Source organism: Prosopis cineraria, unplaced genomic scaffold, assembly GCF_029017545.1.
Source record: "Prosopis cineraria cultivar Desert tree isolate PC_DT_omini unplaced genomic scaffold, ASM2901754v1 PC11, whole genome shotgun sequence".
Taxonomy (NCBI): domain Eukaryota; kingdom Viridiplantae; phylum Streptophyta; class Magnoliopsida; order Fabales; family Fabaceae; genus Prosopis; species Prosopis cineraria.
The window spans coordinates 36,479,739-36,623,917 of NW_026555342.1; the positions used below are offsets into that span (position 1 = coordinate 36,479,739).

The window sequence follows — 144,179 nt, forward strand, 5'->3', positions numbered from 1 at the left end:
GAAGGCAAATCTAAAATACTCAAATCATATGTTCATCTTCCTTGAAGCTCAAAGGAGAATCAGCCACTCATGCTCTTTCCTCTTCACTAGAATCAGAACATGAGCTTAAGAAGCTTCCATAGATGAATGAAGATGAAGAAGTTGTAATCTGAAAATCTGGACAAGAGATGGACGAAAATGCAAGCTGGAATAGAGAAGAAAGTGGACAAAAATCTGAATAGAGAAGGAATGATGATCTGGACCAAGTGTTGATGATGGAAGATGTAGAAATGAAATCTAAAAAATGGATGAACAGTACAAGACACGAACAAGTGATGACAACCTATGGCAAGCTTGTGGAAGGTGTTGCCATGGCCCTTAGAGTTATTGGTAGCCTTGAGCAAGCTTGTTTCAAGTGTTGGCAACCAAGGGCGAGCTCATAGCCAGTGTTACTATAGGTCAAACAAGTGGTGGAAACCCATGATAAGGTTTTGGCATGTGTTGGCAAGGGCCATGGAATAGTTAACAGCCTAGGAAGCTTGTGGTAAGTGTTAGCAACTAAGGGTGAGGTCGTGGAAAGTGTTGGTAAGGCACGAACATGCTATGGCAACCCATGGCCAGTGTTGGCAAGGCCTACAGATTTGTTAGTAGCCTCAAGCAAGCTTGTGGCAAGTGTTAACAAGACATGAACAGGTGGTGGCAACCCATGACCTGGTTGTGGCATGTGTTGGCATAGCCTATGGAACTGTTGGAAGCCTTGAGCAAGCTTGTGGTAAGTATTGGCAACCAAGCATGAGGTTGTGGCAAGTGTTGGTAAGGCACGAACAAGCAATGGCAACTAATGGCAAGGCTGTGGTATGTGTTGGCAAGTGCCATGGAACTGTTGGAAGCCTCGAGCAAGGTTGTGGCAAGTGTTGGTAACCAAGGATGAGGTCATGGCATTCGTTGGTAAGGCACGAATAAGTAGTGGCAACCTATAGTAAGCTTGTGGAAAGTGTTGCCATAGCCCTTGGAGTCGTTGGCAGCCTCAAGGAAGTTTGTTTCAAGTGTTGGCAACTAAGGGCAAGCTCATGGCAAGTATTACCAAGGATCGACCAAGCGCTTGTAACCCATGGTAAGGTTATGGCATGTGTTGGCAAGGACGATAGAACAGTTAACAGCCTTGAGAAAGCTTGTGGCAAGTGTTGGTAACTAAGGTGAGGTCGTGGCAGGTGTTGGCAAGGCACAAACAAGCTGTGACAACCTATGACCAGTATTGGCAAGGCCCATAGATTCATTGGCAGCCTCGAGCAAGCTTGTGGCAAGTGGTAACAAGACACAAACATGTAGTGGCAACCCATGACACGATTGTCACATGTCTTGGAATAGCCTATGGAACTGTTAGAAGTCTCGAGCAAGCTTGTGGCAAGTGTTGGCAACCAAGCGCGTCGTAGCAAGTATTGGCAAGGCACAAACCAATGGTAGCAACTAATGGCTAGGCTGTCGTAAGTGTTAGCAAGTGCCATGGAACTGTTAGAAGCCTCGAGCAAGGTTGTGTGACAAGTGTTGCCAACTAAGGGTGAAGCTGTAGAAAGGGTTGGCAAGGCACGAACAAGCACTGGCAACCTATAGCAAGTGTGTGAAAACTGTTGGCAAGGCCCAATGATCCGTTGGTAGTCTCGAGCAAGCTTGTTGCAAGTGTTGGCAACCTAAGGTGAGCTCATGGCAACTGTTGGCAAGGCATGAACAAGCAATGGCAACCTATGGTATGTTTATGGCAAGTGTTGGCAAGTGCCATGGAACTTTTGAAAGCCTCGAGTAAGGTTGTGGCAAGTTTTAACAACTAATGGTGAGGTCGTAGCAAGTGTTGGCAAGGCACAAAAAAGTGCTGACAACTATTAGCAAAGTTATGGCATGTGTTGGCAAGGGCTATGGAATGGTTGGTAGCCTCGAGCAAGCTTTTGGAAAGTTTTGGCAACCAAGGGTGAGGTCATGGCAACGGTTAGCAAAGCACAAACAAGGGGAGGCAACCCGTGGCAAGCTTGTGGCAAGTGTTGGCATGGCCTATGGAACTGTTGGCAGCCTCGAGCAAGCTTGTGGCAAGTGTTGGCAACCAAGGCCGAGGTCATGGCAAGTGTTGGCAAGGCACAACTAAGTAATGGCAACCCATGACAAGGCTATGGCAAATGTTGGCAGGCGCCGTGGAATTGTTGAAAGCCTCGAGCAAGGTTATGACAAGTATTGGCAACTAAGGGTGAGGTTGTGGGATATGTTGGCAAGGTACGAACAAACAGTGGCAACCCATGACAAGCTTACGGAAAGTGTTGCCATGGCCCTTAGAGTTGTTGGCAGCCTCGAGCAAGCTCGTGGCAAGTGTTGGTAACCAACAGCGAGCTTGTGGCAAGTGTTGGCAAGGCTCAAACAAGCACTGGCAACCCATAGCAAGCTTGTGGCAAGTGTAGGCATGGCCCATAGAACCGTTGTTAGTCTCGAGTAAACATATGGCAAGTGTTGTTAACCAAGGGTAGTGGAAGGTGTTGGCAAGTTACAAACAAGCGCTTGCAACCCATGACAAGCTTATGGCAAGCGTTGGCATGGCTCATGGAAATATTGGAAGCCTCGAACGAGCTTGTGGTAGGAATTGTCAACTAAGGGTGAGGTCGTGGCAAGTGTTTGCAAGTCACAAACAAGCGCTTGCAACCCATGACAAGCTTGTGGCAAGCGTTGGTATGGCCCATAGAAACGTTGGCAGCCTCAAGCGAGCTTATGGAAGGAATTGTCAACCAAGGGTAAGGTCGTGGCAAGTGTTTACAAGGCACGAACAAGCTGTGGCAACCCATTGTCAGTGTTTACAAGGCCCATAGATTCATTGGCAGCCTCGAGCAAGCTTTTGGAAAGTGTTGGTAACCAAGAGCAAGGTCATTGTAAGTGTTTGTAAGGCATGACAAAGTGCTGGCAACCATTGAAAATGTTGTGGCAACTATTAGCAAGGTCTGTAGAATGGTTGACAGCCTCAAGTAAGCTTTCAAAAAGTGTTGGCAACCAAGGGTGAGGTTATAGCAACGGTTAGGAAAGCACAAACTAGGGGTGGCAACCCATGGCAAGCTTGTGGCAAGTGTTGGCATGGCCTATGGAACCGTTGTCAGCCTTGAGCAAGTTTGCGACAAGTGTTGACAAGTAAGGGCTAGGTCGTACCACGTATTGGCAAGGCACGAACAAGCGCTAGCAACCCATCTAAGCTTGTGGCATTTGTTAGCAAGGGCCATAGAACTATTGGAAGCTGTGAGAAAGATTGTGGCAACTGTTGGTAACTAAGGCTGAGGACGTGGCAAGTATTGGCAAGGCACGAACAAGTGGTGGAAACCCATGACAAGCTACGGTAAGTGTTGGCAAGCGCCATAGAACTGTTGGAAGCCTCAAGCAAGGTTGTGCAAGTATTGACAACCAAGGGCGAGGTTGTGGCATGTGTTTTCAAGCACGAACAAGCGATGGCAACCTATGGCAAGCTTGTGAAAAGTGTTGCCATGGCCCTTGGAGCTGTTGGCAACCTCGAGTAAGCTTGTTTCAAGTATTAACAACTAAGGACGAGCTCATTCAAATGTTACCAAGGCGCGAACAAGCGCTGGCAACCCATGGCAAGGTCGTGTGTTAGAAAGGGCCATGGAACAATTGAGAAAGCTTGTGGCAAGTGTCAGCAACTAAGGGCAAGGTCGTGGCAAGTGTTGGCAAGGCACGAACAAGCTGTGGCAACCCATGGCCAGTGTTGGCAAGGCTCATGGATTTGCTGGCAGCCTTGAGCCAGTTTGTGGCAAGTGCTAACAAGACACAAACAAGCGGTGGCAACCCATGGCATGGTTGTGGCATGTGTTGGCGTGGGCCATAGAACTGTTAGAAGCCTTAAGCAAACTTGTGGCAAGTGTTGGCAACTAAGGTTGAGGTCGTGGCAAGTATTAGCGAGGCACGAATAAGTACTAGCAACCCATGGCAATGATGTGGATTGTGTTGGCAAGGGCCATGAAACAGTTGGCAACTTCAAGCCAGCTTATGGCAAGTGTTGACAACTAAGGATAAGGTTGTGGCAAGTATTTGCAAAGCATAAACAAGCGTTGGTAACCTATGGCAAGGTTGTGGCATATGGAGGCAAGGGCCATAAAATAGTTGGCAGCCTCGAGTAACTTGTCGCAAGTGCTGGCAAGGCAAGAACAAGCAGTGGCAACCTATGACAAGGCTTAGGCAAGTGTTGGCAAGCACCATGGAACTGTTGGAAGCCTCGAGCAAGATTGTGGCAAGTATTGGCAACTAAAGGCGAGGTTGTGGAAAGTGTTGGCAAGGCACAAACAAGCGCTAGCAACTCATGGCAAGCATGTGACAAGTATTGGCAAGGCCCACGGATCCATTAGTAGCCTCAAGCAAGCTTCTTGCAAGTATTGGCAACCTAAGGTGAGTTTGTGATGAGTGTTGGGAAGGCACAAACAAGCGATGACAACCTATGGCAAGCTTGTGGTAAGTATTGGTAAGTGCCATGAAACTTTTGGAAGCCTCAGACAAGGTTATAGAAAGCGTTGGCATCCAATGGCGAGGTCATGGCAAGTGTTGGCAAGGCATGAAAAATCATTGGCAACCATTAGCAAGGTTGTGGCAATGGTTAGTAAAGCACAAACACAGGGTGGCAACCTATGGCAAGTGTTGTAAAGGCCTAAATAATCATTGGCAACTTTGAGCAAGCTTGTGGCAAGTGTTGGCAACCAAGGGTGAGCTCGTGGCAAGTGTTGAGATGGCACGAACAAGCACCAGCAACCCATGGCAAGCTTGTGGCAAGTGTGGCATGGCCATGGAGCCATTAGCAACCTCGACCAAGCTTGTGGCAAGTGTTGTCAACTAAGGGTGAGGTAGTGAAATGTATTGGCAAGCCACAAACAAGCGCTTGCAACCCATGGCAAGCTTGTGACAAGCGTTGGCATAGCCCATGAAAACATTGGCAGCCTTGATGAGCTTTTGGTAAGTATTGTTAACTAAGGGTGAGGTCGTGGCAAGTGTTGGCAAGACACGAACAAGCACTTGCAACCCATGGCAAGCTTGTGGCGAGTGTTGGCATGGCTTATGGAATTGTTGCTAGTCTCGAGCAAGCTTATGGTAAGTGTTGGTAATCAAGGGCAAGCTTGTTGTCAATGTTGGCAAGGCATAAACAAGCACTGAAAATCTGTGGCAAGGTTGTGGCATGTGTTGGCAAAGGCTATAGAACAATTGGCAGTCTCGAGCAAGCTTGTGGCAAGTGTTGGCAACCAAGGGTGACGTTGTGGCAAGTGTTGGCATTGCACAAACAAGCACTAGCAACCCATGACAAGTGTGTGGCAAGTGTTGGTAAGGGTAGTGGAATGGTTGGTAGCATCGAGAAAGCTTTTGGAAAGTGTTGGTAACCAAAGGTGAGGTCATGGCAACGTTTAGCAAAGCACAAACAAGGGGTGGCAACCCATAGCAAGTGTTGACAACTAAGGGCAACCTCGTGGCAAGTGTTGGCTGTTGGAAATTGTGCCCTAGAGCCAATCATTGTACTATGCATATTGTTATTTAATAAATTTCTCTTTTATTATCATATCAATTGCATGTTTAATATGATAACTGTATCCTTAGACAAACTATAGTGATTGTCCTAAGTGTCTCTGGTCGGTCATCTATGAGGGATCATAAATAAAACAAGACTAGTATGACTTTGATTAATTATAGAGATACAAATCAAAGTCATAGGCACTTGAAAGAGTACAAGGTGCTAGACCGACCCACTATGAGAAAGCTGCATGATGTAAGTTATAAGCTTATCTCATATATAACTATATCACTAAGTCCTTTGACCTGAGATCATCATGGATTCCTACACGATGACCACTGAACTTTGACCTAACCAAAAGTCACCTTTGACTGGGTGATCATAAAGGCTATGATTGAGTTTAGTGATATTCATGTAGTGGAATATGAGTGGTCAAGATGGAATTTGTCCCTCACATTAAGTTAGATATATTACTGGGCCCCTCGATAAGTAAGACTGAGAAAATGTATGGCCATACTACAATGGAAAGGGTTTCTCCATTGCTATTGTCATTCTACTTAGAGATTGAGAAAGCAATGGTCAGGTAAAGGAGAATGACCATTTCATGTCTCACACTTGACTGAAATATTGGGTGACAAAAGGGATGTGATACGGTTGCATGATAGGTTACATCGGATCATCAATCCCCATATGAATTCGATAGTTGCAATGTCCTGCTAGAGGCTACTTGTAACTTATGAGCTAATAGCATAATTAGCCCACTGCCAATTTCATATGGGCCTACGGGGTCGCACACAAGAACAACCCAAACTCAAGCTATAATGTCCAAGTTCATTGAATCTGGAATATGTCTAGATTCAATGAATGTAATATAAGGTGAATGAATTTTATATATATATATATATTTGAATATTTATTTGATAAATATATATATATGAAATATAAAATTCAAAATATAATTATATATATATATTTATATGTGCGTGTGTATCTAATATATATATTCGTATATATATAATATAATATGTACATGTGATATATATTATGTTATGTTATGTTATGTTATGTTAGTTTTAAATTTAATCTTATATGATAGATTAAATGAAATATAACATGATATGAGAGAATATCATTTCAGTTTTATAATTTGAATTTATAAGATAAATTCAAATTAGATATGATATCATGGATTAAATTTATAGGATAAATTTAATTAAATTTTCATGGGCTTTTAAGTGGAAGACGAAAACCCCAATCTATATACTATATATAAACAGGGACATCTTTTATGAAGGACGAGAGAGTTAGAGACGGTAAAAACACTTTAAGAGTCATGAAACACCCTATAGAAAGAAAACTAAGAGCGGATGTTGAGAATGCTAACACGCTGTTTGAGTTAGAGAGCTGTTCGTGTGAATACCAGTAGAGGGAACAGATCAATGTTGTTAGCTCCTGAGATCCAAACTCTTGTAGAGAACGTGCGCCAAGTTTAAAGAATTAAAAAATAACTCTTCCATCCATCTTGACTTAAACGAGTTTGTTCGGTACATATTAGGATAGGGACTTTAAAATTTTAATCTTTTGCTGCGCCTCCTTATCCAACATTGGCAAGGCATGAACAAGCGATGGCAAGCTTGTGGCAAGTGTTGACATGGCAAAAGGAATTGTTGGCAACCTCGAGCAAGCTTGTGGCAAGTATTGGTAATCAAGGGCGAGCTTGTGGCAAGTGTTGGCAAGGCACGAACAAGCGTTGGAAACTAGTGGCAAGGTTGTGGCATGTGTTGGTAAGGGCCATAGAATAGTTGGCAGTCTCAAGCAAGCTTGTAACAAGTGTTGACAACCAAGGGTGACGTCATGGCAAGTGTTGGCAATATAGGAACAAGCACTAGCAACCCATGGCAAGTGTGTAGCAAGTATTGGCAAGTCCCACGTATTCATTGGTAGCCTCAAGAAAGCATCTTGCAAGTGTTGGCAACCTAGGGTGAACTCGTGGCAAGTATTGGCAAGGCACGAACAAGCATTGGCAACCCATGGCAAGCTTGTGGTAAGGGTTGGCAAGCACTATGGAAATGTTGGAAGCCTTGACTAAGGTTGTGGCAAGTGTTTTCAACCATTGGCATGGTCGTGGCATGTGTTTGCAAGGCACGAGTGGCAACTATTGGCAAGGATGTGGCAAGTGTTGGCAATAGCCATGGAATGGTTGGCAGCCTCAAGCAAGCTTTTGGAAAGTTTTGGCAACCACAGGTGAGGTCATGGCAACGGTTAGTAAAGCACAAATAAAGGGTGGCAACCCATGGCAAGCTTGTGATAAGTGTTAGCATGGCACATGGAACCGTTGGCAACCTCGAGCAAGCTCATGGCTAGTGTTGACAAATGTCGTGGAAAGTGTTAGTAAGGCATAAACAAGCAGTGGCAACCTATGGCAAGCTTGTGGCAATTGTTGACAAGGGCCATGGAACTGTTAGCAGCCTTGAGCAAGCTTGTGGCATGTGTTGGCAACTAAGGGCGAGATCATGGTAAGTGTTTGCAAGGCACGAATAAGCAATGGTGATCCTTGGCAGGGTTTTAGTATGTGTTGGCAAGGGCTATGGAACTATTGGCAGCTTTGAGCAAGCTTGTGGAGAGTGTTGGCAACTAAGGGCGAGGTTGTGGCAAGTTTTAACAAGACACGAACAAGTGCTGTCTGCCCATGGCAAGGTTGTGGCAAGTTTTTACAAGCCCCATAGGTCTTTTGGAAGCCTAGATTAAGCTTGTGACAAGTGTTGGCAATGAAAGTTGAGGTCATGGCAAGCAAGGCATGAAAAAGTGGTGGAAACTCACAGTAGGGTTGTGCCATGTGTTGGCAAGGTTTATGGAACAGTTGGAAGCCTCGAACAAGCTTGTGGCAAGTGTTGGCAACCAAGAGCGAGGTCGTGGCAAGTGTTGGCAAGGCATGAACAAGCGCTATCAGCCCCTGGCAAGGTTGTGGCAAATGTTGGCAACTAAGGGCGAGGTTATAGAAAGTGTTAGAAAGGCACAAACAAGTAGTAGAAACCCACGGCAAGCTTGTGGCAAGTATTGGCAAAGGGCCATGAAACTGTTGGCAAACTCGAGCAAGCTTGTGGCAACTGTTATCAACCAAGGGTGAGGTCATGGCTGTGTTGGCAAGGCATGAACAACTATTGGCAACCCATTACAAGCTTGTACTGAGTATTAGCATGGCCTATAGAATTGTTGGCAGCCTCAAGCAAGCTGTGGCAAGTACTGGCAACCAAGGGTGAGCTCGTGGCAGGTGTTGGCAAGGCACAAACCAGCACTGGCAACCAATGGCAAGGTTTTAACGTGTGCTAACAAGGGCCATGGAACAATAGGCAGCTTCGAGCAAGCTTGTGGCAAGTATTGGTAATTAAGGGCAAAGTCATGGCAAGTGTTAGCAAGGCATAAATAATTGCTGGTAACACATGGCAAGGTTGTGGCATATATGTTGGCGAGGGCCATAGAATAGTTGGCAGCCTCAAGTAAGCTTGTGGCAAATGTTGGCAATCAATGGATAAATCATAGCAAGTGTTGGCAAGGCATGAACAAGTGGTGGCAACTCATGGCAAGCTTATGACAAGGGTTGGCATAGCCTTTGAAATTATTGGCAGCCTCGAGCAAGCTTGTGGCTAGTGTTGGCAAGGTACAAACAAGTGCTAGCAACCAAAGGTAAGGTTGTGGCAAGTGTTGGCAAGCGCAATAGAACTTTTGGAAGCCTTGAGCAAGCTTGTGGCAAGCGTTGGCAATGAAGGGCAGGGTTGTGGCAAGTCATGGTAAGGCACAAACAAGCGATGGTAACCCATGGCAAGCTTTTCACAAGGGTTGGCATGGCCTATGGAATCATTGGCAGCTTTAAGCTAGCTTGTGGTAAGTTTTGGCAACCAAGGGCGAGCTCGTGGCAAGTATTGGCAAGGCATGAACAAGCGGTGGTAACCCATGGCAAAATTGTGGCATTAGTTAGCAAGGGCCATGGAACAGTTGGCAGCCTCAAGCAAGCTTATGGCAAGTGTTGGCAACCAATGGATAAATCATGGCAAGTATTGGTAAAGCACAAACAAGCAATGGCAGCTCATGGCAAGCTTGTGACAAGGGTTGGCATACCCTATGGAATCATTGGCAGCCTTGATCAAGCTTGTGGCAAGTGTTGGCAAGGCACGAACAAGCGCTGATAAAAGACAAAGTTGTGGCAAGTGTTGGCAAGGCACGAACAAGCACTGATAACCCAAGACAAAGTTGTGGCAAGTGTTGGCAACCAAGGGCGAGCTCGTGAAAAGTATTGGCAAGGCAGGAACAAGGGCTGGCAGCCCATGGCAAGGTTGTGGCATGTTTTGGCAAGGGCCGTGGACAATTAGTAGCTTCGAGCAAGCTTGTAGCAAGTGTTGGCAACCCAAGGCGAGCTCGTGGCAAGTGTTGGCAAGGCACGAAAAAGCGCTGGCAACCCATAGCAAGAGTATAGCAAGTATTGGCATTGCCCATGGAGCCATTGGCAGCTTCAAACAAGCTTGTGGCAAGTGTTGGCAACCAAGGACGAGTTATGGCATGTGTTGGCATGGCATATAATTAGCCTACTACCAACTTCATATGGGCTTACAGGTTTGCATACAAGAACAGCCCAACTCGAGCTATAATGCCCAAGTTCATTGAATCTGGAATATGTCTATATTCAATGAATGTAATATAGGGTGAATGAATTATATATATATATATATATTTGAAATATATGTTCATATGTGTGTGTATCTAATATATATATATATATATGAATATGTATATGATATATAAAATGAAATATATATACATATATAATATAATTTATATATATTTTTGAAATATATATGTATATATATATTCGTGTATATATAATATAATATGTATATGTGATATATATTATGTTATATTATATTGTGTTAGTTTTAAATTTAATTTTACATGATAGATTAAATTTAATAACGAAAATGATATGAGAGAATATCATGACAATTTTATAAATTGAATTTATAAGATAAATTTGAATTAGATATGATATCATGGATTAAATTTATGAGATAAACTTAATTAAATTTTTGTGGGCTCTTTAAGTGAAAGACAAAAATCCTAATCTATATACTATATATAGATAGGGACATGCTTTATGAAGAGAGAGAGAGAGTTAGAAAAGTTCTGATGGTCAAACACTTTGAGAGCTATGAAATACCCTAGAGAAAGGAAAACTAACGTTCAAAGAAGAACGGACATTGGGAACGCTAGCATGCCGTTCAAGTTAAAGAGCTGTTCATGGGGATATCGGTAGAAAGAGTAGATCTACATTATCAGCTTCTAAGATCCAAACTCTTGGAGAGAACACATGTCAAGTTTGAAGAATTAAAAAGTAACTCTTTTATCCACCTTGATTTAAACGAGTTTGTGTGGTCCATATGAGGATAGGGATTTTCAAATTTTAATCTTCCGCTGCACCTCCCTATCCAACACAAACAAGCGTTGGCAACTCATGACAAGGTTGTGGCATGTGTTGGTAAGGGCCATGAAACAATTGGCAGCCTCGAGAAAGCTTGTGGCAAGTGTTGACAAACAATGGATAGGTCGTGGCAAGTGTTGGCAAGGCACGAATAAGTGGTGGCAACCCATGGCAAGTTAGTGGCAAATGTTAGCAAGGGCCAAGAAACTATTGGCAACCTCAAGCATGCTTGTGGGAAGTATTGGCCACTAAGGGCGAGGTCGTAGAAAGTGTTGGCAAGGCATAAACAAGTGGTGGAAACCCATGGCAAGGGTTGGCAAGGCCTATAGAATTGTTTATAGTCTCGAGTAAGCTTGCGGCAAGTGTTGGTAACTAGGGGCAAGCTCATAGCAAGTGTTGGCAAGACACAAACAAGCATTGGCAGCCCATAGCATGGTTGTGGCTTGTGTTGGCAAGGGCCATGAAACTTTTTCAAGTCTCGAGCAAGCTTGCGACAAGTGTTGGCAACCAAGGTTAAGGTCGTGGCAAGTGTTGGCAAGGCATGAAAAAGCACTGGCAACTATGGCAAGCGTGTGGCAAGTGTTGGCATAGCCCATGGAATCATTGGTAGCCTCAAGCAAACTTGTGGCAAGTGTTGGCAACCAAGGGAGAGCTCATGGCAAGTGCTGGCAATCCACAAACAAGCGGTCACAACCCATGGCAGGGTGATGGCATGTATTGGCAAGGGCCATGGAACAGTTGGCAGCTTCAAGCAAGTGCATAGCAAGTATTGGCAACCAATAGAGAGGTCATGGCATGTGTTGGCAAGGCATGAACAAGTGGTAGAAACCTACAGCAAGCTTGTGGCAAGTATTGGCAAGGGCTGTGAAACTGTTGGCAGCCTCAAGCAAGCTTGTGGCAAGTATTGACAACCAAGGGCGAGCTCCTGACAAGTGTTGGCAAGGCACAAATAAGCGTTGGCAACCTGTAGCAAGGTTGTGGCATGTGTTGGCAAGGGCCATGGAACTATTGGTAGCCTCGAGCAAGTTTGTGGCAAGAGTTTGCAACTAGGGTTGAGGTCGTGGCAAGTATTGACAAGGCACAAACAAGCAGTGGCAACCCATGCAAAGCTTCTTGCAAGTGTTGGCAACCAAGGGCAACCACGTGGCAAGTATTGGCAAGGCAAAAAAAAAAAGAACTGGTAACCTATGGCAAGCATGTGGCAAGTATTGGCATGGCCCACAAAACTATTAGCAGCTTCAACTAAGTTTGTGGCAAGTGTTGGCAAGGCACGAACAAGCAGTGAAAACCTATGTCGCCCTTATGGCTAGTGGTGGCATAGCCCATGAAACTGTTGATAGCCTCGAGCAAACTTGTGACAACTGTTGGCAACCAAGGGTGAGGTCATGGCAAATGTTGGCAAGGCATGAACAAGTAGTGGCAACCCATAGCAAACTTATGGCAAGTGTAAGCTTGTGGCAAGTGTTAGAAAGGCACGAACAAGCGCTAGCAACCCATGGCAAGGTTGTGGCATGTGTTGGCAAGGGTCCTCCATCAAGCTTGAAGTAAGTGTTGGGAACCAAAGGTGAAGTCGTGGCAAGTGTTGCAAAGGCATGAACAAGCACTGGCAACCCATGGCAAGTCTTTGCATGGCCCATAGAATCATTGGCAGCCTCAAGCAAGCTTGTGGTAAGTGTTAACAACTAAGGGCAAGGTCGTGGCAAGTGTTGGCAAGGCACAAACAAGTGGTGGAAACCTATACCAAACTTATCGCAAGTGTTAACAACAAAGGGCGAGGTTGTGGCAAGTGTTGGCAAGGCACGAGCACACGCTGGTAACACATGGCAAGCTTATGGCAAGTGTTGGAAACTAAGGGAGAGGTTGTGGTAAGTGTTGGCAAGGCACGAACAAGAGGTGGCAACCCATGGCAAGCTTATTGTAAATGTTGGCAAGGCCCAAGGAATAGTTGGCAAGTGTTTGCAAGGCCTATGGAATCATTGGCAAGTGTTGGTAAGGCATGAACAAGCATTAGGAACCCTTGGCAAGGTTGTGGCATGTGTTGGTAAGGTCCATGAAACAGTTAGCATCCTCGAGCAAGCTTGTAGCAATGTTGACAACCAAGGGCAACCTTATGGCAACTGTTGGCAAGGCATCAACAGGCAGTGGCAACCCATGGCAGGGTTGTGGCATGTGTTGCAAAGGCCAAGGAACTATTGGCAACCTTGAGAATGCTTGTAGCGAGTGTTACCAACTAAGGGCGTGGCCGTGTCAAGTGTTGACAAGGCACGAACAAGCAGTGGCAACCTATGGCAGGCTTGTGGCATGTGTTAGCAAGGGCCATGGAATTGTTGGCAGCCTCGAGCGAGCTTGTGGCAAGTGTTAGTAACTGATCTATCTCATATTTTACATGTTAAAACACTTGGTTTTTGGCATCAAATTTTGCATAATAGGGTTTAATTTTTGATTTTGAGTTGTCATTTCTATATTGACTTTATGAACCCTAATAATGCTATTTGATGATTGTTTTGACACTTTCATACCCTAATTGTGATCTTGGGCCTTAATTCTCATTTTCTTCCTTTTTAATTGTCTTTTTAGGATTTATTTAGTTTTGTATCTTTTATTTTCAGATTCTTGAAGAAGCAAATTTGGAACTAAGGGACAAAGACTAAGTCAACTTCATTAGAAAAATTCAAGATCAAGAAAGGACTTATTTGGCATTTTAATTTCAGAATTAAATAGCTGAGTTGGTGCCATTCAGAAATTTATTTGAGGAAGGAATAAAAGTTTTGAAGGAGCATGTTGGGTGTGAAATTAGGATCAGACTTGAGGAATCATAAGATGACATCATCATATGTGAAGTAAGAACCATATATGCGTGAATTAAATCTGATGCAAGAAGGAGCTTAGAATGACATCATCATAAGGCATAAGGAAGCATTTGGTGTGTGATTCAATGCTGATTCAAAGAAGGCATTGGGTGACATCATCATGAGGATTAACAAAGAGCATTTATGCGTGACTTTAGATCTAAATCCATATAGAATTCACGTGGCAACTGGCTGAAGCTCAATGAAGTCACACTTTTGACACTTTAATCACATGTTCCTTGCTCCATGATCAGCATTTTTGTGCACCATTCTTCCTCTAATTTTTCAGATTTATTTGCTCAATTTTAATTCATGTTTCCAACTCATAATTAGCTACATTCAGATCTGGAACTTTGGTTTCATCACCATTTAGCTTTGGAATTATCACCACTCACATTTTCCATACATACTTAATACTTCTCTTCAGATTTTCCAGATTCCCTCTCTTCATTTTGTCTCAATTTTCGTCCATTTTCTTCTCTCATTTTTCCAGATTTGGTTCATCATCTTCCATTCAGCTTCATCACACGTCCAGACTTCTCTTCTTCTCCAGTCCAATTTCGTCCACTTCAAGCTTCATTCCAGCACATAATTTCATCTAGTGAAGAGGAGCATGAGAGCCTGATCATTTAGAGCTCCAAGAAAGATGACTTGATATTATGAGATTTCCATATTTGTAATTGTTATTTATTTTCTTGATTTCATGTTCTTATTTTGATTCTCTGAGGATTCGATTCTAAACCTATGTTTAGTTAAGGAATTTGTGATTCTAATTCAGATTTGATGAGAATATGAATGTTGAATTTAGATTTTTATGCTATTTTCAGTTCTGGAATTTATGATTTACCTTGATGTTCTAGGGTTATTTCATAAGTTCTTGCTAATTCTTGTTCAAGTTCTTGTGTAGACTTGAGTTAAATCCATATTGGTTATATGAATTTGACTTAAGCTGTTTTTCTTCCACTAGTTTTGGTCTGAAACTTCTGTAGAACAAGGCTGAATATAGTGTTAATTTCTAAGTTTACTTAACCTAGATTCATTGGTGTCCATTAAGTCTAATGGTGCACCACACTTGCAGGTTTCTAAGTGTCTCATTTTAGGTTAATCAAGAAGGTTTATGATGTTATAATTCTAGAAATCAATGATTAATGTTAGGAAATCTGACTTGGGCTCACCATAATCATCATTTATTTCATTACAACTAAAACAGAATTTTACAAACATTTATTATTGCATTATAGAGTTAGTTTAGTCACTTGAAAATTCAGATTAATTTGTGGCATTTGAACAATGATTTGTATGTTTTACTCTCTAGAGAAATGACCTAGAATACTCACTTCTACATTCTAATAAAATTTGATAACCCAAGGCGACTAAAGGTTTCATCAGTAATCAAGGGCGAGCTCGTGGCAAGTGTTGGCAAAGTAGGAACAAGTACTAGCAGCCCATGGCAAGGTTGTGGCATGTGTTGGGAAGGGCCATAAACAGTTGGCAGCCTTAAGCAAGCTTGTGGCAAGTGTTGACCACTAAGGGGCAAGCTCGTGACAAGTGTTGGCAAGGTACGAAAAAGTACTTGCAACCTACAGCAAGCGTCTGGCAAGTATTGGCATTACACATGGAACCATTGGCAGCCTTGAGTAAGCTTGTGACAAGTGTTTACAACCAAGAGCGAGCTCATGACAAGTATTGACAAGACACGAACAAGCACTGGTAACCCATGGCAAGCTTGTGGCAATTGTTGACATAGCCCATGGAACCGTTGGCAACCTCAAGTAAGCTTGTGGCAAGTGTTTGCAACCAAGAGTGAGCTCGTGGCAAATGTTGGCAAGGCACGAACAAGCAGTGGAAACCCATAGCAAGCTTGTGGCAAGTTTTGGTAAGGCCCATGGAATCGGTTGCAGCCTCGAGCAAGCTTGTAGGAAGCGTTGTCAACCAACAGCAAGGTCGTGGCAAGAGTTGGCAAGGCATGAACAAGCGCTGGCAACCTATGGCCAGTGTGCAACAAGTGTTGGCATGGCCCATTGATCTACTTTATATTTTACATGTTACACACTTGGTTTTTGACACCAAATAGTACATATTAGGGTTTATTTTCTAGTTTTCAGTTGTGTTTCATATATTGACTTCATAGACCCTAATAATGCTATTTGATGGTTACTTTGATACTTGAAAATGTTTAATTGGATTTTTGGGCTTAAATTCTTTTTTCTTTCCTTTTTAATTGTATTTTTAGAATTTATTTAGTTTTGTATCTTTTATTTTCAGATTTTTGAGGAAGCAAATTTGGATCAATAAGCAAGACTAAGTCAATATTCTTGGAAGAAGTCAAGAGCAAGAAGGGAGCTTAGGTGACATTACAATTTCAGATTCACATGGCTAAGTTGGCAAGCCTAATTGAAGAAAGTTTGTGGGAATTAAATAAATAATTGGCAAGGGAGACAAGGAGCATTTCTATGTGTCAATTGAAACATAATCCAAGAATTCATTGCATGACATCATCATGACTCATCATGAGAAATGAAGAGCAATTTATGCATGAATTGAAGCTGATCTAAGGGAAATATTAAGATGACATTGATCTACTTCATATTTTATATGTTATACACTTGGTTTTTGGCAACAAATAGTGCATATTAGGGTTTATTTTTCAGTTTTTAGCTATGTTTCACATATTTACTTCATAGACCTTAATAATGCAATTTGGTGGTTGTTTTGAGACTTGAAGATGCTTGATTGGATTTTTGGGTTTAAATTCTCATTTTCTTCCTTTTTAATTGTATTTTTAGAATTTATTTAGTTTTATGTCTTTTGTTTTCAGCTTTGTCAAGAAGCAAATTTGGAGCTTAAAGGCATCCAAAGTCTAGAATTAATTGAGAATTAAAAGTGCATGGAATTCATGGGATGACATCATCATAAGAAAGGAGGAGCACATGATGTGTGAATTGAAGTTGATTCAATGGGAAGCAATAGCTGACATCATCATGAGGCAAGCCAAGAGAGTCACGTTTTTTGACATCATAAAGTCACATTTTCCATGCTCATGATCAGCATTTTGTACGCCAATTTGCCTTGCATTTTCCAGAATTAGTTGCTCAATTTTAATTCCAGCTTCTAGCTGGAAATTAGCTATTTCAGATCTAGACTTTTCTTGTTTTTATCACCATTCACTTTGGTTTTATCACCTTCACATTATTCACACATACATAAGCCTAGTTTTCAGATTAGAGCCTTATAATTCAAATCCCATTCTCTCTCTTCAGCTCAATTTTCTCTCATCTTCTTGATCAGTTTCACGCCAACTTCTTCATCCTCTTAAGTCCAGATTCATTTTGTCTTCTTCTCCCTTCATTTCACGTCCAGATCTTCAGCCATTCTCCTTTAGATTTTCATCCACTATACTCTCCTGTCCATAGTTTCATCCAGCACACATCCATTCCAAATTTTATCTTTATCTTCATACATTCATGGAGGCTTTTCAAGTTCTGATTCAAGTGAAGAAGAATAGCATAAGTGGCTGATTCTCCTTTGAGCTTTAAGGAAGATGAACCTATGATTTGAGTATTTCAGATTTGCCTTCTTAATGTGCAATTTCAATTCTGCAATTTCTTCTATTTTCTATCAAGGATTCAAAATTATTGTTCAGGTTGGGTTATGATTTTGATTCCAATTGCATGTTAGATTGAAGTTATGGATGTTGGATTGAAATTTTATATTGTGTTTCAGTTCTGGAATTTATGAATTCAATTGAGTGTTCTTGAATGCATTCATATGTTCTTGATTTCTTGTTCAGATTTCTTCATATTTCAAGCTAGATCCATATGTGTTTATATATGAATTTGGTTTGAGAAGTTTTTCTGCCACTTAATTTGGTTTGAATTGAATGGCTATGAACAAGGCTGAATTACGTTGTTAATTTCACTCCACTTGGCTTAGATTTATAATGATCATTGGATGCAATGTTTCATAATACTTTCAAGATTTTAGAATGTTCTTCATTAAGCTAATTGTCATTACATGTGTGGTTGCAAATCTGGAATTCAAGGATTATATCATAGGGGATTCTAACTTGAGCTTATCATCTCATTCATTTACATCAACACATTCAAATTAGAAAATTACAAACATCTAATTCCTAACAATTTAGATAATAGCAGAATCATATTACCACTATTTTAATTTGTAGATAATTGAACCATAATTTTTGTGCATTGATCTCTTGGGAGATGACCTAGAATGCTCATAACTACATTTTAGTTTTATTTGATTGCCTGAAGCAACTTAGGGAATCATCAATTGGCGCCGTTGCCGGCGAGCAACTAGCTATACTAATTGTGGTTTCAATTGTTGTTTTTAATCTGTGTTCATTTCTATTAAATCTAGAATTTGTGACTGGGTGGCTAGCATGTGTAATTGAGCATTTGATCTATTTCATTTGATCTATTTATTGATCTTGTTTTCTACTGGATTTAGCCATTAAGTCATTGATTCTGGACGTGAGTTTGAAAACTGACAAGGTTAGCTCAAGTGCCAACAAGCTGTGAGAATTTGCTCTGCCCAGAAATTTTGCATGAAATTTGGACAGGTATAATTTTCGCTAGACATATTGTTTTGAGCTGATTCTTATTTCATTGTGTTCCTGGTTATCTTAGAAACATTTTTTTCTTTTGAACAAATTGCTAATTCGGCCATTAAGTTGGTTGAATTTTTGCTTGACTGAAACAGGGTTTATTGGAATTTCTGGTGCTGCAAACCCTAATTTAGAAAAATAATGGGAAGAATTGACTGTGAATTTTTGCTTGAAAATTAGATTGTATAACCTTCTATGTGTTTAAAGTTTCAGGTAAAAATTTCAGCTCAATTTGATTCACGACTAGAGAGTTGTGCACTGAACAAGCACATAAGGTCCACTGCTGACTCCCAGTGACATTCTAGGCAGACAAGGTTAACTTTGGATGAGCATATCTCTTTCCCTACTTGGAAATTTTGTTTATAAAAATTCTGGCATTTAATTAAGTGTTTTAGCTTTAATTTTTTAGTTTTGAGTTTTTGCTAATTTTGTCCTTTTCACTTTCAAAAAAATATTAAAACAATACTGCTTCAGTGTGTTTCAATTCTGCCAGTTTTTAGAATTTTTGCCTATTTTTGAATTTTTGATTTTTCTTTCGTCCAGTGCTATTTCTATGGTGTTCTGAGCTTTATATGTCTTGTAGGACTTGCAAAGAACTTGGTGAAAATTATATTGAATTTAGAGATCAATATTTAGAGTTTTTAGCATCTTCTTCTCTTCCAAACATCATAGTTGATAATTCTGTAATCTTTGACAGTATGGCTGATAGATTGCATGCTAATGAACATGAAATACCTACTAGGAGGAGTATTAGAGAGATGGTAGCACCCACTGACACATTTAGACCTAGTGGCTTGTTTTTGAATTTACAAGAACAAAATGAGTATGAAATCAAACCTTCATTAATTCATGCTTTGCCAAAATTCCATAGCCTTGCAGGTGAGGATCCTAATAGGCATCTTCAAATACTTGAGAGGGTTTGTTCAACCATGAAGCCTCCCATAGCAAACTTGGAGAATTTGATGCTTAAGGTCTTCTATTTTATGCTTGAGGATAAAGCAATCACATGGTTCAATACTCTTGCCACAAGGAAATTCTTGGGTGGAGATGCGAAATTGCTTTCTTGAAAAATATTTTCCAGTAGTCAAGTATTGTCAACTAAGGAAGCAAATCATGGGGATTCAACAACAGCCTCAAGAATCTCTTTATGAGTATTGGATGAGTGATGAAAACCCTAAGTCGCTTTAGGCCATTAAATAAAACTTGAATGTAGTTATGAGCATTCTAGGTCATCTCCCAAGAGAGCAATGCACACAAATTAGGGTCCAATTGCCTACAAATTAAAAGAGTGGTGATATGATTCTGCTACTATCTAAATTTCTAGGAATTATATATTTGTAATTTTCTAATTTGAATGTGTTGATGTAAATGAATGAAATGATGAACTTAAGTTAGAATCCCCTATGATAATACTTGAATTTCAGAATTGCAACCACACATGTAATGACAATTAGCTCAATGAAGAACACTCTAAAACCTTTAAAGTGTTGTGAAACATTGCATCCAATGATCATTATGAATTCAAGCCAAGTGGAGTGAAATTAACAATGTAAATCAGCCTTGTTCATAGCCATTCAATTCAGACCAAATTAAATGGCAGAAAAACTTCTCAAACCAAATTCATTTAAACACATATGGATCTAGCTTGAAATATGGAGAAATCTGAATAAGAACATTAAGAACATATGAACACATTCAAGAACACTCAATTGAATTCATACATTCTAGAACTGAAATACAAAATCAAATATCAATCCAACATCCACAACTTCAATCTAACATGTAATTGGAGAATCAAAATCACAATCTAACCTGAACAGTAATTTTGAATCCTTGAAAGAAAATAGAAGAAATTGCAGAATTGAAATTACAAATGAGGAAGGCAATTCTGAAATACTCAAATTACAAGTTCATCTTCCTTGAAGCTCAATGGAAAATCAGCCTCTCATGTTCTTCATCTTCAAACCAATCAGACTTTGAACTTGAGAAGACATCTTGAATCTAGAAAATATGTGACTGAATATGGACGAAATTAATGCTGCAATTGGAAAGATGCAGAACGAAATTGATGAAGAATGGGGAAGAGAATGACACAAGGTAGAAGAATCAAAGAGGAGAGATAAGAAACAAATCTGGATAGAGGAAGAACATGAACGAAAGTTCAAGAAAAATGCTGAAGGAAGTGAAGGAACAAATCTAGAATGATGGAATTGAGGATGAACATATGATGAACAATCTGAACAAAGGCTGGAAGAAAAATGAAATTGGATGAGGAATTGATGCAAGAACACAAACTTGGAGCTGGAAATGGAGAAGAACCAGATGTGGAACTCCCAATACTTGAGGAATGGTCTGAAAACTGAGGCTAGAGTTGAGAGAATTGAGAGAGAATTCAGACGAAGAGAGAGAATGCAATCTGTAGAATGAGGTCTCAATCTGGAAATTTGGCTTAAGTATGTGTAACCAATTCTAATCTAATGGTGATGATTCCAAGGCCAAGAACTGAATTAGTTATTCCAGCGAGAAAATAATGAATTAAAATTGAAGAATTAATTCTAAAAATTAGAGGGAATGAGGCGCCAAATGAGCTGGAGATGAGAGCATGAACAATGTGACTAAGCATGGACCATGTGACTTCATTTGAATATTGCTTCAGCTGCCACGTGAACTCTCATGAATCCAGATGTGAATTCACACCTATTTTGCTCTTGGCTTACCTCATTGTGATGTTCAGCTTCCACTTCATGCACAACATGCACTTCCTTGTTTCCAATGATGATGTCATCCTATGAATTCCATAGATCAGATTATACATGTGCTCTTGACTTCTCCAAAATTCTTGACCAAGTCTTTGCTCCTTGATTCCAAAATTGCCCTTACACAAATCTGAAAATAAAAACACAAGACTAAATAAATTCTAAAAAGACAATTAAAAAGGAAGAAAATGAGAATTTAAGCTCAAAAATCTAATCAAGCATCTTAAAGTCTCAAACCATCCACCAAACAGTATTATTAGGGTCTATGTAGTCAATAAGTGAAACATAGCTAAAAACCGAGAAACAAACCCTAATATGTACTATTTGGTGCCAAAAACCAAGTGTATAACATGTAGAATATGAAGTAAATCAATTAGGTTTCTTGAGTTGCTTGCAAAGTATCCATACCTAAATGTGGGCAAGGAGTTCCTCATTGATTATTTCCATGTGGGGTTGCAAATTCATGATAGAGAGACCATAGATGCTACTACAAATGGCTCTCTATTAGATCTTTCATCGGATGATGCATGGACCTTGTTGGAAAAGCTTGCAAATAATAACCAACAATATAGCTCAAGAGATGCAAAGGGTGTTCACCAAGTGGGCCAATCTTCTATTTCTAATTCCCAATTGGAGGATATCTACTCTCAATTAGATTTTCTCAAGATGTCTATCTCCAATCCTCTACAAGTTCAAATTGCTTCTATGTCCAATGCTCTAGTGGCTCCTATTTGTGGTATATGCAATTCCATAATGCATGTCACCTCTAATTGCTTGCATGCTCAAGATGTTGGGGTTATGTATCAACAACAAAGGCCCTACAATTATCAACATAATCAAGGGGCATGAAACAATTTTGAGGCTAACTATGGGAGCACTTATAACCCAAGTTGGAGGCAGCACCTTAATTTTAGCTACAAGGGTAACCAAGAGATTGTGCAAGCTAAGAATTCTCAAGTGATCCCTATTTAAGATGGTGGGGGTGATAAACAAATGTATTCTTACCTTGAGAGGATGGGTGATGCTATGTTTTCTATGGGCCAAAGGTTTGATTCTCATATGTCTAGGGTAGAATCGAAAATGGACATGATGCTTAAGAGGCTGGACAATCTTGAATCAAAACAACAAAGCACTAATTTAGTGATGTAATAATTTAGGAATTCAAATAGCATTAACCAAGCTCAAGGAAGTGAAAAGCTCCTAACTCAACCTGTCATCAATCCAAAGAGCCTTAGTGCAATTGAGTTGAGGAGTCGAAGAGTTCTTGAAGCCATTCCAAGTGCCTCAAACTATGGTGGCAGCATGCCTAATGAGTTTGCTTCAAGGAATTCTCAAATTTGTGAAGGAAGCCTACTTTCTCTTAATTCTCCACGTGATTCCACTTGCTGTGATAGCAAGATTAATGTGCATCCAAGTGCCTCACACAGCCTCAAGAACACGCCTCCTACTTCTCTAAGTTATCAAGTGATTGATAATGAGGATGACTCTATTGAAGAGATTGTTGTAGTTGAAGATGCAAATGGGGTAAGATCAGCCCTGAATGCTCAAGTAAAAGAGTCAAAATTGAGCTCAAATCAAGGCCAAGACAGTGCTCGAATAGCCACGAACCCTTCTTCCATGGCAAATTAAAATGATTCAAGCAAGCTTAAAGAGAAAGAGGTATTAGGAAGAAGAGAGCCTCCAAAAGAATATCAAATTGGGGACCTTATTCCAAGGGATATGCCATTCCTTAAGGCCTTGACTAGATTTTCTAAGAAAGGGCAAGAAGAAGATAGGCATGATGTGTTTGATATGTTGAAAAATGTGGAAGTGAACATACGACTTCTTGACATGATAAAAAGCATGCCTAAGTATGCAAGTTTTTAAAGGAGTTGTGCATTAATAAAAGGGGATTCAAACTATTGGCTACAGTTCAAATAAGTCCTAATATTAGTGCTATCTTCAAGCCATACCTCCCTCTAAAGTGTAGAGATCCGGGGGCATGTACCATTCCTTGTGAAATAGGGAATGTGTTTGTTCAAGAAACCTTAATTGACCTAGGGGCAGCTATCAATGTGATGCCCACTCACATTTATTCTTCCCTTAATCAAGATTGTAATGTCATCTTGCAACTAGTCGATCGGAGCACTAGGAAGCCCAAGGGATTCTTGAAAGACATCTTAGTGAAGGTGAAAGACTTGGTTTTTTCAGCAGATTTTTATGTATTGGATATGCAAGAAGGAGGCCAAGGCACACTCATCCTTGGGAGACCTTTTATGGTGACATCAAGTACCATATTGAACATGAAGGAAGGTAAACTTACCATGGAGTTTTTGGATGCAAGATTGAATTTAATATATTTGATAGCTTGAAAAACTCTTATGTTGATTATAGCCTTCATTTTGTAGATTGCATTGATGATACACTTGATAGACTCATTAATGAGGTTTTTAGGCCTCCTAGCTTGGATGATATTATATCTTTGCCTACTTTCAATTGTTCATGCTCTCATGACTCTATTTGTGTGAATTGCAATAACATAGTGTTAATTTTATCTAATTGGAAAAATTAAGATGAATTGTATTCACTTGAGCATGAACATTTGAATGATAACATACTTCACACACCTAACTCATCTACTTGCACTCCATTTGAAGTACTTTTGTTGTCTAGTTCTTCACATGACCAAACATATGCTTCCTTGAGTGATTTGCTTGCATTGGATGAGTTTCATAATTTGAGTGCCAATTCTGGAATTTCTTGTGCACCATTGATTGAGTCAAGTGATGTTAGTGCTTTGGTACATTATGATGGCTCTAGTTCATCTCTTTCATGTGACATGACACCACATCACTTGTCTTGCACTAATTTGATGAATTCTAGAATTTGTGATGATTATTACTTTTGCATGCCTAATCCTTCTCCAAGTATGGGGAAAAGTTCTTCTTGTGTTGTTTCAGGTGTTCAAGTGTTTGAGGATGAAGAACAAGGTGTTATGGATTTTACAACACCATTAGGCGCCACTTTGATTGATGATTCCATAGACTTGTCTACTTTCACATTTTCATTAGATGAGTCTATATCTATGCTTGAGTATGATTCTACTTATATTTGTGGCTTAGAGAGTGCACCTCATTCTATTGGCTCTAGTTCATTAGATTGTGGTGATACTCTATGTTCTTCCATTGATGATAGTGTTGATTATACCACATTTTCTTTTGATGTTTCACTTGATCTTGACCATTGTGTAGAGAAGAGTTGCTGTTTTGATGATTTACATGAAGAATTGGAAAGGGAGATCAAGATTCATGATGAGCACCAAAGTACAATAGGAATTGAGTTTCATATTGATGCTTCACATCTTAAGAGTTTCTCTTTTCATGTTGATGATTACTTTCACTTTCATGATATGTGATGAAACCTTAAGTCGCTTTAGGCCATCAAATAAAACTAAAATGTAGTTATGAGCATTCTAAGTCATCTCTCAAGAGAGTAATGCACACAAATTAGGGTTCCATTGCCTACAAATTAAAAGAGTGGTGATATGATTCTGCTACTAAAGTGTTGTGACACATTGCATCTAATGATCACTATAAATTTAAACCAAGTGGAGTGAAATTAACAATGTAAAAGCCTTGTTCTTAACCATTCAATTCAGACCAAATTGAGTGGTAGAAAAACTTCTCAAACCAAATTCATATAAACACATATGGATCTAGCTTGAAATATGAAGAAATCTGAACAAGAATATCAAGAACATATGAATGCATTCAAGAATACTCAATTGAATTCATAAATTCCAGAACTAAAAACACAATATAAAATTCAATCCAACATCCACAACTTCAATTTAACATGTAATTGGAATCAAAATCATAATCCAACCTGAACTAGAATTTCGAATCCTTGAAGAAAATAGATGAAATTACAGAATTAAAATTACACATTAAGAAGGCAAATCTGAAATACTCAAATCATAGGTTCATCTTTCTTGAGGCATAGAGGAGAGTCAGCCACTCATGCTCTTCCTCTTCACTTGAATCAGAACTTGAGAAGCCTCCATGAGTGCATGAAGATGAAGATGAAATCTGGAAATGGATGTGTGCTGGATGAATTTATGGAGAGGAGGATGTAATGGACGAAAATCTAAAGGAGAATGGATGAAAAACTCAATGTGAATGAAGGAAGAAGGAGAAGAAATGATCTGGAGAGTGAGAGGATGAGAAGATGGCGTGAACTGAATAAGAAGATGAGAGAATTGGATCTGGAAAATTGGAGAGAGAATATGAATGAAATTTGAGGGAAAAATATGGCTGAAGAGAGAGAGTGGGATCTCAATTATGAGGCTCTAATTTGAAAACTAAGCCTATGTATGTGTGAATAACGTGAAGGTGATAAAACTAAAGTGAGTGGTGATAAAAATAAGGAAAATCCAGATCTGAAGTTAGTTAATTTCCAGTTGGAAAATGGAATTAATTGTGCTGAAATTCATGCTGAATCTAGCGCCTCATGAACTTATTGAATGAGCATGGGAAATGTGACTTGATGCATAGGCAAAAACATGACTCCCTCAGCTTACTTCAGTTCCATGTGAGTTTTCATGCATTTCAGATGAAGTCACACCTAAATTGCTCTTGGCTTGCCTCATGATGGTGTCAGCTATTGCTTCCCATGTGATCAGATTGAATTCACGGCTGAATTACTCCTCCTCTCTTAAGATGATGTCATCCAATATATATCCCTTGGATCAGGTCATGCCTCACACCATTATGCATCTCTTTGTTTCCCTTGATGATGTCATCCCATGAATTCCTTGGATCAGATTATACATGTGCTCTTGACTTCTCTAAAATTGTTGACCAAGTCTTTGCTCCTTGATTCTAAGATTGCCCTCACACAAATCTGAAAATAAAAACACAAAACTAAATAAATTCTAAAAAAGAAAATTAAAGAAAAAGAAAATGAGAATTTAGGCCCAAAAATCCAATCAAGCATCTTAAAGTCTCAAACCATCTACCAAATAGCATTATTAGGGTCTATGTAGTTAATGTGTGAAACATAGCTAAAAATCGGGAAATAAACCCTAATATGCACTATTTGGTGTCAAAAACCAAGTGTATAACATGTAAAATATGAAGTAGATCAATATGATTTGCACTTTGGATGATATTAAGATGAGTCCTTTTTATTTGATTCTGAGGATTCGATGTATGCTGTTTTGCATTTAGCTCCTAGCACTTTTGAGCCTTATGCACCTATTCATTGTATTTTGAGAGCTAAAGATAGTTTGGCCATCTATTTACATAATTTTACTCCTCCCTATCTTGGTGGAGTTGAGTTTCATTTTGTGAGTTTACATGATTATATCCATGATACCATATTTGAGTTCTTAGTTAAGAAGTTTGCATTTCATATACCTTTACTAAGAACTAATCACATGATGAATCACAAGTATGGGGGTGTAATTTTTGAGTTGACTAGCACATCTAGCTTATTATATGAATATTTAAATTTGCTAGATTTCATTGGGTGTGCTAGGTACTTGGATGCTTCTATATCACATCTTTGCATTTTTCTTGTGATTTCTTCTTTAGGGTATGAGGGCACCCATCAAAGCATCATGAGAAGAATATAGAGATGTGATATAGAGCTTGATCATGATGCAAGGGAGAAGCAATTTACACGTGAATCATATCTGAATCCATGAAGAATTCACATGACAACTGAAGCAAAGCTTGGAGAGTCACGTTGTCAATGCATCTAATCACATTTCTTATGCTCTTTCAATCAGAACATGTAGTGCCTCATTCCCTCTAATTTTCAGAATTAATTCTTCAATTTTAATTTATTTTATCCAGCTGGAATAATTGATTCAAATCTTAGCCTTGGAATCATTACTATTGGATCAGAATTAGTTACACATACTTAAGCTAATTTTTTAGATTTGGACCTCATTCTACACATCCCATTCTCTCTCTTTGTCTGATTCTCTCTGAATCCTCTCATCTCCAACTCCATATTCACACCACTCTCATCAAGTCTTGGGAGTTCCAGATCTGGTTCTTCTCCATTCCAACTCTATGTTTGTGTTTCCAGCATCAATTCCTCATCAATTTCATTTTCTTCCAACCTTTGTCCAAATTTGTTCATCCTATGTTCATCCTTAGTTCCATCATTTTAGATTTGTGCCTTCATTTCCTTCATCATTTTCTTGAATTTTCATTTATGTTCTTCCTCTGTCCAGAATTTTTCTTCACCTCCTCTTTTTGATTCTTCTACCTTATGTCATTCTCTTCCTCATTCTCCGTCAATTTCGTTTTACATCCTTCCATTTCCAGCCTTGGATTTCATCCAATTCTCAGCCACAAGTTCTACATTCAAGATGCTCTCTCAAGTTCAAAGTATGATTGGTTTGAAGAAGAAGAACATGAGAGGCTGATTCTCCATTGAGTTTTAAGGAAGATGAACTTGTGATTTGAGTATTTCATATTTACCTAGTTTAGAAAAGCATGTTCTACATGTTCACCCATAATTTTACTTATGTGAATTGCAAAGAAGTTGCTTCAAATATGTCTAGTTTAGAAAAGCATGATAGTTTGCATTCACATGAGCATGAAAACATGATTGATATGCAGATTTATCCTCCTCTATCACTCCATTTGAAGAATATGTTATGTCTACTTCTTCCATGATCATACTTTTGCTTCTTTGAGTAATTTACTTGTTTTGGATGAATCTAGCGAATTTAGCATTGATTTTGGAATTTCTTGTGCACCATTGATTGAGTCAAGTGATGGTAGTATATTGGTACATTATGATGGCTCTAGTTCATCTCTTTCATGTGACATGCCTCCACATGACTTGACTTGTGATAATTTGATTAATTCCGGAATTTTAATACATTTTGTTCAAAGAAAGAACAAAATTCTAATGGCTCTAGTTCATCTCATTTATGTGACATGCCTAACCCTTCTCCATCCTTGGAGAAGAGTTCTTCTTTTGTAGTTTCAGGTGTTGAAGGGCCAAAGAAAGAAGAAGAACATGGTGTAGTGGCTTTTGCAACACTATTGGATGAAGATCATACACCATTAGGCGTCACACTTGATGATGATGAGTTTAAGTCTTTGCTTCAGTTTGATTCTTCCCTTGGTTGTGGCATTGAGAGTGCACAGCATTCTAATGGCTTTAGTTTATTAGATGAAGCACAAGAATTGGAGAGGGAGGTCAAGACTCACATTGACTATCAAAGTGCAAAAGCAACCAAGATTGACATAGATGATTTGCACTTTCATGTTGTTGATTCTTCTAACTCACATGATATGATTTGCACTTTACATGATGTTAAGCATGAATCCTTCTTGTGTGATTTTAAGGATTCAATTGATGTTGTCACTTATGCTAGTATTCCTTTAGTTCTTTTGATTCTTATGCTTCTATTGGTATGAGCTTGAGAGCTAAAGAGGCATTTGGCATCTATTTGCATGATTTCACTCCTCCCCATCTTGGTGGAGTTGAGTTTCATTTTGTGAGTTTACATGATTATATCCATGATGCCATATTTGAGTTCTTAGTTAGGGAGTTTGCATTTCATATACCTCTACTAAGAACTAACCATATGCTAAACCCCAAGTGTGGGGTTGTGATTTCTATGTTTGTTAGCACATTTTACTTGTTATATGATGATTTGAGCTTGCTAGATTTTCTTGGGTGTGCTAGATACTTGGATGCTTCTATATCACATCTCTATATTTTTCTTGTGATTTCTTCTTTAGGGTATGAGGGCACCCATCAAAGAGATCATAAGAAGAGGTTTCAACTTGAGGCCCTCCACTATAAAGATCCTCCATGAGTCTTCAAAGGTTGTATCTCTCCTTCTTATTTCTTTTTGATTGATTCACAAAGCACACAAGTGGAGCACTAATTGGGATATGCTTGCTGTCACATATGCACACATGTGGTACACCATTCTTTGCTTGTGTTTGTGTTTGTGAATATCATTTTGAGTTCAAGTGTGGGGGAAGATGCAACCTGATTCATTAGGTTTAGAAAAAAAACAAAAAAAAATGAAATTCCTTTTCCTTAGTTATGTTAGTTTTTGTTGTTTCTTTGTTTTCTTTTGTTTCCTTTGCTGTTTAGTTTAGGGTTTTTGAAAAAAAAATGAACTTTTTCCACACTTTTATATGCTATAGAGATTTGATTTAATTCTTTCCATTATGTGTTTTACATGCATTAGGGACAATGCATTGTTTAAGTGTGGGGGGAAAGGGTGTTTTTGAAAAAAAAAAACTTTTATTTTGTGAGCAATCTTGAGTTTTGAAGATGATCTTAGTGTTTGCATTTGAGTTTGAATTCTTGAGATGTTGTTTTCTTTAGTTTAAATCTGTTTTGAAGCAAGAAACTATTTGATTGAGTGTAATTGATTGAGAGAGGCAAAAATAAACCATATGGAAGAGGCCTTCAACCATTGAGAGTTCTATGTTCCTTGGTTTTGTTAATCCTCTACAACTTGTTTTCTCTCTTACTTGAGGCTATACTTGTGTATTGTTTGTAGGGAAAGTGATTATGGCCATCATTAAAGTGCCCAAGGCCTTTTAGCTAACCCTTGATTACTTGATTATCTCTTGCTTAGCCAAATAGAGCCTTTCTTTGTTTTGTCATTTTTAAACACTTGACCTATTTTGGATAGATTGCATGTATCTTCATTTGGTATGTTTCAATGTGCATTGACTATTTTTAATTTAACTAGTAGATAACATCCATTGAGATCTATTTCATTCATTCACATTGGCCATACCATTTTATTTTTATGATTAGGAACATTTCTTGAGTTATACCCAAATGTTGGAAGCTATGCTTGAAAAAAAAGAAGAAAAAAAATGAAATTAAGAAGAAACAGCAAGAGAAAAATAAAACAAAGAAAGAAGTGATAGAAAAGAAAGAAAGAAAAGATTGTAGAAAGAAAAAAAAGAAAAAATATATTTGAGAAAAGAGATCTAAAGTGGATCAAAGAAAAGCAAAAGAAAGAGTTTGAATAAGCAAATTTCTTTGGGTTTGCAATTTGATTCACTTGTTCCTATTTGTAGATTCTCATTTCATCTCATTCTTGGCCATTTAGTCATTCCATCCATTATCCTTATTATGTTATCTATTTGGTTTAGTTTTGAGTAGTCTTGTATATTGAACATACCTACATTGTGGCCAAGACAAGTTTCTTGAGCCAATCCCTACCCCTTTCACATGCAAATCTAAGTATATCCTTCATTAAGCACAGTACATCCCTTTAAAAGTCCACATGATTCTTAAGAACCTTTACATGTTAGTAGTAGAGAGATAGAGGGATTACAAGCCTATGGTAGGATGACTTGCTAAGGAACTTGAGTGATATTTGTACACTTATACACCGAGTACTTGAGTGAAACACTAATCCAGTGAGGTTTCTCTTTGAGATTACAATCCTGCAAGTGGTTTACTTGTGATGTATTAAGGTTTTCTCTAAAGATTGCAACATTGGTTTAGTTCTTGTGATAGTGCATTAACTTTTAAAGTAAGGTTTACTCTTGAGATGTTGTATCTTTGTGTTGTTTTCTAGTTTAGGTTTTTAGAGAGTTTTGGCCGGAGAACAAAATCCAAGTGTGGGGGAATTAATCTATTTCATATTTTACATGTTATACACTTAGTTTTTAGCACCAAATAATGCATATTAGGGTTTTTTTAAGCCAAAAGTGCATATTAGGGTTTGTTTCCCTGTTTTTAGCTATGTTTCGCACATTGGCTACATAGACCTTAATAATGCTATTTGGTAGATGGTTTGAAACTTTAAGATGCTTGATTGGATTTTTGGGCCTAAATTCTCATTTTCTTTTTCTTTAATTTTCTTTTTAGAATTTATTTAGTTTTGTGTTTTTATTTTCAGATTTGTGTGAGGGCAATCTTGGAATCAAGGAGCAAAGACTTGGTTAACAATTTTGGAGAAGTCTGCACATGTATAATCTGATCCAAGGAATTTATGGGATGACATCATCATGAGAAATGGGACCAAATTAGGCGTGAATTGAAGCTGAGCATATAGGAAGCAATAGCTGACATCATCATGAGGCAATCAAAGAGCAATTTAGGCGTGATTTAGTCTGAAATGCATGAAACTCACGTGGAACTGAAGCAAGCTGAGGGAATCACATATCAAGTCACATTTCCCATGCTCATTCATTCAGTTATGAGGCGCCAGATTCAGCTTGAATTTCAGCCCAACTAATTCCATTTTCTAGTTAGAAATTAACCAACTTCAGATCTGGATTTTCCTTATTTTTATCACCACTCACTTTGGTTTTATCACCTTCACATTATTCACACATACATAAGCTTAATTTTCAGTTTAGAGCCTCATAATTCAGATCTCACACTCTCTCTCTCTCTTCAGCCATATTTTTCTCTCAAATTTTCGTCCATTTTCTTCTCTCATTTTTCCAAATTTAGTTGATCTTCCAGCCAGCTTCAACACGTGTCCAGATCTCCTCCTCTTCCCTAATCCATTTTATCTTCATTTCTTCTCAACCCAGCATCTCAATTCATCCAGATTTATACCTAACTTCTAGATTCAGATTTCATCTTCATCTTCATACATTCATGGAGGCTTCTCAAGTTCTGATTCAAGTGAAGAGGAAGACCATAAGTGGCTGACTCTCCTTTAAGCCTCAAGAAAGATGAACCTATGATTTGAGTATTTCAAATTTGCCTTCTTAATGTGTAATTTCAATTCTGCAATTTCATCTATTTTCTTCAAGGATTTGAAATTCTAGTTCAGGTTGGATTATGATTTTGATTCTAATTACATGTTAGATTGAAGTTGTAGATGTTGGATTGAATGTTATATTGTGTTTTCAGTTCTGGAATTTATGAATTCATTTTAGTGTTCTTGAATTTGTTCATATGTTCTTGATGTTCTTGTTCAGATTTCCTTATATTTCAAGCTAGATCCATATGTGTTTATATGAATTTGGTTTGAGAAGTTTTTCTGCCATTCAATTTTGTCTGAATTGAATGGTTAAGAACAAGCTGAATTACATTGTAAATTATGATCATTGGATGCAATCTTTCACAACACTTTAAAGGTTTTAGAGTGTTTTTCATTAAGCTAATTATCATTACATGTGTGGTTGCAAATCTAGAATTCAAGGATTGCCATAGGGGATTCTAACTTGAGCTCATCGTCTCATTCATTTACATTAACACAATCAAATCAGAAAATTATAAACATCTAATTCTTAGCCATCTAGACATAGTAGAATCAAATCACTACTCTTTTAATTTGTAGGCAATTGAACCCTAATTTGTGTGCATTGCTCTCTTGGGAGATGACCTAGAATGCTCCCGACTACATTATAGTTTTCATTGATAGCCTAAACCGACTTAAGGTTTCATCAAAGGGATAGCAACCTATGGCAAGGTTGTGGCTTGTGTTGGAAAGGGCCATGGAACAGTTGGTAGCCTTGAGCAAGCTTGCATCAAGTGTTGGCAACCAAAGGCGAGGTCGTGGCAAGTATTGGCAACCAAAGGCACGAACAAGCATGGGTAACTGATGACAAGGTTGTGGCATGTATTGGTAAGGGCCACGAAATAGTTGGTCGTCTCGAGCAAGCTTGTCAAAAGTGTTGGCAACTAAGGGTGAGGTCATGGCAAGTGATGGCAAGGCACGAACAAGTGGTAGCAACCCTTGGTAAGGTTGTGGCAAGTGTTGGCAAGTCCCCTTGAATTGTTGGCAACCTTGAGCAAGCTTGTTGCAAGTGTTGGCAACAAGGGTAAGCTCGTGGCAAGTGTTAGCTAGGACCATACAACCACTGGAACCATATGGAAAGGTTGTGTCATGTGTTGGCAATGGCCATAGAACTATTGGCAGCCACAAGCAAGCTTGTTACCTGTGTTAGGAACAAAGGGCGAGATCATGGCAAGGGTTGGAAAGGCAAAAAGAAGCACTGGCAACCTGTGGCATGGTTGTGGCAAGTGTTAGCAAGGGCCATATAAATGTTGGCAGCCTCTAGCAAGCTTTTACCAAGTTTTCCCAACCAAGGATAAGCTGTGGCAAGTGTTAGCAAGGCATAAACAAACGCTGGCAACCCATGGCAAACTTGTAGCAAGTATTAGCAAGGCCCATGGAATCATGGATAGCCTCAAGTAAGCTTGTTGTAAGTGTTGGTAATTAGGGGTGAGCTTTTGGCAAGTGTTGGCTAGGCCCGGACAACCGTTGGCATAGCATGGCAAGGTTGTGACATGTGTTAGCAAGGGCCATAGAACTGTTGGCAGCCATGAACAAGCTTATAGTAAGTGTTGGCATGGCCCATGAAACCATTAGCAGCCTCGAGCAAGCTTGAGGCAAATGTTAGAAACCAAGAGCAAGCTCATGGCAAGTACTGGCAAGGCCCATTGAATTATTGGCAGTCAAGGGCAAGCTCGTGGCAAGTGTTGTCATGGAACGAACAAGCATTGGAAACCTATGGCAAGCTTGTGGCAAGTGGTTGCAAGTCCATGGAATTGTTGGTAGCCTCGAGCAAGCTTGTGGCAAGTGTTGGTAACCAAGGGAGAGCTCTTGGCTAGTGTTGGCAATGCACGAACAAGAACTAGAAAACTAACGAATTCGGCAAGTGTTGGTATGGCCTATGGAACCGTTGGTAGCCTTGAATAAGCTTGTCGCACGTGTTAGCAACCAAGGGCAAGCTCATGGTAAGTGTTGGCAAGGCACGAGCACGCAGTGGTGACCCAAAGCAAGCTCATGGCAAGTGTTGGTAAGGCCTATGGAATAGTTGGCAACTTCGAGCAAGCTTGTGGCAAGTATTGGCAACTAAGGGTGAGGTTGTAGCAAATGTTGTCAAGGCACGAACAAGTGCTAACAACCCATGGCAAGCTTGTGGCGTGTGCTGGAGAGGGCCATGGAACTGTTAGCAGCCTCGAGCAAGGTTGTGTGGCATCTTATGGCAACTAAGGGCAAGGCCGTGGCAAGCGTTGGCAATGCACGAACAAGCGTTGGCAACCTATGGCAAGCTTGTGGCAAGTGCTGGCAAGGCTCATGGAATTGTTGGCAACCTCAAGCAAGCTTATAGCAAGTATTAGCAAGGCCCATGAAAGTATTGGCAGCCTTGAGCAAGCTTGTGGCAAGTGTTGGCAAGCCAAGAGATCAAGCGCTAGCAACTAATGGCAAGGTTGTAGCATATGTTGGCAAGGGCTGTGGAACTGTGGGCAGCCTAGCCACAAGCTTGGCCTAGGTTGCCAGTGCTTATTCATGCTTTGTGAACATTTGCCACGATCTCACTCTTGGTTACCAACACTTGCCACAACCTTGTCATGGGTTGCCAATGCTTGTTCATGCCTTCCCAATACTTGCCACAAGCTTGTTTGAGGTTGTTAACAGTTTCATGATCTTTGCGAACACTTTCCATGACCTTTCCCAATAGTTTTATGGGCCTTGCCAACACTTGTCACAATCTTGCCATGAGTTGTCACTGCTTTTTCGTGCCTTGCCAACACCTGCCACAAGCTCGCCCTAGGTTTCAACACTTACTATGAGCTTGTTCGAGGCTTCCAACACTTTTATGGGCCTTGCCAAACTTGCCACAAGTTTGCCATAGGTTGCCAATGCTTGTTCGTGCCCTGCTAACACTTTCCGTGAGCTTGAGCTTGGTTGCCACCACTTGCCACAAGCTTACTCAAGGCTGCCAATGCTTTTATGGGCCTTGCCAATACTTGCCACATGCTTGCCATGGGTTGCCAATAGTTTTTTGTGCTTTACAAAAATTTACCATAAGCTCGCCCTTTGTTGCCAACACTTGCAACAATTACTCAAGGCTATTGATGAACCCTAGTCACCTTAGGTCATCAAATTTTAAACTAGAATGTAGAAGTTAATATAGAGGTCATCCCCTTACAACATACAAATTATTAGTTCAAGTGCTACAAGTTAAGCTAGATTTTCAAATGATCGAACTAACTCTATAATGCAACAATTAAATGTTTGTAAATTCTATTTTAATTGGAATGGAATGAATGGTGATTATGATGAGCCCAAGTTAAATTTTGTATTGATTTCCATAATCATATTAACACAACCCTCTAGATTAATCTAATTTGAGACACTTAGAAGCCTCTAAGTATGGTGTAGCATTAGACTTCATGGACACTAATGAATCTAGGTCAAGTGAATTTAGAATTAAAACTATGTTCAGCCTTGTTCTACAGAAGTTTCAGACCGAAACTAGTGGAAGAGAAACACCTTAAGCCAAATTCATATAACTAATATAAATCTAACTCAAGTCTAAACATGAATAAGAATCAACAAGAACTTATGAAATAACCTTAGAACATCAAGTTAAATTATAAATTCTAGATCTGGACATAGCATAAAAATCTAAATCTAACATTCATATTCTCATCAAATCTAAATTAGAATTACAAAATCCATGACTAACTAAAGTAATGAATTCAAAATTCACTAGGAATCAAAACAAGAACATGAAATCAAGAAAGTGAAAGAAAATTACAAATATAAAAATCTCATAATGTCAAGTCATCCTTTTTGGAGCTCTAGGTGATTAGCCTCTCATGTTCTTCTTCTTCAAATGAATTAGATCTTGAACTTGAGATGACATCTTGAATTTTAGAAATATGAAGCTTGCTGGATGAAATTCAATGCTAGAATTAAGATGATTATGGACGAGGAAGAGAAAGAAACAAAATGGAAGAATCAAGGAGAAGACATGAAGAGCAAATCTGGACAGAGGAGAAATATGGATGAACATATGAAAATGAAGTGGAGAAGAAAAAGAAATCAAATTTGGAAATAAAGACTCATGATGAACTAGAACTGAAAATAGATGAAGGAAGCTAGATTTGCTGAAGAAATAGTGCTGGAAAACATGAAATTGGAGCTGGAATGAGAAGAACCAGATCTGGACCTTCAATACTTGATGAAGTGGCATGAGACTTGGCTAGAAATGAGAGGAAGTTCAGAGAAAATTGAGAGAAATTAGATGATGAGAGAGAATGAAGAATGAGGAATCAGGTCATATCTCCCCCCAGTTGTACTCAAAAATATATTCACAAATACAAACACAAGTATAGTGTACCACATGTGTGCATATGTGACAGCAAGCAAATCAAAAAGGTGCTCCATTGTGTGATTTGTGAACAACCAAAGCAAACAAAAAGGGAATAGGAAGGAGAGATACAACCTTTGAAAAATGCATAAAGGATCTTTAAACTTCATTTCAGAAAGTAAAGTGAAAGCTTCACCCTTATAGAACTTCTTGCATAAGTGGCCATTTGCCTTGAATGTAAAGCCACTTTGAGGGTCTTTGAGGGAAAGAGTGCCATAATCATAAATCTCCTCCACAATGTAAGGGCCCTCCCATTTGGATTGAAGTTTCCTTCTAATGAGCTTAAGCCTTATCTTGAAATTTAGTACTTTATCTCCCACATGAAACTACTTCCTCAAAATACATTTATTATGAATGAATTTAGCTCTCTCTTTATATAACTTAGAGCTCTCATATGCTTCTAATCTCAACTCCTTCAATTCTTAAAGTTAAAGCTACCTCTCAAGAGCATTGGAAGCATAGGAGACACATCATCATGAGCAAAAGGAGCATGGGATGTGTGACTTCATTTGAATCTAAGAGGTTGTTCACGTGGCATCTAATCAAGCCCTCAAATGAGTCATATTGGCCTTACCTCATTCACATGGTTCATGCTCTTCAATTCCATCACATGTTGCGCCATTTTCCCTCTGATTTCTAGAATTAATTCTTCAATTTTAATTCAATTTATCTAGCTAAAAATTCATTTTCAAATCTAAACTTTAGAAATATCACCATTCAGCTTTGGAATTATCACCTTGATTCACATTTATTCACACATACATAAGCCAAAAATTATGATTCTAGCCTCATTCATCATTCTCCATTCTCTCTCATCATCTGATTCCTCTTCCATTTTTTCTCAAATTCTCTTATTTGTTTCATAAACCTCACACCATCTTCATCAAGTTTGAAGGTCTAGATCTAGTTCTTCATCTTTTCTAGCTCCAAATCATGTTTTCCAGCCTAAATTCTTCATCAATTCCAGCTTCTATTCCAGAATTCCAATTCATGTTCATCATTGTTCTTCATTTCCAAATTTGATTTCATCTCTTTCTTCATTCCAGATTCACATGTTCATCTCTATCTTCATCATTCCAAATTTGTTCTTCATCTTTTCTCTTCCAATTCTTCATTTCGTTCAACATTTCTTGTCTTTCCAGATTCATTTCTTCATTTCTCCTCCCTTATCCTTCCATATTTTGTCCAAATTCCTCATTTACTCACCATAAAATTGTCCATCATCTTCCTTAAATTCACCTCCAGAACTTCGTTCAGCAAGGTTCTTCTCAAGATTCATCATGTTCTCCCAAACTTAAGGTCTAATTTAGTTGAAGAAGAAGAGCATGAGAGGCTAAGAACTCAGAGCTCTAAGAAGGATGACTTGACATCATGAGATTTCTAGATGTTTAATTTTCATTCACTTTATTGATTTCATATTCTTTTCTTGATTCATTAAGGAATTTGAATTCAGCACTTTTTTTTAAATACAAGGCCACAGCAAAACCATGATAGAAGACTAAAAACAAAAAATCAAGTCATGTCAGCTTCTACAGTCCACTGGTTGTCTGTCAAAAAGGTAATTTTAAAATGATCTCTTGAAGCCTTGTGGGCTAGAAGATTGGCGCACCAGTTGGCTTCTCTGTTAGACGTGATCAAAGGTGATCTTCTAGTTCCTCATAGTGAAATTTCTTATATTCTTGATAGTTGCTGAAAGAGGATGGCTATGAACATAGTTACTATCAATGAGGGACAAAGCCTCTATAGAGTTAGTGTAAACATTCACTCTGGAAATCAAACATCTCAGCACATGTTGAGTCCTTCTAGAATTTCTATAAGTTCAACTGCTGTTATAGGTTGATAACCCAGATTTTTAGAGAATCCCTTAATCCAGTTACCCTTATCATCTTTGATAAGTCCTCCACAAGCAGCTACACCATTATATTTAACCGAGCTATTAACATCTAGTTTAGCCCACCTAAGATTAGGAAGATTCTTTCTAGCTTCATGCCTGGTGTCAATTTTATTCAAAAGGTCAAGTTTGGATTGAAGCTTCATATCATTAATAATTTAGTATGTGTTGGAGAAAGTGATGTCATTGTTTAAGCTAGCATCTTTAGAGTAAACTTTCTTGCATCTAGCTTTCTAAATGTTTCAACAGGCTTGGGCAAAAAGCTTCTTCCAGGGAAATCTTCATGTAGACAGACTTCCTACTTCATTTTTGGCATTCTATAATATCCAATCCTGCATATGAAGGGAAAATAAAATATTATGTTTGGAAGGATTAACCAACTTTTTCCAAACCAAGGATTAACCATATGAAGGGAAATCTTCATCTAGCATCATAATAATCTCATAAAATATGAATAGAGGAGTCAGAAAAGTTACAACCAAGGGGGCAAGTACGGTGCTAAACAGCATTCCCATTTGGGAGAGTATTGATTTAGAGTCAATCTTAGGTAGCTTTCCAGAGGAAATATTTGATTTTTTTCATAAGTAGGCCATTTTTAAATTTTATGCCATATATCAGAGTATTGCTAAGCCTAGTAAGATTCAATTACTTTGTAAGTAGATTTTATAGAGAAGTTGCCATCATTAAAGGGCCTCCAAATAATAGTATCATTTTCATTATGGTTGTTAGGAGGTTGCATGAGGGCAATATGTTTAACAGCTTTCGGGTGAAGGCAACAATGAAGAATATCAAAATTCCAGCCACCAACTGGCTTGCAAAGATCAGAAACTCTAGCATGAAGAATAGAATTAGCATTGTGGAAAGCATAATTCACAAGAGGATTAGGTAGAGAAGTCCATTTATCATACCAAAAGGATGTTTTATCACCATTTCCCACTTTCCAACTAATAAGAGACATGAATTTATCCTAAATTTTGCATATGCTACTCCAAGTGTAGGAGCAAGAATTTGGTTTGATGACCAAAAGGATAGTAGGCTTTTTGCAATTATATTTATCATGTAAGACCTGAACCCAAAGACGATTCAGTTTAGTGATAAGACCTCAACAGAGTTTCATGATGAAGGCAATATTTTAATTTTTAAGCTTTTTGATGCCAAGTCCCCTATCCTTTTAGTTAGAAGTAATATATTCCCAAGAGAGAAGGTGGGGTTTCTTTAACCTATCAGATGAATCCCAAAGAAAGTTTCTAGCAATTTTATCTAATTCCACCAATACATTATCAGGTAAGAGCATAGTTTGCATGATATAACTGGGAAGGGCCAAGAGAACAGTTTTTCGGCTATGTTGAGGTATTAACTTCTCTAGTTGGCCAAGCAAGAGTTCGTCTTATCAATCAAAGGAGCAAAGGTTAATTAAGAAATCTTCTCATGAATAAGAGGAATTCCAAGGTATTTGCCAAGGTTACTCGTGAGAGGCAGTCTAAGTTCTTCACTAATTTGTAGAGTTCTATTGATATTGACATTTTTAGAGTAATAAAGCCTAGATTTGCTGGTGTTAATCTTCTGTCTCGAAGCATTATAGAATGTCAAAAGACATTTTGGACGATTCGCGCTTGGGAAAGAGATAATTTTGCAAAAAGAAATAAATCATTAGTAAAAAATATATGAGAAATAGGGGGCCCATTAGGTGTTAACCTAATTGGTTTCCATTCATTATCAATGCTATCCTGAATGCAGTGACTTAATCTTTAATACAAAGAACAAAAAGATAAGGTGAAAGAGGGTCTCCCTGATAAATCAAATTTAGCACTTTATTTAGTCATGGATTCTGTAATTCTAATTCAGATTTGATGAGGATATGAATGTTGAATTTAGATTTTAGGGCTATGTTCATATCTGGGATTTATGATTTAACTTGATGTTGTAGGGTTATTGCATGAGTTCTTATTGATTCTTGTCCAAGTTCTTGTTTAAACTTGAGTTAGATCCATATCAGTTATGTGAATTTGGCTTAAGTTATTTCCTTCCACTAGTTTTGGTCTGAAACTCGTGTAGAACAAATTTGAACATAGTGTTAAATCTAAATTCACTTGACCTAAACTTATAAGTGACCAATAAGTTTAATAGTGCACCACACTTAGAGGCTTCTAAGTGTCTCATTTTAGGTTAATTAGGAAAGTATGTGTTAATACAATTTTGGAAATCAATGATTAATGTTAAGAAATCTAACTTGGGCTCTCCATAATCATCATTCATTTCATAACATTTAAAACACAGACTTATAAACACTAATTCTTGCATTATAGTATTAGTTTGTTACTTGAAAATCCAACTTAACTTGTGGCACTTGAACAATGATTTGTATGCTTTGCTCTCTAGGAAAATGACCTAGGATATTCACTTCTACATTCTAGTTGAACTTGGTGACCCAAAATGACTTAAGGTTTCACTAATTGGTGCCGTTTCTGGGGAGCAACCAGCCATACATATTGTTGTTCAATTGCTGTTTTTAATTTATCCTGCATTTTGGCTTAATTCTGGAATTTAGTGTTGTGGTGGCTAACTCATGTTTTTTGAGCATTTGATCACTTGTTTGGTCTATTTGCTCCTAGATATTGTCATTGTAACACTGATTTTGGACGTGCAAGCCAAATCTACCGAGGTTAGCTCAAGTGCTAGCAACCTATGAGAATTTGCTTTGCCTAGAATTTGTGGATGAATTTTGGACAAGTATAATTTTCACTACACACATATTTTTTTAGTTGATTCTTAGTTTATTATGTTTATGGTTATCTTTAGAATAACTTTTTTTGTTGAACACATTTGCTAATTCGGCTATTAAGTTAGTTGAATTCTTACTTTAGTGAAACATGGTTTGCTAGAATTTCCAGTGCTGAAGACCCCAATTTGAAAAAATACTAGGAAGAATTTGCAGGGAATTTTAGCCTGAAATTTTAATTGTATAACATTCTATGTGTTAGCTTCAAGTAAAGATTTTAGCTTAACTTGATTCAGGACTAGAGAGTTGTGTACTGAATGAGTACACAAAGTCCTCTACTAACTCCTAGTGACGCTCCAGAAAACAGGGCTGACTTTAGATGAGCATATCTCTTTCTCTACTTGGAAATTTCTTTTAAAACAATTCCTACATTTATTTTAGTATTTTATTTTTATTTTGTTAGTTTTGAGTTTTTACTTATTTGGTCATTTTCACTTTTGAAAAAATTCCACACAAATATTGCTCTACTGTGTTTCATTTATGTCAGTTTTCTAGAATTTTGCATAATTTTTTTTTATTTTTCTTGCTTCCAATGCTATTTCTGTGGCTTTTTTTGCTATATATGTCTTATAAAACCTGTAAAGAACTTGGGAAAAATTATATTCAATTTAGAGATCAATATTTTGAGTTCTTGGCATCTTCTTCCCTTCCAAACACCATTGTTGATAATTCTGTGGTTTTAGACAGTATGGCTGAACACTTGCATGCTAATGATCATGAGATACCTATTGGGAGAAGTATTAGAGAAATGGTGGCACCTAATGACACTTTTAGAGTGAGTGGCTTGTTTTTGAATTTACAAGAACAAAATGAACATGAAATCAAGCCTTCATTGATTAATGCTTTGCCTAAATTCCATGGTCTTACAGGTGAAGATCCTAATAGACATCTTCAAATCCTTAAGAGGGTTTGCTTAACAATGAAGCCACCCACAACAAATTTGGAGAATTTTATGCTCGAAGTCTTCTACTTTAACACTTGACAACAAGGCAATCATATGGTTCAATACTCTTGCAACAAGAACCATCAATTCTTGGGTTGAGATGTGAAATTGCTTTCTTGAGAAGTATTTTCCAACCACCAAATATTCTCAATTTAGGAAGCAAATCATGGGGATTCAACAAATGCCTTAAGAGTCTCTTTATGAATATTGGATGAGATTTCTTGAGTTGCTTGCAAGTTGTATCTTAATGTGGGCAAGGAGTTTCTAATTAATAACTTCCATGTAGGGCTTCAGATACATGATAAAGAGACCATAGGTGCTGCTGCAAATTGCTCTTTGTTAGATCTTCCACTGGATGATGCATGGGCTTTGTTGCAAAAACTTGCAAATAATAATCAACAATATAGCTCAAGAGACAATGCAAGAGGTGTACATCATATTGGCCAATCCTCTATTCCTAGTGCTCAATTGGAAGATATCTACTCTTAATTGGATTTTTTCAAGATGTCTATTTCCAATCCTCCACAAGCTCAAATTTCTTCTATGTCCAAGGTATTAGTGGCTCCTATTTATGGCATATGCAATTCTACTATACATGTTACTTCCAATTGCATGCATGCATATGGAAGAAAAGATGTGGGGGCTGTGTATCAACAACAAGGACCCTATAATTACCAAAATAATCAAGGGGTGAGGAACAATTTTAAGCCTAACTATGGGAGCACCTACAACCCAAGTTGGAGGTAACACCCTAACTTTAGCTACAAGGGTAATCAAGAGATGGTGCAAGCTAAAAGTTCTCAAGTAATCTCTATTCAAGAGGGTGGGAGTGATAAATAAATGTATTCCTACCTTGAGAAGATGGGTGATGCTATGTTCACCGTGAGGCAAAAGTTTATTCCCATATTGCTAAAGGTTATTCGAAAATGGACATGTTGCTAAAGAGGATGGAAAATCTTGAATCAAAATAACAAAGCACTGATTTAGTGGTGTCAACAATTTAAGAATTCAAATAGCATTAGTCAAGCCCAAGGAAGTGGGAAGCTCCCAGCTCAACTAGTTATCAATTTAAAGAGCCTTAGTGTAGTTGATTTAAGGAGTGGAAGAGTTCTAAAAGTCAATCCAGGTGCCTCTAATCCTTGTGACAGCATGCCTAATGGGGTTCTTCCAAGAAATTCTTAATTTTGTGATAAGGGCACACTTTCTCTTAATGATTCATGTGGCTCTAGTTGCTGTGGCAGCAAGCTTTATGTGCATTAAAATTCTTCTAAGGGCCTTAAGAACATGCCTCTCCCTTCTCAAAGTCCTCAAGTGATTAATGATGAGGATGATTCAATTGTCTTATTGTGGTTGAGGATGAAAATGGAGCGAGATCAGCTCTGATTGCTTAAGGAAAAGAGTACAAATTGAGCTCAAAACAAGGCCAAGATAGTGCTGGAATAGCTTCAAAGGCAAACGAGAGTGATGCAAGCAAGTCTAAGGAGAAAGAAGTGTTGGGAAGAAGAGAGCCTCCTAAGGAGTATCAAATTGGGGATCCTATCCCTAGGGACATGCCATTTCCTATGGCTTTAACAAGATTTACTAAGAAGGGGCAAGAAAAGGATAAGCAAGATGTGTTTGACATGTTGAAGAAAGTTAAAATGAACATACCACTACTTGACATGATCAAAAGCATGCCTAAGTGTGCTAAATTTTTAAAGGATTTGTGCACTAATAAAATAGGATTTAAACCATTGGCCACGGTGCAAATGAGTCCTAATGTAAATGCTATCTTCAAGCCACAACTCTCTCTCAAGTATAGAGATCCGAGGGCTTGTACCATTTCTTGTCAAATAGGGAATATCAAGAGGCTCTAATTGATCTTGAGGCAGCCATCAATGTTATGCCCACTCGCATCCATTCTTCCCTTAATCTTGGTGATCTTCGAGATTTTAGTGTCATCTTGCAACTAGCTGACTGGAGCACTAGAAAGCCTAAGGGATTCTTGGAAGACACTTTGGTGAAGGTGAAAGACTTAATTTTTCCAACAAATTTCTATGTGTTGGAGATGCAAGAATGAGGGAAAGGCACATTTATTCTTAGGAGACCTTTTATGATGGTATCAAGTACCACATTAAATATGAAAGAAGGTAAAATTACTATGGAGTTTTTAGATAGCAAGATTGAATTTAATATAAAATAGCTTGAAAAACTCTTATATTGATTATAGCCTTCATTTTGTAGATTGCATTGATGATACACCTAATAGAGTCATTGATGAGGTTTATATGCCTCCTAGCTTTGATGATTTTACATCCTTACCTAGTTTCACATGTTCATGAACTTTTGATTTCATTTATGTGAATTGCAATAGCATAGTGTTAATGTTGTCTACTTTGCAAAAGTATGATGACTTGCATTCACTTGAGCATGAACACTTAGATAGCAGCACACTTTACACACCTCACTCATCCACTTTCACTCCATTTGAAGCACTTGTGATGTCTAGTTTTTCTTATGACCATACTTGTGCTTCTTTAAGTGATTTGCTTGCGTTCGATGAATTTGATGATTTAAGCATTAATTTTGGAAATTCTATTGAGTCATTGATTGAATCAAGTAATAATAGTGAAATTGCACATAATGATGGCCCTAGTTCATCTTTCACATGTTAAATTGCATCACATCATTTGATTTCTCCTAGTGAGCTCAATTCTGGAATTTTTGACAACTTTAATTCTTTTATGCCTAATCATTCTCCAAGGTTGGAGAAGTGTTATTTCTTTGATGTTTCAAGTTTAGGGGTACTTAAGAAGCAAGAACAAATTATTTTTGGGGCTATAAATGATCATTTAGGCGTGCAACAAGCTGCTAGAAGTGAAGAATCAGACCTGACTGAACTGGAAAATAAATCTAGAGCAAAGAATTTAAATATGGATGTGTTGGATAAGGCTGGAACAAAGCAATCAGATCTAGCTGAAATGCATACAGCAGCTATCGGAGCTTTGAATGTGCCATTCAAAGAGGAAGACATAGATTTAGCAAAGCAAATTCCAGTGAAAAAGATTCCTCCTAGCATTCATTGAGCCACCCAATTTAGAGTTGAAGCCATTCCTATGGAAGAGTCTTTATTGTGTGATGTAGTGAGAAGGAACATCAAGGCTATGGGGTGGACACTTGGAGACATTCTTGGAATTATCCCCCAAACTTGCACACATAGGATTATGTTGAAAGAAAATGCCAAGGCAATAAGGCAACCACAAAGGAGGTTAAATCCTTTAATAATTAATGTGGTAAAGAAAAAGGTCACCAAACTTTTGAGTGCCAGTATAATCTATCCCATTAGTGATAATGAATGGGTGTCTTCGGTGCAAGTTGTACCTAAGAAGAGTGGAATTACTGTGGTAAAGAATGAACATGATGAGTTGATTTCTAATAGAATGCAAAATAGTTAGAGGGTTTGCGTTGATTATAGGAGGTTGAATGAGGCAACCAAGATAGACCATTTTTCACTTCCATTTATTGATCAAATGTTAGAAAGATTAGGGAGAAATCTCATTATTGCTTTCTTGATGGATATAGTGGTTATTTTTAGATTTGCATTGATCTAGTTGATCAACATAAAACCACTTTCACTTGCCCATTTGGTACCTTTGCATCTAGAAGAATGCCTTTTGAATTGTGTAATGCTCTAAGGACCTTCCAAAGATGCATGTTTGGCATTTTTAGTGATTTTATTGAAAATTGCATGGAAGTGTTCATGGATGATTTCACATTTCATGGGGATTCTTATTCATCTTGCTTGAAAAATCTTGATAAAGTCCTTGCTAGATGTGTGGAGAAGAACTTTGAGAAGTGTCATTTCATGGTAGAGTAAGGGATTTTCTTAGGCCACTCAGTCTCAAGCCGTAGCATTGAGGTAGATAGGGTCAAAATTGCAGTGATTTCATCTCTTCCCTATCCAACCAATATTAAGGACTTGAGATCTTTCCTTGGCCTTGTTAGTTTTTATAGAAGATTTATTAAAGATTTTTCAAAGATTACCATCCCTTGTCTCAATTACTTCAAAAAGATGTCAAATTTGAGTTCTCTCCAAGTTTTAGGGATGCATTTGATTCTTTAAAGGCTAAGCTTGTTTCCCCTCCTATTTTGAGGAGTCTTAATTAGTTGATTCCATTTGAGATTTCATGTGATGCCTCTAATTTTATTGTTGGGGCTATGTTGGGACAAAGGGAAAGCAAGCTACCTTATGTTACTGCTTATGCATCTAAGACTTTAGACAAAACAATGCAATTACACCACAATTAAAAAAGAATTATATGCTTTAATGTTTGCTCTTGATAAGTTTCAATCTTACTTGTTCCATTCCAAGGTTGTTTATTTTACTCATGTAGCCACGTTTACTTAGATGGATGCTTCTACTTCAAGAGTTCAATTTGGAGATCATTAATAAAAATGGAGCAACAAATCATGTGGCAGATCACTTGAGTTGATTGCCTTATGACTCCATTGTGGTGAATTCCTCTTTTGATTTCCCTTGTGATGAGTTTAGGGATGAGTCCTTATGTGCTATTTTTTCTCATGATGTTGTGTTGTATTCTAATTTGGTCAATTTGTTAGTACATAATGTTTTTCCAAATGGGATTACTAGACATGCTAAGGAGAAACTTACTAGGGAAAGTAGATACTATGTTTGGGATTCACCTACTCTTTTGAGATTATGTAGTGATGGTGTCACTAGAAGATATGTGCCTGATGTTGAGATTGATGATGTGTTGAGGATGTGTCATACTTGTACATGTGGTGGTCATTTTAGGGTTAAAAGAGTCGGTCAAAAGGTTTTGGATTGTGGTTTATATTGGCCATCTCTTTTTAAAGATGTACATCAATTTTACAAAGCATGTCATGCATGTCAACATTTTAAGAGTTTGGGAAAGAGACATGAAATGCCACAAGTGCCCATTATTTTTTGTGAGATAGTGGATGTTTGGGGTATGGATTTCATGGGTCCTTTTCCTTCTTCCAATGGTTGTGAATATATATTGCTCTGTGTTGATTTTGTTTCTTAGTGGATTGAGGCTATCCCTACTAGGACTAATGATGCCAAAGTTGTGGCAAAGTTTCTCTTGTCTTGTGTTTTACAGGTTTGGCATCCTAAGAGCAATCATTACATACTAAGGGACACACTTTTGCAACAACACTATCTCTTCTTTGCTTTAGAAATGTGGTGTTTCTACACAAGGTGGCAACCCCATATCATCCTCCAACAAATAGGTTGGCCAAGTGTTCAAATAAGGAGATCAAGTTTATCCTCCAAAAGATTGTGAGATCGAATAAGAAGAATTGGAGCTTAAGACTTGAGGAGGCTCTTTAGACATACTGTATTGCCTTCAAAACGTCGATTGGAATGTCCCTATTTAGATTGGTTTATGGTAAGCAATGTCACATCCCGATGGAAATTGAGCACAAAGCTTATTGGGTTGTGAAAGCTTGTGCATTTGGTGAGGAGGGTGTAGCTACCTCTAGGAAGCTTCAACTTTAAGATTTAGAGGCATATGAGAGCTCTAAAGGAGAGAGCTAAGTTCATTCATGATAAATGTATTTTGAGGAAGCATTTTTATGTGGAGATAAAGTGCTAAAATTCATGACAAGGCTCTTGCTCATTAGTGGAAAACTTCAATCCAAATGGGAGGGCCCTTACATTGTGGAGGAAATGTTTTACTGTAGCACTTTCACCCTCAAAGACCCTCAAAGTGGCTTTACATTCAAGGTAAATGGCCACTTATGCAAGAAGTTCCATGAGGGTGAAGCTTCCACATTACTTGCTGAAATGAGATTTAAAGATCCTTTATGAGTTTTCAAAGGTTGTATCTCTCCTTTCTATCCCCTGTTTGATCGATTTGCTTATTCAAAAATCACACAAGTGGAGCACTTCTTAGATTTGCATGCTGTCACTATTGCGTACTTGTGGTACACCTTCTTTGCTTGTGTTTGTAATTGTGAATATCTTTATGAGTTCAAGTGTGGGGGGTGATGTAACCTGATTCATTAGGTTTAGAAAGACGAAAAAAATGTTTTTGTTTTTTTAGGTTAGTTTTTGTTGTTTCTTTATTTTCTTTCATTTTCTTTACTGTTTGTTGTGTATTTTTTGAAAAAAAAATGGACCTTTTCTTGCACTTTGACATGCATTACAAATTTGAGTTACTACTTTCTATCTTGTGTTTGCATGCATTAAGAACAATGCATTGTTTAAGTGTGGGGGTGATGAACCTTAGTCGCCTTAGGTTATCCAATTTAAAACTAAAATGTAGAAGTGAATATCCTAGGTCATTCCCTAGGAAGCAAAGCATTCAAATTATTATTCAAGTACTACAAGTTAAGAAGGATGTTCAAGTATTCAAACTAGTCTAAAATGCAACAATAAATGTTTGTAAATTCTGTTTCAATTGGAATGAAATGAATGGTGATTATGATGAGCCCAAGTCAGATTTCCTAACATTAATCATTGATTTCCAAAATTATATTAACACAAACCCTCTTGATTAACCTAATATGAGACACTTAGAAGCCTCTAAGTGTGATGCACCATTAAACTTAATGGACACTAATGAATCTCAGTCAAGTGAATTAAGAATTAACACTATGTTTAGCCTTGTTTTACACAAGTTTCAGACCAAAACTAGTGGAAGAAAAACACCTTTAGCCAAATTCATATAACCAATATGGATCTAACTCAAGTCTAAACATGAATTTGAACAAGAATCAGCAAGAACTTATGAAATAACCTAAGAACATCAAGTTAAATAATAAATTCCAGATCTGGACATAGCATAAAAAATTAAACTCAACATTCATATTCTTACCAAATCTGAATTAAAATTACAAAATCCTTTAACATAGGTGCAGAATTTGAATTCCAAAATGAATCAAAACAAGAACATGAAATCAAGAAAGTGAATGAAAATTACAAATCTGAAAATCTCATAATGTCAAGTCATCCTTCTTGGAGCTCCACGTGATTAGCCTCTCATGTTCTTCTTCTTTAACTGAATCAGATCTTGAACTTGAGTTGACATCTTGAATTCTAGAATTAAATGGCTTGTTGGATGAAATTCTGAAGTTATTTTAAAGAAGATGATGGACGAATTATGGTGAAAGAATGAGGATTCTAAATGCAATATGAAAGGATGAAGAAGGAGATATGAAATTATGAATCTGGACAGAAGTGGAATCTGAATGAAATGAAGAATTGGAAGAAAAAAGATGAAGGACAAACCTGGAATAATGAAGGTAGAGATTAACAAGTGATGGAATTATGAAATGAAAATTGGAATTGATGAAGATGTGATGTTGGAAACACGAAATTGGAGCCGGAATGGAGAAGAACTAGATCTAGACCTTCAATACTTGATGGAATTGGCGTAAGATTGGAGCTGGAGATGAGAGGAAATTGAGAGAAAATTGAGAGGAATCAGATGACGAGAGAGAATAGAGAATAAGGAATGAGGCTTGAATATGAAATTTTAGCTTATGTATGTGTGAATAATGTGAATCAAGGTGGTAATCCAAAGTTGAGTGATGATATTTCCAAAGTTCAGATCTAAGGAGGTTAATTTCCAGCTAGAAATGTGGATTAAAATGGACAAATTAATTCTAGAAATTCAAATGAAGTGACGCCATATGTGCTGCATTTGAGAAGCATAAGCCATGTGATTGAAGCAAGGCTAATGTGACTAATTTGAAGCCTTGATCAGATGCCACGTATTTAGCCCTTTAGATTCAGATGAAGCACATGAAATGCTTCTCTTAAGCCTCATGATGATGTCATCTAATATTTCCTCTTGGATTAGATTGCATTCACACATATAATGCTCCTTGCTTCACTTATGATGATGTCATCCCATGAATTCCATGCACCTTTAATTCTAATTGAATTAATTATCTAATTAATTTCTAGAATTCACGCCATTAAGCCCACACAAATCTGAAATTAATGCCAATCACCACTTCTTCTCTTGCTCTTTAGGTTCTCAAGCGAAGTTAACTTGTCTTTGCCTCTTAACTCCAAATTTGCTTCTTCAATAATCTAAAAATAAAGGATATAAAACTAAATAAATTCTAGAAAGATAATTAAAAAGGAAGGAAAAGAGAATTTAAGCCCAAAAATCTCAATTAGCATTTGCAAGTATCAAAACAACCATTAAATGGCATTACTAGGGTCTATAAAGGCAATATGTAAAAGACAACTAAAAACTAAAAAATAAACCCTAATATGCATGATTTTATGCCAAAAACCAAGTGTATAAGATGTAAAATATGAGATAGATGAGGGGGAAAGAGAGTTTAAAAAAAAACTTTTGTTTTGTGAGTAATCTTGAGTTTTGAAAATAATCTTAGTTTTTGCATTGAGTCTGAACTCTTAAGATATTGCTTTCCTTAGTTTAAATCTATTTTGAAGCAATAAACCATTTGGTTGAGTGTAATTAATTAAGAGAAGCAAGAAATAAATCATATGGAAGGGGCCTTCAACCGTTGAGAGTTCTTTATTCCTTGGTATTGTTAATCCTCTAGAACTTGTTTTCTCTCTTACTTGAGATTACACTTGGGCATTGGTTATAGGGAAAGTGATTATGGCTATCATTAAAGTGCCCAAGGCCTTTTAGCTTACCTTGATTATTTGATTATCCCTTGCTTAGCCAAAGAGAGCCTTTCTTTGTTTCGTTCATTTTTAAACACTTGACCCTAATTTGGATAAATTGCATGTATTTTCATCTAGTATATTTCAATGTGCATTGACTCCTTTTTATTAAGCCTAGTAGATAACATCTATGGGGATCCATTTCATTCATTCACATTGGCCATACCATTCCATTTTTATTTATTTGCAGGAACATCTCTTATGTTGTACCAAAGTGTGGAGGCTAGGCTTTGAAAGTAAGGAAAAAAATGTGAAACAGAAAAAGAAAACAAAAACAAAGAAAGAAATAAAAAAGAAACAAGAAATAAGCATGAGAAAAAGATTGTAGAAAGAAAAAAAATATAGATGGAAAGAAAAGAGATCCAAAGTGGATCAAAGAAAAGCAAAAGAAAGAGTTTGAATAAGCATGCTTCCTTGAGTTTGTTATTTGATTCACTTGTTTCTACTTATAGGGTTTCATTTTATCTCTATCCACTTTACTCTTGGCAATTTATTCATTCCATTCATGATCCTTATATGTCATCTACTTGGTTTAGTTTTTAGTAGTATTGTATATTATGCATACTTACTTTGTGGCCAAGACAAGTTTCTTGAGCCAAACCCTACCCTTTCTTATGCAAATCTAAGTTTACCTTTCATTGAGCACATTACATCCTTGTGAAGTCCATACGATTCTTGAGAGAACCTTTGCATTTTAGTAGTAGAAAGATAGCTTATAGTGGGATAACTTGCTAAGGAACTTGAGCAATATGTATGTAACCTTATACATTGAGTGCTAGAGTGAAACATTAATATGGTAAGGTTTCTCTTCGAGGTTACATTTGTGCAATTGGTTTACTTATGATGTATTAAGGTTTTCTTTAAATATTGCAATATTGATTTGGTTCTTGTGATAATGCATTTACTTTGAGAATTGTATTCACTCTTGATAGCTTGCATGTATATGTTGTTTTCCTTTCTCAGTTTTTGGAGAGAGTTTGCCTGGAGAGCAAAATCTAAATGTGGCAGAATTGATCTATCTCATATTTTACTTACTAAACACTTGGTTTTTGGCATCAAATTATGCATATTAGGGTTTATTTTTTGATTTTTAGTTATCTTTTACATATTGACTTTATAGACTCTAATAATGCTATTTGATGGTTGTTTTGACATTTTTAAATGCTAATTGAGACTTTTGGGCTTTAATTCTCTTACCTTCCTTTTTAATTCTCTTTTTAAGATTTATTTAGTTTAATATCTTTTATTTTCATATTTTATTCTTGAAGAAGCAAATTTCAAGCTAAGAGGCAAAGACAAGTCAACTTTATTTAAGAAGCCAAGCGCAAGAGAAGAAGGGGCTGAATGGCATTTCAAGCTTCAGAATTAATTAAGGTTGATTTGGCATTACATTTTTTGAAATGAAGAAAGGATAAGTGGTGCCTAATTAAGAAATTAATTAGGGAATTAATTAAATCAGAATTCAAGAGCATTGGAAGCATGGCAGACACATCATCATGGGCAAAAGGAGCATGGGATGCATGACTTCATCTGAATCTAAGAGGTTGTTCACATGGAATCTAATCAAGCCTTCAAATGAGTCACATTGGCCATGCCTCATTCACATGGTTCATGCTCTTCAATTCCAACACATATGACGCCATTTTCCCTCTTATTTTCAGAATTAGTTCTTCAATTTTAATTCAATTTATCCAACTGGAAATTCATCTTCAAATCTGAACTTTAGAAATATGACCATTCAACTTTAGAATGATCACCTTGATTCACATTATTTACACATACAAAAGCCAAAAATTCTGATTCCAGCCTTATTCCTCATTCCCCATTCTCTCCCATCATGTAATTCCTCTTCCATTTTCTCTCAAATTCTCTCATCTCCTTCATAAACCTCACACCATCTTTATCAAGTTTGAAGGTCCAGATCTGGTTCTTCATCTTTTCCAACTCCAAATCATGTTTTCCAGCCTCAATTATTCATCAATTCCAGCTTCCATTCCAGAATTCCAGTTCATGTTCATCATTGTTCTTCATTTCTAGGTTTGATTTCATCTATTTCTTCAATCCAGATTCATGTGTTCATCTCTGTCTTCATCATTCCAGATTTGTTCTTCATCTTTTCTCTTCCAATTCTTCATTTCATCTAACATTTCTTGTCTGTCCAGATTAATTTCTTCATTTCTCCTCCTTTATCCTTCCATATTTTGTCCAAATTCCTCATCTACTCACCATAAAATCGTCTATCATCTTCCTTAAATTCACCCCTAGAACTTCATTCCAGTAAGGTTCTTCTCAAGATTCATCATGTTCTCTCAAGCTCAAGGTCCAATTCAGTTGAAGAAGAAGAGTGATCTATCTCATATTTTACATGTTAAAACACTTGATTTTTGGCATCAAATTGTGCATATAGGGTTTAATTCCCGGTTTTGAGTTATCAATTTTAGATTAACTTTATGAACCCTGGTAGTGCTATTTGATGATTGTTTTGACACTTTCATATCCTAATTTGAGATCTTGGGCATTAATTCTCTTCTCTTCCTTTTTATTTCTTTTTGTTTAGAATTTATTTAGTCTTGTGTTTTTATTTTCAGATTTTGTGACGGTAATTTTGGAATCAAGGATCAAAGGCTAGTCCACATGCTTGGAGAAATTCAATAGATAAAAATAAATAAAGATAAAGAATTTAGGGGCTGTTAGGCGCAAATTCCAAAATTATTTGAGGGATGATGTAGCACCATTATTCAAATTTAATTGGGGAGAATTAATTAAATAAAAATCAAAGGAGCATGGGAAGCATTGAGGGACACATTATCAAGTGAAGAAGAGGCATGGGAGGTGTGACATGATCAAATCTAATGGGAGGACATGTGGCAGCTGATTGGGAGCCTAAGGAGGAGTCACATTTCCCACACATGTTCACATATCCCTTGCTGCATTTTCCACCTCATTTTTATTCCCATTTTAGCTTATTTTTGTCCATTTTTCCAGCTCATTTCAGATTTGGACCTTCCTTGTTTTTATCACCATCCACTTTGGTTTTATCACCACTCACATTTTCCACACATACTTAATCCTTCATTTTTCATTTCATATTCATTCTTCACCTTTACTTGTCAGATTTTTCCAGATTTCTCTCTCTTCTTCTTCATTCATTTTTGTCCAGCACTGTTCATTCGTTTTTCAGATTTCATTTCTTCATCTTCCATCATCAACACTTGGTCCAGATCATCATCTTCTCTATTCAGATTTTTGTCCACTTTCTTCTCCATTCCAGCTTGCATTTTCGTCCATCTCTTGTCCAGATTTTCCAAATTGCAACTTATTCATCTTCATTCATCCGTGGAAGCTTCTCAAGCTCAAGGTCTGATTCAAGTAAAGAGGAAAAGCATGAGAAGCTGATCATTTAGAGCTCCAAGAAAGATGACTTGATATTATGAGATTTCCAGATTTGTAATTGTTGTTTATTTTCTTAATTTCATGTTCTTATTTTGATTCTTTAAGGATTCAATTCTGAACCTATGTTTAGTTAAGGAATTTGTGATTCTAATTCAGATTTGATGAGAATATGAATGTTGAATTTAGATTTTTATGCTATTTTCAGTTCTGGAATTTATGATTTACCTTGATGTTCTAGGGTTATTTCATAAGTTTTTGCTGATTCTTGTTCAAGTTCTTATTTAGACTTGGGTTAGATCCATATTGGTTATATGAATTTGACTTAAACTGTTCTTCTTCCACTAGTTTTGGTCTGAAACTTGGGTAGAACAAGGCTGAATATAGTGTTAATTTCTAAATTCACTTGACCTAGATTCATTAGTGTCCATTGAGTCTAATGGTGCACCACACTTAGAGGCTTCTAAGTGTCTCATTTTAGGTTAATCAAGAAGGTTTATGATGTTATAATTCCGGAAATCAATGATTAATGTTAGGAAATCTAACTTGGGCTCACCATAATCATCATTCATTTCATTACAACTAAAACAGAATTTTACAAACATTTATTGTTGCATTATAGAGTTAGTTTAGTCACTTGAAAATTTAGATTAATTTGTGGCATTTGAACAATGATTTGTATGCTTTGCTCTCTAGGAAAATGACCTAGGATACTCACTTCTACATTCTAATAAAATTTGATAACCCAAGGCAACTTCATCAAAGAGCATGAGAGGCTAAGCTCTTAGAGATCCAAGAAGATCTGACTTGACATTATGAGATTTCCAAATTTGTAATTTTCATTTAGTTTCTTGATTTTATATTCTTTTCTTGATTCATTAAGGAATTTGAATTTAGCACTTTATTTAGCCATGGATTATATAATTCTGATTCAAATTTGATGAGGACACAAATGTTGGATTTAGATTTTAGTACTATATTCAGATCTAGGATTTATGATTTAACTTGATGTTCTAAGGTTATTTCATGAGGATACAAAGTTGATTCTTATTCAAGTTCTTGTTTAAACTTGAGTTAGATCCATATGGTTATATGAATTTGGCTTAAGTTGTTTCCTTCCACTAGTTTTGGTCTGAAACTTGTGTAGAACAAGGCTGGACATAGTGTTAAATCTAAATTCACTTGACCTAAAATTATAAGTGACCAATAAGTTTAATGGTGCACCACACTCAGAGGCTTCTAAGTGTCTTATTTTAGGTTAATTAGGAAAGTTTGTGTTAATACAATTCTGAAAATTAATGATTAATGTTAAGAAATCTGACTTAGGCTCTCCATAATCATCATTCATTTCATAACATTTAAAACAGAGACTTATACACACTAATTCTTGGATTATAGTCTTAGTTTGGTTACTTGAAAATCCAACTTAACTTGTGGCACTTGAACAATGATTTGTATGCTTTGCTCTCTAAGGAAATGATTTAAGATATTCACTTCTACATTCTAGTTGAACTTAGTGACCCAAAATGACTTAGGCTTTCACTACTACCAAAATGTTGGCACTCATGACATGCTTTGCAAAATTTATATGCATCTTTAAAAAGAGATAGCCACTATAAACTACAATCCAAAACTTTTTGACCTATTCTTCTAACCCCAAAATGACCACCACATGCATAAGTATGACATATCTTAAGCACATTGTCAAACTCAACATCGAGCACACATCTTCTAATGACACCATCACTACACAATCTTCAAAGAGTAGGTAAATCCCAAACATAATATCTACTTTCCCTAGCAAGTTTCTCCCTAGCATGTCTAGTAATTCCATTTAGATAAACATTATACACCAACAAAATGACCAAATCAAAATACTAAACAAAATCATAGGAAGAAATAGCACATAATGGTTCATCTTTAAACTCATCACAAGGAAAATTAAAAGAGGAATTCATCACAATGGAATCATAAGGCAATCTACTGAAGTAATCCGTCACATTGTTTGTTGCTTCCTTTCTATCAATGATCTCCAAATTGAACTCTTGAAGTAGAAGCATCCATCTAAGTAAATATAGCTTCATGTCATTCTTCTTTAAAAGATACTTCAAGGCTGCATAATCTATGAAACGAACAACCATGGAATGCAATAAGTAAGATCTGAATTTATCAAGAGCAAATACTAATGCATACAATTCTTTTTCAGTTGTAGTGTAATTGCATTGTGCCTTATCTAAAGTCCTAGATGCATATGCAATGACATAACGAAGCTTGTTTTTCCCTTTGTCCCAACATTTCGCCAATAGCAAAATAAGAGGCATCATATGAAATTTCAAAAGGAATCAACCAATTAGGACTTCTCAAAATAGGAGGGGAAACAAGCTTATCTTTCAAAGCAGTACATGCATCTTTACAATTTGAAGAGAACTCAAACTTGACATCTTTTTGAAGTAATTGAGATAAGGGATGTGCAATTTTTGAAAAATCTTTAATGAATTTTCTATAAAAGCCCACATGGCCAAGGAAAGATCTCAAGTCCTTGACATTAGTTGGATAGAGAAGAGATAAAACCACTTCAATTTTAGCCCTATCCACCTTAATGCCATGGTTTGAGACAAAGTGGCCCAACACAATCCCTTGCTCTACTATAAAATGGAACTTCTCAAAATTCAAAACCAAGTTCTTTTGCACACATCTAACAAGAACTTTATCAAGATTTCTCAAGCAAGATAAATAAGAATCACCATGAATTGTAAAATCATCCATGAACACTTTCATGCAATTTTCAATAAAATCACTAAAAATACCAAACATGCATCTTTGAAAGGTCGCTGGATCATTAAACAATCTAAAAGGCATTCTTCTACATGCAAAAGTGCAAAATGGGTAAGTGGAAGTGGTTTTATGTTGATCAACCGGATTAATGCAAATATGAAAATAACTACTATATCTAACAAGAAAGCAATAATGAGATTTTCCCCATAATCTTTCTAACATTTGATTAATAAATGGAAGAGGGAAATGATCTTTCTTAGTTGCATCATTCAATCTCCTATAGTCAATGCAAACTCTCCAACTATTTTGCACCTTAGTTGGAATCAATTCATCATTTTCATTATTTACAATAATAATTCCAGATTTCTTGGGCACAACTTGCACCGAAACACCCATTTACTATCACTAATAGATAGATTATACCTGCACTCAAAATTTTAGTGACCTCCTTCTTTACCACATCAAGAATTAGAGAATTCAACTTCCTTTGTGGTTGTCTTATTGCCTTGGCATTCTCCTCTAACATAATCCTATGTGTGCAAGTTTGAGGGCTAATTCTAGGCATGCCTCCAAGTGTCCACCCTATAGCCTTGATGTTCTTCTTCACTACATCACACAACAAAGATTCCTCATAGAAGTTAGTATAGAAGAAACAATAATGGGAAGTTGATTACCATCTCTTAAGTAGGAATCTTAAGATGTGAAGGAAGTGGCTTCAACTCCAACTTGGGTAGCTTAATGATGCTTGAAGGGTGATCTATCACATATTTTACATACTAAAACACTTGGTTTCTAGCATCAAGTTATGCATATTAGGGTTCTTGGCATTAAATTATGCATATTAAGGTTCTATTTCCAGTTTTGAGCTACCTTTTCTATATTGATTATATGAACCCTAGACTTGCCAATTGATGTTGATTTGTAACTCATAAATCCTAAATTAATACCTTGGGCTTTAATTCTCTTTTCTTCCTTTTTAATTCTCTTTCTAGAATTTATTTAGTCTTGTGTCTTTTATTTTCAAAATTTTATAAGGGCAAATTTGGAATCAAGGAGCAAAGACTAAGTCAACCTCATTGGAGAATTCAAAGTAAGAGAGGGCTTATGTGACATTATAATTCCAAAATTAAAGGGCTGAGTTGGCATGCCATTTTCAAAAATTAATTTGAGGAAGAATAAATAAATAAAAGCTAAAGAGCATGTGAAGCATTGAAGACACATCATGGAGGCAAAGCTAAGCATGAATGGCATGACACAATCTGAATCTTAGAGGGAGTGATGTGGCATTTGATCAAGGGCTTCATTGAGTCATATTTTCAATGCTCAAGTCACATGGTTTATGCTCCTTTGCTAGCTCATATTAGGCACCTCTTATTTTCTCAATTTTTAGATTATTTTGCTCATCTTTTAATCCATTTTTCTAGTTGGAAATTCACGTTTCGGATCTGAGCTTTGGAATTATCACCATCTAGCATTGTAATTATCACCCTCACTCACATTTCTCACACATAAGCTTCCATTTCACTTTACGGCCTCATAATTCAGATATGACTCTCTCTCTCTCTCTCTTCGTCACATTCTCTCTCAATTTCTCTCTTCTTCTTCATTCTCTCATTATTTCATCCATTCATCTTTGATCTTAAGTCCAGAATTGTTCATCCTTCACTCTTAAATCACATGTCCAGCTTCTTCATTTCTCAATCCAAATTTATTTCCTTCCTCTTCTCCTTTCCATATTTACGTTCATCATTATTCTTCATCAATTCCAGAATTTCATCCTCTTCTCTCTCACTTCCAACTCTAAATTTCATTCATTCCAGCCTTCATATTTTCAGATTCATGAAGTTTCCTTAAGCTCAATGTTTGATTCAAGTGAAGAAGAAGAGTAGAAAGGCTTAACAACTTAGAGCTCCAAGAAAGATGACTTAGCATTTTGATCAAGAACTTGTGCAATAGAGCAAGGCTGAACACAATATTTCATTTTGATTCACTTAACCTAAATCCCTAAGTTCATTAAGTTCAATGGCTTTTAAGTGTTCTATCTATTGGATAGGGAGGCGCAGCGGAGGATTAAAATTTTAAAGTCCCTATCCTAATATGGACTGAATGAACTCGTTTAAGTCAAGGTGGACAGAAGAGTTACCTTTTAATTCTTTGAAGTTAGCGCACGTTCTCTTCAAGATTTTGGATCTCAGGAGCTAACAACGTAGATCTACTCCCTCTATCAGTATTCATACAAATAGCTCTCTAACTCGAACAGCATGCTAGCGCTCTCCACGTCCGTTCTTCTTTAAACATTAATTTTCCTTTCTATAGGGTGTTTCATGGCTCTCAGAGTGTTTTTGTTGTCAGAACTTTTCTAACTCTCATCCTTCATAAAGGACATCCCTATCTAGATAAGGGTTTTCGTCTTCCACTTAAAAGCCCACAAAATTTTAATTAAATTTATCTCATAAATTTAATTCATAATATCATACCTAATTTAAATTTATCTTATAAATTTAAATTATAAAACTGACATGATATTCTCTCATATCATGTTAGTTATTAAATTTAATTTATCATATAAAATTAAATTTAAAAACTAACATAATATAATATAATATATATATCACATATACATATTATATATATATATATATATATATATGAATATATATATATATATTATCTATATTTAATTTTATATATCATATACATATATATATATATGATATATATATACATATATGAATATATATATATATATATATAATACATTCACCCTATATTACATTCATTGAATTTAAAAATATTCCAGATTCAATAAACTTGGACATTATAGCTCGAGTTGAGCTGTTCTTGTGTACGACCCTGTAGGCCCATATGAAATTGGTAGTAGGCTAATTATGCTATTAGCACACAAGTCACAAGTAGCCTCTAGCAAGACATTGTAACTACATAATTCACATAGAGATCGATGATCTGATGTAACCTATCATGCAACCATATCACATCCCTTTTGTCATATGATATTTCGATCAAGTATGAGACATGGAATTATCATTCTCCTTTACTTGACTATTACTTTCTCGATCTCTGAGTAGACTGACAGTAGCAACGGAAAAACCATTTCCATTGTAGTATGGCCATACATTTTCATAATCTTACTCATCGAAGGGCCTAGTAATATCTCTCACTTAATGTGAGGGACAAATTCCATCTTGACCACTCATATTCCTCTGCATGAATATCACTGAACTCAATTATAGCCTTTATGATCACCCGGTCAAAGGTGACTTTTGACTAGGTTAAAGTTCAGTGGTCATCTTGTAGGAATCCATGATGATCTCAGGTCAAAGGGCTTAGTGATATAGTTACATATGAGATAAGCTTATGACTTGTACCATGCAGCTTTCTCATAACGGGTCAATCCAGTACCTTATACTCTTTTAAGTGCCTATGACTTTGATTTATATCTCTATAACTAATCAAAGTCATACTAGTCTTGTTTCATCTATGATTCCTCAAGGATGGCCGACCAGGGACATTTAGGACAATCACTATAGTTTGTCCAAGGATACAGTTATCATATTGAACATGTAATTGTTATGATAACAAAAGAAAAATTCATTAAATAACAATGTGCATAGTACAATGATTGGCCCTAAAGCACAATTTCCAACATCCTCCCACTTGCACTAGGTACAATCATTAATTTGTTTAATTCCCATTGTCCTGACATGATGCTCCTGCTTCACCTATGTAAGAGGCTTTGTAAGAGGATCAGCAATATTATCTTCTCCTACTACTTTGCATATTTTTATATCACCTCTATCATTGATCTCTTTAATAAGGTGAAAATGCCTGAGTATATACTTGGTCTTTTGGTTTGACCTTGGCTCCTTACCCTATGCAATTGCCCCGCTATTGTCATAAAACAAGTTTATTGGATCTAAGATGCTAGGCACCACTCCTAGTTCAATAATAAACTTCCTGATCCAAATAGCTTCCTTAGCTGCATCTGATAATGTTATATACTCAGCTTCTGTTGTAGAATCAGCTATTGTGCTCTACTTTGAGCTCTTCCAACTCACTACCCCACCATTTAAGGTGAACATATATCTTGATTGTGATTTAAGGTCATCTTGGTCAGTTTGGAAGCTTGCATCGATGTAACCTATTACAACTAGGTCCTCATCCAATCCACCATATACCAAGAATAAATCCTTATCCTTCTTAAGTACTTTAGGATATTCTTAACAGCAATCCAATGATCCTCTCCTGGATCTTCTTGGTATTTGCTGGTCACACTTAAGGTAAATAAAACATCCGGTCGAGTGCACAGCATGGCATATATGATAGATCCAATTGCTGAGGCATATGGAACCTTACTCATGCGATCTTACTGATTTTGTGTACTAGGACACTAGCCTTTACTAAGATAAATGCCATGAGACATGGGGATGAAACCCCTCTTTGAATCCTGCATACTGAACCTATGCAGTATCTTGTCTATGTATGTGCTCTGACTTAAGCCTCTTAGCTTTTTAGATCTATCTCTATAGATCTTAATCCCAAGGATACATGTAAGTGGCTTCACCTAAGTCCTTCATAGAGAAAGATTTTCCTAACCAAAACTTGACATTCTACAAGGTAAGAATATTATTCTCAATGAGTAGGATATCATCTACACATAGCAGCAGAAATATAACTGTGCTGCCATTAACCCTTTTATAAACACAAGGTTCATCAATATTTTGAATGAATTTAAACTCTTTGATTACTTCATCAAAACATTAATTCCAGCTCCGAGATGCTTGCTTTAATCCATAAATGGATCTTTGAAGCTTGTACACCTTTCTAGAGTCTTCTGGACGCACAAAACCTTCAGGCTGTGTCATGTACACTTCCTCAAGTAGACGTCCATTAAGGAATGCTGTTTTAACATCCATCTACCATATTTCATAATCATAATATGCTGCAATGGCAAGGAGGATTCTAATTGATTTGCCATTGTGACCGGTGAAAAGGTTTCATTATAGTTTACACCATGAGTTTGGGTGAATCCTTTTGCAACCAATCGCGCCTTGAAGACATTTACTTTGCCATCCATGTCAGTTTTCTTCTTAAAAACCCACTTGTACCTGATGGTTTTTATTCCTTCAGGTGGATCGATTAAGGTCCATACCTTATTATCATACATGGATTGCATTTCAAATTTCATGACATTTAGCCATTTCTCAGAATTTAGTCCCATTATGGCTTCTTGGTAGGTGGTTGGTTCATTGTGTTTAATGAGCAACACATCACGACATTTATTAATCAAAAATCTATATCTTTGAAGATGATGCCATGTCCTATCAGACCTTCGTGGGTCTTGTGTTATTTGAGTAGGCTCATTTACTTCTTGTGAGTCTTCTCAATTTTCCATCTGTGACTCTGTGCTATTTTATGGTTCTTGAATTTCTTCAAGATGTATCTTGCTTCCACTGGTTCTTTTAGAGATAAATTCTCTTTCTAGAAAGATACCATTTCAAATTACAAACACTTTATTATTGGTGGGATTGTAGACATAGTATCCCTTTGTTTCTTTAGGATACCTCACAAAAAGGCACTTTGTGGATTTGGGTGCTAACTTGTCTGAGGCTTGTTTCTTAACATAAATCTCACTTTCCCAAATCTTAAGAAAAGACAAACCAGGTTTCTTCCCAGTCCATATCTCATATAGTGTCTTCTTAATTGCCTTAGATGGAACACGGTTCAGTGTGAACGCAGCTCTTTCTAGTGCATGGCCCTAAAAGGATATTGGAAGATCTACTTGACTTATCATGGATCAAACTATATCCAATAGTAACCGATTTCTCCACTCAGAAACACCATTCCATTGTGGTATTGCTAGAGGAGTTAATTATGAGACTATCCTACAACTCTTGAGATGATCAATAAATTCTTGGCTTAAATATTCACCTCCTCGATCAGATCGAAGAGTTTTAATAATCTTGCCAAGTTAGTTTTGTACTTCATTTTGGAATATTTTGAACATTTCAAAAGATTCAGATTTGTGTTTTATTAGGTAGATATATCCATATCTCCTATAGTCATCAATAAAGGTAATAAAGTATAGATAACCCCCTCTAGAATCTATGCTCATTGTCCACATACATCTGTATGTATGAGTCCTAGTAAGTCATTAGCCCTCACACCATGCCTAATAAAAGTTGCTTTCGTCATCTTTCCTAATAAATAAGATTCACAAGTGTCATAAGATTCAAAATCAAATGAGTTGAGAAGTCCATCTTGATGGAGCTTAGAAATGCGTTTCTCATTTATATGGCTGAGACAACAATGCCATAGGTAGGTTAGATTCAAATCATTCGATTTGATCCTTTTGGTAGTTACGTTATAGATGTCTTCATTACTAGAATGTTCCAAATTTAAAAGATAATGACCAAAATGCAAATCACCATTAGCATAAAAAATGTCATTTTGATAAATAGAACATTTATCATTCCCAGTAATGGAAGTAAAACCTTCCTTATCCAAATAAGAAAGAGAAATAATGTTGCTACTCAAAGCAGGAACATAATAGCAATTGTTCAAAACTAACAAAAGCCTATTAGGCAAAAGAAATTCATAAGTTCCTATGGCTAAAGCGGCAACTCTTGCTCTGTTTCCAACTTGTAGGTCCACTTCACCCTTCATCAACTTTCTACTGTTTTTGAGACCCTGCACATTTGTACAAATGTGAGAACCACATGCAGTATCTAATATCCATGCAGAAGAAGTAGAAAGGTGAATGTCTATAACATAAATACCTGAAGGAGTAGCCCCACTATCCTTCTTCTTTTTCAGATCTTCCAAGTAGAGCTTGTAATTCCTCTTCTAATGACCCAGTTCATTGCAAAAGAAGCAAACTCCTTCCTTTGGAGGCTTTGCCTTCTTGGCTAGAGGCTTGGTTTTGGGCTTGTTCGACTCTTTGGTCTTACCATCTGAACCTTTACTCTTTCCCTTGCCCTTACCTTTGCCTTTCTTTTCCATACCCTTTCCTTTCTGAACCATCAAAACAGTGTTAGGCTTTTTCTTAATGTTTTGCTTAGTAGTTTTAAACATCCTATGCAGTTCAAAAATGGATTTCTCCATGTCATTCATGATATAGTTCATAACAAACTGGTCATAACTTTTCGGGAGTGAGTTTTAAGATCAAATCTGTAGCCAACTCCTGGCTTAAGGGAAATCTGAGCCTCTCAAGGTGATCAATATAGCTCTTCATCTTTAAAACATGAGTGCTAACTAATGCACCCTCAGCCATCTTACAGGAGTGTAAGGCCTTTGTGGTCTCATACCTCTCTTGCCTTCCCTGTTGCTGAAACATTTCCTTAAGATGTACAATCATCTCATAAGCCTCCATGTGTTCCAAATCTCTTTGAAGTTTTGGAACCATGGTAGCTAGCATTAGGCATCCTACATCCACCGAGTCATTAGTGTGCTTTGTGTAAGCATCCCTTTGAGCTCTTGGAATGTTGGTCGCAGGCTCCTCAGGAATGGGTTCATCCAGGACATAAGCCTTCTTTTCTTGCTTGAGAACAATTTTCAAGTTCCTGAACTAGTCAAGAAAGTTTGTCCCATTGAGTTTGTCCTTCTCAAGGACTGAGTTGCATTCACACGAGCATGAACATATGGACAGCACACTTAATTCATCCACTATCACTCCATTTGTAGCACATGCCATGTCTACTTCTTTCTATGATAATACCTTTTTTGCTTTGAGTAATTTTCTTGCTTTGGATGAATTTCATGATGTCACAGCTCATTTTTAAAGGCATAATTTACATTTTTGGACTAAATAGGAAATAACTTTGAACTATATATGAATCAATTGCATTCAAAATTAATAATTATATCATGTAATACTATTCTTAACTAAGCCTAAAAATATTGAATTGAGTGGATTCTTGTATTATCGTATTACAAACTTACAATTTCTTTATAAGTGACATATAACAAAACTAGATTATGAATAATATCCCTTATAATTTATTCCATGAACTTAGGGAAATTTAATTTATTTTCTTTTCAGATTTTATTATATATATATATATATTTTAAAAGATTATATAATTTGATTTACTCTTATTCAAATGAAGTGCCTATGATTTAGCTAGAAAACATAATTGTGTAAATGGGCTTGAACCTGTACGTTTGCTACTACTTTCTTATTTCTTAACAACACCTATGTTTGTCTATTATTTGGATCCAGACTATTATACCTTCACTTGGAAAAATAATATATAAAGTTGTAGAGATCAAAATATTATGATCTTAGGCTTTTCGGAAATCTCAAAGTGTTGTTAATAAAAGAAAAATATTAAACTGAACATATCTCATTCCAATTCATACAGTTAATTCGTGCAAGTTAATTATTCAATTTGGACACTTAGCTTATTTCAGAATTCCTATGTAAATTTTGAAAATTCACCATTAATTCTAGAAAACACGTTTTTATGTGATTTTTGATTTGTTTGAAAGCTGGATAAGTCTAATATATTAGAAAAATATTTAGCTGAATTTTTCATGGCCCTATTAATACAGTTTTTATGTTGATACCTAATCTCTATTCTGGACCTAACGCTTTATTCTTATTTCTGGACTTGTATATTTGAAAAATCATATCTCAAGATTTACTAACTCAAATAATGTGATCTAAGTATCATTTGAAAGCTTAAAATGTCTATTAACTAGTAATAAAATTTTATGGTTTTTCTAAAAGTCAGTATCAATACAAAAACTCTATTATAGGAAACATACGTATTTTTAACTTACACAGTCATTTATTTACAACTAGGTTTTTTTTTTTTTTTTTTGTGTTTTGGCCATTACATACCAGTCCAAAATAATTCAAAATAGTCCAGAAGCACGTTATCTCATATTACAACTGTAGCATTCAGAAGTTTACAGACCAACTTAAAACACACGTACTCTAATAATTACACAAAACTATTTAGGACAAATCCATAGATTTCAAACTTCATTAGCTTTTCCTTTGTCTTTACTTGAGCTGGGCCCTGACATGGTTAATAAATTTTAAGGAATGAGATTATGAAAATCTCAATAGCAAAACATACACTTACTAAATATATATATATATTTGGTCCACATATTTTAATTCACAAACACACATTCAACTTTATGCACAAATATCTACTAGAATAGAATTATGGCAGGAAAAGAAATACTTTCTAGTTTTGCATTTCGGAAATCATGTTACAACATTTAAAGTATATCATTTACATATATGTAGCATTCATTAACATTAAGCAATTCAACACATGTAGAACCAAATTTATATACTAAAGGAAGTATAAGTTCTGCTACCTTAGATTCTCTAGCTTGATAATGTTTCTTCCTCCTTGTTATCCTAGATCACTTTTCTTTTGCTTCTTCTTTTCTCCCTCTTGTGACCTACTCAACTCTTTCTCATACTCTCACTCTCTCGGTTTTGTTTGTAGAAAGAAAGAAATGATATGAAAGAGTACAAGACTAATGGGGTATATATAGGTGCAATAGAAACGGCGGTCTTTCTTTTCTCATTGATCGAAAATGAATTCTTAAACAAAAAATTCTGCCACCTAATCCATTTCTCTTCCTTTTGATTCTAATTCCATGACACCTAATCTAAGTTGCTGCCACCTAATAAAGTTTTGGCTTCCCTAGTTGGTATTTCTCTTTTTTTTTTAATACTTGAATGTAGAGATAACCACCGAACGATCTAAAATATATTTTAATCATCTATTCTTATATATTTTAATAGAGTGGCTGCCATCTATTCTTTAATCATTGACACAAATGAATGAATGAAGATATATATATAATAATAAAATGAATTTGATGGAAGCAACGTGCTAATCATACATTCACTAACTTCTAATTTAATTAATATTTATTCTATTTGGTTTCACAACTGGAAAAGAGAAAAATGATTAATCCTTTAATCTACCTCCAATAATTCTCTTAATTTAAAATTATAAAATCAACCTTAACTTTTATGCTTAAAATATTTTCTAAAATATCCAATTTCATAAATTATGTTACTACATAACAAGCAATTTGATAGGTGCTGGTTTTAGGGATGTTATGCATGACTTAAGCATTAATTCTAAAATTTCTTATGAGTCATTGATTGAATTAAGTGATAATAGTGAAATTGAACATCATGATGGCTCTAGTTCATCTTTTCCATGTGAAATTGCACAACATCATTTTTTTTTTTGCAAATTAAACAAAATTAACACCATCCCATTGCAATTCACACAAATGGAATCATGAGTACATGAACAAGTAAACCTAGGAAAGGACTCAACATTCTCAAATCTAGGAGGCATGTAAACCTCATCAATGACCCTATCAAGTGTATCCTCAATGCAATCAACAAAGTGAAGGCTATAATCCACATAAGAGTTTTTCAAGCTATCAAAAATATTAAATTCAATTTTTCTCTCCAAAAACCCCATCATGAGTTTACCTTCCTTCATATCCAAAATGGTATTTAAGGTTATCATGAATGGTCTCCCAAGAATAAGTGTGCGTTATCCTCCCTCTTGCATGTCTAGCACATAAAAATATGCTAGAAATACTAAGTCTTCCACTTTCACTAAGATATCTTCCAAAAATCCCTTAGGCTTCCTTGTGCTTCAATCAGCAAGTTGTAAGATCACACTACAATCTTAAAGGCCTCCAAGATTCAGAGAAGAGTAGATGTGAGTCAGCATGATATTAATTGTTGCCCCAAGATCTATGAGAGCTCTAGAGCAATCACACTCACAATTTGACAAGGAATGGTGCAAGCTCTCGGATCTTTACACTTGATAGGAAGTTATGGCTTGAAAATTGCACTCATACTTGGACTCATTTGCACAGTGGCTAATGGCTTGAATCTCCTCTTATTTGTGCACAACTCTTTCAAGAATTTAGTATATTTGGGCATGCTCTTGATCATATCAAGTAATGGTATGTTCACTTCAACTTTCTTCAATATATCAAATATGTATTGCCTATCATCTTCTTGACCCTTCTTGACAAATCTAGCTAAGGCCTTGGGAAATGGCATGTCTTTAGGGAGAGGATCCCTAAGTTGATACTCCTTAGGTGGCTCTCTTCTTCCTCACATTTCTTTCTCCTTAGGCTTTCTTGAACTCAATTTGGTTGGCTTGGAAGAACTAGGGACAACATTTGTATCATCACCATTTTTAATTTCTTTTAAGCTCAATTCTTTTTGGATTACATGGGAATTTGAATCAGCCTTTGCTTCCACTTTACCTTCAACTACAATCTCTTCTATGGAATCATCCTCATCATCAATCACTTGAGGAACACTAGAAGAGGAAGGCATGCTGTCATAAGCTTTAGAAGCACTTGGATTTGCAAAAGGAGGCGTGACATGAAGAACTCTCCCACTTCTCAACTCAATTGCACTAATGCTCTTCGGATTTATCACTGGTTGAGTTGGAAGCTTCCCATTACTTTGGGCTTGATTGATGCTATTTATGTTGCCAAGTTGTTGAACCACCATATTTGTACTTTGTTGTCTTTTTTCAAGAATCTCCATCCTCTTAAGCAACATATCAATTTTAGAATCAGTATTGGAAACATGAGAGTCAAACTTTTGGCTAATATTAATCATAGCATTCCCCATCTTCTCAAGGTAAGAGTACATTTGCTTATCACCCCCACCCTCTTTAATAGGGATAACTTGAGTGTTCTTAGGTTGAGTCATCTCTTGATTGCCTCTATAGCAAAAATTGAGATATTGCCTCTAACTTTGGTTGTATGTGCTTCCATAATTAGCCTCAAAATTATTTCTACCCCCTTGTTTATTTTGGAAGTTATAGGGACTTTGTTGTTGATAAATAACCCCAACCTCTTAATTTCCATAGGCATGTATGCAATTAGAAGTAATATGTATGGTAAAGTTGCATATCCCACAATTTAGAGCCACAATTGCCTTAGACATAGAAGAGACCTAAGGATGTGCGGGACTAGCAATATACATCTTGAGAAAGTCAAGTTGAGAGTAGATATCTTCTAATTGAGCATTTGGAATGGAAGATTAACACACATGATGAACACCTCTTGCATTGTCCCTTAAGTTATATTGTTGGTTGTTATTTGCTAATCTTTCTAACAAAGCCCAAGCATCATCCGGTGGAAGATCAAGTAAAGAGCCATTTGCAATAGCATCTGTCCCCCTATTATGAATTTGAAGTCCCACATGGAAATAATCAACCAGAAACTCCTTCCCCGCATTAAGGTAGTGAAATCTTGCAAGCAACTCCAAGAATCTCATCCAATATTCATAAAGAGACTCTTGAGGCATTTGTTGAATCCTTATGAGTTTCTTCCTCAATTGTGAATATTTAGTTGCTAGAAAATACTTTTTAAGGAAACAATTCCTCATTTTGGCCAAAGAGTTGATGGTTCTAGTAGCAAGGGTGTAATGGCAAAATCCAGTAGCTAACTTGATCAAAGAGGAGACCAATTGCTCAAACAAAAGCTCCAACCACTACAAACCACTAATTCCAGAATTAAGCAAAATGTAACACAAATTAAAATGGCAATTGAATTAAGCATCTATATAGCTAATTGCTCCCCGGAAACTGCGCCAATTGGTAAAGCCCTAAGTCACTTTAGGCCATCAATGAAAACTAGAATCTAGTTTGTAGCACTCTAGGTCATCTCCCAAGAAAGCAATGTATGCAAATTTTTAGTTCAATTACCAACAAGTTAAAAAGTGTTTAATTGATGCAACTAGGTCTAAAATGTAAGAAACAAATGTTTGTAATTTATGTCTTTAATGAGATTATATGAATATGTGTAATGAAGAGCCCAAGTTAGAATCCCTAGCAATTATCCTTGAGTTATAGATTTGAATCCACACAAGCAATTTCAATTAGCCTAATATAGAACACTTAAAAGCCTTCAAGTTTAGTGAATCATTAAACTTAATGAACACATAAGAATTTAAAGCCAAGTGAATCAACGTAAATATCATGTCCAGCCTTATTCTAACCACACAAATTGTTAACCAAAACAAGTGGAAGAAAAACATCGTAAGCTAAATTGATATAACTCACATGGATCTAGCTCAAACTAAAATGAAACTTTGAACAAGAATCAACAAGAACACATGAACATACTTAAGAATACTCAAATTAGTTCATGAATTCTAGAGCTTAACACAATATTAAACTTCAATTCAACATTCATAATCTCAACTAAACATGAGTTAGAATCACAAATTCATAACCTAGTTAGATTACAAAATTTGAAATCCCTAAAGAATAAGAAGAAATTATATGTCACACCTTGATACTAAGGGTATGACTAGCACGGAATCTTAGATAAATTCACATTTCATAAGCCTTAATTTTATTAGGTTAAGCTAAAATTTCGATAACTAATTTATATATATAATTATAATTATAAGATTTGAAAAAAATATTAAATATTCTATAGAAATTTTGGCAAAGTCTCCCCTATAAACTGGACCTCCCAAAATTTCTATAATAACAAAACCTGCCAGTTAATTAGAAAAGAAAATTAGCTTTACACTAGTAGATTATATATCAATAAAAAAAACTAGGATCTAACTATGATATATATTGAGCACTAAATTACAACCTAACAATATAATATAGTTTTTACCCAAGAGCTTATCAAAAGGTGCTTCCACTGTCCAAAAAGCTATGGGGCCTCTCAACGATTAGTAGGAGGCACAGGATCAGCTACAATATCTGAGACTAAAGAAATTTCTAGTGAGTAGCATTCCAATCAGAACTATATTTAAAATAATTAAGAGATAAAACTAATAAATTTAGTCTACAATAATTTTATGAAATAATGAAACATATACATGAATTAACAATAAAGACCAATTCTTTTCCAATAATACAATTGTGAAATTTAACAATACTAATAGAACGATATAAATTTATCAATATTTGTGCTACTCATAGAATATAATAATTTCAAATAATGACACAATTAGGTAAAATGCTTTTAGAGAATTTATAGAAATAATAAATTTTAATTTTAAATTTAGGAGTGTTTTATCAGAACAAATAACAAGTGTGGATATATAATCTATGAGGATAAATAACCAATCAAGCCACACAGTTCACAAGGGTAAGTAACTAGTCATGTGGGGCTAAAAGCCATGAAACAAGTGTGGAGTTAAGAACAATTTCAAAATTTTCACTTTCAAAATATGTGATTCAGTTGTCAGCTTCCATTCCCATATTCATTGTCATTTCCTTCATACACGAGTTGCTGTACTAAAAGTTTGCATATCAATCATTAAATTAAACAAGTAAATTGTTTTTGAAAAGTAACATAGTTTGCTGCATATCAACTTTAATTATTATTTGTTAATAACATAAATCATTAGTAAAATCAAGATATCATCATTGATAAAATGATTATATAAATTATAAAGAAATAATATTAAAATTTTAAGCAAAGGAGTTTTATAAACACTTGCTATAAATTCATTCAGAATGCTATCCACTCGCCTGAGTTTCCAAAAAAATTTTATAGTTAGACTCCCTCAATATCTTGCTTACTCTAATGATGCCCCAAATTAATCTACCATATAAACTAATACATTTTATGTCATTATACATTTCCTTTCTTATAATAAACCAAAAAATTAATATTCAAAATCTTTACTAATTCTTAAAATTTCTCATTAATCCCTTAAATCTTTGCTAACCCTTCTACAACTTCAATCAAATAGTTTAGTGATATTTATGTAGAGGAATATGAGTGGTCAAGATGGAATTTGTCCCTCACATTAAGTGAGAGATATTATTGGGCCCCTTGATGAGTAAGACTGAGAAAATGTATGGCTATACTATAATGGAAAAAGGGTTTTTCCATTGCCACAGTTAATCCACTTAGATATCGAGAAAGTAACGGTTAGGTAAAGGAGAATGACAATTCCATGTCTCATACTTGACCGAAATATCATGTGACAAAAGGGATGTGATATGGTTGCATGACTGAAATATCGCATGACAAAAGGGATGTAATATGGTTACATGATATGTTACATCGAATCATCGATCCCCATGTAAATTGGGTAGTTGCAACATCTTATTAGAGACCACTTGTGACTTATAGAATAATAACGTAATTAGCCTACTGTCAATCTCATATGAGCCTACAAGATCGCATATAAGAATAGCCCAACTTGAGCTATAATATCCAAGTTCATTGAATCTGAAATGTCTAGATTCAATGAATGTAATATAGGGTGAATGAATTTCATATATATATATATATTTAAATATTTATTTGATAAATATTTATATATATTTATATGAAATATAACATTCAAAATATAATTTTATCTATATATATTTTCAATATATATATATATATATTCATACATGTGTGTGTATATATATCAGATATATATATATGTATATGATATATAAAATTAAATATATATATATATATATATATGTTTTCGAAATATATATGTATATATATATACATGAATATATATATATATATATAAGATAAACATTTATATATATATATATTTACATGAAATATAAAATTTAAAATATAATTTTATCTATATATATTTTCGAAATATATATATTCATATGTGTGTGTGTATCAAATATATATATATATATGTATATGATATATAAAATTAAATATAATATATATATATATATATATGTTTTCGAAATATATATATGTTGTTCGTGTGTATACCGGTAGAGGAGTAGATTTATGTTGTTAGCTCTTGAGATTCAAACTCTTGAAGAGAACGTGAGTTAAGTTCGAAGAATTAAAAGCTAACTCTTCTATCCACCTTAACTTAAACGAGTTTATTCGGTTCATATCAGGATAGAGATTTTAAAATTTTAATCTTCTGCTGTGCCTCCCTATCCAACAAGACTAACCAAAATCAAAATCTAATAAGAAGCAAATGAAATATAAATGTCTAGCGGTAATAGAATGTAAAAAACTATTACGTAATAAATTGAGAGAGGAGAATGACTAACAGTTGAAAAGTTATCATATTATTACATAACACAAGGGACGCCTAAGGCCAATGCAATTAAAAAAAAAAAAAAAGACAAAACAAAGAACCTGCATCTTTTTTTTAACTACAATAGGCAAGCAAGGAGTTTGGAGAGGGAAAGCTGATCATGAAGGTTACCAAGAATCGGCATCTTAAGCCCCGTGGCCTGTTGGTCATCCCTAGCCCCTTCCGCTACTTCCTGAACTTCCTCAGTCCAAACACACTTCCCAACAAGAAATAATTGTGATGCTGATTCAGCAGAATTTATCCCTCAAAAATTACATTAGGTATAAGAAAATCAGATGGATCACGGATAATATTCTCGTTGTTCACCGTAACATTCACTTTCCTGAATAGTTTCCACGTCCCTTGCGTTGCTATTGTGTTTTTGAACAGAAATTAAAAAATAATTCAAACAGGCCCTATAGTAGGATAGGCCCAAGTCAAGATTGGGCCGGCTTATTGATTCACTGGAGGGTCGGACAAACTAACACAATTCACAATACAAAATCCGGGAGGGTTTGCCGCTAGGTTAGTTCAGACCAGTTGTGAAGCTGAAGAGGCAGAGGCGGTAGGCGGAAGATTCAGACTTGAGAGAAGCGAAGCAAATAGATTCATTCTCAAGGCCCTCGAGTGGATCATGGTCTCAGTTTAACACAGCGGATTTCACAGACCAGCTCAAGACACAGCTTGCTCAGGCCTATGCCGAAGAATTCCTCGAGGTTTCCATTTTCTTTCTTCTGCTTTTTTCCGTCTATGCCATTTCTATTATTCAAATGATCGTTACCCTTCTTTTTCTGCTCTTTCGTTTATTGTTTATGGAACAATGGACTTATGTCCCTCCTCAAATGTGGGCGGTGAACCATAAGATCTCAATACCCAGGACACCCGAACCTGCCATTCTCTCAGGGACCCTAAGTATTCATCCTCTCCTTCATCTTCTTTTGCAAAACTCCAGATTTTCCCTAGGCGAAGGTCTCCAGAACTTCCCCAAAAATTCGGCTATTACGCTGCTTACACAACAACCAAAGATGAATGCCTAGGGTAAGCCTATCCCTGCTACTGAGATTCACAACCACCCACTGTACAAGATCCATTGAGAAAAATCTAGGTTGTAGATTTCTATTAAGATCTTGCCATAGTCTTCTTGCTCATCACATGTGTTGAACATTACCTTTCTCTACACACATCACACTCCCCTGCCACACCCCATCTATGGCTCCTGAGACTATTTGTTTGCAAACGATCATTCGCTAACAACCATAAAAAACATCTGATCTGCTAGAGTAATTTCTTTTTATATGTTTCCTTGATGTTATCGGTCTTATGAATGTATTCTAATTGAAATGCATATATAAGATACCATGTTCACATGTAAATGGCTTAAAGATATCCACGAGACAGGACAGTAGGTTACATAAAGTTTCCCAATCAAGTCCTCAAGCCAATCACACCAGTAGTTGGAGACTGCTTACCTCTTGAAGACTGTAAAATTTGTTCCTTAATTCTCCCTCATTAAGCTTGAGATCCATATCTTCACGACTGGAAAATAGAAAACCATAGGTGTGAAGCCGTTGAAGAGATGAACACTTTTTCTACAGGAACTTTTATGATTGGTTGAGGTTTAATGGAAGAAATTGAAGGTAAAAGCCCAAGCCATCATGTCCGCCTTTTACATCTTCATGAGGTCTCTCTTTTCTGCTTTCAGTTTTCAGCTTGACGCTAGAATAAACTAAATGAAAAATAAATTGGTTTATGGAAGGTCAGTCAAAATGAGGTCCAATAAAGTTGAAACACCTAATCATTTATTAAGCTAGCATTGGCAAGTGTATCCCGCTAAATTTGGTTAATTGTCCAGCAATTTTTTATATTTCATTCCTTCAATTTTTCTGACTGTGAGGCACCGAAATAAGATGGTCATTACTTATTAATTAGCTTAGTGGACTTGGTCATGTTGGGGTCCAATGAGAACTTGACAACATAATTATTTATGGTCATTACTTGCTTTTGTTTTCCTTAGCCTTGGATTTGTATCAGTTGCAGGCAAAATTTTCCAATAATAATTTCTTTCTTGTCTCTTCTTTGTTTCTCCATTTATTTTATCTTCCACTTCTCATCTCAACCCTGGAATCAAATAAAATTTTGAATCATTAGGATTTAACATTTCACAAAATTATTTTTAAAATATAAAATTATGAAAAGTTATTAAATGAATTTAAACTATAAAAATTTATCTACATAGTTTAGAACTATAATTTAAAAAACATTATTTTATAATTAACTAAACGTCCTTCTTAAACAACTTTATTTCTATATGGCATCTTTCAATGTCTTTGTCAAGTGGTTGATCTGTACATTGTTATCTTTGGTATTTCTCTTTTCTTGTAGGCCCAAAGCCGCACCTAGAAAATCAAATCAATTGTTGACTTTTCTGGAAGATATGAAAGTGCTTTTTTCTTTTTTTTTTTTGGGTGGGAGTATGAAAGTGCTTTTGATTAACAAGGTTTATGTCATCAATGTTTTAGGTACCTTTTCCTTTTCCTCTTGGTCTCCTGTATGGTTTGAATGCTTTCATCATGCTTTCATTGTTTTTGTTGGCACAGTTGTATCTACATGATGATTTCACATCAATTCTACATGATGATTATTTTCTCCCAAGAGCTCCACATCCAATTAATTTTTCTACTGTTTTGATTCAATGCGGCGATCATTTGATGGAAGTTAATGTACTTCGTTTGCTTAACATGTGCTTTACTTCACTTGTTCTTACTATTTGTTTGGTAAAGAATAAAGGGTATTCGCTGTAGGTGTCAATGAATCGGAAAATGAAGGGGAGAGAACCAACTTAAGCTTGGGAGAACTGAAATTAGAAAGGGGCATTTTTCTATAATACTTCCATATCATTTATCTTAGATTTTATTACTTTGTGTGCTAATTCTTTGCATGGATTTAAATATTTTGATGCCATTCCCATTCTAGGTGCCGGGCATCATTTTGTGGCATGTTTGATGAAATTGTTTAAAGGCTTTTCCTGGACAAAATGGAAGCATAAAGTGCAGCTATTTACTCCCATGTATTCGGCTTCCTCCTTATTAGAGTTTATGCATTTCATGGAGCCACCCTGATCAGGTTGTGTCTCTCCAACTTAAACTCTACATTTATTGATCTTCTTGCGTCTCTCCAATTGGAAGGAATATTGAGCCTTCATGCCTATTCTTCGTTGAAATTCTATGTGATGCCACTTGCATTTGCTAGCCCTCTAGAACTTGTCTTTATTCTTGTTGAGGCTACACTTTGCATATTTCAATTGGAAAATGATTCAGGCATTCATAAAAATTGCCAGTCTCACTTAAAAGGCCAGCCTAGATATTATATCCTTTCCTTACCCTTTGAGCCTAACTATTTGTATTTCTATTCCATTCCATTCCATCCATATTCCATTCGAATTTCATTATAGATGCAACTCAACATGATCCCATTACATTGTAGACACGTGGCTTGATTTCATTTAGAAAATGCATGTGCTTTGTTATCATTCTAGCTTGCAATTAATGTCCGTGATTGGTTACATGCTCTGGATGCCTAATTGCAGCTGCACCATTGTGATTACCATTCTGAATTGTTGGATTTACTTGGAGGTTTAAAAAAATGGAAAAAGAGAAAAAAGAAAAGCATAAAAAAAAAGAAAGTGAAAAGGAGAGAGATGAAGAAAAGAAAACAAATTATACCAGAAAAATAAAAAAGAATAGAAGAAAAGAAGTGACAAATAGAAAAAAAAAAGAGAAACAGAAATAGAAAAGAAAAATAGAGAAAAGAAAAAGAAAGAAGGAATAAAAGTGAATTCAAATTCTTTGTATTGAGTTTTGCACTGCTAGTTGTTATGGATTGTCACTATTGTAATTGCATTTACTACTTGAAATTGGTTCATGTGTTTACTTTGTGAGGGATCAAACACATTTATCTACCTTGACATCATACTCCATTTTCATCCATATTTTAAGTCTGTCATAATCATTTTTTCTGAAAAGACCTGATGATTCTGGTTGTGCATGCTATTTAGTAGTGGAGATTTTAGAATTTTGACAAGCTTATGGTAGTGCTGCATTGCAAGTGGTTGAGTGAAAATGACCCAATGCACTTTCGTGAGTTGAGTGAAACACTTAATCGTTGTGTGGCTATCTGTTTGTTTCATGCCTTTTAGATTTTGAATCTTTGATTGCTCTTGTTTGTAAGTGTGGTGGATGTTTGATCATAATAAGTTGACGTGGTAGATTGAATTGAGCTGGCAATGATCACTCTTGTTTTCTATTTCTGTTTTGTTTTTGGGAAATTGATTTTGGCTAACTTTTACTCAGGAGTGCAAAAGGGTAAGTGTAAGGGAATTTGATAAACCAAAATTGTTGCATATTTTTATTCTTCTTTTGCATGATTATTAGCACTCATTTAAATATTTTTGAACATATTTGGTGATTTTTGATCATTTGGGCATTTTTAGTAATTATGGGAAATTTGTGTCAAAAGTACAATTTTCTAGAGTTTGGGTCAATTAGTCATTTCCCTATTTCTTTTCCAATTTAATTTTGAAGTTGCCAACTCATTAAATCCTATCATTCATTCTCATATTTTCCAGTTTGCATTCTAGTATTTTCATAGCATTTTTCGGATATGAATTTGCATTTATTAAATCATTTAGTCATTTGTTTTAATCTTATTTTTTTTCCATTTATGTTACATCATATTTTGTTTCATGTTTTTATTATATATTATCTCAAAGATTTTATTACTTTCTAATTTTAGGGCGTGCATTTTAGAATTAATAAGAGGGGATAATCAAATTTCATTTGTTATTCTTTTATTTTATTTTTATTTCAATTGCTTATTTTAATTTTGTAGCCTCGCTGGACGTATCATCTTCATTTTTTTTTTTAAATTTTCAGAACACACTCTTACTTGACTAACCGGCAACTGCATCTTCCTCATTTCTTTCTCCTTCTCTCAAGAAATCTGGTCTCTCTAACCTTTCTCTTTTAAGTTGTACTTTCGATTTAATCAATTTCTTTTTCTTTTAACTGCTTGTGCGTTTATTTATTTATTTCTTCACTTTTGCTCTATTTCTTATTCTTGATTTTTTCCATCTATCTCTTCTCCTTTTAAGTTCTACTCCTACTTTAAGCATTTTTGCCATTTTATTTATTTTCTTGTGCATTGATTGTTTAATTATATTCTTGTGCATTGATTATTTAGTCAACAACAACAACAACAAGCCTTTATCCCACTAGGTGGGGTCGGCTACATGGATTGCAAGACGCCATTGTGCTCTATCATTTATCAAGCTCTTAGGAATATTATTAATTAAGAGATCGCGTTCAACAACTTCCAAGAGTGTTCTCTTAGGCCTTCCTCTATCTCTCTTAATCGGACTCAAAGTTATATGTTTCACTCTTCTCACTGGTGCCTCCCTTGGTCTTCTTTGTACATGCCCAAACCATCTCAACCGATTTTCTACCATTTTTTCCTCAATAGGTGCCACCCTCACTTTTTCGCGTACGTGTTCATTTCGAATTTTATCTTTTCGTGTATGTTTGCACATCCATCGTAACATTCTCATCTCTGCTACTCCAATTTTATGCTCTTGCTGTCCCGTTAGAGCCCAGCATTCATTACTATATAACATTGCCGGTCTGATAGCAGTGCGATAAAACTTTTCTTTAAGTTTATTAGGCACCTTACGGTCGCAAATAACTCCTTTAGCTTTTCTCCAATTGATTATTTAGTCAATTGCTTTTTTTTTATTAATGTATAGATACCCAAACAATTAAAAATTAAAAAATGAATAAATATCAAGAGAAATTTGGATAGAATAAAAGGTAAGGGTTGTACGAAGCTTACCCGACAAGTTATTGATCAGAGATGCCTTCCAATGCTTTGAGAACTCTTGCCCTAGCAGCCAAGACTTTTTTCTCCACTCCCTTTCACGTTTTTTTTTCCTTCTGATTTTTTCCTTTGGAAACTCATGAAATTTCACGATCTATTTAGTCATTTTCTGGTCCATGTGTTACGACGCATGCAGCGCGTGGCATAGTGAGGAGAATCCTCACCATGTGTGCTTCAATTCGAAATGCAATTCTTCCACCATATTTGTCTATTCAACATTCAAAGGACACAAATCAATAACTAATCATTCAAATTTTTAATCCTTTACTAATTATCATTTTACCTCTAATTAATAACCTATCATAGGATTACAAAAATCTGGATGTTACATATTACATATCACACCATGATGTTATGCATGATCTAATCCATCCAAATCTTTAATAACCTTGACTGAAAACCAAACCTATAGGTATCATAAACCACTTTTTAATTACAGGTCCCCTTATTTTAAGAAATTGGGAGTGTCATTATTCCAACTCTACATTTTACGGATGATAAAGAGTATAATCTTCAACTCCACACTCATATTAATTTATGCGTGATGTTTTTCCTTAATTTACTACGAATATTTTATTTTGATACGACAGACATGCAGAGTCCAAGAAATTATTTATTTAAATTTATTAATATCAGAGACAATATAAGATTATTATAACTAATTCAAAAGGAGAAGAAAGAATAAATTTAATAATAACATGATATGAAAGAATATCATGTCAATTTTTAATTATATATAGATAGGGACGTGCTTTATGAAGAGATAGAGAGTTGTTATTTAAAAGGAGAATGGATGCAGGAAACGCTAACATGCTGTTCAAGTTAGAGAGTTGTTCATGTGGATATCAATAAAAGGAGCGGATCTACATTGTCAACTCCTGAGATCCAAATTCTTAAAAAAAAGAACACGTCAAATTCAAAGAAGTAAAAGATAACTTTTCTATCCACCTTAACTTAAATGAGTTTGTTCGATCCATATCTGATAGTGGAAGAGCTAAGAGATATGATGGTAGACATAAGGCAAACAATTCGGGATCATGGCATACAGGTTACCAAAGGATCAGATCGTTTCAGAGGGGGTTAATGCAGAGAAATGATGGGGCTATGAGAATTATATATGAGACAAGCATATTCCAGTACTAAATTCACCTAAGATAATTTCTCAAGAACAGAGATTCAACCTCTCTATGGTTTATCAGTTCTGTCACATCCTTGGTCTTGAAATTAGTAATGGAAGGACCCAGTCGTGTAATTTGGCATAATTTTGAACATCTTATGATAGCAATTTATTTGGTTGACCATCTTGCACTAAACACCATTTAGTCATCTCTACTAGAGCATCAGCCATTCCTTGTTTACCTCCGGTGCTTCCTCTACCTCCAATAGGATTATTTGAGTTAGACCCCTCCAATTTCCCCTTGAGATTTCGATATAGATTACCTAAATGTGTTGATTTTCAAATTTTTGCTGTCGCCTTGGGACGCATGCATTTCCCAGATCCAGGAGGAGGAGGCGGTGGAGGGCCCACTCTACTTCGACCTAGCATTGGAGGAGGAGGCATTGCACCAGCTGGTCTAGCCTTCAACCATGGTGGTGGTGGTGGTGGAGACAGTCCTTTAGCACAAGGCAAGCAATTTCCTTTCTAGGTATAGATGGTTGTGGCAGTGGAGGCAGGGGTGGGGGCATCACCTTTTTATGTATCAATGGTTGAGGTGGTGGTGGCAGCAGCGGTGAAGGCATTACAACAACCACAGTTGGCTTTAAGATAGGTGGTGGTGGTGGTGGTGGAGGAGGAGGCAGTGCTAGAGGTGCAAATGGAGTGCGAGATGGTGTAAGAATTTGGAGATGGAGGTGGAAGTGGAGGGGATAACTTAGGCAACTGAAATGGCTGCAGTAGAAAAGGTGTATTGTGGGCTGATTTAATGTCAAGGTCAAAAACAAAAGATCTTGCGGCGCATCATCTCCAGAATCGCTGCACATATCATCTATCTCACCCATATCTCTTATGTCTTGTTGCCAATGGGAAGAGACAGGTGCTTGACACACGCTTGAACTCTTGCGAGACCACAGAGGGGAGATAAAATGATTGCTGCCCCTCAAGCTGCTAGAGGGAAGAACTGATTTCGGAGTGGCAGGAGAAGGGCCACCGAAGAAGCTACTCTTTGAGAAGGTATACGAATATGGGGATTCCATTCTTAACCATTTGTTCTTTCCTTGATCCTCTTCCTCCACACTTGCCAGCTTCATCAACTAATCTAGTATGGCCAACACACACTCTCCTGCAGAATTATATTGATAACTAATTCCCCCAAACACCTCATGAGAAAATGTTCCATACTAATGGATTTGGGTCCATAACTATGGGTTCCAATGTACGAGATCTTGTAGCACTTACCAATGAGGCCCTATCGATTAGTATCAATTATAGACACTAATCTAATTAGATCTGCTCTTCATAGGCAAACTTGGGATTTGCGATCCCATAATGCCTTCCTCGTCATTAATATGTTTGCTTGCAGTAATTGTGGCCTCTCGGGAGAATTGATGACTGCATCTTTACAACAACTAATATTGCCCGGAGGTTGCTAACTCATAATTCATTTTCTCATCCAATCATTATTCATCATCCACGATTCTCCCACACACTTCATAGCCTTGCAGAAGAAGGCCAGGGATGTAAAATATTATCCAAATTTTTCCTCAACAACAGTTTTCCGCAACTCCATAACAGAGTAAATATCAATAATATAACCTTATCTATTGACTTCCCCTTAATATCTAACACTTGATATCTTAGAACAATTGCGGGGTATTTGTAGATCGTCTCATGTTTGGATAATAAAGGCATGCGGCCATGCTGAAATATTCTATTCTTTGATTTGGTGCTCATTGCGACAATGTGCAATGTGTTAGTTCATCATTTGCATAATTTAGAGGTTTATTTTTGCCAATTTATCTATTGAAATTTTGGAAAATGTTACTAGCTAAATAACTTTTATATAACTAAAAAAAATAAAATATAAATAAATAATTTTTTTTTGTAATTTGAATGATTTTTAGATAACATTTATATTTAAAGTAACTATCAACTAACGGTTGGGTAGATGAAAATGCAATACTAAAAATAAAGGATATGTATGTGGTTTGTAACTATTTATACTAGTAGAAGTTCCTGTAATTTAAAAAATTAGGGAGGAGGCATCTATAATTAAGGTAAAATAACATTAGATGTAACATCCAAAAGTTAATTATTGAATTAAATTATATTAACCAATGGTAATTAGAAGTAAGAAATAATAAGAATGGATTAAGTGTAAGGTGGAGCAAGATTTGGGACTTCAGAGTGTATTTGAGGGAGACTTTCAATTCTTAGTGTCACCACTATCTAATGAATTAGAGCAACTAGAATGAAGTGCACTATCTAAGCCACAAATGGAAGGAGAATCATGATCAAACAAAGAAATAGACTCATCTAAAGAAAATGTAAAAGTAGACCGGTCTATGGAGTCTTCATCACATGTAGCACCTAATGGTGACACTAAGCGAAGGTTTTTAATTAATTAAAAATTATATGAATTGAAAATTGGCCTAGTGATGGCTAATAAATGATTTTAGTAGTTAAGTGATACTAGGTGAATAGTTGATTTAATATATGGGCCATTAGGATGGATTATGACCCATTAACCCAAGTGGTGTGGTATGAATATAGTCTTCATTAATGCTATTTGTCATGAAAAGTGATGTGAATCATTTATATGTTGTAGAAAACTATTGATGGAACTTATTGAGAAGTTAAGAAATAAGTGAAGTCTTATTTTTGTACAAAGGAAAATCCTTTTGGTACAAAAAGGGTTGAGATAACAGGAGAATTATATTTTCTGTTGTTTTGTTCAACTACTTTTGAATAAATATTACTAGCTATCATGCATTACATGTTTTAAATGATTAAATGCAATTAATTATATTTTATAAAGACTTGTGAGGTACTACTTAGATAATAGTAAATATATGTTTTTTATTAAAAACGAGGTTGTTTACATGCATTGTAATTATAGATAATGGTAGTTGCAGTTAAGGAAGTGTAACTAGATTAGGTACCTTAGATATGCTAAGGAACTGCTTAAGGGAGGAGTGATATTTGTTATACTACCTTGGAGTATTGAAGTGATCAATACTCGGGAAAGGTAGACGAGTGAAAGGCATGATCTCGGTGGGAGTTCACCAATGGAGAGGTGTGTATTTGTGATATTCTATGGCACACTACTAGTACTCAGTGTTGCCTTTCATATTATGGGCTCAGTACACTAAAGTGGTTAGTGGATTGAGTGTTCGACACCTCTCAGTAGGGGAGGGAATCTGACGTATGAAGTGTGAGGTTGAGTACCTCGGCCAAGGCAGCTCTTACATGGAAAGTAAGTTGGGCTGAGCTTTGACTACTCAAGATTCACGTCGAAGGAGCACAGGGGGTTAGGTGAATTTGATCATGTCTTAGATTACGTTTTATGTCTATAGAGGTACGAGTGGGTATAAGGTTTACTTATGAGCTAAAGAGTACCAAGGGGTACTCTGTCGGTTAGGAAAGGTCATACTAGCCTACGTCATGCATTTTAAATGATTAAAGTATATTTTATGTTTAATCTATTATTCATTTATTTAACTATAACTTACTTTGTAATAATAAATGTAGATTTCTCTATTATTGAGACTGTGGTTGTCTCACTGCTTTCTTTATAATATTTATAGCTTCAAGCGAAGGATCCAGTGGTGGATGGGGAAAGGAGCAAAGTTAGGGGGTGTTTATAAATTGTAAACAACTATAACACCTTTCTTTTGAGTAAATTTATTGTAATGTATTTAGGATTAGGGTGCCAGTAGAATATGATTATATATTTGTGTGTGAATATGTGTGGATTGTATGGCTTTATATGATTTTTTTGTTTGCATGTAGACTTGTGATTAGGAACTTGGTTATGGTGTGTGGTTTTAATAGATTTATTTGGTAGACCAAGTTTCTACTACAAGCTAATGTTTATTTTGATTTATATGTGATTTTACAAGAAAATGCAAAGTGGTTGCATTGCAAATAGTGTGCTATCGGCAAACATATATCTTGGATAGGGAATGGGTGCGTGGGCCCCACGAGGATCTTTGAACCAAGTGAAAATGTGTATTCATATGTGTATATGGTGTTTGAAATGGTTTTTGGCCACTCTTGTGTGATTTATAAATTTTGAGGGCTTAGGGTCTATTTTGAAAAATGGCATCTAGGTAGTTAAATTTTAATATAAAGGATTTTTTTATCATTTAAATATTCTATCAGGTACTCCTAGTGCTATTTGACGTGTCTAAAGTGTTCTCACGGGTTTGTAACTATTAGGATGAGATTTGGACAATTTTGAAAATAATTTTTATCAAAAAGCTGCACTTTTACGTCTGGATGTCCAAATTTCAATCTGACTGTTGGATTTTCTGAAAATTTGGGTCACAAGTAAAACTTTTATAATCTTCACATGAGCTTTGAAATCACCTCGATCAAACATCGTACAGAGAAATGGTGCACTCTGAAAGTTAGTCCGGAAGTGTGATAGCAAAATTGCCAAAGTTACGGCATGCATGAATTTCAATCCATTAGTTGGATCTTTTCAAAATTTGGTATGCTAGTAATAATTTTTAAAAGTGACATGTGGACTCTAGAATTGTTCCGATTAGAGGTCGGATGATGAAATGGTGCACTCCAAAAGTTAGTTTAAAAATGCTATCATGACAGCAACTTTGTCCAATCTTGTAAAGTATTCAAATTCTTATTCGATCGTTAGTTTTTTGAAATTTGGTACACTACTAGTAATTATTAAAATTGATGTGTGAGCTTTAAAATTACTTTGATCAGATATTTAATGGTGGAATGGAACCTCTCAAAAGTTGGCCTGAGACGGCTGTTATGACAGTAATTTGATGTTGTTATGACAGAATTTTTTTACCCTACTTTCGCCTAGCTTGCTTCTCTGCACTATAGATAGAACCTATAAATTTTTCTAAAAGTTTTAAATGTTTATTTTGTGATGGTGTATTTGTTTAGTGATTTAAATGATTTGTTTTCTAAGTTGGTTTTAGAATCAACTCCTTAACCACACTTAGTTTATTTGAATTGTGTGATTTTTAGATAACACTCGAAGAAAGTATTACACTTATCACTTCCACCCTCTTGAATAGGGATAATTTGAGTATTTTTGGCTTGAGTCATCTCTTGATATCTCTATAACTGAAATTTGGATGTTGTCTTCAACTTAGGTTGTAAGTGCTTTCATAATTAGCCTCAAAGTTATTTCTGCCCCCTTGATTATTTTTAAAGTTGTAGGGCCTTTGTGGTTGATAAATAGCCCCAACCTATCAACTTCCATAGGTATACATGCAATTAGAAGTAACATGCATGGTAGAGTTGGATATGCCACATTGCTTTAGACATAGAAGAGACTTGAGAATGTAAAGGATTGGCAATAGACATCTTGAGAAAGTTAAGTTGAAAGTAGATGTCTTCCAATTGAGAATTAGGAATGGAAGCTTGACACACATGGTGAACACCTCTCGCATTATCCCTTGAGCTATATTGTTGATTGTTATTTGCTAATTTCTCTAAAGCCCAAGCATCATTCGGTGGAAGGTCAAGCAAAGAGCCATTTGTAGCAGCATCTATGGTCTCCCTATCATGTATTTGAAGGCCTACATGGAAGTAATCAACTAGAAATTCGTTGCCCACATTGAGATATGGACACCTAGCAAGAAACTCTAAGAATCTCATCCAATATTCATAAAGACACTCTTGAGGCATTTGTTGAATTCCCATGATTTCGTTCCTTAATTGCAAATACTTGGTTGCTGGAAAATACTTCTCAAAGAAACAATTTCTCATTTCAGGCCAAGAGTTGATGGTTCTAGTTGCAAGAGTATTGAACCATGTAATAGCCTTGTCTTCAAATGTGAATAAAATTTTTAGCATAAGATTCTCCAAGTTTGCTGTAGGTGGCTTCATTGTTGAGCAAACCCTCTCAAGAATTTGGAGATGCCTACCTGCAAGACCATGGAATTTAGGTAAGGCATTAATCAATGAAGGTTTAATCTCATATTCATTTTGCTCTTGCAAATTTAAATATGAGCCACTAGCTCTAAGTGCCACCATTTCTCTAAAGCTTTTCCTAACAAGTATATCATGGTTATTAGCATGCAAGTGTTCAGCCATACTATCTACACTCACAAAATTATCAACAATGGTGTTTGAAATTGAAGAAGATGCTAAGAACTCAAGATATTGGCCTCTAAATTGAATATATTCTCTAAGTCCTTTACAGGTTCTAAAAGACATATACAGCTTAAAACACCATAGAAATGATACTGGAAGAAAGAAAAATCAAATAAACAAAATTAAGCATAATCTGAAAAAAACGACAGAAAGCAAACACACTGGAGCAATATTTTTGTGGAATTTTTTCAAAATTGAAAATGAAAATTGAAGAAGATGCTAAGAACTCAAGATATTGGCCTCTAAATTGAATATATTCTCTAAGTCCTTTACAGGTTCTAAAAGACATATACAGCTTAAAACACCATAGAAATGATACTGGAAGAAAGAAAAATCAAATAAACAAAATTAAGCATAATCTGAAAAAAACGACAGAAAGCAAACACACTGGAGCAATATTTTTGTGGAATTTTTTCAAAATTGAAAATGAAAAAATTAGAAAAACATCAAAATTGAAAAAATGAAGCTAAGATACTGAAATTAACACAAGATTTTTTTTTTTAAAACTTTACAAGTAGGGAATAAGATATGTTCATCCAAATTCGGCCCTGTCTTCTTAGAGGACTTTTGTGTGCTTTTTGGATGCACAACTCTCTAGTCCAAACTTAGATTGCTCTAAATTTTTTTTATCTAAAATCACTAACACAGTGAAGGTTATACAAGTCAACTTTTAGGAAAAAAATTTTCGAGTCAATCCTTCCCAATATTGTTTCAAATTTAGGTTTGTAGCACTGGAAATTTTAATGAATCCTGTTTCACTAATACAAATATTCAACCAATTTAATGGCTGAATTAGCAAATGTGTTCACAAGCAAAGTTAATCCTAAGATACTCAGGAACATAATGAATGAAGAATAAGCTCAAAACAATGAGTATAGTGAAAATTATACCTATTCAAAATTCATGCACAAATTCTGGTAGGATGATTTCCATAGCTTGCAAGCAATTGAGCTCTACTTGGCATATTTGTAACCCACATCCAGAATTAATGTTGTAATGAAAAAAAATCTAGTAGCAACTTGACCAAAGAGATGATCAAATGCTCAATTAAATGTTCTAGCCACTACCAACACTAAATTGCAGAATTAACAAAAATGCATAAAATGGAAATTGAAACAAAAATCAATATGGCTAATTGCTCCCTGATAACGGTGCCAATTGATGTAACCTTAATCACTTAAGGCCATTAAATAAAACTAGAATGTAATCATGAGCATTCTAGGTCATCTCCCTAGAGAGCAATGTACACAAATTCTTAGTTCAAATGCCAACAAATTAAAAGAATATGAGAGTGATTAATTTAATGAAAAAAGTCTAACTGATATGGATCTAACTCATCTAACTCACATGAACAAACTCTAAAACATCAAGTCAATCTATGAATTCCAAAACTGAACACAACATTACAATCTCAATTCAACATCCATAATCTCAATTAAACATGAATTAGAATCATAAAAATCCCTAACCTAAATAGATTACAGATTTTGAAATTCTCAAGAAATAATAAGAAACTATGAAATTGAGAAAGCAAATGAAGAACACAAATCTGAAAAACTCAAAATGCTAAGTCATCTTTCTTGGAGCTCAATGTTGTTCAACTACTCGTGCTCCTCTCCTTCACTTGGATGAGATTTTGAGCTTGAGAAGCCTCTATGAATGTATGAATGATGAAGAAATATGAATTTGGAAGTGGCTTAAATGCTGGACGAAAAAATGTGCTGAAGGAAGAAGAAGAGATAGACGAAATTGGAATGGGGATATGATGAAGATCTGGAAAAATTGAAGCTAAGTAAGAGGAAGAAATCTGGAAAATCTGGAATGGAAGAAGATGTGTTGCTGGGAAGATGAGAGAATCTGGAAACAAATATGGCTGAAGAGTGAGAGAGGAATTTGAAATTATGAGCTCAAAAGAAATAGAAATTTAGTATGTGGAAATTATGAGAGTGGGTGATAAAACCAAAGTTAGAGGGTGATAAAATCAAAGCTCCAGATCTGAAATTGGCTAATTATCCAGCTGGAAAATGAATAATTGTGAGCAAAACAATTCTAGAAAAATGAAGAATAACAGGCGCCTAATGTAGCTCATAATGGAGCGTGGGAAAATGTGATTGAAGTGTAGAAAATGTGACTCTCTTTGACTTGTCTTCAGCTGCCACATAAGCATCTGTATATTCATGAGTCACGCGCAAGATGCTTCTCCTTTGCCTTATGATAATGCCATCGAATGCTCTCTATACTCCCCATATTTTTATTTAATTAATTAATTTATGAAAATCCATGCCAATTCGGCTTCTTTCATTCTTCATTTGTGACGCCACCTCATCCCTTCTTCTCTTGCTCTTGACTTCTTTCAAAAATGTTGACTTGCTTGTTGATTTCAAATTTGCCCTTACAAAAAATTTAAAAATAAAAGACACAAGACTAAATAAATCCTAGAAAGAGAGTTAACAAGGAAGAAAAGACAATTAAAGCCCAAGATCTCAATTAAAGGTTTGAAAGTATCAAAACAATCATCAAATAGTCACATTAGGGTTCATATAATCAATATGGAAAAGGCAACACAAAACTAAAAATAAAACCCTAATATGCATAATTTGATGTAAAAAACTAAGTGTTTTAGTATGTAAAGCATGTCATATATCAATATCGGACAACGAAATGGTGTACGTTGGTAGTTGGACTTCCAAAGCTACCATGACCACTTGTGTTATCATGACTGTGTTGTGTGCCGTGGAGTACAATGCTTGTGCCATGCTGGACAAGTCAGAACCTTGTAGAAAATTGTTGTTTTGCCTAGTTCTAATTTATTATTCCTAATTTGGTCGTTTTGCCTCTTGATTACATTTAACTTTGATTTTAAACTTATGTTGAGCTCAACTAATGCTTCGAGATGTGTTTTGGAATCCCAATTCTTTAAAAAATGATTTCTATATTTGATCAATCACATATTTTACATACTAAAAAATTTGTTTTTTTGACATTAAATTGTGCATATTAGGGTTTTATTTTTGGTTTTAAGTTGTCTTTTCTATAGTGATCATGTAAACTCTAATGTTGCTATTTAATGATTGTTCTGACACTTCTAAACTCTAATTAAATATCTTGGGCATTAATTCCCTTTTCTCCCTTTTTAATTCTCTTTTTAGGATTTTTTAGTCTTGTGTCTTTTATTTTTAAATTTTGTGAGGGAAAATTTAGAATCAACAAGCAAAGACTAAGTCAACATTTTTGGAAGAAATCAAGAGCAAGGGAGATGAGGTGATGGCGCCATTTTCAGATTTAATTGAGGAAGAAATAATTAAATAAATAGACAGGGAGCATGGGAAGCATTGGATTACATCATCATCAAGTGAAGAATGAGCGTTTTGTGCGTGACATTGAAGCTGAATTGAGGAAGCTTGGGTGGCATCTGATTAGAAGCTGAGTGAGTCAAATTTCTCATACCTTAATCACATGTTCCATGCTCCCATTTCCAACTCATTTCAGACACATTTTTAATTCAATTTCCAGCAAATTAATTTCATTTTCCAGCTAGAAATTCAAGCCATTTAGATCTGGATTTTGCATTGTTATTATCACCATCCATTTTGGTTTTATCACCTTCACATTTTTCAGACCTATAGAAGCCTTTTATTTTCATTTCAGCTTCATTAGTCATCTCTCCAGATTTTCTCTCTTCATTCCCTCTCAAAATTCGTCCATCTTCATCCCTCATTTTTCCAGATTTCATTTTCTCATCTCTTAGCTTCATCTTGTCCGGATCTGCCTTCTTCCATTCTCCTCCAGATCACGCCACTTCATCTTCTTCTTCCATCCAGATTTGCGTCCAGATCATCTCTAGCCTCAAGTCCAGAATTTCGTCCATTATTCTCCATGGTCCAGATTCAGAGTTCTTTATCCAGCTACATTCTCTTCTTCTACATTCCATTTTCATCCAGATTATTTCTTCTTTTAGCTCCAGAATTTCGTCCAACAGCACAGCCTCATTTCCAGCTTCATTTCTTCATCATCCATGGAAGCCTCTCAAGCTCAAGATCTCATCCAAGTGAAGTAGAGAACCATGAATGGCTGAACAACATTGAGCTCCAATGAAGATGACTTAGCATTTTGAGTTTTTCATATTTGTATTCCTCATTTTTTTTCCTTAATTTCATGATTTCTTCTTGTTTCTTGTGGATTTCTAAATTTGTAATCTGATTAATTGTGGATTTTGATTCCAAATTCATGTTTAGTTGAGATTATGGGTGTTGAATTTAAGTTTGATAATGTGTTTCAGCACTGGAATTCATGCACTCATTTGAGTGTTCTTAAGTTTGTTCATGTGTTCTTGCTTTTCTTGTTCTGATTTTCATTTCAGCTTGAGCTAGATCCATATGAGTTCATGTGAATTTAGTTTAGGTGGTTTTTCCACCACTAGATTTGGTCCGAATTAAGTGGTAAAGATCAAGGCTGATCACATTATTAACTTTAATTCACCCTTAAGTGAATATTGGATTCAATAACTACACTTGAAGGTTCTTTAAGTGTTCTACATTAGGTTAATTGAGATTGCTTGTGTGGATTCAAATTTGGAATTCAAGGATAATTGTTAAGGATTCTTACTTGAGCTCTCCATTACACTTATTCATATCATTACGTTCAAAACAAAAAATTACAAACATTAGTACTTCAAATTTTACTCTTTTTTTTTTTTAAATATATAGAGTAGGTTCTACCTTTGCTAAGCTATGAAGCATTAGTACTTCAGATTATCTCATGTCTCCATGTACTTGTTGATACTTCTTCAATACATATATGGAAAATATTAGAATATTAATTTTAATTTTTTAAAAAATAATTTTTGATATGTATCCGATACTTTTGAATAATGAGTCAATAATTCATAGTCGATATTTCAAGAAAATTTTTAAGAAATTAAGTTGTATTTAAGCTTGCGATATTAAACTTTTTATTATTAATAATTTTTTTATTTTCTTTTAGAGTCAAAGTTCATATTTTTCTTTTAAAAAAGTGAGTTGCAAACGGGATTCCAAAAGTGAAATGAACCAAATATAAAAGCAATTTTGAAAGATTCACAATATTTTTCAACAATTGTAAGGTGTTTCAACTTCCATTTATCCAAATGATTTCAAAATCCAACAAAAGAACTATAAGGATCCAGCAAAAATTGTCAAGGCATTTTAGTAAAAAATGTAGAGTGATTTAGTCAAAAAAAATCAAATATCTATTTCCAATGCAAAGTTGCCAAGTGGAAGCTTGAGAAGTTTTTTGGGAAATGACAATTAAGTCCCAAAGGGATTAATTAAATCCAATTAGGTCTCAAGTAATTCTAAAAGGCCAATCAAGTCCCCAAGTCCTTAAGTGGTATTTTGATATAATGGGAAATGACTGAAACACCCTTATTTCGCTAGTGAAATTTTGAAGTTGCTCATTATCTACTCTACCCTAGCAATTACTTGCAAGCAAGTAGAGGAAAGCTTTTCGTCGTCTCTTCCCTGCCCTACTGTTATCGACATACATTGACAATTGCTCTCTTCTCTGCCCTAAGCGATCACTTGCAACTGAGCAGAGGAAAGCTATTTGTTTCTTCCCTGCCCTACCGTTAGCAACATACACCAACGATTGTTCTCTTCTCCACCTTAAGCGATCACTTGCGACCAAGTAGAGGAAAGCCATTCGTCTCTTGTCTGCCCTAACAGCTAGCGACATACACCAAAGATCAAGTGAAGGACGAAAGCTATTCATCTCTTCTTTGTCTTCTCTTTGCCGTCTCTTCTCACCTTTGTTGTTTGTTTTGTGTTCAATTGGAGGTAAGTGTTCTTCCACCCTGAGTCTTCTTCCTCCTTCATTTTGTGTACTTTTGCCCCAATTATATTGCCTTTTTTGTCCATTCTGGCCGCATAATTTTTGGTGCGTTTTGCTTTGTTGCCTCCATTTCACATTTGTTTTTTTTACAAGAACTATGGCAAAATGGAAGCAAGCATAATGCATGCAACAAAAACTGTTTAGAATTTTATAGTATGAAGTTATCTTGAGTTATTTATTTAGTATTATATGTTTAGTCTTAAAGGTGTTAGTATCTTAATTTTATGGCGTTCAAAATAGTTTACTCATGGCACATTGGACAATTAAGACAAGACATTGAATTATTTTGCTCCATTTGGACACTGCTAGGACACAACTTGGAGAAAAATGTCTCCCATTTTGATGAGCTCATACAAATTCTTCCTTATGCTTTTTTGTTGTACATGAATAATTAGAATGATATAATTTAATACCTTTATATTTCATATGAGTTTTTGAGAATAAAAACAATAAGATAGGATGATGTTGGGCTTTTTAACAAAGTAGATTACTAAATATAAATTTCAAATAGGCATGCTGTGTTTTATATTTTTTGAAATAGACAAGTGACATGTCAGTGTGTTTATGTCCATATACGTGCTTCATATGTTCTATTGGATGATCTCTAGCTTGTTTTAGTTATCTAGGCTTTTACTTAATTTACTAGTGACTGGTTATATAATAAGGGCCTGAAGTAGCTGACTACTTGATTACAAAGCCCAATCAATTGTCATAATCGGCTAACAGAATCAGTGAATATGGAATTAATTTTCAAAAGAGCCCAATCTACAAAACCATGTATTATGGCTATGTTAATCTAAAATCATTGCTCTCTTTTCTTGTGACTTTCAGATCAAACCAAATCTACTGTTTTAGCAAGACAGCCATAAAAACAAAAATTCTTTGAAAAAAACATCCTAGCTATTCTTGCTTCAATATTTCCTAGAACCCCTAATCCTTAATCCCAAATTCATAGGTTCTGTTCTTGCTTCAACAAAGTAGATGAATTATTAAAATACTGAAGTATGAAGTTCCTGTATCAAAACATGCCTAGTTGGTAAAGCAGTAAAACCAATTCAAATTTCTAGATTCAGTGACAGATGCAATTTTTTGGAGTTTACAGGGAGATTTTGACTCTAATAAAGTACCTGATGTCTACATTTTCAGAAATTGGGAATTGACTGTTTACATGTTGAATTCAAATAAAGGAAGCTAAATCTTCCTATGTCCAATAAATGTGAGAACATAAAGATTTATAAGGAATATATATGTGTGTGTGTATGGAGAGATATAACACAACTTTCCAAACAAAGTTGATGAAATCAAAAATTATAAAATCAAACTACATAACGCATCACAAATTCTGAGAGCTAAGCTAACTACAAAATACATCTGTAACATTACAAACAATGATCAAAACCTTCTCAAAGTACCCCCAAAAAAATCAACTTACAAGGGATATAGGGAAATTTGCGAGGTAACAGAGGCCATGTCACCCCTTTCTGAATTTTCCATTCAACATGGTTCAGACTAGTTTAGGTATATAATTCATAGAAACAGGGCATGCTACAAATATTTCTTCCTAATCTCTTGCTATTGTAAATTGTTGCCACTTAATCCTTTATGTGTCTTTATAATTGTAAAATGGTGACAGTTAATATAATTTATAACTTTGTTAGCTGAAATTATGGGAACAAGAAAGCTGTAATGTTATGATACTATGTTGATATCTATTTTCATGTTTAGTCTAGTGATGCAAGATTCTTGTATTTGTTTTATAGTATCATTAGATAGTTTCAATAATACAATATATGTGTGATGTCTTCCAACTTTATGTAGAGTCCTTAAATATTATCACGAGGGTCAATTCTCATATACAGTGCTTCTGTTTGATTGGATTCAAAGGCTTTGAATGAACGAAGGATTGCAAGGCTTTACATTTATTCTTCATTAAAATGCTTCTACTCATTTGCTTCCAAATTGGTTGTGTGATATATACTATTTATGTTCGGAGTAAAGATTACTATACTTTGGGTTTTGTTTTAATCAAAAGTTTCTCTTCTTATTGTAATTACTTAAGCTTGTGTTTTAGATTGAAGAAGTCAACATTTGACTTAAATTTGTTGTATGAAAAGAATTGTCTAATTGTTTACAATTTGCAAGTTTTGCTTTGGCTAAGTTATAGTCATTTGATTGATTTTTTGCTCAAAGGAATTGTTTGCCATGTTATTTCAAGCATATAAATGATGCATGTTGCTAGAAAGAATGACTATTGATTTCAATCTTCAAATTCTCTTGTTGCTATAAATGCATTAGTTTTATTTCAAACTAAATATGATGATTTCTTTTTCATTATAATGTGGCTTTTAATGTTTTGAATACATGAATCCTATTATGAGCTTAAATGATTGAGTACATGAATTTTTTGAGCATGACACTAGTTATGGCCTTGAAAGTTGTGAGAGTATAAATAACTTAAAAGGATCTTTTATATAAACTATTCTTTTACTCGAAAGAATTATCTTAGGAACTATTTGCATCATGGTTATATCATAAAGTCATGAAAGTAGCATATGCCCCTAATTCCTTACATCTAAAGCTTAAAATGGGTGGCTTTATTATAGCTATGTGATGTTGAAAATTTCAAGTATTTATCCTTACATCTAAAGTTTGGGAATAGTTACTACACATGTGAATTGGATTTCAAGTTTTTAAAAAGGATTATGTGACTATGAACTTTCATGAATACAATGGTTTGAATCAAGTTTGGATGTTGATTATTTGATTACGTTCTTCATGAGAAAGACCTATAATACTATGCAAATGTAAGATTGATTCTGACTTTGATATGTCTAGCGGACAATAATTTTGTGTGTAGAAAATTTATATATACATAATGAATATATACCTTAGTGGTCTAGTAGAGCACATTACTTATTGTAAAAGGAGACCTATTGGCTGCCGAATCAAAAGAATACCTCAGCTTTTGTTTGTGGATTATTTCTTGTGTCTTGACTTTGCTTTCTTAAAAGGCATGGCCCTATTTGTTGTGCTGAGGGATTTGAAACATTATTACACATTTGAGATGGCTCTCTACCTTTACTTTAAATCTTAGGATGCCCTTTATATAGAGTAAAAAAGTAAAGGATGTAAGCAATGATTAGCTATAGTCTCTTATCCAAATATAATATTGTTATAACATGATTGTTTCCAAGATACCACTTACTAGTCTTTTTCAAAACTATGTCATCCTAACTAGTTTAGGTACATAATTCATCGAAATAGGGCATGCTATAAATATTTCAATGTCACATGATTTTACATCTTTTTATCATGTTATGGCACCAAACACATTATAACTTGACTCCTTGCCTTTTTCTTCTCTTCAAAACTTCCTTTGCCTCGCTTTCTTATAACGCAAGAAAAGAAATGATTAAAATGTATTAGTTGCAGTGGAACTGTCAAATGGTGACAGCTAATATAATTTATAGCTTTGTTAGCTGAAATTATGGACAAGAAGAAAGCTACAATGAAAAAGAAGTCTAGATATGACAAGTTCAAGCAAGAGTTTTTAAAAAATGAAGGAAAATTCAGTGGTCTTATGGAAGCCAATGATTTAATGAGAGAAAGTTAAAGAAAATTATCAAATGTTAAACAAGAAAGATACAGAAACATGACTTCACTAGATAGAGGAGGAAAAAAAATCAACATCTTATTCAATGACAACAGTATCACTCACTTGTATTTATTTTGAATTAATAAGTCTTTTTTGAATATGATTGTTATGCATTTTTATATGTATGTGGTTGAGTTGTATGACTATTGCCTAACTAGGGTAGCATGCCGAAGTCTTAGTCCTAAAAAATGGATAAGTACAGTGGTATCTCTAAAAGTTTTAATTAATTAGTTGTTTAATTGGATAGTACATTGAGTATTAGATGTGATCTTTATAGGTCATGAGTATGGTTACAAAAGTGATGGTTGGTGAGCAATTTCATGAAGGGTTGGTGCGGAAGTACATGCTTGATTCAAAATTTACGGCCACCTTAAGGGATAAAAAGTTGAGATGGGTTATTTTTTAGGATGCAAAGATGCTTATACCAGACAAACTTGGATATAACATTGCAAACTGTGATTTCCTCTTCTTGCCTATGCTTGTGTTCAATCATTGGTTTCATTATTGTGTTGATCTGAAGAATGAAAAATTTTTCTTCCTTCATTCATTAGTTGGGAAGTTATATAAAGAGAAAAAGATGATGGCTAGATTTATGGTATGATTTACTAGTGCTTTTGCATAACCACTTTAGGTTACCTAAATTTTTAGACGAGAATGGTTATCTAACATTGGGAACTGTTTGTAGAGAAATAGCATAATAGAGATGTTACAAGCATGTGACCCCTAAACATATGGAGATAATGTTTAAATGGAGATATTTGAAGAACTACCCAAACAAAGTAACGTGTAAATAACTATGGAAACAACTACCTTTTTATGCATTCACTTTAAATAGACATTTCACTTTACTTTAACTACTCATATTTGTAGAGATAACTGTGGGATATCTGTCATAAAGTACTGTGCGGAATAGGATAGTAGAAAAAGAAAAGGAGCTCAGAGAGTTGATTCTGACTGGGTGGATGTCAGATCTTCAAGTGGGTTGAGCTTCTCCTCTTTCCAGTGCGCCCTACTCCCTTAATTCTCTAACCAACCTATCCCACAAGTCCTTGCTTACATGTTCGATCAAGCAAATTGAATGGTTGCTGGAAATCATCTCCTTCTTAAGAAGAAGAAAATAGCTACTCTAGTCGCATGAAATTGCTTCCGTGAGCGTTGAAAATTGTCTCCGCCTGTCTGAAATTGCCTTATGGGTTGATCCAGTTTTTCAATTGTGTATGCAAGTAAAAGGCCCACTCATTTTTAAACAACAATCTTAAGGCCCCAAACATATTACATATAAGAACTTAGACCTTCTCTATATTCTAATAAGGCCCATTCTTTATCGTGACCTTATATTTGAGCTTGATCCATCAAAAGTGGATAACCCACAACATGATTATGATTCATAATAAAGTTTAAAAAATTATATTCTCATAATAATTTATAATATTGGTAATCATCAACAAACTAATAAACACTACTTAGATGACTTTATTAGTATCAAAGAAACACTTTACACAAAAGCTTATTGTTGTCTTCATTACTTAATTGTCTTTGCATAATGACATTCTTATCACATTAGCAAATCTAATTTGGGTGCTCATGATACTCATTGTAATATCTAACATTTAATGCATCAGAATAAAACAAAAAGGTGCTTCTATGTCATAAAGTAAGCTACAAGCGATTATACGCCTTATGAGAAGCCTTCGGTGCACATAAAGAGGAGCAAAGTTAATAATGCATGCTTTAGGAGACAAGAAATTTAATGAGAAATGAGAAAAGAGAATTTAATGCACGTTTTACAATGCAGAGAGAAGTATTCATATGCATGAGTAAGGAGAAATAAATATTATTTCAATGCAAATAATATAAGTATATATTTTACAAGGTAGGCAAATGTTTGAAAGGGACTTACATGACTATAGTGTTTTTGGTACACACAACGAGGCAAGGTCTAACCTGAATAAAATGTCTGGGAAAACTATTCGAATTAAATTTTATGAAAGTACGTGCAAAAACTTACATCAATAAGCATGATTCTCAATGAATCTAGTAAAAGATGATAGTCAACCCTATACTTGAAAAGTGTGCCAAGAAGTTAAAGTGGGCCCTACACCAAACATAAAATCATGCCACTTGTTATCACATGAGTAAAGATGATTCAAAATTCATATTTGAATTAAAGAGAAGAAAATGGGAAAAAGATTATGAAAGAAGATACCATGCAAGTCAAAATTTCCAACATGCCATTAATGAAGCTTCTTCGATAAGTATGTATGTTATAAGCCAACACACTTCCATCTTTCACCACTTGCCATTTCATCTAGCATACTCCAAGAGAGAAGAAGAAGTTTCTGCAAGTTTAAAGAGAGAAGGAGAAGAGGGAGAGGGAGAAAATGCATATCCAAGCCTAGAATCAGAGGTAAACATGGGTTTCCTTAAGTTTTCCTCCATTCTCTCTTAGTTTCCAACCTTACATATTTGATTTGCTTAGTTGTTCTTCCTCTTCTACTTATAGAAATGGGTTTAGGGGCTTGTAAATGTCAGTAATGCTTAAGTCTAAATTGCATATGGCTTTGTATGTTGAAGATCATTGTAGAAACCATAAGATTAGAAGTTTGCATCTGGGTTTTGCCTTGGGTGTTATGCTGTCTGAATTTTCAATTTTTTTTTGAATTTTATTGAAGTTCTTTGACCTTAGGAAGTATTATATAATGTTGATTCATGTGTGTATTTAAGGATGGATGTATCCAAGAGCATGTATGAGATTCAGACCCTAAGTAATCTATGAGATTTAAACACAAGTTTATCACTATCCAGATTCAAGTTTGTCTTATTGTGTGGTGGGTTTTGAAATTTGTATTTTGAATCAAACCATCATATTTGGGACATTAATAGAATACATTTTAAGCTTTAAAAAGATACATGTTTTGCCCAAATCAAAGATGTACATAATTAGTTATGAATTTTACAAGTTAAGACTAAAAATTTATAAGTGACAAGAAGACATTTTATAAAGTTGGACTTTGTATGTGATTCTGAAAACATGTGTATAATGGATTGTCCACTTTATATTTTTCTCAAATATTTGAGTTCAAGGGCTTTAAGTGAACACCAGAATCAGACTCATGATGTTTTGTGAATAAGTTATGAATTTTTAAAGTTAGGGTTTGAAATCTAGAAACTATGGGTCCATTTGGATTTCAGTTGAGTATAATTGGTTATGAAAATAATTGATTAATATGGCTAATTTTAATCATAATTGATTATGTTATAAGGTAATTTGTTTGGATACCGTTTTTCTAAAATTGATTTTAACAGAATTGAAGATATTTGGATAATTTAATCAGAATCAATTTTGGCCGTATAAATTACCATAAAGGACATTGTTTTTGAAAAATAAATTATTGATAAATTTGTATCTAATATTATTAAATTTGTTAAATTTAATTTAAGAAGTAAGATATATTATTTAAATTACATAGATGATTAATTAAAAAATTTAAATTATATTAATATTAACATTTTAATTTATAAGCCCATCCATTCCCACCTCTCCTTCCCCATCTCTCTCTCTCTCTCTCTCTAAATCTCACTTTCAAAATGGCCAAGAAAGATCAAAAAGACGATACTTGTAGAGTCAAAGCTGTTCTTCACCTTATCAAAAAACAATCACCGCTCACTCTCAAACATGTCTATTATTCAACACTGGACATATATACATATATGCTCATATATAATTAACTTCTTTGTTTGATTAATTTTGTAGGAGAAGTTCTGCAACTATGCTTGTGTAGAACAGTTTCTCAAAGCAAATAAAGATAATGTCAAGAAAGCTAGCAAGCATCTTAGGGCTTGCCTCTCTTGGAGACACATTATAGGCATCGATGTGTGTGTGTGACACACACACACACACACACACATGTATGTGTATATTCCTCTCCTCTCTCAAATTCTCTCTTTGTAGAAACTTTATTTTTAAAACAGAGCATCTAATGGTGGATGAGTTCGCAGCTAAAGTTGCTAACGGCATATGTGGCTAGTCATGATAAGAGATGGAAGACTAAAGACTAGAGAAGAGAGAGAGAGATGGGAGACAAGAGTGAGCGAGGAGAGAATTAACGTGTAATAACAGAAGGGTAATTTTGGCAAGTGCGAGAGTCTGATAAATAATTAAAACTTTAACGAAATTGAATCATAGAAGCACCCTCCTTCAGCTTGTGATAAAACACAATTTTTGCCTTAATAAGAAATTATCACCATTTGAAGCGGTTTAGGTAAATCCTATTTAAATTGATTATTTGGCTCAAATAATTGATTAATTGATGAATCCAAACAGGCAATATATTGATAAGTCTAGAACGATATAATTCTCAAGTTTATAAGTTGGCTATAGGGCACAGGGTCTCTTGGAAATTATTTTTCCATTGAATATGACTTCTCAAGGTTTAATTTGAAACCCAAACCATGCCAAATGATTTTTTAGAATTAGTTATGATTTTTCAAAGTTAATGTATAATTCTAGACTACAAATTAATCAAGCAAGAACTTGAGAATTTACAAGTCCAAAGTTAATAGGCTTTGTGTTCCATGATTGAGCCTTGACTAAGCTTGAATTTTAAGGGCACTTGCTGCCACCTAAAGCTAGTCTTGATGGGCCAAATAAGTCAGGATGAAGTTTCAATCCTTTTGAGGCCAATGATCCAATGACATAAACTTAGGAAGGTTCTATAGTAAAGTTAAGTTATGTAACCTCGTGAATAGTATCCTAGAAGGTTAGGGAAGTTGTACAAGTATGTTCACCAAGTATAGGAGATTAGTACATGACATGTGCTAATAGTGACTTGAGGTTAAAATTTATCTTTTCATGGCTTCGAAAGTTATGTAATGCATGAAAATTAATATGTATGAGTCCTATAAGAGCTCTAACAGGCCTCAATAACAAGTACTTGGCCAAGAGTATAAGGGTAAGTTTATGATTTCTCAAGCTTTATGTGTATTAAAGAATGTGTATATGTTGCTTGTGTGTTATTGGATTATGGGTTGTTAATGAATGATACCAAATCCAATCACCGCATGACAAGCTTGAAAGGCATGTAAGAGAATTTTAACGACGTTATGCGTTGAGAGAGAAGTCTTTCTTAAAGCCATGTGATTTCAAGTCAAATGCTATTTAGAGTTAAAGATATAATGTCATGTTTAATCTTATGATATAGTCAAGTGTCCATATGCCAGTATGGGTCGCCTAATTAGTCCCTAAGTTAAGTTAGGCCAGGGTAGATTAGGGAGCATTCTTTAATTAAAGTTTTATGTTGATGTTAACTCTAGTATTAAATTTTTTTGATAGGATTTGATACTTGTGACATACCCTGAGGTCAAAGGCTTAAGAGGAAGTAGCTGAGACAAGTAGCAAATTGCTATGAAACTCTTATATTTATTTCATGAGTATGTTATAAGATGATATATTTTCCATGCATGATTGTAAATGTTAAATTCATAAAATGTTGATAATGATGTTATGTTGGATTTTTTGGCCAATGTGATTTTTCTATTAGGATAGGCTGACACCCAAGAGGGAGTGAATTAGGTAACACTTAAAAACTTTTAAAAACTTGAAAGAGTGAAGAACTTAAGTGTATAGGAAGAAGATGAGACATACAAGATTTATATTGGTTCAGTCTCAAACTTGGCCTATGTCCAAGTCTCAAAGTCACACTTGAGATTTTCAATTAAGTTCACAAGTTTCAATGGGTGCTTGTCTCCATACTACAACTCTTGAGACTTAACTTGTCTTGAATTACTTAAAAACCTTGCTACAATCTAGAAAGTTATTACAAACACTTGAAAAATACTTTTATAAGATTTCTAAAGAAATAAAATAGCTTTTGCATAAAACTCTTTTAAATGGTAAATGGGATTACAATTAAAAGCTTATAAACTTATGAGAGCTTTGCACAATTCTTTTCATGAATAATCAATGAATGCAAGATGTAAAAGCATAATTTGAAAGTTTTTCAAATGCTCAAATAATGATTAGTTCGCTCAAAGATCATTAGTTCTTGTTATGGCTCAAAATGAATAACATATATAGTTTTGGTAGTTGATAGACCATTGGAGCAGTGATTCTATATGTTGGTACAATTTTTTGTAAGTGACTGGCAGAATCACGCATAAAATTACACTTAGATTGTTCCAAAAATGTATATGTGATAAATCACGCGTGAACCTCTTGACCTCTCACGCATGGTTTTGTACTTATGAATAAGCATTCAGTTTTGTGTGCTAAAACTTGTATGGTACCTCTTTGCTCTCACCCGTGGTTTTGCATTTGTGAATATGCTTACATATTATAGTGCTAAATCTTGTGAGTGAACCATTAGCTCTCACACGTGGTTTTGCACATAAGAAATCATCATCAGTTTTGTGTCATAAATCATGCTTGGAACCTCTTTCCTCTCATGTATGAAATGGCTAGCAAAATGCCAAAGCTAATTTTTGTTATCAAAACTTGCGTGATCACCTTCTGGCTTCACGCGTGAAATGGCAAGCAATAATACACAAACTTGTTTGGGAGTATTTTCACATGTGGAACTACACATGACTCAAGCAAGATTTTGTATAATCAAGAAATATAAATTTTTGAATCAATGATCATACAAGTGAATAATTTTAACTTGGCTTGAGATGACTTAAGGCTCAACAAAGAAAAATGTGATTGTGCAATAAGTGATAAATCACATGTGGCTACCATCAGACTCACGTGTCAAACAACACTTTGGCACAATATAATGAAGTATAGTTTCTAAAACTTGTGTGGACAATAATGGCTCTCACACATGATTTTGCATGCAAAAACAAAGCTTAAGGCATACATAACACAAGTGATAAATCACGCATGAATCACTTCCTGACTCTTACATGATCTAACAGTTAGTGTGCCTAACCTACAAAATCTCTTGAGTGACCTGCAGAATCACGCATGATTCTACTTCTCACACTACAAATAGCTTCTATGTATTTCAACACATAAGAAAGACATTGTTTGCAAGCTTTAATACACTTAAATGAATCTTAATGCATATAAATGAGAAATATGATGCATTCATTTAAATGATTATGAAAAGTAATTAAGCTCTCAAAGCTTTCACATTGAATCTAAGAGAATTTAAATAACTTAACCTTAACATCTTCAACGTCACTTGATTCTTCAGGCTCTTGAGGTTTTGTCTTTATCTATGATTCTTTGTATTTGTACTTATGACAAATACCTCTTCTCTTAGTTTTGTAATCATCAAAACATGTGATCCAACATTTTCATGCTATGATTATGATGTTATCTACATGGCTTTGAATGTTTGTGAAAGTATATCATGCTTTAAGTACTTGAGTTATAATTCACTTGAATCTCATCCCCTCTAACTAACCTTTCAAGCACCAATGAGGCTAATAAAGAAAATGTTGAAGTAAAAGTTGGGTGGTGATCATTCACATATTTTACATATTAAAACACTTAATTTTTGGTATCAAATTGTGCATATTAGGGTTTCATTCTCGATTTTGAGCTATCTTTTTTATGATGATCATATAAACCCTGATCTTGCTATTTGGTGTTGAATTGTCACTTCTAAATCCTAATTTGATATCTTGGGCATTATTTCTCTTCTCTTCCTTTTTAATTCTCCTTTTTAGAATTTATTTAGTCTTTGTATTTTTATTTTTAGATTTTATGAGGGCAATTTTAGAATCAAGGATCAAAGACTAGTCAACTTGCTTGGAGGAATTAAAAAGGTTGCGATTAAATAGAAGATGGAAAAATTGGGGTTGTTAGTATGATTTCCAGATTTAATTGAGGAAGAATTAATTAAATAAATATCAAGGAGCATGGGAAGCATTGAAAGACACATCATCAAGGCCAAAAAGGAGCATGAATGGCATGATTCTTGATTAGATTTTAGGGAGTTTATGTGGCAGCTGAATATGAGCCAAGGAAGAGTCACATTTTCCACACATGTTCACATGTCTCTTGTCACATTTTCCACCTCATTTTTAGCCCTATTTTAGATTTATTTCCAACCATTTTCTAGCTCATTATCTAGCCATTTCAGATATGGATTTGCCTTGTTTTTACTACCATTCATTTTGGTTTTATCACCATTCACATTTTTCACACATACTTAATCCCTTCATTTTCATTTTAGCTTCATTCATTCACTTTCTCTTCAGCTTACTTTCTCCAGATTTTCTCTCTTCCTCATCCTTTGAATTTCGTCCAGCACTTCTTGTCCACTTTCCAGATTTGATTCATCATCTTCCATCATCATCATCTCGTTCCAATCAATTCCTTCTTCACTCAGTCAGATTTTCATTCTCTTCTCTTTTTTAGCATCAACTTGTCCAACATTCAAGCATTTTTCCAGATTTCTACTTCATCTTCATTCATCATTCATGGAGGTCATTCAAGCTCAAGAACTCAATGAAGTCTTGGAGAGAAGCATGAGTGGCTGAATCTTCATTGAGCTCCAAGAAAGATGAACTTGTGATTTGAGATTTTCAATTTTGTTTCCCTCACTTGTAGTTTCAATTCTTCAATTTCTTCTACTTTCTTTGAGGATTTCAAAATTCTATACCTAGTTAGGATTATGATTTTGATTCCATTTTCTTGTTAAGTTGAAGTTGTAGATGTTGAATTGAAACTTATAATTGTGTTTCAGTTCTGGAATTTATGAATTCATTTAAATGGGTTCATATGTTCTTAGTATTCTTGTTTAGATTTCTCTTTATCTCAAGCTAGATCCATATAGGTTTATATGAATTTGGTTTAAGAAGATTTTCCACCACTTAATTGGTCTGAATTATGCGTGAATGAATAACGCTGAATCACATTATTATTCTTGATTCACTTGGCTTAAAAACTTAGGTGATCATTGGGTTTAATGATTCACTACACTTTGAAGGTTTTGAAGTGTTCTTCATTAAGCTAATTGTGATTACTTATGTGGTTTCAAATATGGAATTCAAGGATTATCACAAGGGATTTTAACTTGGGCTCATCATCTCATTCGTTCATTTCATCACATCTAAATCTAAGAATATAAACATCTACTTCTTGCACTTTAGACATTCTTATAGCTTGTTGGCAATTGGTTTAAAATTTGTATGCATTTGCTCTCTTAGGAGATGACCTAGAATGCTTCCAACTACATTCTAGTTTTTATTGATGGCCTAAAGCGACTTAAGGCTACATCAGGTGGCTTACAAGTAGATAGAAGTTTATTACTAGCTAAGTTTGTGTGTAATTAGGGAATACTTAGTCCACCTATCCTTTGAACATTAAGTTGCCATATAGGTTATGACATAAAGATATTATGATTTTTATTGATGACTATATCTCTATAAATAAATACATCACAATGTTATAGTGCATAAACGCGCACAATGAGAGAAAGAGAGTAAGAGACAATACTAAAAGTAAGAAAGAAAGAGATAAGAAAGATAAAGATGAAAATCTCACTAAGGCTCAAAGGACATGATTAAGAGTAAAAGAAGAGTATTTTTAAAAATTTATCTTGAGATAGATAATGATTGATTACCCTTGTCTATTTTGTCTAAGTATGCCATTCATCATATATATATATATATATATATATAAAGATGGGTTTTAATTAATCAAGAAACAGAAGGGTATGGTTTTAAAGAATAGTTAAGAAAAAAGTTTATTTTTAAAAAGTTCCACTATGTATGCTTTGTAAGTGCTCTTTTATTAACCTTGTATTATTTATTGGCATACTTAGATTTGCTTTTCACACTTTTTGGCCACATCTTTTCAAGTTTACAATTTGCTTATGACATTGTCAAATATTATTTTTACTCCACCGCTTAACATGAAACTCAACAATAACCATCAAGGTGGGATTTCAAGTTTTTTTTTTAAATATCAAGCAAACACATCATAAGAAATTCAGTCCTAAACAGATAAAAAAAAGGAGGATATTATGTTTTTAGACAATTTAAAAAAAGAACTCTTATGCTTGGTGCTATGCGTGTTGATCCCTGTGCCACGCGCTGTGGCTCAAGTGCCATGCACCGCAGCGTGTTGTATGAAAAATCAACAGATTCTGCTATCATTTGACAGTAGAATTGGGGAACTTCCAACGAGTCCCTATTCTCTGTCCAACGTCTAAATGAAGTGATCTAAGTGTCTACAGAAAGCTTTTTTCATGAATTAGTTAGTGGCATGGGTTTCATTTTCAAAATGAGTCACATAAGGAAGTTAGACACCCAAACAGATTTTAATCACCTTTCACAAATTTCACACAAAAAGGGTGTTCAAAAAAAGCATTTCCTAACATCTGAACCATGTCCATTAGACCTAAGACTATCAATACAACACGTCTCACGCACTAAAACACAAGTATAGCATAAATTCACTCTTCAACCCCTTTTGACAAAAATAGAGGGGGAGGCAAATGTCTATTGCATTACATTAAAAATCATTATAACATGTCTAAAACATCATTTCTACATTTGCACTAGTATTTTGGCCCTATAAACATATACATCTCAGCATACACCAATACTCAGAGCCCAAAATACAAATCAAACATTTGTAACAATAAAATAGTGCAAGTGTGATGGCGTGCAACCTAGAATTGGCAATCATATTCTATTACACAAAATAAGTAGATATAAGAGGCATACTAAAGGAATGCATAATGTAACATCCTAAGTTTCCTCATTAGTAATTATCAGTGTTTTCAAGGGTAATTTGGTCAATTTAGATAAATTGTTATTTAACGAGGTTTATGGAGACTAATATGGTTTTTGGATCCTTGGACAACCATAGAAGAGGGCTAGGTCAAGGTTCAAGCGAGCCATGGCATGAAAGAAAGTTTAAAATTTCGTGGGGCTTTCTGTGCCATGCGCCACAGCGGGCGTGTAAAATTTGCACTTATTAGATCACGAAAACAGACTAAAAACAGAAGAGATAAAGAGAGAAAATGAGAGAGTGATGGAGGAGAGTTTATGGTCTACTAGGGCACGATCTTTAGGCTACTTTGAGGGCATTTGGAGCTTGAATCACCATTGGGTAAGTTGTACATTCCCTCTTCTCCCTCTTTTATGCGAAAATCTAAACATTTGGGGTAATTGGGGCTTTGATTTCGGTTCCCTTGGATTTAGACTAAACCCATTGGTTTATTTAAGATTTTGGAAAGTTAAATCAAGCTTCTAACCTTAAGTTTAAATCAAGGTTCAAGCGAGCCATGGCATGAAAGAAAGTTTAAAATTTCGTGGGGCTTTCTGTGCCATGCGCCGCGGCGGGCGTGTAAAATTTGCACTTATTAGATCGCGAAAACAGACTAAAAACAGAAGAGATAAAGAGAGAAAATGAGAGAGTGATGGAGGAGAGTTTATGGTCTACTAGGGCACGATCTTTAGGCTACTTTGAGGGCATTTGGAGCTTGAATCACCATTGGGTAAGTTGTACATTCCCTCTTCTCCCTCTTTTATGCGAAAATCTAAACATTTGGGGTAATTGGGGCTTTGATTTCGGTTCCCTTGGATTTAGACTAAACCCATTGGTTTATTTAAGATTTTGGAAAGTTAAATCAAGCTTCTAACCTTAAGTTTATGAGTTTTGTGGTGATTGAAAATTTTTGGTAAGGGTTTGGATGAACCCTAAGTATAATTTGAGGATTTTCAGACAATGGGGGATATTGGTCAGTGAATTTGGTGTGTTGGAATGTTTAATAGGATGGTTGGAGTTTTTGAGAATGGTTAATGTTGTTAGAAAAGGAATTTGGGTATTTTAAACATTTAGAACCTAGTGAATTTGGGGTTATCCAGAGTGGTAATTGACGATGGTCACTTATTAGTGTAGATTGAACGTTGCTCGAGCCTTATTGTGGATATAGAACATGTGGAGCTAACGTTGAGTCACGGTAACCCTTTTTGTGTGACAAAGGGTTGAGGTAACCATATAGTTTATTGTGTTTATTAACTATTGTAACTGTGTAGAAGTAATTTTAAATGATAACGTTGTGGTTTTGAAGAGTTTTGTGCATAATTTGACATTGTAAATGATTTTACCATGAAAAAGTGTTTTGTAAATGGTTATTGTTTCTAATTGAAATATATATACTATGTATATAAGTGTGATGTGAAAATGTGATGAAAAGTAGTGGAAATTGTGAAAGAGCATGATCATAGGGGGTAGGAGTTCACCTGAGATATGTGGATATATGTGTGTGTGGAGATATGTGAGTGAAAAATTTATATGGTCGGGCTTACACCATGGGACATCCAGTGCAGCATTTTATGTGACTATTACTATGGGACATCCGGGCAGTCTGGCAACTCCCTCGTACCTGTTAGGGTGCGGTTAGGAATCAACAACGCTTTTATCACAAGTGTGTGAAGAGGGAAAAACCATAGTTCGTAGGTAGGTTAGATTATCTTTGGCCAGGTATTTCTACCACCGAAATTGCGCTCGGGTTAATAAGTGGTTGAATCAAGAGAGCCTATGGTTTCATGTTGGGGAGCATTGGAGGTTTGGTGGTTAGATGATCATGCTAGTGTAAAACCATGTGTTTTGTTGAGAAAAGATACACTTGTCTCGTAATTATGATATGCTTGTTGTTACTATGGTTTTGATACTTTTTTATGGTTATTTGTGGTAATAAACATTTGATGAGCAATATTGGTTACTGAGATGTTTATCTCACCCCATGATTATATTGTACAGGTGAGGGCTTTGTAGGGGCAAGGGGAAGGAAGGAGCATTTGAAGAGTGAAGAGCATCATTGTATAGCTCTTCCCCTTCTCCCTTTTTGGTTTTGTAACGAATATTGTCACTATATATTGCTAACTTAGGAACATGACATTATTTGGATATTACTTGTGTGAATCTTGTGATAAGTGTGTATATCTTGGTCCAAGTTTGATGTATTAGATTAACCGTGTGCTTGGCCAAGTTATATTTTTTTCAAGTGATAAATATATTTCAAGTGTTTTGAGTATCAAAATGATCAATTGATTTATATGTTGAATTTTGTCCATACTATTGTGTTATTGTATGTTATGATTGAACTGTTACATAGTGTATGGTCCATTTGAGGTGGTCAAGTTCTCTCCAAGGCTAATGGCATTGTGTATTGTGAGTTGGATACCATAGTATGTGTTTTGTTGTGAAAATAAACCATTTTGGATTCGGGTGTCTATCTTTTAAAAGAATGATTGTTTGAGTATGAGACCAGTGCCATTAGCTAGAGGGCTCAAAGAGCTTCATGTGAACACTTGAATCACTCAAATTGGATGTCGGATGGCGAAACAGCGCGCTCTAGAAGTTTGGAGAAAAGTCATGACAGTAGGTGCACGCCGCAGCACATGATTGTTGCGCCACGGCACAAGAGGCCCTCGAGGGATTCGTCCCTTTGTGCCATTAACCACGGTAGGCGCGGCCTGCGCCGTGGCGGACAGACCAGATTAGGGCTAGAAGGCTTATTTTAGTCTGTTTCGAAGTGAATTAATTTTCATGCTTCTGTATTTGCTTTTAATTGATTTTTAACCATGGTTTGAGCTCAAACTACATTTTAAAAAGGGTTTTCTTAGGATCCCAATGTTTTAACTAATTATCTTTAAACTCTTGAGTTGTGGTAACTCTTTTAAAGGATTTTATCTAATTCTAGTTATCACAACGATTGTGTGAGTGTTGTCCTTGTAATGTCAAGGAAAACATTACATATAAATTCCTAGGCCTCAATAGCTTTGTCCGTCTCAGCACCAGAGCTAGAGCCTGAAAAGTGTTAAAGAAGAGGGGTGAGTCTAGCCACTCAATAACTAAGATAAAACCTACCCTATACAGTTATATATCAATTGTAAACCAAGCACATGCATATGAAACCAAATACTTAAACATACTCACACACATCATAACTCATCATTTCTCATTAATAACAACTTTGTCTTACATATACTAGGTACATTATCACCATATTCTTATATATGTGACTATGACCCCTTATTCACGTGACTTGCCATAACTCAACACATGTGACACGTCATATATTTATATAGGTAATGATCAACCAACCTTATATCCGTCTTATTTTCTCAGATTAAAACTGGGGGCTATAACACTGATTAGGGCTCTGTTCGTGTGATTGGACTACCCAAGCTCACCAATCGTGAGGTGTGACTTGACCAAAAATCACATGACTCACTCTCAAACCATGGCTTCCCCTCATTCTCGAATTTCTAAGGTGTCTCATACCCTAGGCTATTCTCCTCATTAAACTAGTGGAGAAAACTAGGTTCTAGTCCCTCGACAAACTATGGGACAGTCCCTCGATAAATTGTGGGACAAGGCTATACCCCCGTGCACTGGAGGGCGGTCTAAATATCATATGGATTTTTCTCTACTCCCAATCCCTAGGCGAACTCACACCCACTGATCATGCCATATATGATACTCAATCATTTTCACGTTTTCATTTTCATTTACTCATTATCACAATAATCACATTGGGCTCATGACCATGCACTACCTAAGTATGCATTCTCATCATTTTCTCAACATTATTCTCACTTATCTCAAAAATCCATTTATCATTAACACACATTTATCTCAACACAACATCACATTCATTTTTCCCAAATACTTATGCATATTCAAAGTTCAAAAACATCTTGATTTCACATCTGCATTTCAAACCAAAAATAACACTATGCACATTCAATTTTCATACTCGTATTGAAACTAATGCATGCTTTCACATTGAAAATCGATCCATGCATGCAACATTCACAATTTAACAATCAATTAACATATAACTACCTAAGATAGGGTTCCCTCAATTATCTCAAACTTTTCTGAGGTCAAAGATTTACCCTTCAGTATAAGAGCTTGCAATCTTGAATTCCCAATCAAATAGGTGACTAAGAGCCAAAACTATAATAGACTAAGTTGAATTTCATCAATATTACCAACTCAAGCGTTAAACCCTCAATCTTCACTTCTAAATTGCCCAATATTTACTCCACAAGGGTTTGAGCCTATCCCTTGGGTTTATTAATTACTTTTAGTCCCCAATAATATTAATGAACCATTAAATTCCTATTAATGGCATCACAATCTTCCAACCACATATAATAAATGAAATTTTCAGATATTAATGGTGTACAGCAACCCAAGACACCAAAATTTATTATACTTAGTTTTAAATACTCCAATCTACTTCCATTAACTCCATTTGAGTTAATAAATTCAAACCCATAACTCATATGGACCAAAAATCCACTTCCACTATCAAACCCTAATTATAAACTCATAAATGTGAAAAAAATTGGGAGATTAATGAATGTGGTACTTACCTTGAGTGTTTGTAGCCTCCAAAATACTCCCAATGTCATCCACAAGTAAACCCTAGTAGAGCTTGGTGCATCTCTCCATTTCTTCCTTTCTCTTCTCTCTTTTTTTGTCTCATTTTTGTGACTAATAACTACAGAATTTGCATTGTGCACTGTGACGCATGTTCCCATGCGCTGTAGCATGTGGTACAGAGAAGGTAGCTCTCTTTTTGTGGCCCTGTGCACCGCGGCGCATCGCGCACGTGCCGCGGCATATGGCATAGAGGCTTTTTAGCTTGTTTTTCTTCATTTTTTGGTCCCTAAGTGACCCAATTTCACTTTGAACCTAAATTATACCTAAAATTCCAACTAAAAAACACTTATTATTCTCCTTGACCACACGCCACGTCAACTTACTTAATTATCTTAATGAAACTGAAATTAGGGAATTAAAAACTGGGATGTTAGACAAGACATCTTGAAGGAGTGATTGTCTTTGTAAAAAGCTTGATATGTGGTGGAGAGTTCTTTCATGTGAGGTGTTGTACTCATATCTTAAATATTATAGTCCAAGAGGGCTTGAAAGTTACTAGCATCCTAGTGCAAAAAATAAGGGAGAGTATTAAATATATAAAAGCATCAGAGGCTAGGACGATTGCTTTCAAACAATGTGTTGAGCAAGTAGGAGGTGTTGACACCTTAATGGGTTTACGCTTAGATGTTCCCACTAGATGGAATTTTACTTATGCAAAATACTTGAAAGTGGGATTAAATATCGCCAGGCTTTTATTAGCTTGTCCTTGCTAGATACAAATTTCAAGTTTTGCCCATCAAATGAAGAGTGGAAGAGAGTAGAGGAAATGTGTCCATTCTTGGAGCCATTTGATGTGATAACATCTTTAATTTCTGGGTCATCTTATCCAACTTCTAATATGTATTTTTTACAAATATCAAAAATTAAATGTTATTGAAAGAAAAAATGTTCAGTGATGATCTAATAATTCAAGATATGGCTGTGAGAACAAAGGAGAAGTTTGATAGATATTAGCAAGATTATAATATGATCCTTGCTATTGCTTGTGTTCTTGATCCACGCTTGAAGCTTGTTTTCATACAATTTAAATACTCTATGCTTGATGTTGAGACTTCCAATGCCAAAACTGAAACTATCAAAAGGAAGTTGTACTTAATTTTTTATCAATATAGCAATGGTACGAATGTGGGTTAATCATCATCTAGAAATTCAACTTCAACATCCATAACATCAACTCAACTCCCTATTCATGAAATGACCATGAGTTCATTATCATCATCAACATCAACATTGACTTGGAATAAGGCTCTTGGTGTAAGCTTTATTTATTTCTTTTTTATATATTTATCATCTTATTTTATTGATTTTTATGATTACTTTGAATTGGATATTTAGAATCTTGAATTTAAATGCAGGATTTTATTGATCTTGTGAGCAAGGATAGTAGTTTAGTTGGAAAATCTGAATTGGATATTTATTTGGAAGAGGCCAAAGTTGATGCTCAAGCATTTCCAAAGTTGGATGTTCTAGGCTATTGGAAGAGTAATGAATATCGATTTCTTCATCTTTCAAGAATGGCATGTGATATATTAAGCATTCCTATTACTACAATCGCTAGTGAATCAACATTTAATATTGGCTCTCATGTTTTGACAAAGTATAGATCTTGTCTTCTTCCAAAAAATGTTGAGGCTCTCATTTGCTCTCTCATTTAGTTACTTGGTTTCAAAATAGATGACAATGGTATAATACTAATATCTTTCTTACTTGTGTTATGTATAAAGTATTTCTTGAATAAACTCAATCAATACTGCATTTCCTATTTTTTGATGCAGATGATGAAGATGGTGAGGAAGAATCAACAAACGATATTATTTATGGTCAATGATTAATATCTAATGATATGAAGTTTAATAGATGAAATGGAAGATTGTGATCAGGGTTTTGTAGATTCATTTTGTGTGATATGGTGATATGGTAGAATAGATCTAGGTCATAGGTTCATGACTTTGATAATTTAATTTTTGACAGGCATGGCTTGGCTTAGATCAATTCATATATTTTGTTATTTTGTACTAATATTATGGGTTAATACTTAATATTTTGCATTTTGGTGTATCTAGAGACTAGAACTACTAAACTAGAATGAATCATGAAGGTGAAAGAACATCACAATGAAGTTGGAACTCGTCATTTTTCATTTAGCTATAATTTATGTTTTAAATTTATAAAAAAAAATAAATGGGTTGGCCTCATTTAACCTACCAACCCTTAAGGGTTGGGTTTGTTTGAAATTTTTTCAACCCATATAAAAATGGGTTGGATCAAACCTAACTCATTTTTTTCAACTCATATGGACCAACTTATATGGTGTGGGTTGGCTTGTATTACCAACACTAAATAAAAATAGAATTAATCCTCATTTGATCTCTCGAGTATTTAGCTATTAAGAATTCTTTGAAGCGAAATTATTGCATATACCAAATATATCACATCATTTATGATCTATTCAATAAAAACTTGCCATATTAGCACTAGGTCCGTAATAGCATTTCTCTTCTCGGTCTGTCTGTTCCAAATAGATTTATCTTTCTCTTTATTTTCTTCATCTGATGGGACACTTACAAGGGACTCAATTGAGACTTAAACGGGACTTGAATGTCATTTTTCCTTTAACAAATGAGCTAACCTAACCCAACCCATTTTATCAGGCCAGGTCTCCATTTGCAAATCTGACTAACCCCTTGTGTCTTTTGATAATAGCCCAAATGCAATTCAACACTGAACCAATGCGTGCCAGATTTTTGAGAAAATGAATATTCCATAAAACGGAAATTGTATTTATGTATGATTTCTTATATATTTGTCCTACAACACTACATGAACTTTACTCTCACAGTTTCATTTACATTTTGGGCATATACTCATGCCCGACATCTCCTCTCATAGCTTGATGTCTTTTTGATATAGAGAATTAAAATTAGCGACAGTGACCAAAAGCAAAAACAAGTTGGCGAACCCAGACTTGATCTCTTGACGACACCGACAATCAGCAGTATCTTGGACGGTGGGTGTCATATCCTTGAGGAAAATTTCCACGTGGGGGCCTTGAAGTTGGTGCTTCATATGATGAGAGTGAACCTGCTATGCAGAAGAAACAGATGACCGACTACACCAACATTAAAAAAAATTTATACATATATAACGTGAAGAAAGCTGCAGAAAAGCAGAAGCAAGCTCAAGTACCATGATTATAAAATGCTGGGGCGGATGTTGTGGATGAGAACAGATCAGGCCGAGGACCTCCAATGTTACCATGAATAGAACTGGGAAAGCCCATGTTCCCTTCTATGTTCGGCTTGCCGTACCGGTCACCAACACCTGAGTAGGAGAGAGCCTCAAAATCACCGGTATGAATGGCACCATAAGTTCCATGGTAACCACTGTTATCTCTAATTTCATAATTAGAGTAAGGCCCAAAGGGAGAAGCTGCTCGCGGCAGATGCAGTATTTCTCTGCTCGGATATGCACCAGAAAATGAATTTGACATCCCACTTACTTCAAGTCCCCTATATTGACTTGCTTCGTTTATCTATAAACATACATGTCAACTAGGTATCAGAATTGTAAGAGTTTAACAGACTAAGCTCAATTCCATAAAAGCATCTCAGACTCCTTGCCCGATATATCTACTTCTTCTAACTCGCTTACCAGAATCAAGGTATGTTTGTTGGAGCAATAAAATTTCCTTAAAATAAAATTCCATTTTTGCCCCCCAAACACTATCATTTTACACGCACACAAAAAACTCACTAGCGTATCATATATACATTGGAACTATGAATTTTTTAATAAATTTTACTCAAAAGAAATCCCAAATTGTCTTATAATAGAAACTACAGTTTCTTACAGAATCAATGAATAACCAGATGCCAGCACATTTATCACTTTTCTACTTTGAGTTTACCGCCTGATGGGCACACAGTTATAAACAATAGCAAACAGATTCAACTTACTTGATCGGCCATCCTGTAGATGGATGAAGAGTTAGGAGCATAAGAGTTTCGGCAATAAGTACCACCGCCTGAACCAACATTCACCATGTCAGGATCATCATCGTCATCGGTCTTTAAAAAAGGCACACCATTTCAGGACAAAAATAGCATTAAAACACAAATCAACACCTCCAAAACTTCCTGGATTTTGCAAAGGTGATTCAATATAAGACTGAGAAGAACCTCGACAAGGTAAAGCTGATGACTTGTTGCTAGGCGTAGATGCGACATCCTGCTTCATCTGATCCAAATATTTCTGAGACTCTTCTCGGTTCAGCTCTACAAATATAACCTTTAAAAAACAGACTAAGCATTAATAGTGTCAAAATTCACAACAATAGCACAAACACAAAAGTTCCTACCAAAATACCTGATCAAAAAATTCATCTGTAGCAGGCATATCCTTGCTCTTAGGCAGAATAAAATTTCCTGCCACAGCCAAGAAAAGATTGCATATCTAAGTAAAATGAAGAACTTAATCTTGGAAGATAACATGGAAAGGAAAATCATTAAAGATTAAATATACCTATCATGTTATTTACAGCATCAGGTGGTACTTCCTTCCCCATTTCATTAAATCTTTTATTAGCACGTAGCCTTAGTTCTTCTGGCTCAGGGAATATAACAACAGCAATCTGGAATGGCCAAAATATTATATGATGGAAACAGATTCCAGAACTGATGTTTAAATAGAGAAAAAAATACAAAGAGAGCAAGTCTAATGGATTACTACAGACAATAATGAAAATGAAAGAAAACTTATACGGGCAGACAAACACAGATATATAAAAGGACCTCTAGCATTCAAGAGGCTATAGTGTTCTATATTCCTTGCCGATGGCCAAACCTTCACTCACTCACACTCACATTCCACACCTCACAAGCCATGTGACCAAGTCTTGGAGGTTAATTATGGGTCCATCATTATATTACCATCCACAAAGGAAAAAGATATCTATTATCTCCAACAGGGAGTTGTTACCTTTGAAAAGTCAGCAAATGGCTTAAGCTTACGCTTCCGTGCACTCTTGAACACATTTGTCTGGTCAATAATGTAATTACGAGGTATCTTAGCTGCCCTTGACATCAAGGTATTAAATATTCCAGTTGCTCTATCCATCAACCGATCAAACCTTTCACCATAGTTATTCTTTCGCAGTAGTCCAGGTACCTGAACAAGAATGAATTGCCATCATTTCATAAGCAAAAAGTAGAGACAAGAAACACTTACATTAACAGGGCCAGCTCAGTAAGCAATTAAATACCTTCATCTGATCAAGAACTAAATTTGTCCCAAGTAAAACATAACGCTTTTCTGGATGCTCTCTTATCCATCTTTCTGCCCATGTAGTTTTTCCTGAAGCAGGTAATCCAACCATCATTATCACTTCACAATCCCTAACATCAGAAAATGAAGGTCCAATAACCATATCTCTTTCCTCAATAGCATAAGCCCAAGGCTTAAACCCCTCTTCCAGCACAAGGCCATCTTCAACACTAAACTGCATTTGTACCACAACATTTTTTAACAGGACATGTGGAAAGAGTGCTGATTCCCCTGGCAATGCCTTCTGAGGAGAATCCACTACTTCTAGACCCAAAGGACCAGCATCAAATCGGAATGCTGTACCCAACCATTTACCATTCTTGGAGAAACTGATGGAAGCCAATGGTCTACTTTCAAGATCAATACAACAAACTATTGTATCACCAATACCAAACTTCCCACCATAATCTGAAAATTTCCCTGAATTTGAAAACTTGCCAGTGCCACCATATCCAAAGCTGTTTCTGGATTCTCCAAGGTTTCCTACCATATCATCCCCTCTAGAAATCCCAAGTCGACAAACATGCTGTAGATCAGTGGCAGTGTCCTCCATGTCAACTGGCTGTGCTGAAACAACTTTGCAACCAAAACAATATTTTCCCCCAGTTATTCCAATGTTAGCCCGGGCACCAGACCAGCAATATGCAAACCCTTGCTCATGAAGGGCAGATCCAAGAAGTCCATTGCCTCCAATTGTAAAATCTAGCAACACGCCAATTTTTAGCATCATAATCAGCATGATATTAGAATTTTCATTTGCTTCTCAACGCTAAAAAGACAGATGAATTTGCAACATAGCACTCATGCAAAAGCCGTTTAGTTACACAAGCATGGAAGAGATATTTAAAGCCATTCTAAGCTGTCCTAAAAAAAAAGGAGAAGAAAGATGTTGTTTATGGTCAATGCAAGTTTCTTGAGATATTTAAAGCCATTTTCAGTTTCTATAAATCATACAAGTTGGCAATGATTTAAAATTCACTGTTCAAAACCAGCCTCTCAATCCACAATTTGTGATATAAATACTGCGGTCTTTTCATTCTAATAGTAAGCCCTTTTTTAACAAGTTGTCAAATTGTGTAATAGAGAACAAAGAAAAAGTATACTCCTAAAAGGAAAACCAACAAAAAATTGAAAAAAACAAGACAGAATTAGCAGAAGGAAATAGCTAAATATCATATTTAAATCAAAATCTCGTTAAGGATGAACAAGCAGAATAGCCATCAGCATTAGAGTCTATCTTACTGCACAGCCAACGGACAAATTCTCCTTTTTGATTTTAGCCTAGCTTTTTTCCAAGTAAATGGACCAACATTTGACAGAACCTATGAAACCCTCTGCACCTTACACGGAAGAAGTTAAATGGTATCTACAAAGATTGAAGACTTTTACAAGCAATATACTTATACATGCAGCAAAATAGCAAATACATTTCGCAAGTACAATAGCAAATTCAAGATGCAATAACAGTTGGGTATCTTTTTTGGCCATGAATAACAGTTGGGTATCGACTGCACAATATTAGAAAAAAATGGGTTTAGGACTAACGGCAAACAGGAAAAGCTTTTTATCCAAGATCAATCACTATAGGTCTAAAGATCGTTATCTTGACATATACTTATTCTTTTAAATCTAAATCAATATTGTACAGGAAGTATTCACCAAGAAATCCCCATCCATCGTCTAATTCAATGAAAAAATTTTAAACGCCAAGGTTTTATGGACAAAGAAGTCAATTTGGCATATTCCCAGTACACTTAGAGATTAGTTTACTTCTCCCCTAATAATCTTTGAGACTTTGAACTGGTTTCCTATGTTTTTTATCATGACCCAGAAATCTTCAAACAAAGTTTCTAATGCACTAAGAAAACATTCAATGCAGATGCAAGAAATCCAGTACAAGTATCTTTTTTATTTTTTTGAGTAAACCAGTACAAGTATCATTCACAGACCAGTAGCACCAACAGGCCATCAATAGCATGAGGATAAAGAAAGGAAATACCTAAGTCACAATCCGCAGGATTGAGAACGATGCGCTGAGGCATTTCCGGATTAGCAGGAGGAACGGGTGCATCACGTTCAGACCTTATCTTCTTTGCGTCTCGCATCGCTTCCTTGGGAAGATGTCGTTTTGTGGAAGCCATTGTCGGAAGAAATAAGAGTCGCCGAGAGAGAGGCCACCTAGAAACTAGACCGAAGATTGTCTAATCCTATTTATACTAAACGGAGATAATTCGTTTTCGCTTTGAAAAATCGATGTCCTGCGACCAAGCTAGGGATCATCAGCGGGGATAGACTCTAGATATTATTGTTAACGGCTTGGGATGAATGGTTTAATAAAATATTTTCCCAGTGAACCTTCTAATACAATTTAACTATGATTTTCTATCATTAATACTTGAAGCATTGCATCACACGCTTTTCTCGCCATCCTCCTTTCCTTCCCATTCTCTTCCCTTCTTTTTTATTCAAATTTGATTTCCTAAAATGCTAAATTATAAAAAATATAAATAATAAAATTCAAACAACTAAAATTTAATATTAACAATTAAAAAATAAAAATAAAATAAAATATTTCATAAGATATCAAATTTGGATGATTCAATAATATTATTCTAAGTTATAAATTAGAAAGAGGATGGGAATTGATTATAAATAAACCTTTTTAAAGCCTCTAAACACATCCAATCTCATATCTGAAGGTTAAGAGTCATATTGCGAAGTTTGGAGAAGTCTTTCTAATTGGGAGCTTTCTCTTTTCTTTTCTTCTTTATATTATGTTTATGTCTTTTATTTGGAATTGTAGTTTTGAATTTATGAGTTCTTGCTAAACTCCCGATCAAGGTAAAGAGTAATCTGGTTGGAACGGATTTTGTTCTTTATTTAGTTTTAGTTATTTTCCCGTTGAACAATGATTTTTGATTATGAGAATTTATGTTTGTTTTTATATTTATCTCCCTCATTTTAATTACTTTTTATATAGATGGCCACTATATAAATTGTTTGTAGGTAATTTAATGAACTGAAAGGTAAAAAACTTACCTAGATCTAAAATAGGTAGATAAATGCAAGTAACTAAAATAGAAATAATTTAAGAGTTTGTGGTGGCTTAGATCATAGTTTTATGGATTAGGTAGAGAGTAAAATTTATTTAGAGTTAAATTTAACTCTAATTAAATATGTCCTAATATACTGAAAGATAATTAATTAAATTAGAATAATCCATCCTAGTAGGTGAATCCCCTTGGAACTTGTTTGATTGGTTAGTTAATCACTTTTATCGATTTTCTTATCTATTTGCTTTATTTAAGTATTAAATATTTTTTTGAAAATCCTTATTTGTTTTCTTTAATAACAAAAATCACTATCATCCTCTAGGTTCGACCCAAAATGCTCTGAATATATTATTATATTGATTTCATGCACTTGCGAGGCCGATCAAGTTTTTGGTGTTGCTGTCGAGGAAGACATGTAACTTTATTATTTCTTTTTTATTGTTTTCTACTTTTAATTTTTTATGTTTTCCCTTGGCATTCTTATACAAACTAGACACTCTAAGAAATCCTCTAAAGCTGAATTGACTAATGCTAATAAAAAAAATTGAACAATTGTGTAAGACTAATATGAAAAAGAAGAGGCAAGAGAAACATCAAGAGGAACTTGAGCAAGCAAACTTTTGGAGTCTCTAGAAAAAATTTCTGACACTGAGATACTAATGGAGGGTCACACACTAGTTATTGCACCTCAATGGAGGGACATTGTTGTTCTTCATATAGTTGCTGGCCTTTCAACCATTCAATTGAGTAACTAAAGCAAGAAAACTATGAACTAAAGACTCATCATCTAAACAACCTTCCATCATTCTATGGTAGGCCATCTAAAGATGCTCTAGCTTTCATCAAAAAGTTCTTCCATGCCATATCTATGCTCCTTCCAACAAGCTAGATGACGATGAACTTACACGCTGCTTTGCTCACTACCCTCATGATCACGCTAGTAAGTGGCTTTTGAACTTGCCTAAAGGAACCCTTACTGCATGGGAGTAAGTATACAAAATATTTATGTCTAAGTTCTACTCGCCACATTGTACTGAAGAACTTCGCAACAAGATCTTCAATCTCTCCCAATCACCAAGGAAGCCATTCCATAAAGCCTAGGAAAGATATAATACCTTATTAAAGCAGTGTCCACACTATGGCTTCACCCATTTAATGATCATTAACAAATTTTATAAGGGGTTGATGATGGCTTACCAAAATCTATGGACATAGCTGTTGATGGCTATGGAGGAGAGAGAATGGCAAATTAAATGATGCTTATCTATGAATGCCTTACTAGAAACTCACATTAGAAAGGTGATAGTGGGAGGAAGGCCAAGCCCATCAAGTAGAATCTAACTCTATTATTGCTATTGGAGGTCCTTAACAGGAATCTTTGAAACTTAATTTCTAATATTATTACTCTTAATAATTCTGTTCTTATTAATTCTGCTAATATATCTCATGGCTCCTTTTAGAATAATTATGGTAGCCAAGTCCCAAAAGCTCACACTATATGGATGCCAATCAAAACCAAAGAAGGAGTCAAGGAAAGACCTACAATTTTTTTGGCAACTCATATAATGAGGGTTCAAAGGACCACCCAAACTTTCAATAGAGGACTGGAGAAGGCACAAAGCCATTGAACTTTGAACAATCTTTGACTCCACTGTAACAACCCTCTAACATTAATGAAAAGTTTAACAAATTAAAGGGTATGATCTCCTAGCTATACACAACTCAAATGACTGCATAGTCAACCACTAAAGCTGCATTTAAAAATATAGAGGCACAACATCAAGCCACTATTAGAAGTCTGGAGACATAACACCAAGCTGCCATCAGAAACTTGGAGACCCAGATGAACCAATGAGCTAACATACTATCTGAACATCCACAAAGTCAACTACCAAGTAATACTAAAGTCAACCCTAGGCAAGGGATTATGGCCATTACATTGAGGAGTAGTAAACAATTAAAGGTCCTGGTTCCTCCACAATAAACCATAAGGGAGGACCCACTATAAGGAAAGGAGGCTAGCTCACCTATAAAGGTAAATGATCATAAAGAGAACACCATGCCCTCTAATGTGAAGCTTTTTGTGCCTCCTATTTCTTTCCCTCAAGTCCTCAAGAAATGAAAGCATGATGCGAATTTCATAACATTCTGAATTTCAATCTAAGAAAACTAGTTGCTAATCAAGGGTAAATTAGTAATCAGTGGATTGATTATGTTTTAAAAAGGGGATTAGTGTATGGTGCTAATTGGTTAGTGTGGTTACAGGATTGGATGATAGAATTGCGAATCAAAACATAATGCACGAGCACTAGTAAGATTTATTTCATTGTGCTATGCACCATGACATGTGTTATATACACTGCAGCGTATGGCACAGAATTTACTTGAAGCTAACATGCATTAGCTCGTGGATTAGAAGGAAGAGGAAGGAAATAGATACGTATGAGGGAGAAAGAAGAGCTCCTCTGTTAGGTCATCGATTTCAAGAGTTAGGGAGTTTACTCTGAACAGTAACTTACTGAGTAAATTTTATACTGCCCTACACTACATTTCTACCTTAATTTCTCTAAGTTTGGTTGTAGAAAAATTGAATTAGAAAGTTTTAAAGAGTTAAAATCTGAAAGGGAAGGTTTTAAAAGGGGTCTCGGGTGTGAAACTAAAGTTTTGCTACTAATTTGAAGTTTAATGGTTGAAGTTTAAAGATATAGGTTCAATTTAACTTGAATGGTGAGGCTGTTAAGGATAAAAATTGTTAATTAAGTGAGTTAAGGGGTGCTTTAGTCATTTGAATAGCTTAAGGGTAAATGACTATAAAGAATAGATTATCTGAACTTAGGAAATATTAATTGAAGTGTTTCATGTGCTAAAGGATTTGGCTTAGCCAAACTAATACCCTATGCCGAGTGCTAAAAATTGATTAAGGGATATTCTTTATATAGATTGAGCATTTGAGAAGTTGCTCTTGAGAATTTTCACCTTGGGAGTTCAATGCGAGAACAGTAACCCTAGGTAGTAAGGGTAAAAGGCAACTGAAGTAACCCTTTTATTTGTTAGTTTGTGAAACTATTTATAGGTATTCTATATAGTTGTATGCATTGTGTTTTTTTGAACTAATAAGGTAGCAGTATTGCAAAAGAAATATGCATGCCGGTGTATGAGTAATGTTTGATATGTATGTAAAGAGGCATGTACAGTTTGCATCTATGAGTGTACCCTAAACTAGGGTAGGGGGTTGCGGCCCTACTCTGTGCAAGGTTAGGAGGTCTTGAAGGTCTTGAGCATAGAGCTTGCTCTGCTAAGAAGGATTTAAGAGTATTATCCAAGAGCATACTCTAGACTAGGGTAGGGAGTCATGGCCCTACTCTGTGTAAGGCTAGAAAGTCATGACAGTCTAAACATTGAGTATGCTTCGCTAGTGGGGACTTAAGAGACCACCCATACTTATGATACCTAGCTTGATATAGTGGTTTGGTAGGCCTTGTTTCATGTAAGGTTAGAAGTCTCAGTTCGAGTATTGAGCTTGTTCTACTAATGGGAACCAGGGTTGTATGAGCATAGTGGACTAGTTGAGTATGATTTCATGTATATGTTATCCATATTGTTTTATAGAAAGTGAGGCCACTTTATTGATTGTTTATAATTTCACTTACTAACTAGTATTTGGGGTTTATCTAAGTTACTAGGACATATATCTCACTCCGTTACCTTTGCATACAAGTGAAGAGAGTGCGAGAAGGCTAGGAAAGGAAGCGAGAAAGGATTAGCTTCTTTTCGATAGTGGTATGACCACTCTAGTATAATGCATGTATAAAAATGTTGTTAAATGTTTGAGTTTCCAACTAGGATGTATATATGTATGTATGCATGTATATTTGGTGATGTTTGAGAACTTATTTGTATACCTTATATTGCATCTCGCCAAGTGTATCATAATGGTAAATATGAGGGTAGCCCTAGATGCTATCCAGATAAGTTTATATTATATTATATAACTTGTTCCATAGATGTGTGTGTGTGTGTGTGTGAAGTTATTGTGTGAAATGTGTATTTATGTGAAACTTGACTAAATTGTGAGGCTTAACCCCATTTGTGTGTAAGTCAAGTATATTTGCGATTCCTAGCTGAGGGTTAGTCCCATTTGTGAAAGTCAGAGGTGTGAAAGTGGAACAAGTGTGGATGAATGCACGTGATACCTTATATAAGACCACAAGCGTATAATGTGGCATTGAAAAGTCAAATTGTGTATTTGATGTGATATATATGCTAATTAGGTGTATAAGATCCTTTTGGACTTAATTCAAGGCTCAAAATGGTCTAATAGGATAAGGGATGAGATTTGAACACTTAGGATGCCAAATTTTGAAAGAAAAATATCTTTTTACACATAGGTGTCCAATTTAAGATTAAACCAGTGTATCATGTCCAAACTTATCTCATTAGATAGATGGTGTTGTAAGCTTCATGTGAGCACTTGAATCACTCCAATTAGATGTGGATGTGAAAATGGTGCGCGGTAGAAATTCATATCAGTAATCTGCCATGACACAAAACCAAGGCAAATTATTTAGTGCCACATGCCGTGGCGCATTGCCTATTTTTTAGATGAATTGTTTGTTCGTTTTCTTAAAAGAGAATTTGAGTCTATGCTTCTATTAGCCCTTTTGTTTGAACATATTTTCTATGAAATTGAAATCTTGCATTTTGAAAATAAATTAAGGGCTGCATCTCTGATATTGTATTGTGATATGTGTGTGAATTGGTAAAGTTTGGATGAAATAGGGGACTTCATAGACTTTAATAAGTTCCTTGAGTTATTCAAGAAACTTCAAATCAACATCCTTTCCAGAGAAGCTTTGACTAAGATTCCAGCTTATACCAAGTACATGAAGGAGCTTGTTTCAAGTAAAAAGAGGCTTCAAGAACTTGATACTATAGCCTTCACGGAAGAATGCAGTGCAGTAGTTCAATAGAAACTACCCCCAAGCTCAAAGATTCAGGGAGTTTTTCTATTCCTTGTTCTATTGGAAATTTAAAAATTGATAAATGCTTATGTGATTTAGATTTCTTTATTAATCTTATGCCATTATATGTGAGTAGGAAACTTGGAATCATTGACTTGAAAGCCACCAATGTCACTCTGCAAATGAAGGACAAATCATTATAGTACCCCTTAGAATTATGGAGAATGTCCTAGTAAAAGTCAGTAACATTTACTGACCTATAGATTTCATTATTCTAGACCTTGGAGATGACATGGATTTTTTTCTCATCTTAGGTAGGCCATTTTTGGCTACTGGTAGAGCTATGATTAATGTCCCTAAGGGAGAATTAATTTTTTAAGTATGCAAGAAAAAAGAATTTTTCAAATTTGCTAAACCTACTAAACTCCTTATGTTTGAGGATAATATCTACAACCCACATGAACAAATGCCCCTCTCACCCTTAGATCGTGACGTTTGACACCTATAGCATGACTATCTAGCTAATGACATTAAATGTAGCGCTTATTGGAAGACAACTCAATTTTCTTTTCTCAATTCTTTTAATTATTTCCCATTTTTTACTGTTTTAAATTCCTTTTTATTTTCTTTATTTTGTTTTATCAATCCCATTTAATTAGACTAAATAAATGAACAAAAGTCACTTAAAGGACCACGATCACTCCATCTTGCGCTTAATCAAAGGAAGTATTAGTCTTCTACCCTTCTCTCTTATTTTGATTTCATTTTTAATTTCATAGTGAGGACATTATAACATCTTGAGTATGGGCGATGTTCTATCATGATAGCTTTACATTGCTAATACTATTATAATTTCCTTAGCAATGCACATGTTGTAATTGGCCTTACTCCTCAAAGTTTAGAAAATTTTTGCAAATTTCTTTTGGGATTTTTTTGTATTGTTTTATTTAGTTGTATAACTACTATAGGCAACTATGTTTTTTCAAAAAGAATTTGAGGTTGCCAAGACCCCATGGGAGTTAATAAAAAATATGCATAATGCATGAATTATCTGTCCTATTTATTCATGTCTATGCTTGAAAAGCTAATACCTTGCAAAGTAGTTAAAAAGAAAAATGATCCTGAAAATAAAGGAGAAAAAAAGTGCAATAAATGCCAAGTATCCACTTTGCTGATGCCAACTGGGCCTGGTAACTGAGGACTTCAAATATCTTAGTAAGTGTCAAAAGTGTGCTAAAAAAGTTCCACAAGTTTGAGTAATTAGGATCTTGTATCACTAATATCAGAATTTGCATCAAAACGACATAAGGATAATCAAGGAAAAAAGGCAATTCATGAATAGCTAAGAATGATTATCCCATTACACTAACTCAAAAAAAGAAATAGGTAAGGCCCAAGGTTATAGAGAAATTCATTATATAGATAAGTGCTCAATCATAACTAAATTCACTCTTAGTGGTGGCACTGGCAGAATTATTGGCTTTCTCTCTCATATTATAGCTCAGTGGGTTAGTTGCACAGTTAAATTTTACTAGTGCTTTGCACAAAGGTCCTGTATTTGATATACTTATACAAGGAGTGAGGTTGAACGCAAAAGTATTTGCTTGAGGACAAGCGAAAGGCTAAATGTGGGGGAATTTGATATGGACATATTTTATATATAAATAGGTATATGTTTTGTATTATATTTGATTATATTTATTAATATTTTATACATACTTAACTAATTTATATATGGGAAAATGACAATTAAGTCCCAAAGGACCAATTTTATTCAAGGTAAGTCCTAAGACATTCTAAAATACTAGTTAAGTCCCCAGGTGCTTAAGTAGCATTTTAATATAATGAGAAATGACCAAAACACCTATATTTGGCTAGTGAAATTTTAAGTTTGCTCATTCTCTACTTTACCTTATCGTGCGATTACCTGACTGTCATCTCTTCCCTGTGTTGTCCGTCGTCTCTTCCCTACCCTATTGCAATCTAGTAAAGCTCTCCATCGTCTCTTCCCTGAGTTGTTCAATAAACCTATTTGTTGTCTCTATTCTAGTCCTGTCCGACATCTTTTCTCTGCCCTAAGCGATCACTTGTGATGGACCCCATGGCACAGATGACATGGCATTAATGACAATGAAGCTTGAGGATGGTAATCATGAGTATGGTGGCATGGAAAGAGCCCAAGGCAAGGAGCAAAGAGCCCAACACTTCCAATCCAACATGCCTAAAGACCCTTTACAACATATTGGAGGTCTAATGACAAGACCTCAAACTAAAGCCATGATGCAAGCCTTATTTAGTCTTGTGCAAGAAGTCTAAGAGCTTGGAAAGCATTGGGGCACTCCTCTCAAGCCTAAACGAGAGCCTCTAAGTGTGTATAATGTGCTTAAGATCTAAATTCACGAAAAGTCAAGCCCAAGAAATGCAAACCCTAGCCCAATGCACAGAAGACTACAAGTTGAGCCTCTTACAAGCAAGGAGGCATAAAACCCTAGTGAAAAAGTCAAGGGTGGCGTGATTTTAAATCCTTTATGATCTCTTAATTGTCTCCTAAATTGTTTCCTATTTTAATAGTCCTTTGACTTGACTCCCTTTCCTAAAGAGCAAGACTAATCATAGTTTTCTATTTTGAGTCTAGTCAAAGATTATGATTAATTATATTATTTTAATTTTTAATTTTTGTAATCCCATAATGTTAGGATCACATTTCCTAAATTATGTGACTGAATATTTATTTTATATTATTTTCTTTCTTCTTTTAGTATTAGGAAATTAGGGTTTTAATTTTAGAAATAGTCTTCTTTATGAGCCTATATATATATTAGGCATGCTCCCTCTTGTAAACGGAAGAGAAGTTGAATGAAATTATTCATTTTTGAGTTTATAACTCTTGTGAGTCTTAGTACTTTGTGGTTGCATCCTGTGTGAGAAACAGACGTGATTAAGAGCGTGATTAACTCTTATAGTGTCTTCAAAGGTTGAGGTTCCTAGAGGTAGGTGCTCTAGAGGATCTTATCCTTGATCATTATCTCGTTGTTTATTTCCTTTCTTTCTTTATTTTTTTCCATAAATTTCATCCATTTCTTTTTGTTCTTGTGTTTTTGTTGTGTTTCAGGGTTCTGTCCCTAAACTAGCACGATTTTGCTTCCGCGTCCCCTGTCAGATTGGTATCAGAGCTTTGGTTGCTAGTTCGCTAGTTGTGGTTCGAATTCTTATCCTTTCTTCTTCTTTTTCATCTTGAGTTATTTCTTTTTGTGATCATCTCTTATCTACCTCATCTACTTCTATCTTTTAGTTTTTCTTTTCTTCATCTTTGTGACTTTGTCATCTTATGTGAGTTTTTATTTTATTAGCCTTCTTAAAAAGAGAGAAAAAAATACCTTGAAATTTGTGCAAAAAAAGGGAAAAAAGTGTTAGTGTGTTGAAAAAAGAAGGAAAAAAATCTGAAAATTAAAAAAAAATTACAAAAAATATATATATTGCTGTGAGTTGTAACTGTAGAAAAAGGCTATTCTTGAACTCCAAGTCACGAAGAGGTTGCCTAAAGAGAAAAGTCAACTTGGGTGGTGAGAAAATCTTCTACTTTGGTCACTTATTTTTAATTATTGGTAACACTTTTCAAATTCTCTACTCTTTTATTTTACTATTTGTGCTACTCTCCTATTATATTTGGCTTCCTATTTTTATCTTTGAGTATTTGACTCTTTGACTTTCATTTCTTTTTTTTCTATTTTTTTTTATCATGTGTGGTTTTTCATTTTGCAAGCTTGATTTTATTTGAAAATTTTTCTTTCCTATTTATTTCAAAATTTCAAAAAAAATTGCAAAAAAAAATCCTCTTCTCATCTTATGCTTGTTTTCTAGTTTCTTTAATTTAGAAAATATTCACTTGGTTGTTTCTTAGTTTCTTGATTTGTGTTTGGTTTCACCATTAGATTCTATCCACAAGCTTAGTGAGTGGTAAAAGGCAGGTGTGTTTTTCATTATTAAAAAAAGCCATTATTTTTTTGTAAGTGACTTTATTTTTCTTGAGAGTAAACATGTGAGTTTGTGTGTGTGAGGATCATTTTTTATCTTATATGATTTCTAGTGCTTTTGTGAACATGAGTAATAAGGATGAATCCCCTAGTACCGATATGAACTCTATTTTAGAACTTATTAAAACACAATTGCAGCAGTTTCACTTAGAACTTAATCATAGATTCTATAAGGAGGATAAAGATGAGCCGGAGGCTTCCTCTTCTAAAGGGAAGAAGTGTGAGACCCTCAGTGATGATAAAGAATATGAAGAGCCCCTTTCTCCTAAGGGAAAGAAAGCCTCAAAGAATGATATTGACTTACCAGACTAGAAAGTAAAGTATCCTTCATTCAAGGGTAGCAACAATCCAGAAAAATACCTTGATTGGGAAATGAAGATGGACCAAATCTTCATGACTCTTAATTTATCTGAGTCAAGGAAGGTAAAAACTGCTTCTTTAAATTTCACTGACTATACTATTTATTGGTGGCAAGATTTACAGTACAAAACAAGCCAACTTAGGAAAAAGCCCATTAAAACATGGAAGAAGCTTAAAAGATACTTGAGAAAGGCTTATGTCCCCAGCTATTACTACACGGAGCTGAATAGAACATTGATAATCTTTTCTCAAGGATCTATGACTGTGGAGGAGTATGTGCACGAGTTGAATATCTTGAAGTTTCGTGAAAACATTTAAGAAAATGAACATGAAGTAATGTCAAGAATTATGGATGGCTTAAGGCCAAAGTTGAGAGATAAGCTTGACTTGTACACTTTTGTAGACAAGGAAGAGCTCATACACAAAGCTATAAAGTTGGAGTGGAGAAATAAGAACAAACGTTCTAAGTCCTCTTGGAAAGACTCCAAGGCAACTTCCAAATAGAAGGATTCCAAGTCTAAAGATTCATCCAAGGCCAAGGAAGAAATGAAGAGCAAGTATGAGGGTAAAACTTCTAACCCTAAACCTTCTTCTTATTTATCTAACACTTCTCCTATTAAGTGTTTCAAATGCCATGGTATAGGCCACATGGGGAGAGATTGTAGCAATAAAAGAGCTATGATCTTGAGAGATGATGGTGGCTATGATAGTGTGCATGAAAGTGAAAAAGATGCTGCTGATAATGTTGATGATGATTCTACCTCCCATGAATCAAATGATGAGCTTGAATGTAATAGTGTAGTTGACTCTATCTTAGTGGCAAGAAGAGCTCTCAATATTCAACCAAAGAAGGATGACGAACATGACCAATGTGAGCATATTTTCCATACTAGATGCTTCATCAAAGAGAAAGTGTGTAGCATGGTAATTGATGGTGGTAGTTGCACTAATGTAGCTAGCACTTTACTTGTAGATAAATTATCTCTACCTTTAATTCTACACCTTAAGCCATACAAATTCCAATGGTTGAATGATTGTGCTGAAATTAGGGTTTCTAAGCAAGTGTTGATTACTTTCTCTGTTGAGGTTTATACTTGTGATGTATTATGTGATGTAGCCCCTATGCTTACTGGATACTTGTTATTAGGTAGGCTTTGGCAGTTTGATAGTAAGGCTACTCATGATGGTTTTAGAAATTGGTACAAGGTGCCTTTTAAAGGCAAGACTGTTATATTAAATCCTCTTAGGCCTATTCAAGCCTATAAAGATCAACAGAAGATTGCTCAAGATTACAAGCAAAGGAGAGATCTCCTTGATTGTGGCATGAGTGAGAGAGAAAAGAAAGAAAATATTACTTTACTTGAAAATCAATCAAAAGAGATGAAAAAGAGTGGTGAGAAGGTGAGAAAAGAGAAAAACAAAATGGTGGGAGTAAAAGAAAATAGTGAAAAAATATTATTATGTGGGAAAAGTGAGATTCAAGAGGCTTTGATGAGTGAGCGAGCTCTTATTGTAATTCTCAAGAATATTTATTTTTCTACTAACACTCTTGACCCTACTTTGCCTTCTAGTGTTGTCTCTTTATTGCATGATTATGGAGATCTATTCCCTAACGAGATTCCTGATGGACTTCCTCCCTTAAGAGGAATTGAGCATAGGATAGATTTCTTGCCCAGAGCTGCTATTTCAAATAAGCCTGCTTATAGGGCTAACCTTAAAAAGACTAAGGAGATCCAGTGCTAAGTAAAGGAATTGATGATGAAAGGCTTTGTGCGTGAGAGCCTTAGCCCTTATGCTATCCTTGTTATCTTGGTGCTAAAAAAAGACAGATCTTGGAGGATGTGTGTTGACTGTAGAGCAATCAACAAAATCACTGTAAAGTATTGTTACCCTATTCCTAGACTTGATGATATGATTGATGAGTTGCATGGTGCTTCTATCTTTTCTAAAATTGATCTTAGAAGTGGTTATCATCAAATTCATATGAAAGAGGGTGATGAATGGAAAACTACCTTTAAAACTAAATTTAGATTATATGAATGGTTAGTTATGCCTTTTGGTTTGACTAATACTCCTAGTACTTTTATGGCATTAATGAATCATGTTTTTAGAAAGTTTATAGGCAAGTTTGTTATGGTTTACTTTGATGATATTCTGATTTATAGTAAATCTTTAACTGATCATGTGAATCATCTTGAAACTGTGTTTGACACCTTGAGGGAATATAAACTATATGCTAATTTCCAAAAGTGTTTCTTTTACATGGACTCTGTTATCTTTTTAGGATTTATTATTGGATCATAGGGAATTTGTGTGGATGGGGAGAAAGTTAAGGTTATTTATGAATGGCTAACCCTTAAGAATGCAAGTGAAGTGAGAAGCTTCCATGGCTTAGCAAGCTTCTATAGGAGATTTGTTAGGGATTTTTCTAGCGTTGTTGCCCCTCTTAATGAACTTGTTAAGAAGAATGTGACCTTCATATGGGGTGAGACACAAGAAAGGGATTTCCAAACCATAAAGGATAAATTAACTAATGCCCCTTTACTTGTTTTGCCTAATTTTTTTAAAGCATTTGAAATTCAATGTGATGCTTCTGGTATTGGTATAGGTGTTGTTTTAATGCAAGATTCTAAACCCATAGCTTACTTCAGTGAAAAGCTTCATGGTGCAGCTTTGAATTATTCCACCTATGACAAAGAGCTTTATGCTCTAAAGAGGACCTTAGAAATATGGCAACACTATTTATGGCTCAAGGAATTCATCATTCATTCTGATCATGAAAGTTTAAAGTTTCTCAAGTCTCAAGGTAAGTTGAACAAGATACATGCTCGTTGGACGGAGTTTATTGAGACCTTTCCTTATGTGATTAAGCATAAGTAAGGTAAAAAAAATGTTGTTGCTAATGCCTTATCTCAAAGGTATACATTACTTTCCTATTTGCATGCTCAATTACTTAGCTTTAAGATTCTAAAAGATCTTTATAAAATTGATTCTAATTTTGGAAATGTTTAGAAATCTTGTGAAAATCATGGATTTGGTGATTTCTTTAGATTTGATGGATTTATTTTTAAGAAAAATAAATTATGTATTCCTATTTGTTCTATACGTGAGTTGCTTACTAAGGAAGCACATGGTGATGGTTTGATGGGACACTTTGGTGTAAAGAAAACTTTGGCTATTTTGTCTGATCATTTCTTTTGGCCTCACATGTGGAAAGATGTCATATTTGTTTGTGATAAATGCATTAAATATAGACAGGAAAAATCTAAGGTCCAACCTTATGGATTTTACTCTCCTTTACCACTCCCCTCTCACCCTTGGGAACATATCTCTAAAGATTTTGTAGATTACCTAAATCTTTTATAGGCAAAGATTCCATATTTGTTGTTATTAATAGATTCTCTAAGATGGAACACTTTATTACTTATGCTAAGACTAATGATGTTGTTAACATTACTGACTTATTCTTTAAAGAGATTGTTCGTTTACATGGTTTACCTAAGATTATTGTGAGTGACAAGGATGTGAAGTTTCTTAGTCACTTCTGGCATACCCTATGGCATAAATTAAGGACTAAGTTACTTTTTTTCACTACTGCCCATCCACAAACTGATGGTCAAATTGAGGTAGTCAACAGAACTATGACTACACTGCTAAGAGCAATAATTCAAAAGAATTTCAAGAATTGGGTGAATTGTTTACCTCATATTGAATTTGTTTACAATAGAGCTGTTCATTCTTCTACTTCTTATTCTCCATTTGAAATTGTGTATGGTTTCAATCCATTATCTCCTATTGATATTTTACCTTTGCCTTTTTCTGAGCGTGCTAACACTAATAGCAAGAGAAAAGCTGAGTTTATACAGGACTTACATGCTAAGGTTAAAGCAAACATAGAGTGAAAGAATGAGCAATATGCCAAGCAAGCTAATAAAGCTAGGAGACATGTGATCTTTGAGCTTGGAGATTGGGTTTAGTTACATTTAAGGAAAGAGAGATTTCCTAATCAGAAGAAATCCAAACTTCAAGCCCGAGGAGATGGACCTTTCCAAGTTTTAGAAAGAATTAATGATAATGCTTACATGATTGATTTGCCTAGCTCTTATGGCAATGTTAGTGCCATATTCAATATTTTTAATCTATCTTTATATGATTCTATAGATTCGAGGATAAATCCTTTCCAAGTGGGAGGGAATGATGGACCCCATGGCATAGATGACATGGTGTTGATGACAACAAAGCTTGAGGATGGTAATCATGAATATGGTGGTATGGAAGGAGCCCAAGGCAAGGAGTAAGGAGCCCAACACTTCCAATCCAACGTGCTAAAGACCCTTTACAACATATTGGAGGTCCAATGACAAGAGCCCGAACTAAAGCCATAAAGCAAGCCTTATTTAGTCTTGTGCAAGAAGTCCAAGAGCTTGGAGAGCATTGGGGCACTCCTCTCAAGCCTAAAGGAGAGCCTCTAAGCATGTATAATGTGCTTAAGATTTAAATCTACGAAGAATCAAGCCTAAGAAATGCAAACCCTAGCCTAATGCAAGGAAGACTACAAGTTGAGCCTCTTGCAAGCAAGGAGGCATGAAACCCTAATGAAGAAGTCAAGGGTGGTGTGATTTTAAATCCTTTATAATCCCTTGATTGTCTCCTAAATTGTTTTCTATTTTAATGGTCCTTTGACTTGACTCTCTTTCTTAAGAAGCAAGACTAGTCATAGTTTTCTATTTTGAGTCTAGTCAAAGATTAGGATTAATTATATTATTTTAATTTTTAAATATTATAATCCCATAATTTTAGGATCACATCTCCTAAATTATGTGGCTGAATATTTATTTTATATTATTTTCTTTATTCTTTTAGTATTAGGAAATTAGGGTTTTAATTTAGGAAATAGTCTTCTCTATGAGCCTATATATATTAGGCATGCTCCCTCTTTGTAAACGGAAGAGAAGTTGAATGAAATTATTCATTTTAGAGTTTATAACTCTTATGAGCCTTAGTGCTTCGTGGTGGTATCCCGTGTGAGAAACAGACGTGATCAAGAGTGTGATCAACTCTTGTGGTGTCTTCAAAGGTTGAGGTTCCTCGAGGTAGGTGCTCAAGAGGATCTTATCCTTGATCATTATCCCATTATTTATTTCCTTTCTTTCTTTATTTTCATCATAAATTTTGTCCATTTCTTTTTGTTCTTGTGTTTTTGTTGTGTTTCAGGGTTCTGTCCCTAAACTAGCACAATTCTGCTTTCGCGTCCCCTATCAACTTGCAACTAAGCTATTCGTCTCTTCCCTAGTGTACCTTCCCTGCCCAAGTAGAGCTCAGGTTCATTATCTCTTTCGTGTCTTGTTTTCATTATCTCTTTTATGCCTTATCAGCTTTTTTTCATTCAGGCTATTTTTTAAGATTAGGGTTAACTGTCTGGTTTTGCCTCTTCCGCATTTTGCTTCTACTCATTTTGCTTCCAAATTGGTTGTGTGATATATACTATTTATTTTTGGAGTAAAGATTTTGTTGGTTTCTATCTTTTCTATATTGGAATTGAGCTTAGGGATATTTGATTTGGCTAGAACTACTGATCGAGTCACAATCATTTTGCCAATTTTGTATTTGAAAACTAAAACATATTTATTTATTTAAAATACTGATATTTGAAAATATGAATCTTTGTTACTCATATGTAAGGTTGAAAATGTGGCTTCATAAACATAGTATTAGAGGGACTAGGCCTGAGTGTATCAACTATCAAATTTAACATTAACTCATCTTGCGTTGAGATTATTTAGGTTCCATCAACACTCTGTAGATTTCTATTGTCATGCTTTTCCAATAAAAACATGATATACATATTATTTACTGTTCAACATTATATGATATTCATTCTCCAAAAACTAAAACATTACACTGCTATGAACCAATATACATATGGCTGCAATGCAATACTATTAAACCAATGCTCTTATTTCTCTTTTTCTCAATCCAAACATATCCACCCCAGCTCTGCTCCTCCTAGTATTTCCATTCTCTTCACATATCTACATTGGATGGCTATATAATGATAAATGATAGTAAATTTACATGCATAATTTTTCAATTTAAAGTTATGTCACTCATGTCTCTTTGCCCCTTAAATCTTTTTCTCTATTGCAAATGAAATCATCAACCTTGGAAATTAGATGGATAATCGAGTGTAATGTACACATGCCAAAATACAATTCCTTATATTTAATTGGAGAAGAGATAAGAGGCAGCGAGCAAGAGTGTTTTTCCTTTAGTTCAAATATTTCAATCATGCAACTTCATCCTTATTCCCTAAAAAGCTTAATTTAGCCTTTTCTTTTATTTGCTTCTTCTTAATGGGATTTGTGGCCAACCTTCTCTTAGGCCAGCTTCCTTCCACTTCCACTTCCACTTCTAAATACAGTAGATATGAGGGGAAGTATTGTCTCTGTATATGTGTTTCAGAGGATTCCTAGCATTTATATTAGGATGATATTTGTAATAATATGGCTTGGGAATGTAATCACTGCATATACATGTGCTTTAGGTTTAGCTTATCTGTAATCATAGTGGCCTGATGTTTTCAAAAATGACCACTATTAGCCTGTTAAAATTGAGCATGCACCTAACTCTGGCTGCAACATTAGGTGTGATAAACTACTTGAAATTTATGCTATCTCGTTTCTCCTTTTTCATATTTGCCAAAGTTTTAATTAATCCAATAAAAGCTACCACCCTACATGTTCACTATTCTATAACAGTGTATATGTATGTGGTGTGTTTTTATAACATTTGGCTGAATCTGTTTCATTTGCTTTTGTTGCAGACCAGAAAAAAGTAATTTGCAACTAAGACACCAAGAAATTATGGACAATAAGAAAGCTACAACAAAAAAGAAGTTTGGATACGATAACTTCGAGAAAGAGTTTCTAAAAAATGAAGGAAAATTCAGTGGTCTTATAGAAGCCAATGATTCAATGAGAGAAAGTTGGTGAAAATTATCAAATGCTGAACAAGAAAGATATAGAAACATGGCTTCAATAGATGGACGAGGCAAAGAATCAGCACCTTGTTCTATGGCAACGGTATCACTCACTTGTATTTATTTTGAATTAATAAGTATTTTTTTGAATATGATTGTTACACATTGTATGGTGTTATATTATTCCTCTTGGTTTGTAGGTTCTATTTAATATGCGTTGCTCTCCTGCCCAGTTCAAAGAAGTTGTGGAATACATATCCAAACATAAAAGGTTATGTACCAAGGTCAAGAAAATGGGGTTCCAATCTCTCTTGGATTTTAAATTCAATAAACTACCGAGGGAGTTATGTGAACAAGTAATTACTGCTTTTGACACACTAACCTCAACACTTGGAATTAGAAGGAAGAAATTGAGTGTTAATAGGAAGGATGTGCACACTATATTAGGTGTGCCTTATGGTGGGAAAGCTGTCTCTTTAGATGATGACAGTGAAGCATTTGGAGCATCAAAGAAGAATTATCTTGGCAAACCCTTCACTGAGTTGAAGAGTATGATAATATCTGGTAAGGCTGAAAATTTATTTGAGATGATGTTTTTGTTATTCACACTTGGAACATTTCTGTGTCCCACAACAAGTATAACTGTTAGTATGAGGAGTATTAAAACTTTGAGTGGCAAGAAAAATGTTCAAGAATATGACTAGTCATCTTTTATGTTGTCGGAGATTGTTAGAGAAATTTTGACTTACAAGACAGCATTAAGGAGTAGACAAAGGAAGAAGAATGTAGGAGGATGCTTATTTTTCTTACTGGTATAGATTATTTGTAATCCTTCTATATTTTGTTCCAATTTATTTGTTATTGGTTAGATTATAATTATCTTTCTAGTACAGATATTTTACATGCACCATTTTCCATTGGGCCTAACACCGTTAGTAGATGGTGGAAGGCCCGTGATGCATTTGTGGAACCAAGACATGGTGTAAAAACGGGTTAAGTTGGAAAAAGAAAGCCTCCATGGCATTCTTTATGGTGGTCAGACTAATGAAGTGTCTGAAGTTTTACCTCTACTTGCAGCAATAACTCACTTGATAATATATATGTATATAATTTATTGTGTATGTATTGGTTTTTATTTGCTTAATAAACTTGGTGTTGAAACTTAGTTAGGGTGTGAAGGAAATATATGAAGATTTTTTGCAATATGCCAATACCTTTGCAAGTAAAATGCTAAAGTTACAATAAAGTCTTGACCAACTTCAAATATCTGATAATAAAGCTATCGTGAGGGTTGATGAACCAAGCAAAGAAGAAGTGGAGAAAGAGGAATGTGGAGATGAAGATGAAGCTAAAGATAAAGATGAAGATGGAGACAGAGGTGAACATGAAGCTGAAGATGCATATGATAATGGAGATGGGGATGAAGATAAGGATGAAGGTGGATATAGAGCTGGAACTAGAGCTGGATCTGAAGAAGATGAAGATGAAGGCTCCGATAGTAAGGAATAAACTGCAGAACTTTTGCCCGTTCAAGAAAGTGATGAAAGACAAGATGGCAAGAAGAGGAGGAGAACAGATGAAAGCCTAATGATTCGAAGGTTTGAAAGGAAAAGGGTTGAGGTAAATTGGTCACATTTTTAAAAGAACCAATACAAGGGACACTTACTAAAGAACAATAAATATATGAATATTACACTAGGCAGACCAATGAAGTAGAGGGTGAAGAGTAAGTAATGTGATATTACTTTTTGATAATTATGGTGCATTATGTTTGATATAATAACACTTTTTTTGGTAGGTATGTCATTGAGATGTACGATTACTACCTAATTAGGGTAGAATGCCAAAGTTTTGTTCCCAAAAAATGGATAAGTATAGCGGTATGTCTCAAAGTTTTAATTTAGTTATTTAATTGGATAGTACATTGAGTATTGGATGTGGTCTTTGTAGGTCATAAGTATGGTTGCAAAAGTGATGGTTAGTGAGCAACTTCGTGAAGAGAAGGTGTGGAGGTACATATTTGATTCAGAATTTATGGCCAGCCTAAGGGATAAAAAGTTAAGATGGTCTATTTTTTAGGATGCAAAGATACTCATGCCTAATAAACTTAGATATAACCTTGCAAACTCTGATTACCTCTTCTTGCCCATGCTTGTGTTCAATCACTGGTTTTGTTATTGTGCTGATTTCAAGAATGAAAAATTTGAAGAAGATGATGGCTGGATTTATGGTATGCTTTGTTAGAGCTTTTTCATAACTACTTTAAGTTACTTAAATTTTTAGACGGGAGCGGTTATCTAACATTGAGAACTGTTTGTAGAGAACTCATATAATTGAGTTGTTACAAGCATGTGAGCCAGAGAAATATAGAGAGGATTTTCATATGGAGATGATATTTGAAGAACTTCCCAAATAAAGTAACATGTAAGTAACTCACTATGGAAATAACTACCTTTTTATATATTCATTTCAAGTAGACATTTTGCCTTACCTTAATTGATTATATTTGTAGAGATGATTGTGGGGTATATGTGATAAAGTACTATGCAGAATGGGATGGTCGAAAAGAAAAGGAGGACTGACCATGGAGGACTTTTCAAATGTATGTATATGTGATCCACAATCTTTCTAATTTTTTTCCTCCAATTATTAATGTCAAACTTAAAATTTCTTTATGCTTTTTTTAGGAACAACTGAGACAGTTTAGGGTGGATGTGGTATAGTGGCTAATAAATCACGCAAGAAATGAAGTGAAAAATGAAGTTTATGCCTTTACCTCAGCAACTAACCGACTAAAGAGGGCAGGAAAGAAGTCTAGATGAATTTTTAATCTGTGATCTATTTTGGTCATTAATCTTTGATGGGTGTGATGCATTTGCCTCGCTGAAGAGCTTACTCCTCATCAACATTCAGCATTCTAATTTTGCAAAATTGCCTCTTCTTCAATTTTTTTCCTTGAGTGTCTTAGCTTCTATGGACTATGTAGTTTGTACAAGTAAGGAGATGCTCAATTGAATTTGAAGTTGTAACCAAATTTTAGGGCTTATAAGAATATTTTTACCAGCAAATTGCAGGGTTTATAGGAATAGGATTTTTGGCCGTAGAGTTGAGCTGGCCTTTGCGGGATATGCTTGATTAATTTTGTATTCAAAACATGTTATTTGATCAAAACTTAGTCACATGCATGCATTTTAGCTAACTAAATTATGATTTTGTGTGAACAAGATTTCCAACACTTCTATTTCGATTTTATATAGCAAATGCTAATGAATACTTATTGTTTTCAATAAATTAAAATAACGTGTATTTCCTGCCAATTGATAAGCTGAGCCGCTACTTATATTAGTTTAATCATATGGTGATCTAATTCAATGTAACAAATGAATCATGGAATTTTCTAATTTCATTATTCTTTTAGGACAAGTGAAGCTGAAGCGATATAAAACGCTCTTTGTGACTATCAATCAAGCTGAACAAGCAACCAAATCAATTATATATAGCCAATGTTGCAACTGCTTGTTAAAATTTTAGGTGGGGTAACTATTGAACTCTTAAGAAAGTTATAGCTCTAGGACAAAGCTCCTGTAATTTGCAACTGAGACACCAAATTTTGCAATTCCTTAAGAATAATTTGCAACTCAAAATTTTGGATCGAAGAACTATTAAATTTTTACAAGAGTTATTTTTTTAGGACAACATTCCAGTTATTTGCAACTGAGACATCAAATTTTATAATTTCATTAGGAAAAATTGCAACTCATACTCGAAATTTTGGATCGAAGAACTATTTAATTCTTACAAAAGTTAAATCTTTTAGGACATGGCTCCAGTAATTTGCAACTGAGACACCAAATTTTACAACTTCCTTAGGAAAAATTTGCAACTCATACTCAAAATTTTGGATTGAAAAATTATTTAATTCTTACAAAAGTTAAATCTTTTAGGACATGGCTCTAGTAATTTGCAACTGAGACACCAAATTTTTCAACTTCCTTAGGAATAATTTGCAACTTATACTTGAAATTTTGGATTAAAGAACTATTAAATTCTTACAAGAGTAAATCTTTTAGGACAACATTCCAGTAATTTGCAACTGACATACCAAATTTTGCAACTTTCTTACAAATAATTTTCTACCTTTGTTTGAAATTTTAAGACGACACACTTTTAGTGATCACAGAAGATATGAACTGTACATGTAAGAAACATGTATTAATTCATCTAATGCATCTGCACATATCAGTTATCCATATACACAAAACAATGAACTTGGATTTACAAACGAGGGGTTGCTATGTACCAAAAAAATCCCTTAATACTATCAATATATATCTACATAAACCTATACATGTCACCCAAATCCAAGTTGATCTAATCTTATGTTATGAAAAAATCAACTTAGATTTACAAAAGAAGGGTTGCTATATGCCAAAAAAAAAACCCTAAAACTACCCATATATGTATGTTACCCAAATCCAAGTTCATGTGGTAACCCATTTACAATAACATCAACTTGGATTTGGATTTTTACACTTCTTCTACGTATGACCTGCTTCATGGCAGTGAGAACAATGATAAACCTTCTTTTTTTGATTTTGAGACTCAATCCTCACATAACGAGGTCTGCTAGCTGGTCAAGATGTTTTAGGAGGTAGCAAAAAGGTTTTGTTCATCAGCTCAGACATTGTCAACATATTTGGCTTTGGCATGTCATGGGTCTCAACAGGATGTATAGTGCCACTATATATTTTCTCCAGTGAGCTACAAAGATAATATTCCTTGACATAGTTATATACATTACTATGTACTTCTTTAATGGCTGCATAAGCATGTGGGCAAAGAATGTCAGACATTTGCCAAACTTTGCATGTGCATTCCCTTAGTATCAAATTCACACATACATCTCCACATGGTGTCTAAACCAATGCAATATGTGAGCCATGTAGCTAAACTATCATAACTTCTATCCTCAAAATATTTTCCTTCAACTTTGCTTCAACATTTGGACCAACCATGCTTTTCCACTTACTCATGGTTGCCTTACTTGTAAAAAATTTCTTGCTCAACTTGTCTCTATGCTCATTTATAAGAACACATATATTATGCCTCCCCTCCTCAAGAATCCATGCATTGAATGATTTGGCCAAGTTGGTTGTTATCTTATTCCATCTTTAAAATGGGAACAATGATAGTGCCCACCGATCAACATCACCTTGATTTTCAACCCATCTTGCTAATTGTGGAGAGAATATCCTCAAATTTTCCATGGCTATATGAAATTCATACTCATGCCTTGCATAAGCAATGTGATCAAGCAACTTTAGTGCCTTTTCCTTATTGTTCCTTCCCATTCCCCTACAAACTTTGTTAAACTCGGAGCTAAAATTCTCTTTGACATGTTGATAGCAAAATGCATGTCTATCACCACCAAATATGGCTCTAACAGCACCAATAATAGTATTATTTCCATAAGAAACAATAGTTACCTTTAGTAAACCAATGATATCTTTAATATTTTGCAAAAACCAAGTCCAATTATCGTGAGTTTCACTACCAACTATTGTAAAAGCTAATAGAAACAACTTATTATCGGCATCATATATTAAAGCTACCAGTAAGGTGCCCTGATAAGGACCACTGAAGAAACATCCATCCACATATAAAATAGGCCTAGCCCCAAACAAGAATTTTTTTGATAGAACAACCATATGCTATAAATAATTGTTCAAATCTATTATTCTTAGAAGCCACCCATTTTACTACAATGTCAGCATCAGTCTCTATTAGTCTATTACACAACTAAGGAATAAGCATATATGATTGGTTAGGAAGCTCATTTATTTCCACCAATGCCATCTTTTTCGCTCTTAAGGCTTGACAATAAGTTAGACTTATGCCATAGTCTTTCTATTTATCGGCTTTGATTTCATTGGATCTTTTTTCCACATTAGACCTTACTACGTCATCAATTATAGAAAAAGTTAGTGTACACCTTGAACTATAAGAAACTTCAAGGTCTTCTTAAGTAGAATGTAAGTGCTCATTCTTGAAAGTTGTTACACAAAGCAATGGCATTGACTTCCTTAATAAATATGTTGCTATCTTCCATCGACATCCTTTTGCCTTGCAAATTGTAATTATTTTATTTGTGTTTTCTTCACAAATTTATATTCAAACCTATGTGCAATACTATACTTGTAGATTGCTTGTCTACAATCATCAGCACTCACAAAAATCTACCTAGGTCCTACTAGCAAATCCTTCCATTTTGTTGCATTTAGCTCAAGCATTGGTGTTGGGATACTTTGTATTACACATGGTAGAACTTCAAGATCTTGTGTAGCATGTGAATTCTCAATTGAACGTCCTCTGCATTTCCATTCAAATCATGTTTATTACTACCATTCATATTCATATTAGCGTAATATTAATCATGCAACTATTAAAAAAACTTACCCATCAATTGAATCTCTTGTTGCCTCTGTACTTTGCTGTATCTTCCCAATGATGTACACATGAGTAAAATTATCATTCAACTTCATTAATTAATTTATCCCTTCATCATCTTTAAGATCTAAAAGAGCATTACAATCAAACTTTACTATGTACTTCAACTCTATTCCATTTAAATCACAATTCAAGCATGATGAAATCAATCTAACAAGCCTTTCAAGAGACATTCCTTCTCTAATCATTCTTCCATTACAACTCCCCCCATCATAATGCATTGTCACATGCATATCTTTTACAATATCTCTACCAAAATGAAAATAACAAAAAATTTCCTTTAAACAACTAATTTCCATCGTACCCAATAATATCAACCTACAATAAACAAAATAAAATGTAATAATATATCACTCAAAAACAAATTACTTTTGACATCAGTGATTTTTGCATCAGTGAGACAATGACAATATTTCATCTTAAAATATGGACACTCAATGATAGATTCTTACACTTTTAGTTGCAAAATGTCAAATCTTTAGAAACGTGAAATAAAAAAATCTTTCATATTTAGTTGCAAAAAAGCATCCCATCTTTTTCCTTATGAGAGTCATTTTGCAAGAAATCAGACCTTAATAGAGTCAACCTTTTTGCTCAGATGTAGGGATTTGCAAAAGAAAAACACTAGTCTAAACACACCAGCCAAACAAACTCATGTAAGCAGAGAATAAGAGCTTCCTTGAGTCAATAATTAAGGCAACTCCACCTCTTCCAAGCGCAACTCTGTTTTAGGAATGAGTATTCTTCAATGTGTAGCTCCACCACTTACATGTAGCTCTCATTAATAGCAGGAAAAAGACACATCGAGAGGGAAATATTGGAGTTAATGACTGTTTATGTTATATTTAATCATAGGGCCATTTTAGTCATTTCTATCATAACTCTGATTTGTGAAAAAAAGCACAGGACTTTATTGGCCTTTTACAATTATTTGGGACCTAATTGGATTTAATTACTCCTTTTGGGACTTGATTGTCATTTTCCCTTTATATATTTTTTTCTCTTATCACTTAAGTATAAAATGAATAATTTTTAATACAAAATCTACTCATATTTTCTTGTTTTTATATTAAGCAGAAAAAAAAGAGTAAATCACTTAAATAAAAGAAAGAAAAGAAGACAATAAAGAGAATCAAATATCATATATTAAAGAATTAAATGAAATGTAGGTGTCATCTAGATGGATTTTGAGCCCAAAGAGGTTGAACTTATTATAAATAAACCTCCCCAAAGCCTCTCAACACATCCAATCTCATATTTGAAGACTAAGAGACATATTATGAAGTCTAAGCTGAGAGCTTTCTCTCTTCTCTTCTTCTTTAATTTATTTTTATGTCTTTTATTTGGGATTATAATTTTTAATCTTTGAGTTCTTGCTAAATTCTCATTCAAGATAGACAGTAGCCTGGCTAAAATGGATTTTATTCTTTATTTAGTTTGAATTATTTTCTCATTGAACAATGATTTTTGTCTATAAGAATTTATGTTTGCTTTTATGTTTATCTCCCTCATTTTAATTACTCTTTATATAGCTGACTGCTATACAGATTGTCTGTGGATAAATTGATAAAACTTACCCAGACTTAGAGAGATAAACACAGATGACTAAAATAGAAATAATTTTGAAGTTTGCAGTAGCTTTGGATCGCAGTTTCATGGTTTAGTTATAGAGTATAATTTAGTAAGAGCTAAATTTAATTCTAATTAAATACATCTTAATATACTGAAAAGTAATTAGAACACCATAAAAATAGTTGTCACTATAAAAGAAGGGAAGATAATTAATTGAATTAGAATAATCCATGTTGGTAGATAAATTATGATCAATGGCACTTGTTTGATTGGTTAATTCATCACTTTTATTGATTTCCTTATTTATTTTCTTTACTTAATTATTAAATATTTTTTCACAAATCCCTATTTGTTTTCTTAAA

General features: G+C 35.1%; 3 protein-coding genes and 3 long non-coding RNA genes across 7 annotated transcripts in view; 2 read left to right on the forward strand and 4 right to left on the reverse strand.

Annotated features, from left to right (window-relative positions):
* Positions 1-55,791: 55,791 nt before the first annotated feature.
* On the reverse strand, positions 55,792-57,334 carry LOC129285204 (uncharacterized). Its single transcript, XM_054920786.1, has 2 exons — positions 57,203-57,334; positions 55,792-56,126 (listed from the first exon to the last, which is right to left on the reverse strand). The coding sequence occupies exons 1-2, from the start codon at positions 57,303-57,305 to the stop codon at positions 55,882-55,884; spliced, it is 348 nt and encodes a 115-aa protein (XP_054776761.1). The 5' UTR covers positions 57,306-57,334; the 3' UTR covers positions 55,792-55,881.
* An 8,311-nt stretch (positions 57,335-65,645) lies between these two features.
* On the reverse strand, positions 65,646-74,555 carry LOC129285208 (uncharacterized). Its single transcript, XR_008587106.1, has 3 exons — positions 74,330-74,555; positions 70,460-70,548; positions 65,646-65,823 (listed from the first exon to the last, which is right to left on the reverse strand). It is a non-coding gene; the product is annotated as an uncharacterized LOC129285208 (long non-coding RNA).
* Positions 73,386-90,396, forward strand: LOC129285205 (uncharacterized). Its single transcript, XR_008587104.1, has 2 exons — positions 73,386-73,576; positions 75,834-90,396. It is a non-coding gene; the product is annotated as an uncharacterized LOC129285205 (long non-coding RNA).
* A 9,132-nt stretch (positions 90,397-99,528) lies between these two features.
* Positions 99,529-113,169, forward strand: LOC129285206 (uncharacterized). The gene is made up of 3 exons (XR_008587105.1): positions 99,529-108,392; positions 112,385-112,712; positions 112,805-113,169. It is a non-coding gene; the product is annotated as an uncharacterized LOC129285206 (long non-coding RNA).
* A 617-nt stretch (positions 113,170-113,786) lies between these two features.
* LOC129284896 (uncharacterized) lies at positions 113,787-118,691 on the reverse strand. 2 transcript variants are annotated; one of them, XM_054920411.1, is made up of 9 exons: positions 118,351-118,691; positions 116,290-117,053; positions 116,007-116,195; positions 115,551-115,659; positions 115,395-115,453; positions 115,208-115,316; positions 114,986-115,053; positions 114,216-114,561; positions 113,787-114,110 (listed from the first exon to the last, which is right to left on the reverse strand). In XM_054920411.1, exons 1-9 carry the CDS (start codon positions 118,490-118,492, stop codon positions 114,019-114,021), a joined length of 1,878 nt encoding a protein of 625 aa, XP_054776386.1. In that variant the 5' UTR covers positions 118,493-118,691; the 3' UTR covers positions 113,787-114,018. The 2 variants fall into 2 exon arrangements, with proteins under 2 accessions (XP_054776386.1, XP_054776385.1); XM_054920410.1 differs by having other exon boundaries at positions 115,154-115,316.
* A 22,218-nt stretch (positions 118,692-140,909) lies between these two features.
* LOC129286495 (uncharacterized) overlaps positions 140,910-144,179 on the reverse strand; it is a 13,726-nt gene continuing 10,456 nt past the window's right edge. The window contains exon 2 of the mRNA XM_054922451.1: positions 140,910-141,362. Within this exon, the coding sequence (XP_054778426.1) occupies positions 140,910-141,362 (453 nt within the window). The remainder of the gene's footprint in view (positions 141,363-144,179) is intronic.

Coding starts and splice junctions, on each gene's coding strand:
- LOC129285204 (XM_054920786.1), bottom strand. CDS start 57,305: ATGTTAGAGGAGAATGCCAAGGCAATAAGACAACCACAAAGGAAGTTG. Junction 56,127..57,202: donor CACTAAAATTTTGAGTGCAG/GTATAATCTATC, acceptor TTCGTTTCATAG/ATTATGCAGCCTTGAAGTAT.
- LOC129284896 (XM_054920410.1), bottom strand. CDS start 118,492: ATGGCTTCCACAAAACGACATCTTCCCAAGGAAGCGATGCGAGACGCA. Junction 117,054..118,350: donor TCCTGCGGATTGTGACTTAG/GTATTTCCTTTC, acceptor GCGTGTTGCTAG/ATTTTACAATTGGAGGCAAT. Junction 114,111..114,215: donor CCCAGCATTTTATAATCATG/GTACTTGAGCTT, acceptor TCTGCATAGCAG/GTTCACTCTCATCATATGAA.